General features: G+C 44.1%; 2 protein-coding genes across 3 annotated transcripts; one reads left to right on the plus strand and one right to left on the minus strand.

Moving 5' to 3' along the window:
• Positions 1-9,917: 9,917 nt before the first annotated feature.
• Positions 9,918-28,015, plus strand: MRAP (melanocortin 2 receptor accessory protein). The gene is made up of 3 exons (XM_063081488.1): positions 9,918-10,023; positions 25,267-25,366; positions 27,703-28,015. Exons 1-3 carry the CDS (start codon positions 9,918-9,920, stop codon positions 28,013-28,015), a joined length of 519 nt encoding a protein of 172 aa, XP_062937558.1.
• Positions 28,016-30,305: 2,290 nt separating this feature from the next.
• URB1 (URB1 ribosome biogenesis homolog) lies at positions 30,306-101,303 on the minus strand. Of its 2 annotated transcripts, XM_063108715.1 has the most exons (39): positions 101,037-101,303; positions 95,653-95,792; positions 94,661-94,812; positions 93,552-93,684; positions 88,851-88,947; positions 86,440-86,525; positions 84,684-84,818; positions 83,487-83,611; positions 79,597-79,792; positions 78,173-78,310; positions 75,604-75,777; positions 74,626-74,755; positions 73,794-73,910; positions 72,608-72,720; positions 70,578-70,697; positions 68,968-69,084; positions 68,353-68,491; positions 67,502-67,672; positions 66,902-67,095; positions 64,926-65,144; positions 64,388-64,567; positions 62,115-62,970; positions 60,929-61,130; positions 60,073-60,259; positions 56,146-56,204; positions 54,381-54,577; positions 53,214-53,324; positions 52,206-52,269; positions 49,256-49,427; positions 48,790-48,895; positions 41,465-41,625; positions 40,825-40,936; positions 38,871-38,977; positions 37,635-37,778; positions 36,217-36,326; positions 34,851-35,048; positions 33,375-33,616; positions 32,208-32,807; positions 30,306-31,136 (listed from the first exon to the last, which is right to left on the minus strand). In XM_063108715.1, exons 1-39 carry the CDS (start codon positions 101,176-101,178, stop codon positions 30,955-30,957), a joined length of 6,828 nt encoding a protein of 2,275 aa, XP_062964785.1. In that variant the 5' UTR covers positions 101,179-101,303; the 3' UTR covers positions 30,306-30,954. The 2 variants fall into 2 exon arrangements, with proteins under 2 accessions (XP_062964785.1, XP_062964789.1); XM_063108719.1 differs by lacking the exon at positions 70,578-70,697.
• Between the last annotated feature and the right edge of the window lie 13,771 nt (positions 101,304-115,074).

The raw sequence follows: 115,074 nt of genomic DNA on the forward strand, positions 1-115,074 counted from the left end.
ATCTTGGTGTTACACCATCACACGTTAACCAACTGAGCTAACAGTCCAGCCCCCTATTCATTTTCTTAATGATCTCTTTTGATAAAGAGAAGTTTTAAATTTCAGAAAAATATAACTTACCGATATGTCAATCCTACTTTTTAAAAAGTTTCTAAGATTATGATTAGGAGTGCATTGAATCTATAGATCATTTGGGGGTTATTTACATCTTAATAATACTGGATTTTTCAACCCAGGAGCCTCGTATCTCTCTTCATATTTTAGGTATTTCATTTCTCTCAGTAATATTTTGCAGCTTTTAGTCTTGCACATCTTTTGTTAACTTTATTCCTACATATTTTATATTTTTTAACACCAGCAGAAAACATTTATACTAGTATCAAAAAGTGAAAATTTCACTTGAAAGGAATGTGTGTTCTGCAGCTGTTGACTATAGTGTTCCACACAAGCAACTAGACCTAGGTGATTGATAGTCGTATTAGTCTGCTGTACCACAGACTGGGTGGCTTAAACAACAGAAACTTATTTTCTCAGTTCTGAAGGCTAGAAGTCCAAGATCAAGGTATCAGCAAGGTTGGTTTCATCCTGAGGCCCCTCTCCTCGGCTTGCAGATGGCTGTCTTCTGCCTGTGTCTTCATATTAGCTTTCCTTTATGCCTCTCTGTCCTAATCTCATTTTATAAGGACATCAGTCATATTGGATTAGGGCCCACCTCATGGCCTCATTTTAACTTAATTATCTCTTTAAAGACCTAACTCCAAACACAGTCACGTTCTAAGGTACTGGGCGTCATGGCTTTAACATATGAATTTGGGGGGGGCACAATTTAGCTCATAATAATAGTGTTGCTTACATCTTCTATGTCCTTTCAGATTTTTTTGTCTAGTTGTTCTATCAAAGATTCACAATGTGATGCTAAAAACTCAAATTTTGATTGTAGATTTGTCTTTTTCTTTTTAGTTCCATAAGTTTTTGTGTGTGTATTTTGAGGCTCTGTTATTAAGCACATACAGAAGTGATATTGCTATGCTTTCCTGATGAATTAAATTTTATCCCTGTTTAAAACAATGTGCATAGGTGTGGTTTTTCTTTCTATTTATTCCCTTTGGGGTTTACCAGTTTATCTTAGACCCCCAAGTTTATGAGGTTTTTTTTTTTTTTTAACTAAACTTAGGAAATTTTCAGCCATTATCTCTTCAGTTTCTTTTTTTCCTGCCCCATTTTCTCTTTCCTGCCCTTTGGGGCTCTACTTGTGCATATGCAAGGCTGAGAATTATCTCACATATCACAATGCCTCTATTTTCTAAATCTCTCTTCTCTGTGTTTTTCAGGTTGGATAATTTCTTTCTTTCTTTTTTTTTTAGTGGCTGGCCTGTACGGGGATCAACACTAATCAGCCAGCCCTAGGTTGGATAATTTTTAATAATCTTTCCTCAAGTTTCCCGACCGTACCTACTGCCATCTCTGCTATTGTGTTCAGCCCATCCCATGAATTTTTCATTACAGATGTTGTACTTCTTGGGTGTAGGTTTTTTATTTGATTTTGTTTTCTTCTTTTTTTATTTTTCCTTTCTTTGCTCAGATTCTCCATTTGTTTATTAATTTTGGGCATATTTTCTTTCTAAGTCTTCGGGCATATTTAAAGAGCCACTTTAAGATCTTCATCTGCTACTTCCAATACCTGAATCATCTCAAAGTTGGTTTTGATTCACTTCCTTTTCTCCAGGCTTGAGGTCACATTTTTCCTGTGTCATTGTATTTCTAGTGGTTTTTTCATTGCATACTGCACATTGTGGATGACATTTTGTAGAGACTCTGGATTTGATTATCATCCTTTGAAGTGTTTTTTTTTTTTTTTTTTTAAGATGACCGGTAAGGGGATCCTAACCCTTGACTTGGTGTTGTCAGCACCATGCTCTCCCAAGTGAGCCACGGGCCGGCCCTGAAGTGTTGATTTTTAATCCACTGGCTCCTGGCAGTTAACTTTGCAGCATTCAGACTCCAGACTCTCCTTCCCCTGAAATGAGAAGCAGTTGAATTTTTCACTCAGTTCTTTCAGTCTCTCAGCTGTCACTTTCCATTGGGCTCCTTCAAATATCCCCTCATGCATTTACAGTTCAGGAGTGAGACAGGATTTTTTTTTTTTTTTTCATATGACCGGTAAGGGGATCTTAACCCTTGACTTGGTGTTGTCAGCACCACGCTCACCCAGTGAGCGAACCGGCCATCCCTATATGGGATCTGAACCCGTGGCCTTGGTGTTATCAGCACTGCACTCTCCCGAGTGAGCCACAGGCCGGCCCCTGAGACAGGATTTTTTTTAATATTATATTTTGAAATAATGTAAGACACAGAAAGCCTAAAAAATAGTACAGGAGTTTCTAGCTTTATTAAAACCAAGAAATTAACATTGGCAGAATGATGTTTATTAAGTACACTACAGATTTTATTCTAATTTCACCAGATTTGCTGTCCTTTTTCTGTTCCAGGATACAATCCAGAATGTTACGTTGCTGCAGTTGTTATACCTCTTTAGTCTGCACCAATCTGACATTTCCTCAGTTTTTTCCTTGACTTTCAGGACCTTGACTCCTTTAAAGAATACTGGTCAGTTATTTTGTAGAATGTCCCTCTATTTGGCTCTTTCTCATGATTAGGTTGAGGTTATGCATTTTAACAAGGACACTACAGGAGTGATGTGCCCTTCTCTGTGCATAATATCAAGGGGTCCATGGTGTCACTATGTCCTTATTGATTATGTTAACTTTGGTCAATGGTTTAAGGTGGTGTCTGCTTGGTTTCTTCACTGTAAAGTTATGGTTTTTCTCTGTGCAACTAGTACATAACTTGGAAGAGATACTTTTTAAACTAAGCAAATAGTGTTTCTCTTCAAACTTTCACCCACTAATCTTAGCATCCATCAGTGTGTCTTGCCTGCCAACAATTACTGTCGTGTTGTTCTAGTGGAGATTTTCTATTTTACTCTGTTCCTTTTCTGCATTTATTAATTGTAATTCTTCTGTTAGGAAGAGCCATTGTTTCTCCTTCATTTCTTTATTTAGTCAACTATTTACAGTATGGATTTATGGATATTTACTTCATCCTATGGGTTATTAATCCAATACTATTGTTACCTATTTTTATAACTTTTAATTTTTATACATATATGTAGAAATAAGGAAGATATATATGTACATATACGTCTTTTATTTATTTATTTTGCTCACTTGTGTCAGATTTGGCTATTGCGATCTCTTTCATTTTGGTTCTGTACCTCAATCGAGTGATGTTTATAGACAGATTTTGGGGTACTCTTCTATTGCCCTCTACCCTCCAGAACTCCCCTCCCCACAATTTTCCAACTACTCTGCTACCAAAAGCTCTGTCTCCGACTTCTCAAACTTTGGTTTTCTGCTTGAGTTCATGCTGTTTGATGCCGTGATGACTGAGGAATGCATTCAGGAAAAACACCACGAAAATACAAATTTCAACAAGTGCCATTCCCTTCACAAAAGCGTTGACATCCCTTAAGTTTCTGCCACTTTCAGTCACTCTCCAGTGACTCCAAATAGTTGCTTAATTATGTCTTGTCCAGATTTTGCAATTGCTATCTGTGGACTGCTTAGTGGGATATATGCTACTCCACAATTACCAAAAACCATTTAACTGGGTTTTAATTGTATAATCTTGTATATAAATAACTTGGATTGATTGACGGTTGCAGCATTTTTTGCCTTAAGATTTCTGGTTGTTAGGAATACTTTTTTTTTTTAATCTCATGGAAAGCTTTTAATATGATTGGTACTATCAACGAATTCTAATATTACAGCTCCTATGTAAAGCATGGTCTTTGTCTTCAGAAACTTTAAAAAGCAGCTAGGGAAGTTAAGGCACATACGGGAATAAATTTAAAAACATGGTATATCTGTATCAGCCTGCCACAAAAGGAAAAAAAAAAAGAGTGTCTTTTGGACTAGTGGGTTAGCTCAGTTGGTTAGAGCACAGCCTTATAACATCAAGGTTACAGGTTCAGATATCCATACCAACTAGTCACCAAAAATAAACAAACAAATAAAAACATACATACATACATACATATATGGTATATCCTTACCAGCAGATCTAAAATTAAAGGGATTAAAATAAAAATAACAAATATTATTGAAAATGTGCAACAACAAGAACTCTATTTTATCAGTTACCTCTTGCTGTGTAAGAAATCACTCAATATTAGTAAACTGAAAAAACAACTATCCATTTAGCTCAGAATCTCATAATTCTGAAGATCATCAATTTCAGCTGGGCTCAGCTGGATGTTCTTTGGGTTTTGACTATGATAACTCATGAATCTGCAGTCAGTCACTGGTTAGTGACACCTCTGCTCCTAGGGGTTAGCTGGCTGTTGACAGGACATGTTTCTGTCACCCCTCAGGCCAACTCATGCTTATTCACATAGTGACCGTGTAGGGCTCCTAGAGACTGGAAGTGTGCAAGACCTCTTAAGCCTTTGACCTGGAACTTATACTACTTCTTCTTTTTCTTTGTTGGTGGCTGGACGGTACAGGGATCAAACCCTGGACTTTGCTGTCATCAGCACCACACTCTAACCAAGCCCCCTGACTGGCCAGACCACAACTTCTTAATAGTTGTATTAGTCAAAGCCAAAACAAGTCACAAGGCCAAACCACATTCAAGGCATGCAGAAATACTCTTCATTTTTTGTGTGAGGATATGCAAAGTCACTGTAACAAGCTAGCTGTTTTGCAATATACCATACATGTATTGCTTGTGAGAGTGTAAAACTTGTTAGCCGTATCCATTAAAGCTGAAAATATGAGTACATGCATGTACCCTGTGCCCCATCAATTCCTCATCCAAGAGGAATCTGTGATTATGTCCATGAAAGAATGTCCAAAGCCACTTTATTCATAATACCCCCAAACTGAAAATGACCCAAATGTGCATCAATAGAATGGATAAGTAAATTATGAAATATTCATATAATAGAATACTACACAGAAAAAAAAAAAAAAAAAAAAGAACAAACGATGGCTACATGCAACAATGTGTTGAATGAAAGAAGCAAGACACAAAAGGGTTTGTACTGGGTTTTACTGTATGAGTCCATTTATAGTAGGTTCAGAAACAGGCAAAACTAATCTATGATTGTAGAAGTCAGAAAAGTGGTTTCTTTTGTGGGGGATGGAGTTCAGAGAGGGGGGTTATTGGCCAGAAAGGAGCATGAGGGGGTCTCCTGGAGTACCAGAAATGTTCTATATCTTGATCTAGACAATGGTTGCATGGATCTGTGTGTGTGAGAGAGAGAGAGAGAGAGACAGAGTGAAATATTTTTCTGTATCATTACGATTTGTGCACCTTATTTATTGGGAATTATACCTCAACTTAAGAGTAATTTTTTCAAAGATGGTAGTGATGCCAAACGCTAGTGATTGTAGTTGAGAAGAAGGGAGGGCACCAAGGCCTGGTAGGATCAGGAGAGTTGTCTTGGCCACTCAAAACTAAAATTTGAGGGGGCAGAGGAAAAGGAGGATTGGACTGGCAGACACGGAGGCAAGCACTCCCGCTGGACTCACATATTCTCATACTCTGCATCCATCCTACCTGCCAATTTCCAAATCCTCTTGACTCCAGCCTTCCTTCTACTTTTAGAATTAGGAGATAACACCAACGTCAAGGGTTTGGATCCCCGTACCGGCCGGCTGCAAAAAATAAAAATAAAGAATTAGAAGAGAAAAAATTATAGTAAGTTGCACAGATATATCTTAAATTGCCTAAAAGTATGAAGACATGCACAACCAGCTTATGGTACAGCTAGTAACATAATTGTTTCTGTTTCAACAAATCCTTTAAAGTTAGAGATCCTATGTCTTTATCTTTTTATTAACAAGGTCTCATTCAACATGGAAATTGAACCTCTCTATGGTCACATTTCTCTGCTGTTAATATTCTAGGTCAACTCATTTGACCTTCAATTTCCAGTTGAGATGGAGTCCCCATCTCTCTTCTCTTCCAAAATCCATACATGCACTGAGAACAAATGACATTCCTTGCCATTGCCATTCCTAAGTCATATCCATGTCTAACTTATTTTGCACTGAAGACTGTATGGTGCCAAAGAGAGCTCATCAGACTGAGAGTTAGGAGACCCTCATTCTAATCTGAACTCAGCTACTAATTGGCTGGGTCAACTTGAAAAGCTATTTAATTCTCTGGAAAATACTCTGAGTGGGTATGTGTGTGCACCTGTATGTGTGCACACACATGCCTATGCTGGAGGATGGTGATGGTAACTGGAGGCTGGGGAAAACTTTTTATTAGAGATTCTCCAAGAAGGACAGACAAGTTGCTGGAGAACATGAAGAGTTGAAGGCAAGAAATATACGGAGTTCATTTGCATTCAAGGTTGGCATTTTACAAAGAGAAAGTAGAGATGCAAGATAAAGGGTGGAAAATGAGAAAAGAGGAATGTTGAAATAGGAAGAAAAACCACATTTGATGGCAGGTAACAATAATAGCTTATATTTATGAGTGCCTACTATGTACATGGTGCTGCTGTGAGTACTGTACCTGGATATTCTCATTTAAACTCCCTAATTACCCTGGAAGACATGCTATGGTTATTCCCATTTCACAGGTAAGGAAAATGAGCTGCAGACAGGTTAAGTCACTTGACCAGGACCACACTGTTAATAAGAGGTAAAAATTATGATTTTTAATAATGAATATGCTAATAATAAAAAAACACATATATGAATAAATAGATAAATAAATAAAAATGCACACACACACCCCAAAAAAGGTAGAGTCAGGATTTGTTTTTGTTTTGTTTTGTTTTAGAGTCAGGATTTGAAGTAGGCTGTTTGACTCCAAAATACATGCTCTTATCCCCTACATGCTACCACCCTTTAATGATGTACACCTGGGAGGCCTACATATAGCAGTGTACACAGAAGCATCTGGAAGTGAAATAGGATACAAACAGGACTTGACTCGGCCCCTCACTTCTAATTTCAAAGAATCCAGTACACCCAGCTAAGCTACTTTCACAAACTAAGACAAGAAAGTTTTTTAACCACAAACTTCCCCTAGGCAGTTAGCCCAACTCCTGCATGCACACAGAGCTTCAAGGTGACTGCTACAACAACCCTCCTGGGGTGGCAGTAGTGAGCAACACCACCACCTTAGATCTACTGAGCAGGTGCAGGGACCAAAGCCCTAACTGAGCATGTACTCATGATGCAACCAGGAAGAACAGAATGGACCACCTCCAGAGGCACAGAATCATGATGCTGGCCTGTACCACTTGCCCTGTAAAGGACTCTGAACAGCTCCCGTCACAAAGCCCGCTTCTCCATGGCTGTCTTCCTTATTCATAAGCCTATCTCCTTTTAGTAAAGCTTTCCTTGCTTTACTGCTGTGTGCATTGGCATTTCTGTGACTTTGAGACTCAAGAAACTGGTCTGATAACAGAAGTACACAGGTGTGTGCAGGGTGTGTGTGTGTGTGTGTGTGTGTGTGTGTGTGTGTCTTTTTGTGATGTTATGATATAATAAGAAATATATACAGTTCCTGGATTCAACCAACTGCAGATTGAAAATATTTTAAAACAAACAAATAAATAATAACAATACAACAATACAAAAACAAATTTAAAAACAATATGGAATAATAAGTACTTACAGAATGTTTACATTGTCTTAGGAATTAGAAGTAATCTAGAGATGACTTAAAGTATATGGGAGGATGTGCATAGGTTATATGCAAATACTACACCTTTTTATATAAGGTACTTGAGCATCCTGGATTTTGGTATCTGTGAGGGGGTGGGATGGGGAGCCTGGAACCAATCCCCCAGGATACCAAGGAAAGACTGCATTTGGTCTTTGTCCCTGGATCCTGGAACAGACCTCCTAAAACCCTTGGAATTTCTGAGTGATGGGTAAGAGGAGTGTCTTTTGTTATTCATAAGCCCTTTTCAACCATATCTGAATTTATGTTAATGAGGTTACTTTTGGAGGATGGGAGCTGGTTGCCAGAGGAAGCAACCACGTGTTTATAGCATTATAGGGATTGAGTTTGATCACCAATGGCCAATGATTTAATCAATCATGCCTACATAATGAAACCTCTATTAAAACCCTAAACAAGGGGGTTCAGAGAGCTTCCAGGTTATTGAGGTGGCGCACCTGGAGAAGGCATGGAAGCTTCATGCCCCTTCCTCATACCTTGCCCTATGCATCTCTTCCATCTGGCTGTTCCTGAGCTGTATCTTTTTATAGTAAATCAGTGATCTAGTAAGTAAAGTGTTTTCCCGAGTTCTTTGAGCCATTGTAGCCAATGATTAAGCCCAGGGATGGAGTGTGGGAACTCCTGATTTACAGCTAGTTGGTCAGAAGTGCAGGTCACCACCTGAGACTTGTGATTGGTGTCTGAAGGGTGGGGGGCAGCCTTGTGCGACCAAACTATTAACCTGTGGAGTCTGTGACAACTCTGGGCAGTTAGTGTCAGAATTGTGTTAAATTGTAGGACACCAGTCAGTGTCTCCACCAAACTGGAAATTTCTTGGTGTGGAAACATACATCCAGTGTCAGAAGTGTAGAAAGGGGGCTGGCCAGTTAGCTCAGTTGTTAGAGTGAAGCTTTGTAACATCAAGGCCAAGGGTTTGGATCCCCTTACAGGCCAACCACCAAAAAAAAATGTAGATGAAACAGGAGTTCTCTTTTACTTTTCAAGGGGAACTTCCCCCCGTCTCATTTTAGAAAACCAAGAGCTCATTCTTCTTCTAATCAACTGAACCCCCTCAGAGTGCTCCCTGAGGAAGGCCTCAGGTACAGCAGGCCTGATCACAACCAACCGAGGGGCTCAAGTTATCTGGGTTGACTGTCTACACTGTCAATGCCCAGCTTTACTCTGGCAGTGTAAACCTGAGTCCAGAACACTAGAAAATTGAGATATTGGAGGGAAAGACCCCATAAATCTGTGTATTTTGACTCCATAATTCCCAAAAGCTAAAATCTAGGGCTCCTCACACACTTAGTCCTGCTCACTCCAAACATTCAGGATGGCCTCTTGACAGTGTCTTAGATTCTTAGAAGAATGAGTGTTTAACTTGGAGTCAGGCCCTACAGAAACCCGGAAGAATCTCTGTCAGCCAAGAGTTGGGTGGACGCTCAGGTCCTGTTTCCCAAGAGCTCAATCCATGTAGGATCTTGGCCCATATAAATGGCCTCTTCAGTCTCAACAAATGCAGCCAACTGGACGGCTATTGGGGGCTTCGATGAAAGCTGAGAGGTCTACTCAATCAGGGCAGGGTACTCTTCTGGTTTTCATGAATAGGCTATGTGTACATGAGAGAGGTTACAAGTTCAGGGCCAACGTCACTCAGATAATGAACATAAGCCAGCGATTTGCTGGTTGCTTAATAGTACCAAGAATTGCCTAAATGTAAGTCAAGGACACTGTCAGGCTCTCATTTTGGTTTTATTAACTTTTCAAGTATTTAAGGTAAAAAGCAATTGTCTTTCTTAGCCCTATTGGGTATCTTCTCTTTCAAGAAGCCGAGGGCACGTTTTCCTGCCCAGCTCCCAGTCCTTATGCAGAGAGGCATCTGGAGCTGCATGGAAACCCGTTCTCCCGCCTTTCAGCCCTGTTTGTTTTGGAGTTGCATCAAGAAGGGGCAGGATGGGAGGCTCTGTGTACTGAGGATGTCAGGCACAGCCCCTGACCTTCCTTCCAGCCAAACGGCTCTGATAAGTAGGCTGGCCTTGAGCCTGGAGACCCACAGACACACTTGGATAATTCCTACAGAATTGATTAGGCAATCTCCTCCCAGGGCCTCAGAGCCCAGCCCCGGATGTGAGCCCACTGGCCTACCCTGGCTTCCCAGTGCTGCAGACATGGCCAACGGGACCAACACCTCTGTCCCGTACTACAGCTACGAGTACTACCTGGATTACCTGGACCTCATTCCCGTGGATGAGAAGAAGCTGAAAGCCCACAAATGTAAGTCTGAACTGGGGAAGCCATGCAGGCAGAGGCTGGGGCTTGGCCCAAATGACTGGGCACGCCTGGCTTTTTCTCCATTCTCTTAAAACTCCGGCAGATGTCATGGGAAAGCAACTATCAGGCCAGTGCACACACAGATAGAAATGAATGGGGCTTGGGAGTGAAATTGTCTGTTATCTTTCATAATAAGTTTGGAATTAACCTGCTAAGAAACTAAGACACTTTAGAAGCAGAATATTCATTTAAGATAATTTTTTTGATAAAGTTTAATTTGTTTGGGGCACCAGTAAGCTGAGTGATTTTCTTTACATTGCAGATTTTGCTTTTTCCCTTGTCTGTATTTAGATTTGGGAGAGTTATTCTCTCCACCCCTAAGATGTATGACTTAATCATTTCTATTAAAATGACAGATGTCAATCTGTGGTCTCAGGAAGGACAAACAAGCATGAGCTAACACCCTTTTGCTCACCTGTCATTCTGTTCTTTATCTCTTGAGTAACGTGACACTTTGTGGACAATCTTCTCTGATCAGTCCAGCTACTCTGTCAAGATAACAAGTTAGGCGAGGAAATGAGGAAATGAAAAATTAAATACAAACAAAGCCCTGGAATATTGGGTCTCCACACTGGAAACCCGTCCTCTGCCTATCCCATAAGACGTCTTGGGTTCCTTAGGTATTTCACTCACTATAAGCACATAATAATATGTCTGTCAAATAGTAAATGCAGTCACTAGAAGGAATGGGATGCTTTTCATATGGAAGATAGTCTGTTACACACCAGCTCAAAAGTGAAATACATTTGATGCTATTATTTGATAATAAAATAAGCCAAAGCCCAAGTAGGACCCTTAGGGACAGCCATCTAGAACACCTTGTTAGGTGGTTTAATTTGCAACTGTTTCTAGTTTCATTTACAATTTCCAGAAGTCAAATGCAGGTACACATCCATGTTTGCTGAGGACTTATCTACATTCCTAGCACCACACTAAAGCTTTGGTGTGTGTTTTCTGATACAAGGGAGATAATCATGAAATTGAAATGCAGACTTTTGCACAGACAACTCACAGTAAGGAAGACATATAGTAATTAGGGAGAAAATAGCTGGATTGCAATAAAACTTCAGGATACATATTGGTCTGGACAAAATGTAGGCTTCCATTTAGAAAAGTCTTTTTTTTTTTTTAATTAATGCAAATAAGAAATTCTGGGACAGCTTCAAACACACCCTTCTTTTTGTGTGCCAGACATCCCACTGGAGGCCAAAGCTCCAAACATATCCCTCCTGGGCTCCAAAGCTTCTCCCCACTGCTTTCAGGGGGTAGGGGGGGACTGTTTACCACCTTAGAACCTGCAATCTTAACCTTCTGCTCCCCGTACTCACAAGAAACTTTCATTTCTTGGAAAAGTGGTTGTTCTCTAAGTTTTGTGTGAATTTGAAAAGACCTTCTTTCTTGCACACGTGAACTGCAGTTGGAAGCTCACAGCCTGCTCAGCATAGAAAGGAGGTGAGATAAGAAACTCCTTCCCAAGTTCCAAAACCTAACAAAGACCATCTCAGTGAGGACAGCTGTGGGAGAGGCCAGTGGCTGGGTCCCCCATAAAAAGATTTAACAGCTATTGTTTTTTTTAATGGAAGTTATTCAAGTTAGGCACTTTAGGGGACAGACAAAATAACTCTTTCCCAAATTTGCGTACAGACAATGGAAAATGCAAAACAATTTGAAGAAAGTCACCAGTTTATTGGATACCCAAACAAATGAAGAGCTATCAAAAAATCTTTTTTTTTTTTTTTTTTTTTGGTGGCTGGCTGATAAGGGGATCTGAATCTTTGATACTGGTGTTATAACACTGCACTTTAACCAAATGAGCTAACTGGCCTGTCCTTTTTTTTTTATTATTGTGGGAAAATATACATAACATGAAATTTACCATCTTAATTATTTTTAAGTGTTCGGGGCAACCCATCACCCCATCCACCTCCAGGATGTTCTCATTTTCCCAAACTGAAACTCTACCCATTAAACAACATCTGCCCATTCCCCTTTCCCCCCTGCCCCTGGCAACCATTATTTTACTTTTTCTCTCTATGAATTTGACTATTCTAGGTACCTACTATTATGGACTGAGTATTTGTGTCCCCAGAATTCATGTGTTAAAGCCCTAATCCCTAATGTGATGTTATTTGGAGATGGGGTCTTTGGGAGGTACTTAGGGTTGGATAAGGTCATGAGGATGGGGCCATTGAGGATGGGATTATTGTCCTTGTAAGAAGAGACACGAGAGGGCTGCCTTCCTCTCTCTGTCTCTGTGCTATGCATGGACATAACCAGGAAGAGACCCTCAGCAGGAACTAAACCTGCCAACACCTTGATCTTGGACTTCCCACCTTACAGAACTGGGAGAAACAAATTTCTGTTATGTAAGCCGCCCAGTCTATGGTATTTTTGTTGCAGCAGAGGATACAGTCCTCATGTAAGTGGAATCCTATGATATTTGTCCTTTTGTGACTGGCTTGTTTCAATTGGCATAATGTCTTCAAGGTAACAAGGACCCTCTTGAGGCAGTCCATTTTGCCAGTTTACAGAGCCATGTGTCAGAAAAGTATTTTAAAAAATAAGGCACTTGCGAATGCAATCTTGAGGTTGATAGTCTCCTGACACTGGAGACAAACACACACAGCATGATGGTGTCAATCAAACTCATCATTGGTTAAAGACTGTTCGTGGTGGCAGAGAAGACGTGGGTGCCCTGAGTTACAGGAACAGTAACCACAGCAGAACATCCAGAGACTTGGTTGCAAAAGTGATGAATGTGGGCACAGAGGAACTGGCACAGGAACCCAGTGTGGGGCGTCCATGTTGCTACCTTGACAAAGCACTGTCATGCTTCCCTGAAGCACACCTGCTTGGTCTGGAGGGGACCTCCTCCTCCAGCACCTCTCCCTTCCCACTGGCTTCCTCATCTGTGTCAAAAAACACAGAGATCCACATCCCCACTGCCCTCTTGGACCATCAGCCAAAGTCTCTTCCACCTCTAGTTGCCAAAATTCTTGACTGAGTAGCTACTCCCCCCTCATCTGGGCCCCCACAGTTAGGCTCCTGCACCCACCATCATCTGAAACTGCCCCTTCAGAAAATTCAATCTGCAGCACTCACCTCCTTCTTCCCTGCTGGCCTCTGTGTCTCTCCATCTTCATTTGCATCTGTCTCAATCTTTTTCTTTGTTCCCTTGTCACATTCTCCTTAGGGTAACTCCTATGCTCTAAATGTTCATGTTCCTGCAAAATCGATGTGTTGAAACCTTACCTCCAATGTGATGCCATTGGGAGACGGGGCCTTTAGGAAGTGATTAGGTCACAAGGATGGAGCTCTCATGAATGGAATTGGTGCCCTTATAAAGGACTGAAGAGACCAGAGTTCTCCCCCTCCACCATGTGAGGACACGGCAGGAAGGTGCTGTCTATGAACAAGAAGGCAGGTCCTCACACAACACTGAATCTGCCAGTGTCTTGATCTTGGACTTCTCAGCCTCTAGAGCTACAAAAAAATAAATTGTGTACGAGCCACCCCATTTATGGTGTTTTGTTACAGCAGCCCAAATGGACTAAGACAGTAGACCAACCTTCTAGGTTTGCCCAGGATTGTCCCACTTTTAGCATGGAAAGTTAGAAAAAGGCTCTTCCTGCAGGCATAGAGCTAATCACAATGCATTTAGCTGGGGTCTCTTGAGCAGTGCACAAACCTGTGGAACTCCTCACAGCATCACTCTATAGGAGCAACTCCAGGCTCAACCACATGAACTCCGCACATTTCCCTGCCCCTGCCCTACCCAGTAGGTCTAATCTCCCTTTTCCTTTTGGTGGTCCATATGAAATTTGGCCCTGTGCATCAAGTTTTCATTCTTCCCAATGAGACCCACTTCCTCACCATACCAGAAACACAGCATACTTTTCCTACCTTCTTGCCTTTGCTCATGTTTAATTCAAGCACCAAAATTCCACAACTGTCTGTTATGGGCTAGACATTACAGTGGGAGCTAGAGGTAAAGAAGCAAAAAGACCAAATCTATGCTCTCGACTTTTTTTCAAGACTATTTTATTATTATTATTATTATGTATTTTATGATGATTTATTTGCAAGTAGATTATAGACATCATGACATTCCTCCACCAAAAGCTTTAATAGGAAACTATTAACAAAAAAATTTAACATTAGTATACCTAAAACATTTCAATAATTCTTTTTTTTTTTAAGAGTTTCATTTTGAGCTTGTTCGTTTCTTTGGCTTATATCAATTTATTTATTTATTTATTTATTTTTAAAAGATGACCAGTAAGGGGATCTTAACCCTTGACTTGGTGTTATCAGCACCACACTCTCCCGAGTGAGCCACAGGCCGGCCCCAGGCTTATATCAATTTAAAGAGAAATCTGGGCTGGCCGGTTAGCTCAGTTGGTTAGAGTGTGGTGCTGATAACACCAAGGTCAAGGGATGGATCTCGTTATTGGCCAACCCCCCAAAATAAATAAATAAATAAAATAAAGAGAAATCTTTATTCCATTAGTATACATTTCTTTTAAGTAAACAGGTCTACTAATATTGTTTTTGCTTCTATAAATTTAGAAGTGTCCTAATTTATTTTACAGTAATGATCCCAGATTTATTTATTTATTTATAAATTTTGTTGTGTATATCGTATTTGAGGTGTACAACACAATGTTATGGGATACATATAGTAAACTGTTACAATACTGAAGCAAATTAGCATATCTATCATCTCACATAGTTACTTTCTGTGTGTGTGATAAGAATAGCTCAAATCTACTTATTTAACAAGAATCTCTAGTACAATACAATTTTATTAACTTCAGTCCTCGTGTCATACATTAGATCTCTAGGCTTGTTCACCCTACATATCTGTTATTTTATATCCTTTGACCTACATCACCCCATTTCTTCACCCCACATTGGTGGTAACCACTATTTTATTTCTATCTCTGTGTACTTGAGCTCTTTTTAAAAATATATATCCTACATATAAGTGAGATCATGCCATAATTTTCTTTCTGGGTCTGGCTTATTTCACTTAGCATAATGTCCTCCAGGTTCAACAATGTGGTGGCAAATGGCAGGATCCTCTTTTATAAGGCTGAATAATATTCCATATATATGTGTGTGTGTGTATCAGTTTCTTTATCCATTCATTCATCAGTGGGCATTTGGGTTGTTTCCATACCTTGTCTCTTCTGAATAATGCTGCAATGAACATGGGAGTGCAGATATCTTTACAAGGTGGTGATTTCATCTCTTTTGGGTAATATCATTTAATATTCAGTCTATATTCAACTTTCCTCAATTTCCCCAAAATGTGTTTGTGGCCTACTTTGTCCAATTACTGCAGCTGGTTGTTACGTTCCTTAAGTCTTTTTTATTCCAGAGGAGGCCCTTTTTGTAGAGGACACTGACTGGATGAAGAGGTCAAACAGACCACTCTGTCCAGTCAGGTGGGAGATACTGATCAGTGATAAACTGTTATTCAGTTGAAGGTGCTGTGTTGGGGATCTGCAAATGCTGCTAGTAGAGCACAGAGAAGGAGACCATTGGGAAGAAGGAGGTCTGGGGAGGGTGGGTCAGGGGGTTAAGGAGAGCTTCCCAGGGAAGATGCGGCTATGCTGAGTGAAGGATCAGTAGGAGTTTGCCTGACAGACAAAGGGCCATGCAGGGTAGAGACAGGTTATACTCCCTCGTATAAAGGAGGTGCTCCCAGGAGGATAACGCAGAGAGTGTTTTTTGGAAAGAATTCTCGCAGCCCTGTCTCAGAGGATCTTCTGTAAGCTGTGGGGTGTCATTTAACATTGTAAGCAGGAAAAAGACAGGTCCAATTTGCTTGCTAAAAATATGCCTCTGGTGAAAACAGAAATTCGAGGGTGGCGGGTGACACTTGAGCAGTACCATGTGTGATGTACTCGTGGAAAGATTCCTGCCCGGAGAAGCTGACAGTCTGGGAAGCAAAGGCCCACTGCAGTACAGGGGTGAGCCGCAGTGTCCTAGACATGGAAAAAGAAGTATGCGGGGTCCGGCCCAGGGAAGCGAAGGGGCTTGCTCAGGGCATCCAGCTAGACAGTCACAGAGCTGGGACTTAAAGTCCAGGTTTCGATGCTTCCAGGGATCTCCCCAGGACACTTGTAGTGATTCGTGGGCAGATCGTCAGCAGAATATACATATATGATCCAGGGAACGGGAAACTGGATCCAGCTCCTGAATTGTGCCCGGCGCCGATGAGGCACACGAGAAATCTTTGCTGAGTGAATGAATAAATTAGCTAGTGGGAAACAGGCATCTCTTGCCCACTTCATGAACTTTCGAGATGAATGTCTGTCAGGCGTCAGTGTTTTGTCTCTCAGCTCTGAGTACACTCTCCAACACGTGCTCTGTGATGAAAGGTGGGATTCCTTTAACATGAGCACAGTGTGGAGCTCTCACAGGGGAGGCCTCTGAAGGGTACTACAGGAGGGCTGGGGGTGGGGGTCAGCAGTGTGAGTGTGAGGACATCCAGTGGGACCAGCCCCAGTCACTGGCCAGATCCCAGCCTCCATGTGGCAATATCCCCTGTGCAGCCATCTTGACACTGACACCGATGCCCCTGTGCAGGCTACACAAAGCCACCTGTGGCCCTGGGGGGCACACACTGCCTGCTGGCTGGACCCACTGCACACTCTCATCACGGTGCTCTGGAAGGTTTTCTACTGTTGGCCCATCTGCTCCAGACCAGCTCAGGTCTGGCTAAAGCAGCCCACATCTCTGCTACCTGGTGGCCAAAGCACAGCTTCTCCAAAGAGGTCTGAGCCCCTTTCAAGTTTGTCTTTCTTTGGGGTCATGGGCCAAAATTCCTATGTTGAAACCCTAAGCCCCAGCACCTCAGAATGTGACTGTATTTGGAAATGGGGCCTTTAAAGAGGTGATTAGGTTAATATGAGGTTGTTAGGGTGGGCCTTAATCCAACATGATGGGTGTCCTTATAAGAAGAGATTAAGGCACAGATGCACACTGAGGAAAGAAGACCTGGGGTAGATGTCCATCTACAAGCAAGTCAGTGTCTCCTGTGGAGAAGCCTCAGGAGATACCAACCCTGCTGACACCTTGACTCCAACTTCCAGCCTCCACAATGGTAAGAAAATAAATGTCCATTGTTTAAGCCACCCAGTCCGTGGCACTTTGTTACAGCAGTCTGAGGAGACCAATACACTTGGGCACTCTCCTTCTGCCCTAGGGAACCTCATAGAGTTTCCTTACTTCTTATGGTTACTCTCCTATAGTAGCTAACAGTTCTTCATATTAAACTTTCTATGTGGTTTCTAGCTCCTGATTAGGCCTAGACTGTTCAATGTCCTTCCAAGTCTTTCTTTTGTATCTGCAAAAATGCACAGACTAAATTTTTTTAAATGTCTACCAGTCACTTAGTTACCAAAGCAAATGTCCAATCCCATGAAATAATTTTTTTAAATGTTTTAAAACAAACAACCCTTGGATTTCATTCAAAGTTAGGACTTCCTCTTACACCACCTTGGAGAAAGGGGCACATCTCTTTTCTTTCCTCTTCCAGTTCCTTTTTCTGTTCTCAGAGACCAACCCCACTTCCCCTCCAGGCCATGTTCTCAGGCACAGTCACTTTAGGCCAGCTCCTGCCTGATCCTCAGCCTGCACTCTCCCTGGAGGCCCTTAGCTGGGCCCTGGACTGCACACAGCTTTGCCCCTGGACACTGGGACAGCAGCCCCCTCTCCTCTGCTGACACCAACTGCAGAGTTCCTTACACTCCAGATTTTCCTCAGCACGTCAGGCTCTGATCCACTGTGCCCCGCCCGCTGCAAAGAACACACACAAGAGGGCTCTAGCCAGGCCCGCTGGCCCTAGGGCAGGGAAGCACCTCCTACCCTCTAATAGGGGGCAAAGGTCATGGAGGACTCCACACACCATCTCCTGTCTCTACAGAAAACTCTTCAGAGCCAAGCATCACAAAATGAGATTTTAAGTATGTGGCGCTTGTCAGTCTGCTCAAGTTGCTATAACAAAATGCCACAGACTCAAAAAACAGAAATGTGTTTCTCACAGTTCTGGAGGCTGGAAGTCCAAGATGAAGCTGCCAGCAGATGCGGTGTCTGGTGAGGGCTCCCTTCCTGCCTGTAGATGGCTGTCTTCTCTCTGTGTCCTCACATGGCCTTTCCTCTGAGCTCTCATAGGAGAGAGAAGACAGAGGGCACTCTGTGTGCTTCTCTCCCTCTTCTTATAAGGGCACTAATCCCATCATGGGAGCCCCACCCTCATGACTGCATCTAAACCTTATTACCTCCCAAAGGCCCTACACCTCCACATATTTTCACAGTGGGGGTTAGGGCTTCAACATATGAATTTGTGGGGGCACCCAAACATTCAGACCATAACAGCACCTTTGTCTTGGATTTCAGCTGAAGCAGACAGAAAGAGTCCACTGTTAATATTGTGCATAACAAAACACTGCATACGTGTTTTGTACTCTGCTATTATTGACATAACAATATTTTGTTTTCCCATGTCATTAAATATTCTTTCCCAAAAACTTTGTAAATAGACACATGGTGTTTTAGAAATTTGTATCTTTGAGCATATAGGATGTTTCCAGGATTTTGCTGTTATAAATCCTGGCCTTGGAACAAGAAAAACATTTTCTACTGTTGTGTGTCAAGTGAAGATGTCCTGCATACTTTTGTTCTGAGTATCTGAATTAAGTTGACCAAAAAAAAAAAAAAAGAAAATCTAAAAAAAATGCAAAAGCAGAAATCTTTATCACCCACACTGTAGATAATGGACATAATTATCTGTGTCAATTTTGTTTTCTGTGCTGGTCAGCAAAAGGTAGTGTCAGGCAGTCTCAGTGTGTTGTTACATGGCTTTGGAGGTGGGGTAAGGTGAGCCCGAGCCCAGGTGATAGAGGACAGAGGTCATATCGCAGAAAGCAGGTGACCACCCCTTCTGGCTTCCTTGCTAACAAATTCGACCTTCTCTCACCTGGCCAGTTCCTTTGGGTTGAGTCTTCTCCCTAAACAAATTGGAAAGCATTCCACCCCAGTTCTGCAAACCTTCTCTGCAGTAGTGCACATGAAAGACAGGAAGAAGCCGGGAAAGGACCTGAGAACTCAGGGATATTTTGAGATAGGAATAAAGAGGCAAGGCTCGGGCAGACAGGCTGGGTAGTTGTATTAGTCAGGGTTCTCCAGAGAGACAGAATCTATAGGATATGTTATAATTACATGAGAGGGATTTATTAGGGGAATTAGCTCACGTGGCTATGAAGAACATTCCCACAATAGGCCGCCTATAAACTGGATGCTGGTAGCGTGGCTCAGTCCAAGTCCAAAGGCCTCAGAACCAGGGAAGCTGATGGTGTCCTTGGTGTAAGTTCTGGAACCCAAAAGCTGAAGAGTCTCAAGCTCTGTTGTCCACGGACAGGAGAGAAGAATGTGTCCCAGCTCCAGCGGATCGAGAGAGAGAGAGAGAGAGAGAGAGAGAGCTTCACCTCTTTCCTCTGTCTTTTGTTCTCTCTAGACCCCCAGTGGATTGGATGGTTCCCATCCACACTGAGGGTGGGTCTTTCACACCCAGGCCACTCAGACTCTCTAACTAATCTCTGCTGGAAACACCCTCATGGACATACCTGAAAAGATAGCTTTACCAGGCTTCTCAGCATTCCTTCATCTAACCAAGTTGACACCTAGAATTAACCTTCACAGTAGTGGAGTCAAAATAGAAAGAAAAACACTCAGGGTTCACGTGTTAACCTAACAAGCAGGAAGGATTTTAGCATTTTTGTGTTCATGCTTATGTGCTGGAATATATTCCATCGTGGTTGGGCAGATACTGGAAACATCTAGGGATTTATATATATTTTTATATGGAGCAGTCAGTGCTCAGTTGAAGGCTGTGGGCTGTTCTTCTGCAGGGATAGCTCTAAACTGAGTGTTACAGACACTTCACAAGGATTTCACCCTTGTGATTTTCCTACGTGGCTTCTGACTGTCTCATGGAAAGGTTAAGAATCTCTCCAAACTATTAACAAAGTGGAAAATGCAAATCTGTTTCCTGAGGCCCTGTCGGGTCTGACTAATGATACGTTTGATCTTCTATTTGTGCCCTGTTCAGAGGCTAATCTTAGAAGAAAACCAATCCCATATTCCAATCTTATAGTGTCAGTACAGATTATTCTAATAGGATGAGTCTCCAGATGCTGGTCTAATGTTCCTTTTCAGAGAGTGGTAAGATGGACTGATTTCCCTTGAGTATTGCCTGGCTTTCATGCTCTGTTCCTTCCCTTTGATTATGGGCTAGGAAGAATTTGTCACAGTCCATGCTGACGTCTGTTGATGCGCTGCCTCTGGCAGCTTCAATAATAAGGTGTTCTGTTCATCTGCTGCACCTAGAGCTGGGAGCAGAACAAAACACACCTCTAAACAATCTCTCTGAACACAATTTAGATAATTCAATGCACAGATTGAACAAAGGACCTACGTAAAACTCTTCTCTTATTTGGAGCAATCACTTTCAAGTTCCAACTTTAACCATGACTTCAAACTCTGCAGCAAATGGTCGGTCCTGTGGGCATGACATAAGTAGTGAAAGTGACTTTTAAACAAGGATACCAGAATGTTTACCTCTGAATTAATTTCCATCAAGCTAGCCCCAGGGGGAAGGTGCTACACTTGAATGATTCTGTTATTGCTCTAAAACTTCTTGGAACTCTTCCTTTGGAACTGACTTTGGGTGGCCACACCACGTTCTACGAAACATTCATGGTGATAAATTATGTATATCTTTCGAGGATGAATTTTCTTTTTGGAAATAGTTAAGATTCACCCAGAAACAAGTCAGGTGAATGAAATGGGTGATTAAACTGATCCCATCTGGGTGTCAAAAATGAAATATGATCTCATAAAGTAGCAAAACTGTAGGTGTGTGTATGGGTGTGTGATTCACAAATTAGTCCTTGAAGATAATCCCCAAAGAGGAGTTCTATAAATGTTTGATCAACCCAGATGTATTTTATGAAAATTTATATGACTCTATTTATATGACTCTAATGAAAATTATATGACTCCAGAGGATGATTATTTTGAAGGTCGGCCTTCATTTGGATTTTTAAGTACTGGTAAGTTCATTGAGAAAGTCAGGTTCTTAACTGACTTGGCAAAGAAAATTGATTACAACTAACAGAGTACCAGGTGAATAGAAGTTGACTTCTTTGCTGTGTAAAAGTCTGCAGGGCTGGGTGGCGAGTTGGCTCCATGAAGTCAGCTTCCCTCCAGCTCACTGTGATGTCCTCCCTAGGACATGTCTCTCATCCTCGTGTTCCAAGCCATGTTCTGACCATCACATCCAAGCTCAGGCAGCAAAATGGAGTAAGGGAATAAGAAAGGACACAAGGTACTAAAGTCTAGCAGTCTCTGGAGGAAAACTACCAGACCAGCTAAAAGCAATGGTTCTGTTACCATGGAAGCATGCAAGAGCAGACATAGGATTGACGACTGGCTGTCTATGCATAAGTACCTTAACTCAAATCTGACACTTTAGAGAGCTTAAAGGATGCAGTGATATCACTTGTCACAAAACTCTCTTAACAGAAATAATAATTTAAATTCTATTTATAAATCATTTCACAACCACTGAACAAGAAATGGTTCCATATGCATTATACATACATATTATTTTATTTAATCTTCCTAACACCCTATCTCATAGGTGCTATTATCCCCATTTTACAAATGAGCAAACAAATTTAGACATGTAATGATCCCAGATTGCCAGAGATCACATTGCTAGGAAACGTCCAAGTCAGAATTTGAACTCAAAGCCATCCACTTCCAGAGCATGGGCTCTTAACCCATGTTGTTATACCCCAACGAATGAAGAAGTACTTAAAGCTGACTTTCTACTAGGACTCTGGGACCACATGTTAGCGTTGGGAGGAATGCTGACACTCAGGTTTAGCAGTTTTCACTCAACAAAACTGAGGTGCCTACTATGAACAGGGAGCACTTCGAGTCAATATGTTAACTCCAAGTTAGGATGAGAAATCCCCAAGGTGAAGAGAAGCCCAGCCAGGCCACCCAGAACCTGTGTTGTCACTCCACTGTCGATGGATGTCTAATTCCCCTTATTCCACCAGTGGGGACTCGGAAAGAAAGGAAAGAGAGAAGGGGGGAAGGGGGAAGGAGGAAGGAGGGAAGGGGAAGGAGGGAAGGAGAGGAGGGATGGAGGAGAGAGAGAAAAGAAGGGGAAGGGAGAGAGAAGGGAAGGAAAGGAGAAAAGGAGAGAGGGACAAGGAGGGGAGGGAAGCTGTCCACGCTGCACCAGTTTCATTGTCAACCCAGCCTGGGGCCCCGTGTTATGAAAACAAGCCTGAGGACGTTCCAACGTTTCCAACACTGGGGAATGACTGTTCTTGCCTTTGGAACAAAATGTTCTCTCCAAGCCCTTGGGTGAACCTTCAGAAGGAAGAGGGAAACAGCAATATTTTCTTGGCTGCCTTTTTCTTTTTTTCTTTTTTTTTTTTTTTTTGTGACCGGCCGCACAGCGCTCAGCCAGTGAGCGCATTGGCCATTCTTATATAGGATCCAAACCCGCAGTGGGAGCACTGCCGTGCTCCCAGCGCCGCACTCTCCCGAGTGCGCCACCGGGCCGGCCCCTTGGCTGCCTTTTTCAACAGAACATGCCGAAAGTGAATTTAGTACAGAAAATGGCTGGTGGCTACTGATCGCCTTTTTGGTTTGAGAAAATTAAAATTTCACTTATCTGACGACACTGTGTTCCCTGTAAAGTGTTGTATTAGTCCGTTTTTTGTTGCTACAACAGAATTAACTGAGACTGGGTAACTTATAAGGAAAAGAGGTTTATTTGGCTCATGATTCTGGGACAGCTGCATCTGGCACGGGCCTCAGGCTGCTTCTACTCATGGTGGAAAGTGGCAGGCAGCCGGCAGGTACAAGCAGATCACATGGCGACAGGAAGCAAGAGAGAGAGAGAAGGTGCCAGGGTCCTTTTAAGCAACGAGCTCTCGCAGGAACTAATAGAGCAAGAACTCACTCATTAATCCCCCCTCCCCCAGGGAGAGCATTAATCCATTCATGGGGGATCTGCCCCCATGACTCAATCACTTTCCAACACTGCCACATTGGGGATCAAATTTCCACGTGAGTTTTGGAGGGGACAACACATCCAAACTCCATCAAGTGTCATCTCATTTCCTGCTCAGTATCGGGGGGATAATGACGAGGGCTGAAGCAGACAAGTACGCTCCTGGGAGAAGAGGAGCTCACCACTGCTAAATTTTTGAAGCTCTTATCTTAGGCTCCCTGACAGAACTTAGGTGCTAAAGACCTCAAATCCTGCAGTTTTGGGGGGTTTTTTTAATGAAGGGAAAAAAAAGAAAGAAAGAAAGAAAGAAAAAGTATTAGTGTCTGCAGAAATCTAAAATATCCTTACAGAATAAAATCCCAAACCAATTTTCTGAAAGCACATGTACTCCTGTGCTTTGAGGGTTATAAAATAAATTGTGACTCTCTGGGAGCATAGAATAATGCACAGTGAGTGGACAAGGAATGTTAAGAAAGTCAGAGGCTTCTTTTAAAAGTCCTTAAGCTCAGGACTGATAGTACCACCCCATTTCCCATTTTCCAGGAGCCTGAGGTCCCCTTAAATGGTCTAACACTCCAGAGAGCCACCATCAGTTTCCCAGCTCAGAGATAGAAAGTGAGAGCCAGCCTGGGGTTTTTGCTGTCCTGGCCTCTCTGGAACGTGAATGCCAAGTTGCTGATACATTACAAGGCAGAGGTGCTCGTGATTCCTTTTACTAGCACTGCACCTTTTCATTATACTATTATTGACGTTCACTGTTAGGGTCCAACTTCAACTCCTACAAGTCTTGTTTCTCCCTCTACGTGTCTGGGGTCATAGAGAGCAGAGATGACACCCTTAACACACATGCCATTACTTACCCCCGGAGCTCCACCCCGGTCTCTGTGCAGATGACTCACAAATCTCTAACACCGCATTCATTCCTTCAGTTGGTTGTTCATGCACTCATTCATTTGTTCACCCACTCATAAACACCTTTTGTTTGAACAAAACACAAAAACATCTTTTTGTTTGAACACAACACAACATAAGGCCGTGCAGGGTCTGTGGGGAAGCTCAGCAGGAGTTCAGAGGAGGAGGTGGGGAAACATTGCAGACGGCGGATCAGCAATTTCTGACATGCTAGTTTGGCCCCCTTTGAAACCTTAATAGCCCCTAGCAGAGTATGGCTCGCAGGTGCTTAATGAACATTTGTTGGATTACGATCCTTCAGTAGTAGCCTCTTCTGATCACGCATGTAAGTTTCTAGAATATTCCAGCTTGGAGCATCTTGTCCCAGGGTCATCCAGTTGGTCTGGAATAAGACACTTCCAGGGCTCTGAAGAGGCTGAGCATGTTTCCTGGTTTCCCGTTGTCCCTTCAGCCTCAGGCCATAAATACAGCCACAGTGTTGGCTGCAAAAGTGCCTGTTTCTTCCTGCCACTGCCAACCTCCTGCTGAACCCCTCCACCTGAAAGAGAGGGACCAGCTCCTTCCACCTCCCTGGCTTGAGTGGGCAGCCAGGGCAGGCCTCGGTCAGCTCCTCCAGGGCAGTAAGAGCCTTACCTCTACGGGAGCACTGTGGTCCAGTGCACATCCTCTTGCCATGTCTCTGACTCTTGGGGTCTCTGAAGCTGCTCCTGATGGGGCCAGTCACCAAAGGGCCCCGGGCAATATCCCTCCCAGGGTTGGGAGTCTGTCCTGTTACATGGAGCTGCCCACAGCCCTTTCTTCTCCCACCCCTATGAGAAAGGGAAGGCGGGAAACTCATCCTTCAGGATTGTTCTGGGCAGCCCCAGCAGCTGAGAAGACAGATCTGGGGTGCCACACAACTTCATTCACTGTTTCCCCTCAATAGGCCATCAACCAAAACAGGCCCAGTGGCTGGCTGCCCTGAGAAAAAGCCACTTTCTTGCTTCCCTGTTTTCTCCTAAGTTTATCACTAATGGGAAACCTTCCCAATGGCACCAGCTGAGAGGCTGGAAGAAGAGAGAACACCTGCCCTCGGGGCCGCAATACCTGGGGGCTGCATGGGGCCCTCTGCTGTTAGTTTTTGACAATATCAAATGGACACTGAGGTGCTGCTCTTCCTCCCGCAGATGCAATCGTCACCGCCTTTTGGGTGAGCTTGGCTGCATTCTTGGTGCTCCTGTTCCTCATCTTGCTCTACATGTCCTGGTCAGGCTCCCCGCAGATGAGGTAAGGAAGGAGGGGTGTGGGCACCCGGATGCCTCCGATGCTAAATGGTAATAGCACATCCGCACAGTGGAATAGTATCCAGCCATAAAAAGGGATGCAGTACTGGCTCACGCCGCAACACAGATGAAACTTGAAGCATGCTAAGTGAGAGAAGCCAGACATGAAAGGCAACATGTTGTATGACTCCATGTGTCTGACATATCCAGAATGGGCAAATCCACAAAGACAGAGAGCAGACTAGTGGTTGCCTAGGGCTAGGGGGAGGGCAGTGCTAATGGGTTTCTTTTGGGGATGATAAAAATGTTCTAAAATTATAGTGATGGTTATACAACTCTGTAAATATACTAAATACCACTGAAGTGTACACTTTAAATGGGTGAACTGTATGGTATGTAAAATATATCTTGGTAAAGCTGTTTAAAAAAATAAGGCCAAAATGACTCCACGTGCCAGTTAAGTCTTGCCAACCAGCTCACCAGGAAAACGGGGCCCTTACTCAGGCATCTATGGAGACTCACTGTTACTGAAGGCCACTGTGGGCCTCAGTGGTTAAATTGGAGGTAAAATCCAGGAGCTCTAAGTAGTAATTAGAATGTAGCTCGATGTGTTAATTCCCCTGTGCTAGACGACTGGCTCCCACATCCAATGTTCCCTCTTAGGTTAATTCGCCCCACAGCTCCCTAATGACTGTTCTTACAAGGAATCCTACATACCCTGCCATAGCGGAGCGGACCAGGGGTAGGCAACTGACCCAAAACGGCCCCATCCAGAGACTGGCAAATGCCCCTGGAAACATGCAGCCTGGATGAAGAGCTAGGGCCAGGCAGATTCCCATGTTTGGAATTTGGAATCGGGAAGCTGAAGGACCAGGTAGCTGGGGGCGCTGCACAGAGTGGTCCAGGAGGAGGACCAGGGCTGGACGCCATTATGGACCACTATGTCCGTTATGGACAAAAATCTTGGGGAGAGGAAATCAAGGGCAAGTGTAGGAAGCTGGTCAGCAGAGAGAGACATGCAGAGCTGTTCTAAGAGAGGAGAGATGAGGGTCTTGGAACCCCCGAAGGAACCAGAGGCAGTCCCTCTACCTGCTGAAGTCCCAAGTCATTCCTGTGAGGAGGAACCTGAGGGTTTGGTTATTTACCACGCTGTCTTGAAGGGGCCTCTATTCTTGTAGAGGCCCCTCCCCACCTGCCCTGCTACGGCATCTCATCCACCAGGTCTACACTCAGCAGGTCACTTCCGACTACCTTTGGTCACACAGTGCAGGCAGGGACCAGCTTTTGAGCAATAAAGAAATCTCTTCTTTTCCTCCAGTTTTTAGAACTCACGTTGAATTTAAGTAGGTTTTTAATCCCCAAGAGACACCTGAGGGATAAAATAATGAAATAACCTTTCTTTTCTGCTCTTCTGGGGTGACCTGCAGCAAGCCCTATGACATGGACAGTTGGCAGAGACTGCCTGTCATCCTCCCGTGGAGAGTTCCCTGGTCCAGGGACACAAAGGGCCACCTCTGTCAGGCCCAGCTCCTCTGCGCTAATATTTCACAGGGACAAAGGGATGGCATTTCTTGTCCTGACCGGCTGCAGGGCCCACTGTAGATAATGCTGTCAAGGCACTGCCACAGACATGGCATGCTCAGGGCAGCCAAGTGGATTCTTAGTAAGACTTGAGAAAGAGAGTGACTCCCTGAGGATTCGCTGCTGCCATGAGGAAGGGAGGGAGGGAGGGAGGGAGGGGAATGAACGTTGTCTTAGGCCAGTGGCATCTGAGAGGAAGGGCCTCTGCCAGTTGGCTCCCCTCCCGTGCCCCTCACTCATGTTAGCTTTGTAAGTACGTTTAACTGGTTCTCCTGCTCAGACAGCTCCTCAGTTCACCCTGATGATACCTCAAGGCAATTGTCCTGTTTCATGGATGAGACTGAAGGCAGGCAGGAAGTGGCGGCCAGGGCCCAGGCCAGGCAGCCGTGTCCACCGCCAGAGCAGCTCCTGGGCAGGAGAATCCACCTGGGGAGGGCAGATTTCTAGCTAAGATACAAGTCTTATAAAGATTTAAAATGAGCCATACTCAGATGCATGGCTGGATGGAAGGTCAACCTGCCCCTGCCCAAATGGAAATCAACACAGAATCAAGCACCTCCTCTCTTAGATTTCTCTACGATGATGACCTCTGAGCTGGGATGACCCTCTGCAGGGGCTTGCCTCACATAGCTGAGGTGCTCACATCCTTGGGCCTTCTCTGGTTCTGGGCAGGCAGAAGGGCAACAAGAAAGCACCCCAGCTAAGGGCTGCTCCCGACCGGCTCCTTTGATGCCTGCCTCCCATCTGCTCTGTCCACAGGAACAGCCCCCAGCACCACCAACCATGCCCGTGGAGTCACTGTCTCAACCTCCCACTCTGTATCTGGAGGCACCTGCTGTGCCACAGGGTTCCTGGGGGGACCTCGCAGGCTCCACCAGGCTCAGTGGAGGAACCAGGAAGCAGAGATGGCCCTGACCAGCAGCTGCAGCCGGAGAGCTCCCCTGCCTCACCCCCCATTGCCCCTAGGCCCACCTCTGGGAACTGGCCCTCGATGGGTGTCCTCACAGCGTTAGCTGACGTCAGGAACAAGCCCAGAGAGCCTCCCCCTGGAGACAGAACCTCTCAATTGTAGAACTGACACCAGGGGAGCACAGCCACAGCTGAGCAAGCTGGTGAAATCAAACCAGTCTGGACACACGTCGTCTTTTTAAAGGCTGTTTGCTTGCAGCAGAACGTGTGACTACATTGAGGATGATTCTACAAGGAGGCAAGTCTTATGCATTTGTCACAGGCTTACAAATGGCCACTTGTGCCTGGGAAAGCAGTCCCACATAGTGCCGATTCTATTTAGCACACCTACCTAACCTGCTCGCTTACTGCTTATGTTCGCTTTGGGAAGGGCAGGAAAATAAAATAAATTTAAAAATTTGTTTACCAATCTTTGCTATGGCACTTTATTACTTCCGTAATAGCTTAACGACCCTAAGTTCGCTCGGTCCATTCGGACCTCTGTTAGGACAGGGCAGACCTGCCATGTCCCCCTCCATCCTCCACTGGTGCCCACCGCTCACCAGGATGTGGTAGTGTCTGCCCTGCCAGACTGGCTGACTGTGGTCACAACTCCAACCTCCCCAGAGCCTTTCAGACAAAGTCCAAGGCAGGTCACCTGTCAGCAGCCAGACCTGGTGGGTAAGGCCTATGCCTAAGGGGAGGGGATCGGCCTCCAGATGCTGTTGCAGAATGTGAAGAGCTCTTGAAACTGGCAGGAAGATGTGACTTTATGTGACCATGGATCTGAGATCCCTGAGAGATCTAGGATTCTCATGCCCAACAGCCCTGTCCCTGATGAGACACAGCATCATTATTTTTAAAATAACTGTTTCCTATTTTTTTTTAAGCAAAGCATTCAAAATGTTTCTAATTTAGTGTTTGGTGTTCTAAGTCCGGGTGAAAACCGTGTATAACCTATTCTCTGCAGGACGAGACTCTCTTCCCCACCACAGGTGACAGGAAAATAATTCCACAAGGTGAGGGCCAGGCTTAGCCTTACCAGACTGCAGGGCAGGGGGGTTAAAAGGAAAGACGAGGGAACACTGATGAGCTCCAGGGACACAGAGGAGGGTAAGCTGCTAAACACGTGTCCTCACTTCACCAAGCTAAAGCCCAGTTCTGGAGTACTTGTCACTGCTAAATGTAACATATATCTGACTTGTCTGCGTTGTGTGTATTACCCACTGGAGTATAGGCTCCAGGGCAGCAGCTCACTGCAGAAAGAGGGAGCAAAGTTGCTGGCTGGCACTTGGGCACTCAGGGAAGGAAGGGAGTGACCACTGGGCTCCCATGGCTGCCTGGCAACTTCCCCATCCCCAGGGCTCACAATAGGGGATGGGTAGGTGTCACCACTCCAGCCAAGCAGGGGAATTGAATCCCTCCCAGTCATTGGGAACTGAGAACCCAGGAGACAGCTGAGGCCTGGAGCCTGGGATGGGGCCATGGAAACTCACCACTTGCCACCTGTTCCTGTTCCCCCAGAAGCCTGCAGTTCAGGGATATGCCCCAGGTCACTGCCCTTCCAGCCAATGCCCCTTTACGTAAGCTCATCAGAGATGCTTGTAACCAAAGGAATTTCAATAAATGTGCAAGAGAACAGTAAATAAAGTAAGATGACAGCGAACCAGGAAGAGAAGAGAAAGGAAAACATGGCCTTCACTGCAACAGTGCTTGTGTGAATCTAAATGTAGGATTTCAATTTCAGAATATTCTCAGAGAATATTGTTGCGAGGTTTTTTTTGGGGGGGTGGGCCAAAGGACAGGAGAGGTAAATGATCCTTCCTTTTTAGACAACAAGCCCTGTTTGTGGTAAAGGGATATGCAGATAAGCATTACTCTTGCCTTGCTTAAAATCTTGTCATTTAAAATAGAAAAGATTCCAAAGAACACTGGTGCTAAATAAAAGCATAAATGTTTAAGATGAAACCAAGCCATTCTCAGTGCTATGTATATCACAGGGGCAAATAAAATAGCCACCTCCCAAAGGACAGAACCAACCCCCAGGAGTCCAGGGTGTGCGGGAGGGTTTTAAACAAACAGGAGAGAATTTCACCTGTAACATACATGGAATTTCATACTGACTTGTCAGTTATAACAACAACTAATATATACACTTTAAAAGTCAAATTCTGACCTATAAAATGTGGGTCTGTGTGGAATAAAAATAGCCTGTTAATATCAGCAAGCAAAACACAGAAATCTTACAAAAAAATAGACATTTATTAATGAGGTTAAAAAATTCAAAATTCTCTCTTTGAAAACAACTTTAAAAAATACAGAGTATTATCCCAAAGCAGAGGTCAAATCAATTTTAAACTTTAAGGATTTAGTGTAACACACTTTTATTTAATAAATTAACAAGCACTGGCAGAAATTTATTCAAAAAGTCATGCAAAACTGTTATGACTTCTTACAGAAAGAAAATGTTAAATATCTTTGTGATTATCAAAAAATATCTGGAATATTTTTTGACATTTTATTTTATTTATTTATTTTTTTGTCTTTTTCGTGACCGGTAAGGGGATCGCAACCCTTGGCTTGGTGTCGCCCGCACCACGCTCAGCTAGCAAGCGCACCGGCCAGTCCTATATAGGATCCGAACCCACGGCGGGAGCGTTGCTGCGCTCCCAGCGCCGCACTCTCCCGAGTGCACCATGGGGTTGGCCCGACATTTTAGCTTCAATATCCATGAATCCCTTACGCACTCAGAAGTGTCACCTCAACTTGAGGTATTTCCTTTGAAGAGTGATGGAACCCCTGAGAAGAGGGGTCTTGCCTACCTGAACACCTACCTGATGGGCCTCATGACCCAGACACACCCCATGCTCCCTGCAGCACTGATGGCTTGGTACATGGAGTCTCTTGCATTTATTATTTACTGGTCAGTTAAATAAAGTCCTTACAACTTTTCTTATTGGGGAACTGAGTCAATGTACAGAACATGTCATTGCGCATGTCTGGACATCTTTGACTCGACCAAACCTCTAGAACCTGGTGCTCAAGGCACCAGCTGGCAGGGCATTAGGCACCTGAGGCTGAGGTGGCGACATCCTTGCAGAGCACAACAATGGCCTCTTCTTCACCACATGGCGCATCCTCCGCGGCATCACAGATCATTTGGACGTGGGTTAGAAGGGTGTCTGGCCGCTGGGCCCCCAGCCAGATGTCCTTAATGTACAGAGACACCAGGAATGCTGCAGATGCTGAGGAAGGGTGGGACGACAAGGCCATTAGGATGTACACCCCTCAGCTGGAGAACCAGCTGTCCCGCCCACAACATGCCGTGGCTTTGCTGGGCACCAGGTAAACTGCATCATACACCTGTGGCAACCTGAGGTGAGCACACTGGTAAAAAAAAGTCTATTTTGCCTTGGCTAACTTTTGCGTTAATCTTTTTTAGTTCATTTAAAAATGGATCTTTCTTCTGATGAATGTGTGTGGCTCATACCCAAAAAACTACTACAAGCCAAGACTCTTGGTTCTGACCACACATACCAAGAACCGGAATTCTGACAACCTCCTGGAATCATTTCATATCATTTCCTCAATGGCATGGATGAAGAGGAAAAGAGAAGGTTTTACAGGCAAAAAAGACTCAATTTCCCAACAGCAGCAAAAAAAAAAAAAAAAAAGGAGTAAAAAAAGCAGTCAAGAAAAAGGTCACCCCAGCTACCAGGTGAGTTCACCTGCCCAGGTTGCTGGCCCTTCCCCCTGCCAGCTTCCCTCAGCAAAAGGAACAACCTCCCAGAGGGAGGAAGCCACACCCGCTGCCCTCGAGTTCTCCTACAGCCACTAAAAGCCAGTGCTCTTCATTCACTCACCCACACATTCACACCTTTAGCACCTGCTAAATGCCAAGTACATAAACTGTGTGTGTGCCTGTGTGGACACATATATAAGTGCGTGTGTGCACATGCTCACACGCACGCACACGCATCTGGCTATGATGTGGAACATTATTCTTCACCTGAGTAGTGGTCAAAAACCCTACTGCTCAGCAGTGGGGGAAGAGCTTCTGAGGGGGACCTTTCTCCACCTCAAACATGATTGTCACTGTTTCACCTGAAAGCTGAGGCAAAGACTTCCTCTCCCTTCACATTCAGTGCCAAATGGCAAGCTCTCTGCAGCCCCCATTATTGTGGTAAGGAGCCATCTCAATTCCTAATCAAAATACTGAGTTTCTGGCAGAGGCCCCAGGCTCCAAGGAACAGAAGCTCGCCGGCCCCCCAAATCCACTCAGGTACTTCAGTCTCCAACCAAAGAGCTCGCCTTACCTTGCGCAGCTCCATCCTTCTCTTCCAGGGAGGAGCGGCAGAGGGCCTCTACAGCCAGGTGCAAGGGGCTCCTTTCTATGCCCTGGGCCACCATCAGCTGTAGCATGACTGTGTTAAACAGGCAGGCCACATCTTGTGCAGGCCCTGCTAGCCTCTCGGCATCACAGAACCAGCTGTACAACTTGAATATGGCACTTCTCACGGCACTGTCCCTAAGAAGGTCAGCCACAACCACCGAGTGTGGCAAAATGTGGCTCTTAAGCCAGCCAAGGAGCCCTGCAGCCTCTACCCTGCCGAGAGGTTGCTCGGCCACTGACCGCAGCACCCAGCTGACCACCAGAGAGGTGGTGGCGGACATGGGGCTGGGTGCCCCACTCTCCAGATTGGCCCCATCCACAGGGTCCTGAGCAGGTTCAGAGCCAGGGATCTCTGGCCCCCAGTGGGTGAATATGGAACTTAGGAGGCCCTTGCACGTCTCCAGGCTGGACGCCTTCAGCTCAGGGTCGGCTGTCTCCTCTGCCTCTCCAGGCCGCCTCTTTCGGCCCCGGGGGCCCTTGGCTCGGGCTGGCATGACAGGCTTATTCTTGTCCTTGAGCATTTCTGTTAAATGCACAGTGAGAAGAAAGGCAGTGAGACTGGTGTCCCTCCGGCCCACACATCCAGGTGGTGGTGGGGGAGGGGGCAACTTACATGTCCTGAGCACTTGGCACTGCACCAATAGGACAGGCTCCTACACTGGGAGCACAGTCAGTGCTCAATATTTTACTGTGACTGTCATTACTGTTATGATGAACTCATCAGTCCTCACAACCATGAGGCAGGTGCCATGATTATCCTTACTGACATGTGGGGAAAGACAGTTGCATAAGTGGCGGTGTCAGAGATTGAATCTAGGAGTTCTGGCTCTAGTTTGTTCTTTTGACCCCACACTTCAGGACAAGGTGGGACAAGCAGCTGGGAGCTACCCCCAACCCCTTTACAGGTAAGCACCCTGACAGGCAGGTTAAGGGACTTATCCAAAAGCAAAAAGCTACTAAGTGGCCAAGTTGGAACTCAAACCCAGGTCTCCCATTTCCCTCTCTGGGGCTTGAAGATGGACATGCCCCATCTCTAAGTGTCAGCTCTGTAAATGCTGCTCAGAGAAAAGGCTGGGGCTCTGGCACTCACTCATCAGCTCCCTGACTTGGCACTTCTCAACGGCTGCTCTCAGGTCTTCTTGGAGCCTGATGTCCCTTTCGATGAGGCTCCACTTGTGCAAGAGGACAAGGACATCCTTGGTGGAAAGCACTGTCTCGTTCACGGTGAATCGGTTCATGTCCTTGAAGGCCTGAATGACGGTGGTCCGGTACTTCAGCACAGAGTCAAGTGTCCAGAAGAAGTTGGTTAGCTGGGCGGAGGCCAAGGTGGGCCTATACAGGAGCCAACGTTACAGACTGAGCAAAAGCTGCCTCCTCGTCCTGGCAGCCCAGGATATCACACACCCAGAGGTGCAAACGGTCCATCCACGAACCAGTTTCCCTTTACAACAGACACAGGGTGTGGGCCCCCAGTGCACAGAGCAGGAAAAAGCAAGCCACTGGGCTGAGGCAGAAAGAAGACATGGAATCTGACCTCTACCTGGAGGAACAGAAATTGCTTTGGAAACCTCAGGTAAATGGGCAGCCAAGCAGAGAAAGAAAGAGGACCAGGGTGCCAGGACCTAACAGATCTCCAACCCTGGACTGCTGAGTCCTCTTACCTCATCAACTGTCAGACTCAAGTGAAAAAGGCCCAGGAAGGCCCGGGGACAGCACCACCACCCATGACCACAACCAGGAGGTCACCAGGTTATTATTATTTTAAATCATTATTTTAAATAGTAATCAGCTCTCAGACATGAAAGTGGCTTCTGACCACCCCAAAATAAGGAACATGACTATCCAGCATTGACTTAACAGGAAAACATAAAACAAGATGCCATGTTCTTTATCAAGAAATTTTTCACTTGGAGATTAAAATCTCTTTGCTATCAATCTTCCCGTTCCTGTTTCCTCAGTTCTCAAGTCAGAAATATGAGTGAACACTGTATTTTCTATAGCACACTGGAATCTGAGGAGAATTTAGCTTTCTTGTGGAAACCAAGAGCATGATTGCAAAGGACCAGATGAAAATACTGAAATAGTCAAAAATAATTCATGGAGAAGTGAGTCTTCACGTGCTAATGAAGCAAGTTGGGAATACCTTCTCTTAGGCTAAGGTGATGGAAAATATGTTCTTCCTACAAAATATTGCTTTATTTGAGTGTGTGAATCAAAATATCAAGGTAGACAGGTTGCCTGCTAAAAATGACCTCGTGTGACACATTTTAGGTTTTTAAAGGTGTGCTAAGTACGCAGGGCCTTGACAAGGAGCCGGACAAAGTTGAAGTGGAAGGAAGAAAAGAGCTAAAATAGATGTCCTGTTGCCATCTCACCCAACACCAGTGCTCTGATCCAGTTCCCACCAGGCCACAGCCCAGAGTCCACCTGTGGAGTTGTGACTGAGATGCACTGTCCACACGTGACAGAATAAATGGTAGCATCAGCTAACAAAGCCTCTAAAAGGCACGAGAGGTCAAAGCCTCTAAAAGGCACGAGAGGTCACCCTTGGTGGGGGAGGGCTCACCTCAGGTGCTTCGGGAGCTCCACGAGAACATAAAGGAACTCGTTGACCAGGTGCAGGGCCAGCAGTTTGGGAGGCTCCCGAGGGCAGGGCTGGTGACGAGGCCGGCTCTCCCTCTCCACCCCCTTGTCTCCCAGGTTGGTCACCCACAGCGTGTGCAGCAAGGAAATCACGTTAGAGAGCAGCTGAGTCTCCAGAAACCTGAAACCAAACACGGCAACTTTTAGTCTCTGCCACAGCCTTTTAATGAGACCAGTCTGCCGGAGGTGGGGTGGGTGGGAACTGGCAGGACAGAACATGACGATGGTGGTTAGGCAGCCCTGCTCTAATAATTCTGTCTGCTCACCCCTCAAATGAGCACGTCCTCTAAGTAAGAACAGGGTGCTTGCTACACAGACACAGCTTCAACACAGGACGAAGCCCCACACTCCTTTCTAACCGGCGACTGCCCTAAGGCCCTCCAAGAATTCTGAAGCCACTGCACTACAATAATAAAAGCTGGTCTGTTCATGACAACAGTTCTATTTCCAAAACATAAAAATAAAATAAAACATAAAGTTATTAGCCAGAAACAGATAATTAGCCAATTATGCCTTTCACAAATCTGGAACAGTCTTGAAGCTGATGTCCAAAGACACAATCCAGATTTGTATGTATATTACTTTCTTTTAGAGACATTTTAGAAAACATGTTTTTTGAATGCACATAAGGACCTGGATACCGCTGGGTTTATTACAGGAGTTAGATCTTTGAAAGACAGAGCCCCCCAACCAAGTGCTGTCTGTAATAAGGTCTTCACCTTTTCAGACAGCCTTAAACTCAGGAGGAAAAGATGATCAGGAATCACAATAAATCATCAACTCCAGCCCCTTGACGCTGCTCCTCCAACAACTCATCCCACAGCACCAAGACCCTGTGCTGAAAGGAGAGCCCTGTAACCCACTGGGACTTCAATGAGCCTTCCTCAAACTAGGGGCTTCTTGTTTCCACCTTAAGTTGGCACTGCAGTCATTAAAGCCCTAGATGACAGGACACTATATAAGACCATACTAAGCTGGCCAGCACACCAGGGGAGGGTCTGGCCTGCAAGTAACTGAAAGGCTGATGGAGCGTCTGCCAGATGTAAACAGTAGCTGGTGTCTGTCATCCACAGCAGACAAGAAACACTCAACGATTTAAACAGAGGAAAGCCATTTTGGTATTCCCAGGAGCTGGATTCCCAGGCACATGGTGCCACTAGGGGACACTGTCATAGGGCATGAATATTACTGGACACTTCCAGTGGATACTAAAGCTGGTGGTATGCATCACTGTCTCTGCTCCACCCTTTTCCCACCTGACACACGCCTGTCATGCAAAAGGTGCTTACTTGCTCTCAAGGATGTGTAAAATCCAGGTTAAAAGGCTATAGTCCCGTATGATTTCATAGGCAGATTTGGCAACCTGGGCAACATTCTGTAGAATCTCCAGAATCCAATTCTGAAAACCCAAAACAAAAAGTTACTCTTCAGTGGGAAAACCTAATTTATTTGATGGAAGGAAAGCTTTTTAAATGTAACGGTGCACTACAATTCCAGGGGCTGCTGCAAGTGAAGTTGGCTTTGCTACAACTGTCACAGTGTTGGCCGTATAGGAATGTGCCCTTTCCCACAAGTGACAGCCAGAGCACACAGCCTTCCACAGCAATGACTGGCCCCCAAGGATATCCAATTCCACTAATCCATCACAAGGAACCAACCCACAGGCAAAGATGCACCACAGAAATCAAACGACCCAGACCTGCAGCAGCCTGAGCTGGGAGAGAATGCAGGCCCATTTCTAGGCTGGAGAGGACCTGCGGGCAGTCCGCTTTGTCTCTCTGACTTACCACCTAGAAAGGAGGACATAAAACAGGGCTGCTTCCTGAACTGTTAATTGGGTGCTTCAGAATTCTCACATGCCGGCTGGCTGGTTAGCTCAATAGGTTAGAGCACGGTGTTGATAACACCAAGGTCAAGGGCTCAGATCCCTGTACTGGCCAGCCACCAAAAAAAAAAAAAAAAAAAAAGCAATTCTCACATGCCATGAAAAATGAAAAGCTACCATACTTAAATTTAAATTCAGATTCTTCAAATATGCTTCTTAGTCCTGACTCACTCCTATTTACTCACATTTTACATAATATCAGGAATAAAAGCCAACCGAAGCTAGAAATCAATCAAAATTCCAAAGGCTTTCCTATAACTTCTTCTAACTCCCCCTGGTATTTGGAAATCACACACGTCAGCTCTCAGTTCTTGGGGCTAGAGCTAGATGCACAGAGTCCCTGAGCAGCCTCGCCAGGCAGTCAGCATCGGCTCCTGACTCATGTCTGCCTGCTCAGTGTTCGTGCCTGCAGCATCTGCACATTGATGAAACCCCAGGGCTTAAGAGTGCTTCAGACACAGTACCTCAGTAGCATATGACAGAAATTTGTCTCTAGACTTTTTGGCCAGTTCCTAAGGCTCATGAGTATCAATAAATCCCTCCCTCAGGATGGCAAAATAAAGAGGCCTTCATATCAGCCAAGGGCAGTCACCAGAGGACAGACGACACTGGGTGTCACAACACTGCGCCACAAGTGAATCAGCCTGCACTCTCTGCAGGCAATGGGACAGGCATTACAGTGTCTCACTTTCCCAATGGAAAGCCAGGTTCAGGTTGGTTGTGTAGGCTGGGATTAGAATTCACATGGAGTTGACTTCCAACTAAACCTTGAGAAAGAGCACAGACCTTTCAACCTCAAGCAAACTTGCAGACCCCACTCACCTGCACCACTTCGTCACACAGCGGGCTGTTGAAGAAGGACAGGATGATGTGGAAGACCCTTCGCCTGGCAAGCAGCTCGTAGCAGTGCTTGTCACGAATCCCCTGTCGCAGGATTCCAAACACCCATTCCTGTTCAGTTTTTTGCTGTAACCCATGCAAATAAGAAACTATAGTTAAAAAAGTTAAAGTTGAAGCCCTCTGATCTGCCAACTCCTCAGACACCATCATTTTCAAGTGGGGGCAAAGAACACAACAACCCTGACCTCCATCTCTGATTCTGTTATTAAAAATCCTTGGTCTCATCTCTGATTCCATTTTTTCAGGATAGATAGAAGTAAAGGACTAAGTCAAGTTCAAACACTGAACTGTGTTAAATCAGGCAGGTGTTCGGGCCAACCCTGTGGCTCACTCGGGAGAGTGCGGTGCTGGGAGCGCCGTGGCACTTGGAGCGCCGAGGCCGCGAGTTCGGATCCTATATAGGGACAGCTGGTGTGCTCACTGGCTGAGAGCAGTGTGAGCGACACCAAGCCAAGGGTTACGATCCCCTTATCAGTCCCCCCCCCCCCGCAAAAAAAACCAGGCAGGTGTTCTATAAAAGAATATTTAATATTTAACCCAGTGATTCACTGAGAAAATACCACAAGAATGCCATAAAACTCAGGACTCTGAAGTAGTTTTTTTTTTTAATTGACACATAACTGTCTGTATGTATGGGACACAGTGTGATATTTTGATACAGGTATATAATGTGCAATGATCAAATCAGGGTAATTAGCACATCCATCACTTCAAACATTTATCATTTCTTTGTGCTGGGAACATTCAAAATAATCTCTTCTAGTTATTTGAAAATATACAAAAAACTGCTGTTAACTACAGTCACCCTAGAGTGCTACAGGACATTAGAATTTACTCCTATCTAGCTGCAATTTTGTATCCATGAAGCAAACTCTTCCTATCCCTCTCCCCACTTCACAGCCTCTAGTAAACCTCTATGAAGTAGAGTTTCTAAGGTTTGAGAAGCTATGTAAAAATTAACACACGGAATAGGAGACATTGCTACACACGAGCCTGTGTAAACTGCTAGTTTTCACGACCTTCTTGCTCTAGCACAGCTGTGCCATCGCGTCAGCTGTGCAGCAAACAGAATTAATGGGGAAATAGCAGAAGGACAACAATGCTGAGTCATCCAATTCAGGAGTCTTCTAGGGACCTTGGGGACTTGGGAAGCATTACCTCAAAGTCGGAGCTATAGAAGAACTGGTAGAAGCCTGGCACCTTGTCCATATTCAAGTACTCGTGTGACAGCAGGAACTTGTTGATCTTCAAGTACATGTGCTCCTCTGGAACACAGGCAGACAGTCACTACAAGAGGCACCAATAGGGCACCCAGCGGTATAGGTATCCAGCATAAATCCCTGTCCCTTTGGAGCTTTTGTACCCTTCTCCAGATTGCTGGTTCTCTAGAATTAGAATACAGTTAGACACCTCAGTTCTACACTGCACGCAGGCTTTCTCTCAGTTAGAAACCCCTGCTCTATGTCAAGTACTTCAGAGTTGTCACCCCGTACCCCAATTATCATCCTAGTGCATAAGCTCAAATCAGCTGGTGGGTAGAGTGGTCTTGGTCATGCACATGACAGCACAGGGCTAAAACCACACCCATCAGCCCCACCTGCCCCCAGCCTCCCACTGAAAGGAACTGTCATAGCAAGGGAGGCTCAGACATCTACTGGGTTCCTTGGCTCTGGAATACAACAAAGCAGAGGAGGACACACACACCCTTCCTCCTCCCACTTCCCACCCCTGGATCACCGACTCCAGTCTGTCCAGCCTATGACCACTGCTGTCCTACCACACCCCACACCAACACGAGAGCCGATGGGGGGCCAGAGCTATACCCAGGCAGCACAGAATAGATGGGAGGCTAGAACCCAAAACACTGTGGTCTTTGCTGTATTTTCACATAACAGGATTTTTTCTTGAGAGTCTGCAAACAGTTATTTTCATTCCTCCTTAAATTTCCAAGGCAAGGAAAAACCATGTAATAAAAATGATATGGAAGCAGATGAAAATCAGATCTAAATTCTAATAGCAACTTGACTACAAACCAACTATGGGGCCTCAGACAAGCTACTCAACCTTGGGATCCTCGGTTGGGGTGTGTGTATAGTGGCTCACATTTCCCTGTCTGAAATGTGACCATGTTACACTAGACCCCGTGGTCCCTGATGGTACTCACATTCTATGATTTTTCTCTCAATAACTCCAAAAAAAGGTCTTATGAGGAACTAACTTCTCCTATGGCTCCCCACTCAGTAACAAGATGGAGCCATGTTCCCATGCCTCGGGTTACACATGCGGAGTGACTCCCAGGCCAAACACTTTCTAGCTAAGGACCCAGGAGCCATGCCAACTCTGGTGTCTCTCAGCGTGGATCGATGATTAATGACAGCAGCTAATGCTGATGGCTGTTTAGTGTGCCAGGCACCCCGTAAGTGCTGTAATGGGCACGATCCCCACTGCCCTCACAGCAATCCTAGAGGTAGGTAGGTGCTGTTTTTCATTTTATGGTGAAGAAACAGGGGCATGGGGAAGTTCGAGGAGTCCACACATTTGTCCCTGCATTACAGTCCCTCGATGTGCACACACCCATGAACATTAGGATCAGCTAAGGTTTTCATTTCAGTCTTATTTGCTTTTACCACAGTTTCATACAACTATAAGCAAAGATGAATATATATCCAAAACTTTCCCCCATCATATGCACTGTTCTGCACCTCACTTTTTTATTTTCTACCCCCTGGATTTCCTCTTTATGGACCCCATAAAGAGGAAGCTCTTTATGGGGTCCATAAAGAGCTTCCTCACACCACCATTTATCTTTTACTTATTTATTGTTTTTGGTGGCTGGCCAGTACAGGGATCCTAATCCTTGACACCTTGGTGTTATCAGCACCAGGCTCTCCCAAGTAAGCTAACCGGCCAGGTCTACGCCACCACTTACTTATTGTCTGCTACTGACGGGTACTTAGGTGCTCCCAATCTTTCACTATTACAAGCACTGAATGACCTTAAATATGTCATTTCTCATAGATGTGTGATCTATACCTGTGGGATTAATCCTAGAAGTAGACTTGTTCAGCCTCAGTTTTTCAGATTCTCCTCAACATAATTATATCAGTGGTACCTGGTTTCAAAATTTGCTGGGCTGCTTTGGCAATGAAGAGAGCCAAGGTAAAAGTGAGTCTCATGTTCTGAGTTTGAATCCCATTCCGGACTACATCCAACAGGTAAAGTAGCTTAAAAATAGGGAGAAAAAAAGAAAGAAAGATGAGGATTTTCAGAACCGTGATCGGGCTTGTCTTATGCAGCTGAACTACAGCTCTGCAGGACGTGGGTTCCTCATATCCCAGGGACAACCAAAGATGACACTCACAGTAGTGGACTCCCTATTTGCCACCATCTCAGGGATGCTTTTTGTTTTGCTGCTCTACCAGCATGGGGTACAGGTTTCTGAGGTTCAGCTGTCGTGGATAACAGCTACCTTAACCACTGAGTTTAGACCAAAGAAATAAAATCATTTTGTCTACACACGAGAGCATTTGTAAGGGGAAACCTTTTCAACTTCCCCAGGGGGTTGAGGATCAAAGGCAACCTCCTGCATCACCTCCTAAAGGGACAGACTTTTGATCTTTAGCAGAGGCTTCCTGGCAACACATACCTCATGTTCCTCAGGAAATCCTTCTACTAGACCAGGTGGACAGCCAGCTCTCTGAAGCCCACCAGGTCACCCTCAGCCCTGTAGAACGTCCCCTCTTCCTACTCACCTGGGACTGCTCTCGGAACCGTGCTCCCTCCAGGTGCGAGTAGTAGGCCGCCAGGATGTAGTAAGCTGCGGCTCGCATCTGGGGGTCATAGCTGCTGAGGGCCACGACAGTTAGGCCTAGAGCATTTGAATCCAAAAATTTTCGACAATCCACCACAAATTCTACAGGAAATAAAATATGGCATTAAACACACACAGTGTAATTTCATGATTCTTATTTAACCTGGAGTATTAAATCTCCTTTTGCATCTTTCCAATATAAACTACATGTGCTGGATACAAGAAATGCAAGTCTCTCCAGCTCCCCCTAACTTCTGCTTAACTTGGACAAGAGACTATCTTCGCTTCTGTGGTGATGATTACCATGGCTTCAGTTTCTAAGATGCTTCTACATCCTAACCAGGATAATTTAATTACTTCTCACAAACACCCAATGAGCCAGAGAAGAGCACAGGTGATACCAAGACCCCCTGCTGAGATGCCAGCATGCCAGAGGCCTGGGGAACACAGCTGGGAACCAGCAGAGAAAATCTCCTCCTGGTTCCTCCCTGTTCAGCTCACTGCCTCGGGTTCCTATCTATAAGTGCCACTGAGGAAAACACAGAAAGTGTTGGAAGTAGGGAAATTTAGCAGGCGCAAACCAGTCTGACAAAGGATTACTTACATCTACTATGCAACTCTAGTTCTTTTCCAAACAAACAACAAAAATCTCACAGACGAAGGGCTCACCAAGCTTGAACAACACCTACAGTGGAAAGGGGCTGCTGGCTGATATACACCCACCATCCGTGAGGCCTTGGTAAGCTTACTATCCCTCCAGAAGAGGATTAGACCAAGAGAGAGAGGTCAGATACATGGGGGACCCACCTTACCACTTAAAGGGCTTGATTTCCACTAATAAAATTCAGGACACTTTACTCTTTAAGAAAACCCTAGGCCTTTTTACAAGATACACATTGTCAAGAAGAACCTCAGAATACAGATAGGTTACCTTGTTTAAAAATGATTATCTGGTCATGATAATTACCCACATGATGTTCTTTAAACTGAGTGACCAGTGACATGATTAAATTAGGAACCAAACACAAGCCAGCTGAAATGACTACCCCAAATGAGTGATTTTGGAATACACTATCCATAAAAGATAGACCATCAATAACATTTTTTACAAGTTAGAGGAATGATTGAGCATATTAAGTAGAGACATGGAAGATATAAAAATCCAAACCACCAAGCTTCTAGAAATGAAAACATTTTAGTCTCAGATGAAAAAATGCACTAAATGGGATTAACAGTAGATCAGACACCACAGAAAAAAAGATTAGTGAATGCAAAGATAGTAATAGAAACTATCCAAACTGAAACACACAGAGAGGAAAGTACTTAAAAAACATGGAACAGAACATCAGTGAGCTGTGGGACAATTTCAAAGAGCCTAACATATCTGTAAACAGGGGTCCTGAAAAAATTTGAAGAAATGATGGCCAAAACTTTCTCAAATTGGACAAAAAATATCAACCTACAGAGCCAAGAAGCTCAATGGACCCCAAGCACAAGAAACATAAAGAAAATCACATCAAAACACATCATAATCAAATAGCTTGAGACTGGTGATAAAAAAAAAAGTCTTAAAAGCAGCCACATAACACACAAAGAACAGATACGAATGATGGCAGATTTTTTGTTAGAAACAATGCAATCCAGAAATCAGTGGGACAACATCTTGTAAGTACTGTAAGAAAAAAACTTGTCAACCTAGAATTTTTATACCTCATGAAAATCTTTCAAAAGTTGAGACTTCTTTTCAGACATTAAAAAAGCTAAACTGGTCACCAGAAGACCTGAACTATAAGAATTCTTAAAGGAAGTATTTTTAGGCAAAACAAAAATGACATCAGGTAGAGAAACCTGGATCTACTCAAAGGAATAGAGAGAACCAGAAATTGTAACTCTACGGTAAATATGAAATATCTAAATCTCTTTAAAAAATAATGACAACTTGAAGCAAAAATAATAACACACTGTGGGGTTACAGGGTGGCAAAGTAAAATGTATGATAAGAACAGCACAAAAACCAGCAGGGGAGAAATGGATCTATACTGTTGTAAGGTTTTTATATTATACATGAAGTGTTGTCATCTCACTTGAAGACAAACTGCAATAAATTGAGGATGTACACTATAAACCCTAAAGCAACCATTGAACACACACACACAGTTATAATAAAAAGCCAACGAAGATGATAAAATGGAGTAACATCAATAATCACATTAAATACAAATGGTGTATAAACCAAATTAAAAAACAGCGATGGTCACATTAGATGAAAAGCAGAACCCAAGTACACACTGCTTACAAGAAATCACTTTTAATATCAAGACACAGATTAAAAGTGAAAGAATGAAAAAGAATAATCAGATGACTCGTGGGCTCCAATAGCTTATGGACTAAATTTTTAAATTTTTTCATTTCTAATAAGTGACTATTTTTGATTGGGGGGCAGGTGACCCAAAAAGCTATAAAAGCATCAAACTGTGAATAAAATTATATTGTTTTAAAAAAGATGAGATGTATTTAAGAGACACCTACAGACTACATAATAAATACACGTAAATGGAATACATATGGGAAAGATAACAGTCTAAACACTTAATATTACACTCACTGAAAACAGCTAGCACTCAGCTGACTGGGATAATTTTAGTAGTCACTGACTTTCTAAAACAAATGAACTTTCCACGTGTCCATGAGGAAAAGTCAATTTCATGTTTCATAGTCATCTCTGCTACTCTATGGAAGTCTTGGCTTTTTAACACTTATGGAAAAGAGCTGCCCTTGAGATGTTGAAAATATAATAGGCTATTTAAAAATAGTTATAAATACCATTCTCTTTGTTTCAAGAACCTTATTGGCAGCAATTGGCCTTCCAATAAACTTTCAGATTAAATGGCTTAACCAGGACAATATCAAGGATTAAAATAAAAAGCACCCCACTTTTAGGGGCTATAAGCGGCAGTGCAACTGTGCTGTTGGAGCATCAAGAACTCTTCCTCAAGCCTCCTCTTCCACAATATTCCCGAGGCCTGCTGTCGGGTAAGGCTTCTCCCAGAGAGCAGTCAGGGGGGACTATGCTCAGAGAACTGCAAAGGGGCCATCCTGTCCTGGCTGCTTTGTGGCATATGTTAATTATGAGCTGAAGATTTCAGCCCAGTTCTGTTGAGAACAAGAGTTAGCTGTGGAAAAAGCATTTGTCACTGACAAACTGTTCACAGCCTTGGCTGGCCCTGTTTCTTGGCCAAGGACTCAAAGAAGAGAAGCAGTAAGGTTAAGAAAACAGGTTCCCATTTCAGCAAAGGGCTGAAAATGGAGCAGTGAGACTGTAGTTTCTTTGAAGATTGGCAGCCATACATAAAAATGAATCATATGCACAATTCAGGATTGCACAAAGTTTAGCAATACCTGGACCCAGGTGCCACTACAAGAAGTAAAAACACACTACTGAGACTCTGCTACACTCAGCGTAGATGAATCTCACAAATAACATGTGGGACAAATAAGGCTCAACACAAAAGAATACACCATGTATAACACCATTTACGTTAAATTCAAATAGAGGACAGTGGCCCCTTCTTCAAGATCTGCAAGGAATGTTCTATTCCTTGATGTGGCTGTGGTTTCACCAAAACTCAAACCATGCACATATAGTTTGTATACTTTTCTACGTGTCCTGCTTCCTCTCCTGATGAACTAGTGTGTTTCCTTTTAGCAGGCAATGAAATTTGTTTAAAACATGAGGCTTCCATTTGTTGCTTGGGACGACAGGTAACAACCCAGAGCAACATAAAATGAACATACTTTTGGGATGTGTTTTTTGGGGGGGAAGGGGTATATCTATTTCCCTCTTCACCTTTATGCTTTTTGAAATGTTCCACTTCAATGTAAATTTTTAGTGTAATCAGTATTTTAAGCTATTGTAAATCCTTTTCAACACTAGGAGAGACATGCCTTGCAAATTTTTCTACCTGTATTATACCAATAAAACTTAAAATAGGCAGTTTTTGGAGCTCTGAAGGTAAGGAAAATGGTGACTGGTTTCTCCCATTTGAAAGACCATTTATTAGTCACCTTTCTTCACAAAAGGCTTCCCAGACTCTGTCCCCCACAAGAAAAAAAAAGTAAAGTGTACAGTATTCAAGATTTTGTGAAAATCACTGTCTGATTTTGCTAATATTTTACTATTATTATTAAATATTTTTCAAGCCTTTGCCTTCGGTCTCCTAAAAGCTCTATTGCGAGACAAAGGAATAGACTAAATGATTTGTTATAATTCACTAAAGTTACAAAGGCCAGCAACCTTGTATTTTTAGACCGTACAAAATTTACTTTCATGTTTGATGAAAAACAGACTTAGCTAGCACCATCAAGGCATGGCAGGAGTCAGAAGAGCTTCCTGGCCACCGACTAGTACATCTGCCTCAGTTGGCCTGCTACTTAATAGTTGCTAGGGCAATTAAGATATCCGCTTGCTATTACTGTAACCTGACATCTGTATGAAATGCCCCCTGCTCTGTTGCAAATAAAATCAAGCTTCCGCAGCAGAACACAGTGTTCATCAAAGGGTGCTGGAGCCAACACAAAGACCTATTGATGGGAAAATCTCTGTGCAAAGCCAGCCGTCTTTGATCTTTTTAAAAGGGATATAAAGAGTAGTGGTAGAGGATCAGCAAATCTGTTCCTAAGTAGGAACGCTTGTGTATAAAAAGAAATTTTCAAGTTTAAAAAGGGGAAAAACAGAATGAATAGTGGACCATGGTCTCCCCAATCCACCTAAAGCCACCCAACCATTAAGTCCCATAGAAAGGAGCCTCGAGATAACGAGGCTTTAGGGATAACGCTGGCTGCACCAATGAGCACAGAAACAAAATACACGCCTCCACCCCCCACCACCACACCTGCCAACTGCAATCTCATGGGCCTTTAAAAGCAAGCTAGACCTGGGAGAATATGGAAGGAACTGGTAACACATGTAGCCTTCCAGAACAGGAAACCATTGCCAGGTCTGGTGGGAAGGAGGTTTCACTGTATACCCTTCAGTACCACCTGAATTTTTTACTTGAATATATTACCTAATGTTAAAAATTAATTAAATTAGACTTCCAATTCTGGGAAGATGGAGTAGCTATACTTTTCCCTATTATTCCTGTTAAGTACAACTAAAAATCTTGAACATTATTTATAACACAAATATGACTCTGAAAGGTAGAAAGAAAGCAAACCAGCTAGGGACCTCAGGACATGAGGATCAACAAGGCAGTGAGTTCCCAGTTCCCTAAGTTGTCTTTTTTGCCTCATATGTCCTACTCGTAGAGCAGAAGAAGCCAGCTTACCTGGAAATGCTAGCTACTGTTAGTCTGTGCCTGTCACAGACTCAAAAAAAAGCCCGTACAAAAGCATTCTCTGTCTCACCAAAAGACTGGACAAAGGGCAGCTGAGCAAGGCAGAAAACATTCAGAGGGTGACAGCAAACACTTCGCTGCAGCCCACTTCCAACCCTGCCAGCAAAGGTGGAGTCAGGAGCCCAGACTTCCTGCCCTGAAAGGCTGTAAGGAGGACCCCCCAATCCCCTGCTAGGGTGGCATCAGAGAAGGGTGGGCAGGGAGGCGGGACTTTCATCCCCTCTGGGCAGTAACAACACACCCTTCCTCCTCCCCACTGGCATGTCAGAGGAAGCCTAGCAGAAAGCAAGGACTTTCACCACTGCCCGGTGGTGATGAGGGTCCCCCACATGGAGCCACTTCTATCCCTCCCAGCCAGGAAAGATCCATGGAGGCCTAGAGGGCAGCTGGGACTCCTACCCGGCCCAGCAGTAATAAGGAAGAAAGATGGCCTTTTCAACAAATTGGGGCTGGAACAATTGGACATCTATAGGCAAAAAAAAAATAAACTTGGACCAAAATCTCACACCTTATACAAAAACAAACTCAAAATAGATCATGAACTTAAATGTAAGATGTAAAGTGTAAAACTATAGACTGTGAGAATATCTGTGAACCACATATCCTTCAAAGGACTATTAAGTAAAGAAATCTTGACATTAAAAAACAAAAAACCCCCAATCTCATTAGAAAATAGGCAAAAAACACGAACAGACATTTCACCAAAGACAATATGCAGACGCAAATAAGCCACAGGATGTTCAACATCATTAGCCATTAGGAAAACACAAATTAAAACCACGATGAGCTATCATTACACACTATCAGAATGCCCAAAGCTGACAGACCTGACCAACCCCAGGAGCTCAATCTCCTCAGCCTTCATCCGTATGCACATGTACATGTTCTCGTTCTCTCTCTCCCTCCCATGCACCCACAAAGATTAAGCCCCCACTCCCAATCCAATAGGCTACTTGACATAAAACGCAATTTCTAAAATATACTTAAGCCAAGAAAAAGCCAACCTTAGCCAGCTGATGGTTTCTCAGGTATAAAATCTCTCTTTTCTGTTGGTATTTGACCACTATATAGTAAAAATTCAGAAAATGCTCCTCATTAGGAATTAGAGAAATGTCAAGAACAAAGGGACACTCCCAGATTTTAAAATTACAGATGTTTTTTAAAGAGTCACTATATGTTCCAAACATGAACTATGACTTTGCTGAAAATCACTGGAATGCAAAGGTGAGAAGATGACTGATGCTTGTTAGAGAGTGAACAAAACTAGTGCCATTCTGTGCCCTGCCTGCCATATTGATTTTTGTTTAACCTCATTTCTCTTCTTCAATAATTACACTTTAACCTTAGGACAAACTGTAAAAGGAACATAGGTTTCAGGGAGTGAATGATTTATTGTAACAGGTGGCATCAGTGGTCTGAGTGCTAACATGACAAGACCCCCTACTTCATGAATCACAAGACACCTGGTGAATGATGTTATCAACTTAGTCTTCTTAAAATGTTTCCCTGAAGTTATTTTTAGTAGAAGAGGCTTTTCTATATAAACATTGTTCCACCTACAGAGAGCCAGAGCTCTCACTACTGACATCTGATTCTTCACTTTGTCCAGCTTTCCTGTATGTACATCACCCTGATTATTAAATATCTCTGATTACCAAACAGACCTGCACACTTCCTTCTTCAGTTTCCGAGTACTTTCTCAAATTTGGAGGACATTATACTTCAACCCCCTTCTCACACAATCCTTTAAGAATTATTTTTAAGATGTAGGCCCTAATCTGGCAATTTTGGCAATAATTACCATGATCAATCTGACCTGTGAGGAGCCCTGCACAGCAGACCTGTCCCTGGGGAGAGGAAGCTGGATTACCTGGCCTGGTCAGTTCACTGAAGAGATGAAGGAGAAAGCAGGGATCGTACAGGCCCTTGAGATCCACCCTTGAACTCTTATCTTTAAATATCAGCTCCTGTGCATCCTGAAATAGCCGAAACCAACAAAAATTTGCAATTTAATCTTATGAATATGATACCACATAAATGTTTACCCACTATTGCCAGAATTCAAGTTAACTTGAATATGTAAGAGCATAAAACAGAAGTGCTTCTGTAAAAAGCAGTGCTTGTATATGAAGTGATATGATCTTTGGTGTGTGGGGGTGTAAATGAAAGAAATATAGCCAGTGCTGATAAATGTTGAAGTTGGGTGATGGGTATTCAGGGGCCTTTGTTTACGGGTGGAATTCAATTTAGTAAAAAGAGAAAAAAACAACAAGAAGAGCAAAGCTGAGGGTGAGGATGGAGCCCTGAAGGGGCAGGGACAGAACACGCCAGTGCACCTCAAGGGGCAGCAGCCTCCGGTTCTGGGGGAAGTGCAGGATGGTCTGCATCATTTGGTCTCGATCCAGCAGGCGGAGGACATCCCCGACGCTCGGCTGCTGCCACAGTGACTTGCCCAGGCTCCGGCACGTCTTGTGATGCTCCACGGCTGCTGGGCCCCACAGCAGCACCCTAGAACCGGAGAGGGAAGGACAGACTGGTCATGGGGTCCTGCCAGGAACGGAATTAATAGTAATGATAATAAACACAATAGACAGCACTTGTCAAGCTGCTGGTTTACACCAGGTGCTGTTCTGGGAGTGTTACATGTGTCATATCACTTAATCCGCATCATAGCTAATGGAGCAGGTTGTGGTGCTGGCGACATTGAGGGTGGGGTAAAAGTGTCAATGATGATGACAGAAGCCAGCACCTACATAGGGCTTACGACAAGCCAGACACTATCCAAAGCCCATTGTGCATATTAAGTCACTTAATCTGCACAAAACCTCATTAAGGAAGGTACTATTAGTACCCACCTTGTCCAATGGGAAAAAAGAGGAATAAAGAGTATTAACAAAGTTGCTCAGCTGGTTACATGCCCAGCTAGTAAGTTGCAGAGCTGGGATTCCACCGTGGGGAGTCTAGTTCCAGAGTCTGTGCTAGACAACAGCTGCAGAATCCTGACCTCTCCCTGCTCACATGGGGCCATGAATGAACCGGGTCTGCCTGCACAAGCCTTTTAGCTGTCCCCATTTAGAGACCACCATGTGTATGCCACACATAACCTTTATGCCACATCTCCTACTGCAGCCGCGCAGAGTCCAACCTTGCCTACTTCCTGGAAAATAACACATGCCTCCTTCTTCCCCCCCAACCCCTCACCTCCCTATCCCTATCCACTACCCCACTGCTGCCAGGATGCTCCCTAAAACCTAGCTCTAATGAGGGCCATTTCTCTGCCCCGCAAGTGTCTATTAGATCTCTGCTATCTCCTGGAAGGAATGGAAATGCTTCAGTCTGCACAAATCCTATGATCCAGATATGCCAGCCTACTCACCCTTCCCCTAAATGTCCTGACTTTCCTACCTCCCAGCCATGGAGCACACTGTTCCCTCTACCTGGTACCCCACACTCCTCTGCCGACCTCATCTCAGTCGAATCCCTCCCTATCCTCAGGGCCAACTCTGCCACGAGCAGACACAGCCTCTGTTCTCAGTGCTTCTGTGGCAGCTGGTTTACACCACAGGGCACGAGTCAGATGCCACTTTAAAAAGAGTTAGATGTCTGACACCTTCGGTAGATGGGAAAACCGTGCCTCACTCCTTGGTTTTCCTGAGAGTGCTGAGCCCAGGGCCTCATAAATAGCAGGTGCTCAATGAACATCTATTGAATTAAATACTTCTAAACAGAATTCTTATACAAAGACTCATTTCTATTCAAGTAAACAATAATTATTAAAGTTAAAGAAACAAAGAATAACTCTTTAAGGGGGTTCTGGCTGTTAACCTCGGTTCCTAGCAGACAGGCAGCCTGGGCCACACCGTCAGACCCATAACCCCTGACTGGCAAGAGCATGTCACTGAGCTCCTCAGAGCTCTCCATGCTCAGGCCTGCTCCTTCATCTAAGGATGTGGATGTAACGTTTGAGTCTGAGAAAATGTTCCCATGCTCCTCGGCTACACAGAGACTGTGAACTTCACATCCTTCATCCACCCTCTTCTCCTGGCAGCCACAACTAGATTCCTCCTACAACCAGCTCTAACCCAGTTACTTGGCGGGCAACCTCATTTGACTTTCTCTGATCTCTGAGTGAGAGGCTGTTCTAATGCAGAAATGGATAGTTAGAAAGGCTCTTCCCCTTCACTGTAACAAAACTGCCTCCAATCTGCTCCCTCATGTATGCAGGGACTGCCCTGTCCTATTCCAGAAAGGACACAGCTGCCATGGCCCTGAAACACTGAGAGAGGGAGGCCAGCACACATGAGGGGAAGGAAAGAGAATGCCCACTCAAGACCTGGATGTTCTCAAGAGAGAGAGGTTTTCTTTCCTTTTTCTTTCTTTCCTTCTTCTGGGCCAATACAGCTTCTATCTTTAAACAAAACACTCTGAAATGGAAGAGTTTCTTTCCTGTCCCCGCAGAGCTCTCCTGAACATTATGCTTGGCCCAGTCAGCTCACTTTCTGTCTGAACACACAAAACCCTCTTTCATGTACATATGGGGCAGATGTTAGGGTGCTACTCCCAAATGCTAAAGACAAAAGAAGAATCTAGGGCAGCAAAGAGAATCCAAAAATACTTTCTATTCAACAACACACCCGATCACGTTCTTGCTGGGTCCCAGCACTCGCAGAGATGGGGCAGGCTCCACATGGAAAGGTGAGGAGCCCAGGCCCCCAGGGCCAAAGCAATGCTGGCCAAGGAGACTGGTGAGCAGCCCTGGGAGCCGAGGAGAGATAGGCAGATGGAGAGAGAGAGAAGAGCAGTAGACAAGAGAGACACAGAGTGACGGACTGACACAGAAAGGAAAGAGACAAGCCTAGAGACAGACACATAGAGACAAGAGAATGAAGATGACGTCTAGTCACTTCTCCTCACTCTTCCCCACCACACCCCACATCATAAGTCATTCTCATCTAAAGTAAAGCATGAAGAGAAAGGTTTCCAGAAAAATCAACCAAACGAGACACCCCAGCCAGGAGGGAGCTTGCGGACAGGTCCATGTCCGACAGGCACCCTGCAATCAGCCCAGCATAGCAGTCCCAGCCACTATACACACTCCTTACAGCATGAGGCCAAGCTTTTCCCAGAGCAGCATACGCTGCAGCGGCGTGTGAGCTAGGACAGTTCTATCCCTCTCACCCTTTCCTGAGAATCAAAAAGAATGGGAGCTCTCTGCGGACAGCGGGTGATAGTCCTAGGGCCAGCACCCTCCATGCATGCTTGTCCACCTCCAGCCCCAACACTCACTGGAAGTTGATGAGGCTGAGCTTGTTCTGTTCATAGGCCTGGAGGAGAAGTAAAATCTTCTGGTCTAGAAGTCAAACAAGGGTCTGTTTAGAAATTACCCTGCAATGCACCACCTGATCTTCACACTCTCCCCTAGTCACACTGCCGGGTCCTCACACACTCCCCTGCTCACACCCTCCCCCTGCTCACACCATCCAGCCCTCACACCCCCCCTGCCCCGCTTATACCATCCAGCCCTCACACCCTCCCCATGTTCGTACCCCATCCAGCCCTCCAACGCCCCCCCTGCTCACACCATCCAGCCCTTACATGCTCCCCCTGCTCATACCATCCAGCCCTCACACCCTCCCCATGCTCACACCATCCCGCCCTCCCCCTGCTCACACCATCCAGCCCTCACACCCTCCTCATGCTCATACCCCATCCAGCCCTCACAGCGCCCCCTGCTCACACCATCCAGCCCTCACACCCTCCCCATGCTCACACCATCCCGCCCTCGCACCCTCCCCATGCTCACACTCCATCCAGCCCTCACATCCACCCCCTGCTCACACCATCTAGCCCTCACACCCTCCCCCTGCTCACACCATCCAGCCCTCACACCCTCCCCATGCTCACACCATCCCGCCCTCGCACCCTCCCCCTGCTCACACCATCCCACCCTCACACCCTCCCCCTGCTCACACCATCCAGTCCTCACACCCTCCCCCTGCTCATACCATCCAGCCCTCACACCCTCTCCATGCTCACACCATCCCGCCCTCACGCCCTCCCCATGCTCACACCCCATCCAGCCCTCACACCCTCCCCCTGCTCACACCATCCAGCCCTCACACCCTCCCCATACTCACACCATCCCGCCCTCGCACCCTCCCCATGCTCACACCCCATCCAGCCCTCACACCCTCCCCCCGCCCACACCATCCAACCCTCACATCCTCACCCACTCACACTGCGTGGTCCTAACTCTCTCCCCCTAGTTACGTCATCCGGTCCTCACACCCTTACCCAGGATGCTGAGAGTGGCACCATAGGCCCCAAGAAGCACTGCAAAGTGGCTGCTCTCACAGACAGAGGGGCACATCCTCACCACTGTTGACATCAGGTCCACCAGCACTTCTGGAAGAAACAACACTGAATGCACTGCACTGCAGGGGACATACACATTCAGAGTCCAAGTAGAGGAGGAACTACCTCAAGGAACATTTAAATGCTTGAAATATCTTTCTTTGAACAGTATTAGTTTTTGGACACTGGTGCCTAGTCCCTTACTTTTTATTTATTTATTTTTAAAATAAACATATTTTCACAATCACCTGTCTTCCTAGGTCTTTGACAAGGCTGAACATTAGTCTCTGTTCTGAATATTAGTCTCTGTTAAGTCTTTGACAAAGCCAAATATTAGTCTCCCAAATTTTAAGCCATCTAAGATTTTAAAATCAAAGCATTTTCCCCCCACGCCACTAGAATCTCTAATATTTCTACTCCTGCCTGAATAGAAGAGTGAGGTTTTTCTATTACCCAAACGAGTAACTGGGTTTATTACAGACCAATCCTGTGGTGGTTTCTAATGGTTTTGGGGTGTTAATTTTTTTGTTTCTAAACAGAGTGTGGCTTTGAGAGGGCAGGAACATTCAACCCACCTTGTCTGACATCTCCCACAGCGTACACCATAATCGGGACTCATGGACACTAAAGTCAATGCTCACTGAATTTGGGATGGAGACTAAACCTGGGCTTTAGAAGAATTCTCTAGCAGTTAACTGTCAATAGGCAAGTTCTAACCCTTGACAAAAGTTTCAATCTTCCCATTAAGAATTTCATGCAACTATCAATTCTCTCAGGACAGACACCAACACTTTTTTTTTTATACCTCCTAATATTCCCTAACTCCCAGATTTTGATATTAGCCCATGATAAGGCAATAAGATCTCCAACATGACTTCTGTAAGCCCAATAAGGCACGGAAAACAGTTCTGCATTTTCTGTTTGACCGTAAGTCAGAGGAAACATTTCTTGACCCTGGATTTGATAGAAACAAAACATTCTAATGTTTTGAAAATGCTTCCTAGCTCTGAGAACCTGTAGAAGATAAGCTTCAGTGCACACAGCTAGTTTGAAGAAATCAGGAAATAAAAGCTGTATCTGAAAGGGGAGGGTGGGATGAGGGGTCACCTTTGACTTGACCATCCAGGTTCTCTTCCTCCTCTTCGGACTTCAGGAGACTTGGCAGAAACAGAGAGTGCTGGGTGAGCATCATGTGGATCACAGGGAGCTGCATGAGCTTCGTGTGCACAGAGCTTTCTGGGCGATACAGCAGCTGTATGGCAGCATGGAGGGTCTTTAAAAATGTGTGGACCTGATACCGAAATCTGGGAGGCAAGAGTCACAGGTAAAAGAGCTTTGATGAAAGAGACTTTCATTTTGCAGGAAAACAATAAAAATTTTTTTCCTCAAGATTTTATTCAGAACATTTTCAAACATGCCACAAAGTTGAGGATTTCACAGTGATTACCCATGTACCCACCATTTAGACTCTACTGCTAACATGGCATTACACTCGCTCTATCACATACCTATCTGTCCACCATCACAGGGAACACTTCTGAGAACAAGGTGGGGACACAGCACCTTTATTTCCTTTATGACACGACACCTAACAAACTTCCCATTTAGCTGAAATTCCAGGAGGCAGAGGAACAGCTAAGCCTGAGCAAAGATGACACTCAGTGCCCCCAGCCCATCTTTCAAGCCAGCCTCCCTCCTTTCTTCTTTGCAACTACTTAGAACTTCCATACAATGGTCCTTCTATGTCTTAAATGCCTTTAAAGCACACTAAAGAAAGCATCACACTCTAGAAAAAGAAGTTTTTTGGTTCTATGTGAATAATGTTAAGAATCACTTAGCATATGGCGAGCATTCTAGAAACACAAATTAACCAAAGACTGAAAGAAATGTCATGATCCCATGATGGTAATCTGTAGTTGTCATTACCCCGGGACCTGCTTTCACTTCTTTCTCTTCTCTTGTGTGAAATATTTTTCTCTGTTTCCTGTTCACAAATGGTCAAGGAAATGAAAATTATAGACAAAATGCGACATCATTTCATGACTATCTGACTGCCAAAAACTAAACAGCCTGACCAGAGAGTGTCAGCAAGGACGAGAAGGAAAATAAACTCTCACACACCCTGCTGGGGGTGTGCGTTTACTCAGCAACTCTGGAGAGGAATTTGAATATCTAGAACTGAAGGTGCACCCACACTCTCCAAGCCACTGCCGCCAATGTACCAAGAGACGCATGACAGTCACTGCAGGACTGTAATGAGAAGTGGGGAGAGTTGGGGAAACAGCCTAGATGTCCATCAGTAGAGGACTGGCTACATAAACCAGTATGGTCAGAAGACCAAATACTCCACAGCAGTAAAAATGAAGAATTTGGAGCTATGTGTATCAACATGGCTAAATCAGAGACATCTGAGTGGGAAAAAATATTGAAAGAATGATACATATAAAGATGATACATCTGTGTAAAATTGTAAACACACTAATACTATTTTTTAAAAACATAATGACACTTACAATATGAAGATACAAACTACACATAGACAAGACAAAGTGATGGCCTTCAATGAGGGAGGGATGACAATGAAATGGAATAAATATAGAACACTGTCAGCATTTATTAAATCTGGAGGCTGCTATTAACTCTCTGCATATCTCTGTATTGTTAAGGCTGCTCCTCTCATCATTAGAAGCACCCTGTGTGTCAACAGGCAAATCACTTAACTTCTCCAACAATCCACATCTTCTACCTCTAAAAACAGGATGTGACCTGCTCTACCACAGGTATTACGCTAATCACTAGATATAAAAAAGGCTTTGTATGAGCGACATTCACACCTTTACTAAATGGCACCAAGAAAATAAAATCAACTTACTTGAGTCCCGCCTTCACAAATTTCTGCCAATCACCAGGATCAACTTCATTAAGTGCATGCTATGAATAAAGTAAGCAAGAAATATACATGAAACACCTCAATTAATTTAAAAAATACTACAAGTCTGCAGTTGTATAACCTTCAGGAAGGCATCTGTCTACATGGGTCTGATTCCTCCTCTGTGAAACACATGATCAAAGCACTGAAAGAGAAGCTCTAGTGTCCCCTCCTGTGCTAACATCTGCAATTCTACACAGCATCCCCTGTGTTCCGGCCTATATGCAATTCTTGATAAACATGTGATCACTCAAACTTATGGGGTTGGACAGCAGAACCAAGATTGCTCTTATAACAAAAACTAAAATGCGGATTATGGAATTAAAATTATAGCCATTCAGTAAATATGAAACAGTTATCCAAACAATCCAAGACCATGCGGTTTTGTTTTTTTAATTGTTTGGTTATTTCTGCTAGTAGCTCTGACATCTTAGTAGTATACTTATGATCACCAAATGGGCAAAAGGAAATTTCCCAAGTAGTCATGTTATTTTTGCCTTTTATTGAAAAGCAACTGAAAACCACAGTGTGACACCCTCACCCCAGGTCACTTGGTACTGGCTGGACATGAAGAAGTCCGTGGAAGTGCAGGATCGGTGCTGGTGCCAGAGAACCAGCTAATGGCAGCGTACGCTGAGGCTGCTGCCTCTGCCGGGGTGGCCATACAGTGGAGACCCCAGTGCCAGAGATTACGAGGGAATGCAAGAACAGCCGGACCCCTCAACCCAGGCACACCTCTCACACAGTACATTTTTAAATACGTGTTCTCTCTGTCCCAGCAGTTCCTCTTTCAGGAATTTGCCCAGAGATAACTGCTCAAGTGTAGAAAGATGCACCATGCAAGACACTCATCATAGTATTTTTTATAATATCAAAATATCTAGAAAGCCACCCACAGGTCCAGCAATATACAACTACTTAAATATGTTATGGTACATCTACCCAGGGGAAGACCATTGTACCACTAACAAGGTTGAAGCAGGTCTAGTCATTGGTGTAGGAGAAAAAAAATCTCTAAATATGGCAGTATGCTTAAAAAACAAATCCAAAAAACCAGGTTACACACAGCATGCATGATATGATCCCATTAATACATAAAATTACACAAAATTCTCTCTCTCTCTCTCTCACCCCCCCCCCCCCAGATATATAGCAAGATCTCTAGAAGGATATTCACCAAACTTATAATGGAACGGCCTCTAGGTAGTGGGAGATTTTTTATTTCATCTTTATATTTGTTTGCATTGCTTATATTTGCAGTGAATATGTTTGTTAGCTTTATAATCATAAAAAATCAGTCATTCCACATTTCCACAGGAGTGGGGGGAGGTGAACGTCACACAGTGGAACACTACACAGCAACAAGTAATTAACTACTCATTCCCACAACATGGATGAATCTGGAAAGCATGATTTAACTGAAAGAAGCCAGACACACAAAAGTGCACATGTTGTATGATCACACTGTACGATTCTCAGTCTATGAAGGTCTAAAACAGGCAAAATAATCTAATGACAACAGAATCAAGAGTGACTGCTTTGGAGGGAAGGGGATTTTGAGAAGAGGCACAAAGAACTTTCTGGAACGATGAAAATCTTCTTGGACAGCAGTGTGGGGTACACAGGTATATGAACTATACACTTAACAACGGTATGTTTCAAAATATGTAAATTATGCCCCAATTAGAAGAAAAGGGGGGTAAGGAAGGAGGCAAACCTCTAAAAGAGACAGGCTGTCACTTGACTATGAAGCCAGCTAGCTGGTTGCTGGGAAAAATAGGAAAATATCAGGGCCCCTCGGATGTTCAGACCTTGCTGAGCATTTGCTGTAAATATCCTTAGGCGTTCCTTGTTACTACCTAATGTAAGTTGCGTACGGGTACCCAGGTGTCCAGGGTTGTGGACTTAAGTATAAAAGACTAACAGCTCTGATCCACAGCGCTTCTCAGAACTCTCAGAGAAGCCACTAGGATAGTTGCTCCTAGATCTGAATAAAACCCATTCATTTTTCTATACCTATGGCTCCTAGAACCTTTTTTTTTTCTGTTACCTAGTGCTCAGACTTGTGTGTGGAGGGTTTGTAACCCAATCTGTGCAACAGACTCGAGGGGTCTGTAAGCCCTAGCTTTACACTGGTGGAGGGGCTGGCCATGAAGCCAGGTATATTCACTGTGGACCACTGACTGGTGAGGACTGCCACCTCCACAGCTCAGCTCTCTCTAGATCTCAGGCTCATACTTCCTCTCTCTTAGTTCTGCCATGTTTGGGCTCCTATATGATTTAAATTCACAAACCTGTGTCACACAGTGAATTAAGACAAAGTTCACAGGTTATAAAGTTTGTTAAAACAACTAAGCAAGCCCAAGGCTTGGTCTATGACCTAAGAATGTATTTATCATACACTTGTTAGTTTTTACCCAAGGTTATTTTCCTGAATATTACTTTAAGTCTTGGTGTAGTGGATTGAATGAATTATGTTCCCCCACAACTCCCTGAAGCTTGAGTTGTGTCCCCCAAGTTTTATGTATTAGGAACTTAGCCCCAACTGGGATTGTAAAGAGGTATTATGGTAATTGAAAGGTGGGGCCTTGAAGAGGTGATTGGGTTGTAGGACCATGCAGTAGTGAATGGATTAAAAACGGTGGTCAGGGGCGTGCTTCTGAGGGCTTTAAAAGTAGAGGAGAGTCTGGGCCGGCCCCGTGGCTCACTCGGGAGAGTGCAGCACTAGTAGCACCAAGTCTGCGGGTTCCGATCCTATATAGGGATGGCCGGTACGATCACTGGCTGAGCATGGTGCAGACAACACCATGCCGAGGGTTACGATCCCCTTATTGGTCAGAAAAAAAAAGAAGAAGAAGAAGAGAGTCTGCCTTTTGCTCTCTCTGCTTCCACCATCTTGCAATGTGAAACCCCTGGGTCACTGTCACCACCACCAGATGGACTTTGGACTTCTCAGCCTCAGAAACTGTAAGCAATAAATTTCATTTTCTTTATAAACTACCCAGTTCAGTGTACTTTGTTATAAGCAACAACAATGGACTAGTACACTTGGGTTCAGAATTTAAACACAGATCATAAACATTATGACTACTAATGCAATTTTATACCACGCATTGAGGAATAATTCACATACTTATGCTAACCTTCAAGATATTTGCTATTTCTTCACAAAAAATAAACATTAAAAAAAAAAACACTTCAACTGAAAGAATACTTGCCAAATACCTTTAAATTTTATGAAAACTATAAACCCACACACCAAGCAGCTCACTGAACCCTAAGCATAAGAAGCTTGAAGAAAACTACACTGAGGTACATCATAATCAAAACTGTCAATCTAGAATCTGATACCCAATCAGTCTTCCCAGCTCATTCTATGACACCAGCATTATGATCCTAAGACCAGACAAAGATATTACAGGAAAATAAAATTATAAATTAATATCCCTCATGCACCCAGATGCAAAAATCCTCAACAAAACAGCAAATCAAATCCAACAATATATAAAAAGGTTAATACATAATGATCAAGTAGGTTTACCCCAGGAATTCAAGGTTGGTTTAACATTCAAAAGCCAATTAAAATAATTAATCATATTAATAAACTAATCGAAAAACAAGACCTTATATAATATCCCAGTAGATGCAAAAAAGTATCCGACAAAATCCAACATCCATTCCTGATAAAAGACAACTCATTAATTCAGGAGCTGTCCCCCACCTGCCATTCTGCCACTGGACACGGCCCCTCTCATTTCCTACAGGGCCACATTCCTTCCATTTGGCTTGAAATATATCTATAAAGCTTGGTTTATGTAACTCAATTTTCCCTTAGAAATTGAACCAGGATTTCTAAGAAAAGACACCTACCAATAGCTCATCTAATCTGAGCAGCATTCGCTTCTCTTGATCCCGAGTACTGTCATCATCTGGCTGGCTACCACTGAAAGACATGATCAGCCACTTGATACAGGACTGCAGAAGGGTCCTTCTCCAGGCACACAGCTTTTCTGCAGACCCTGCCAGGGCTACAGAGACAGAGTCTGCCATGATCCAACTGCAGCAGGAGACAAGAGTCACAGAGTTAGAGGAGGGCTTACATACCTCTAGCTTATGCTCAATCCAACATTACAAAAGGCCATATGGGACAGATGCCTGAGTCCTGCTCCCCATACTACCCACTCATAGGAATCACAGGCTCCCCAGACTCTGACACAAATACTGAAGATGTACTAGATGTTTTACAACCAAGGAAAACAGTTAGAACACCAGAAAAAGGATATTTACGTCCAGACTTTGGATTTCTAGGGTTTCTCAACCTCAGCACTATTGACATTTTGGGTCAGGTAATTTTTCTTTTGGGGGGCTGTCCTGTGCATTACAGCATATTTAGCAGCACTCAGGTCTCTTCTACCGTCTAGATGCCAGAAGCATCATCCCTCACCTCAGTCATGACAATAAAAGATGTCAAACATTGCCAATCATCCCCTGGGGGGAAAATCATTCCCAGGTGAAAACCATTGCTCTCAGGAAATCAAACCCAGCCATCTACTTCTGGAGATGGATTTGCTCCAGAAAGAATGCTGAAGAGTTCTCGTAGGAACTGCCTTCTCACTGATTGGCACAACAGCACTGCAGCACTTTTTCACTAACTTACATTATAAACAGTAAAGAACAAAGTGATGCTGAGAGAGGAATAGCCACCAAACAATCTAAGCCTTCACACCTCTTGTGATTACTTGGAGCCTGAAGCAAGCTGGGCAGACGGTCCATGAAGACACTGAGGTCCTTGGCTCTCGCAAATGGGACCAGCTGGGCCAGGATCTCCTGATACAGTCCAGACTCTGGAGGGTCATCAGCACTGAAAAGCCTGCCCTGTAGCTGTCTCCACAGGGACTTCCTCAAGACAGGAATGACAGCAGAGGACACTAGGGCAGAGATACAAAGGAGAAGTCATTGCATGCAAGGGTGGGCTACCGCCAACTTGGACCAGCTCACAGGATCCAGATGCCATACTGTAGGTGTCCTATGACCTGGGTGATGTCACACTGATAGCTTGAAATTGGCCACGGCAGGAGTATTGACACCATGGGAATTGGCAAGCACTACAAATTAATCTCCTCCAAGGGCCAGGTGTTGAACATTTACCAGTCACTGGGTACATCTCATCAGTCAACAATCTTGATAGATACTCTTCAGCCCAGCAGCTCCTAGCTCCTAGTTCATAAGACCATGAATACCAAAGTTCTAAACTCATCCAGGACTCATTTTTCAAAAGCATAGGAACTGGGGCGGGGGGCAGTGGGGAATGTCAAGAACCATTGAGGGACTGAGGGGAAGGCTCCACCCACAGGGGGCTGTCTTACTTTTTAAAACATTTGTCAGCATTGATCTGAAGTTATGCAAAACAAAGGCAAAGCAGCTAGTGAAAACTCATTTGTGCTTTCAATAAAAAGGAATTAAGTTTGAGGTAATCAAAAAAGTGCCTCAGGTCTGAAACCCAGCAAGTGGAGAAAGAGGAGAGAGCTGGACCCAAGCTGCTTCAAAATGGACATCAACTTAATTGACATTTCCCCTGGAGGTAGGGAAAGTAGGGTGGGACAAGGGACAAATAAGCCCTGAATGACGCCTTCAGCTTATCAAGACACAGCCCCAAATGGTCCCAACTACTGCCCACCTCTCCCCCAGCTTCATGTGGGGTGACTTGGAATTGGACAGGACTCAAGGGGCTACACCTCAAGCCATAAGGTCAAGAGATAGGGGAAGGATGTTGAGGAGAATTTCTTGATCTTTTTTAATCTTCAGAGCTGGGGCAGATGCTGGCGGAGAAATGGGACATGAAGTTCCAGGGTTTAGAAATGGCCGTGCGGTTCACCTCCTCAGCCCCTCTGACTTAAAAGTCTATCCCGTACCTGCTATTGGGCGGGTGAACTGGCCCTGAGTCCTGCACTGAAGGTACACGTGGACGAGGGGGAGGAAGCTGTCCAGGTCCTCGCGCAGGCCAGGCCCCGTGCCCGCCTGCTGGCACCAGCACTCAAACCACAACAGGTGGGGACAGCTCTGCTGGATGAGCAGGCCAGCAATGCCGAGAGCCGCCTGTGTCCGCCGGGCCAGGCAGTACTCGAGCAGGCTGACCCCGACCACAGGAGCCAGCACAGGGTGTCTCTGCAGTGTGTGGAGGAACACGGTGTCCAGCTCGTCCACAGCCAGCATGGGGAGCAAAGCCCCCAGGCCTCTCACATACTCGGAGGACCAGAGCAGCTCGCCACTCTGCAGCTGATCCTGGGGGCTGCTGGTCAACAGCTGCACCAGGGTCTTCCCAAGAATGTTTAGGCGTCTCTCTTTCCCGGGGGGCTTTGTGGGTCGCTGGGTCACCAGGTGAGCCTCAGGCAGGCTCAGCAGTGCCAGCGTGATCTCGCGGAGCTGGACACTCTCCATGTATGCATGCAGCTCCTGCAGGGCCTCCAGCTGTGGCAGAATCTTGGGTGGCAGTGTGGCCGGGCCCGCCCTCCTCGTCCGCAGCTCTTTCAACACACTTTGGGTGATGGCTTCTAAGTACCTAGCTAGGAGACCCAGCTGACCAATGTTCCGGAGGATTGGGGCACTCACTGCTAGCAGCTGAAGGACCCCTGCACTAAAGTGGGCTGCCAGGAGTTTCACAAGGATGGGGCTGAGGGTGTGCGGGGGGAGAGCCTGCTGCTCCAGGGCCAGGAACCAGCCCTCCAGCGTGGGATGTCTGAGGGTGGTCACAAGCACCTCCTCCAGCGTCTGAAACACAGTGACAAGGCACAGACTTCACACAGGCACAGGGCCAGGAGAGGGTGGCAGCTGCTGCGTAAGTAAGTATTCACTGCTCTTAGTAAGACAGAGAGCAGAAAGAAGCTTTCCTAACCCGCCGCACCCTCCAGCCCAAGTTTCAATGACCCTCGTGGGGTGCCACGGCACCCCCCAAACCAGTCCCGGTCAAAGCTGTTATCCCACCATAGCATGCACAACTATGGGATGGTGCATGGCTGCCCTGAATGACCGTGAGCAGCGTGAGCACTGCACTGTGACCTGGTCAGTGCCCCACCCAGATTCATGAGCTGAGTGAATTTACTGTGTGGCAAAACTGCTCTCCACAGTCACCCAGTGGAGGGGACTGGTCATGGAGAAATCCCCAAATGTGATAAAGATCAACTGTCTGCTGGTTTCTCTCCAGCAGCCTTGCCTTCCTAAATAGATCTGGTTGTGGGATACGGTTGTCTTTTGACAACTGGGGCAGGGTGTTCACAGCTAAGACAAGACCAGGTATCAGGGGAAAGTGGATTGGGATTAAACTGCTATGAACGTCCACAATCCTGAACTGAAGGTAATCTGTCTGCACTTTCAGAAGAAGACTGGACCTCAAGTGATCCCCTGAGAAACTAAGTTAAATCAGAAAGCAGCTGAGCTCCCTGTGCTGGTAGAGAAGAATTTGGTTCACTTGTTCCATGCAGCCTTGAGGAAAATTATTCCCAGTCAATGAAGGTACACCAGCCCCAGGCACAGGAGTAAATTCTTTCCTTATTTACTATTAAAGGAAGGAAAAAGAAGCCTATCACACTTTGCAATGGAGCTTTGCCAGCTAAAAACAGAAAAGCACCATTATATGTTAGGATTACTTTACCCCACATCGACTGGCTAATGGATGGTCCTACCAAAAAAATCCCTTCGAGAAAGCCAACTTGAAGATCAAAGGAAGAAAGCCGTAGATTGTGAAATAAGGAACATGTTCGCCTCCTGAACCCAGTAAAACAGGTTCCATGGCAAACTGTAGAGAAATATGTGCCCTGGCCCCAATTAAACACCTTCTGGGGCGGTGTACTGCCTGGGTGTATCTGCTGTGACGAGCTTCACCCACTGCCCGTCCTTCCTTCAACACAGGCTGCAGCTAGCAGCACGAAGATATGCACACGGCGCTTCTCAAGAAGCTCATGTCATACAGAGTAAGGGAAGCTGCTTGCAGGCAGGGTGACTGTGCAGAGAAGGGACCGCAAAGGTGAATGCCCAAATTAAACCGTGCTTGTCTCTGCTATGGTTTTCTGCATTTCCCTATCTTCTACAACGAATGCATATTTCTTTTTATCAGAAGTGGGGAGAAAGCCACTGTCTATGACTTTCTGGGAAAATGCTGCCTGGCTGCCCATGGAAGAGGTGGTGGTACCTGGTCATTAGCCAGTTGCAGTGAGGCCACAGCCTCCATGTCCAGGAAGAGGTCAGACTCTGTCCTAGCAGCCTCACAGCGCTGCTGGTTCTGGGCATCCAGTTGTTCACAGTGGACGACCAGGCGCTTGAGGAGATCCAGGTAGAGCTGTAGAAGCGGGGGGCCTGCACTTTTGCCCAGCTGTAGGATGAGAGCCCCACAACCCTCAGACAGGGCAAGGCCAATCGTCATCAACACAGCAACCACCAAGTCCCGTTGTCGTCAGAGTAGTGACAGAGACCCAAGGAGGCACAGAAATGGCAACTTTACACATAGTACTCATAAACCACTTCCACCTGAAAGTCATTTCTCAAATAAGGGGCTAGTCTTCCTAAATCTTGGTGAAATACAAGATGAAAGCTTTCTTGACGAAAGGTTTATTCTGACTAAAATGAGGGGACTAAAAATCTGTAATGCACATCAGGGCAGAAGCTCGACAGTGAGCTACTGTGTTAATAAACTTGGGAAAGGAGGGACGCAGGGGCCTGGGGGCACTGACCTGGTCAAAGCTCTCCACGGCGCTCTTCAGGTAGAGCAGCACCTGCTTGACCGCGCGTGGGGCCTGGTGCATGGGGAGCTGCAGGAGGGCGGCCCGCAGCTGCACCTGGACATGCTGGTCCCACAGCTTCTGGCGCTCGTAGGCCATCTGTAGCAGGGCCATGAAGCAGGAGGCCGAGGGAGGTGTGGGGGGCTCTGGGCTGTCGGACACCTGCAATGGCTAAGGGGGACAGCAAAAGGTGGGCAAGAGGAAAGATAAATCACCAGGTGAAAATAGCCACAGGCTGAGAACACAGACACAGGACGTGAACAACTAAGGGATGTTTCCCAAGAATAATGCACTAAGACTGAAAAGATGGGACCATGTGGCATTCTACCATTTTACTTTAGTAGACTAAGTTCTGATACTATCAGTCATGCATATTTTCTGGAGCATGTTAATGCTGACAGAATGTGAAGGCACCAAACTGGAAGGTGTCTACACCCCTCGGAGAACAGACCCTGCAGGCAGGAGCCACATGTGACAGAGATCAGATTTTAATCACAGGAATGAATCGTTGGGAAATGGGCAATCACAGCCTGTAAGGGAAGGCCCTCTGGGATCCACCTGCCTTCTAAAGACCCTCCCCCAGGAGCCCTGGTTAAGATATCTTGTCGGAAGAAAAGGAAGACAATGGACTGAATACAGAGAAATTTCTGGAGCCCTTCTGCCTCCAACTAAAGTTCATTTCTTCTAACATAATCCCCAAGCTGCCTTCTTTATTTACCCCTCATGGCTCATATTACTGTAACTCCAAACACTCAACTTCCTAAGGCTAATAAAACCCAAGGCTACACATGACCTGAAACTCAGTGGTTCTCAAAGTGTGGTCTCCAGCTCAGCAGCAGCATCACTCAGGAATGTGTGAGAAATCCAAATTCTCAGGCCCCACCCCAGGCTACTGGATCAGACACTGTATTTGAATGAACCCTCTGGGGAATCCGATGCACCTTGATGAGTGAAAACCACTACTATGACTTACTCAATGGAGGGTGCACCCAGGAGGGCAGCACTGAACTCCTAACACCTGCACGTAAGCCACTGTCTGGCTATAACCTTGGCCAATACATGGAGGGAGGTGGCAATAGCTGTTTAGAGGCGTGGGCTCTGGAGCCAGACTACCTGGGATGAATCCCAACTCTACTAACAGTCATGGTGAAACCACTGTATGCCTGTATAAAGGATGGTAAGAATCTTGACCTACTTCTCAAAGTCATGGTAAAGATTAAATGGGTTAAACTACATGTAATACAGTTGGTATGGGGGCTTGGCATGTCCCCAACAAGCAAGCAGAAAACATGCTGTCAGTGTTGGCTACTATTACAAATGTTACAAGAGGTCCTAAGTTATCTGCTTTCTCAAGTGCAGCTAAAATTGAATACACAAAAATGTACACTGCAAAGTTAATTTCTTGCCCCACACAGCATTTACAAACTCTATATTGGAGCCAGAACCCCACTACAAGAATGTAGTGCCCACCAAAATATAGTCTCCCCCATAACCTCCTTTTTCTTTCCCCAGTTTTAGCAGAATGGAGCCTGATGGAGAACTTGAGGGGCCAAGTCTGACAGCCAAGCACTAGGGCATGCTAACGTCTGCAGAAGAGAGCTGAGACAAGCATGCACAGATCACCTAGTAGAGAAAAAAGGAAAAAGGCAACCTCCTACCCCAAGCTGAGACAGTAATTAGCCAGTGACTCTTATGAAGCCTGTGGAAAATTTAATTTCACTGCATCATCAAGTCCTTTCAGTCACACTGGTAAAGCAACAGTAATACTACTTAGCTTCCTCTCCTATGCAGGAGAAATGAAGATTAAGAAATTTCACTCTGCAGCTATACAACCATCCAGCTCCACAGCTGCAGTACAGCCAGCTGCGGCCCACAGGGAGAAACCCTCCACAGGAGCAGGGATCACAGTGACCACAGTCACAGCTCACCCAGGCCTCTCGGGCTTGCTCCGGGATCCAGAGGCTGTAGTATCTGTTAAACTGGGAGAGCTGATGGCAACAAGGTGGGCTTGGAGACTCAAACTTGTCATAAGCCTGGAGCAGAAGACACAGAGCCAGGGGGTCCCTCTGAGTGTGGAGGAGGTCAGTCAGCACCGCTGTCAGATAAGCCACAATGCTTTCCACTGCAAAGGAACCAGGTGAGTGTGGGTGGAGGTTTGCGGGGACCACCCTTCTGTGATCCACCAACACCATCTCCTCCCGCATGCATACAAGACCCCCCAAAATTCATGCCGCCTCCATGAGGGGCCACATAACCATAAAGAAGGCAGGTATTACTGATGCAGACATTATTTCAGATTGACTCCCAGGTGGTAAGTCTGATCAATTTCCTAACAGCCTACCCAGCCCCTAGACTCCTACCCCTGCACTATGAGCTCCGCTGGCTGGGTGGCTGTGACTTGGAGAGTTTGAACTCTCGCTGCCTTGGGTTCTCAGCAATTGTTTCCAGAGCCCCTGGAATCCCACCTCCCACCCCACACAGACCCCACTAGCCTGACACAGCCAGACACCCTGACTCCCCACAAGTACCTGCTTCATTTTCTGTCCCAAGGAGCAACTTATTCCTGGCTTCCAGGGCTGCAGGGACCACAGCACTGAAGGGGAATGTGAGCAGGATCATGTCCTCATTTAACAAGAACCCAATTTCCTCATCCAAGCCTTTGCTGTCCTCTACCAGGACATCCACCATGTCGAGGACATCTACGACAGAAAGGGGAAAGCCCAGCTGAAGCCACCAACAGATGCTACTGCAAATAACCCCGCAGGGAGGGAGAAGCAGAGAGCATATGCAGAAAGAGAAAAGACAGAAGCTAAATTTCTCTCATGGGGGAAATCTTTAAGATCTTTGTCTGACAAAATGCAGGATATTCGGCTGAGGTGATAATTGGTTGAAGTCTGCTCAAGTGACTGGAGAAGCCCAGGAACAAACAGAGGCAAACCAGTGTGAGGGCCAAAGCACAGACCAGAGCCAGTGTTTGGGTTCAAATCCTGATGCTGCTACGTAATAGCTGTGTGAGCTTCAGCAAGGCACTTAACCTCTCTTTGCCTCAGTGGCCTTATCCACATATAAAATGAGGATAATAGCACCACCCCTCCCTTAGGGTTGTTTATGAGGTTTATACAAGTAAAGATTTGTAAAAAGCTTAGAACAGCGCCTGGCACACAGTAAATACCGCACAAACAAAATCCATCCAGCAAGTTCTCTACATGAACAAATGAGGCAAATTTCATTTCCAGAACAGGCTGATCTTTGACACAAAAAAATGGGACGTGTACACTTTGGCTAAGGCATTACAGCAATTCTTATTCTTCTGTCTCTAACATTCCACCGTGGCTCGATCTGCAGAACCCCAAGCAGCATAGAAGAGAGTGGTACCCACCGTCGATGTGGGAGACGGGGATGCTGACATCATCAGCGTCTAGCTTCATCACAGTGGCCTGCAGTGTGCTGGCTTCTTGGACAAAGTCAGATGCTTTGTCTGTGTATGAATAGGGATTCGCCACCAATGTCAATAAAACCTGGGCATTAAAAAGCCAAGTGGAAAACATTTAGATGGTCACAAGTGAAATGAAAAAAGAAAAAAAAAAAAAGTCAAAAACTGTTAATGGTCAAGGGAAGCAAGTGTTAAAATGTTAACGGTCCTTAATAAGAACAATCACTTTACTGCAAAGTGGTTTTTTTTTTAACTTTTTGTTGCAGAATTTGTAAAAAAATCTCCTTTTAGTATAACCATTGCTTTTAATATCACTTTTAGTATACTTCTATTCCTTTGAGTAAAAACAAATTCCCAAAAGGAAATTAAATAGCATGCAGTAGTATGTTGCTATTTTACAGATTCTAAAATGAGGTAGGTGCTGAAGTCTCAGCAGGATAGGAGGTTGGCCAGGACAAGAAGCCTTCTGGCCATGGCGCATCAAAACTGCCTCAATACGTGAGGGTAAGTGAGTGTAATTATCTCTGAGCATGCTCCTCTACATGGGAAACGTGTGCTTACGCGTTCTAGAAACTGAATCACTATTTCTCTGCTCTCCTCTGCGGTGTTATGTAAGTGCTCCAGCCAGAGCTCGAGCTCCTTCCAGGTGTGCTCGAACACCCCCGTGTCCTGTAGAATCTGTCAGGAAGGAGACAGCAGTGCAAAAGTCAGAGGAGAAGCCACTTTCCATGGGAGCTGAAGCAGCTTCATGATGCCCTAGCACCACATGGAGACCCAAGGAGCACGAAGGCGGTGAAGGCTTTATCCAGAGTTTTATTCTAAAAGCTGATGGAAATGGAATCTTTCAAAATAACATCCCCAGTGTTGAGCGACACAAGGAAAAGAGATCATTCTGTGCTCTATCAAAGACAGCACACTCCCTTGTCTGGCCAATGCTTATTCCTTTTTCTCATTTCCTAAGTAACACAAAGAGAAAAAATGTGGCTGGTACTTAGGAGGGTGGTTTTCTACCTCAATTTCTACAAAGACCCAGGTAAATGTGCACGATTTGGCCCCTCACAGCTACTTAACCTCCAAGTCCACATGAAATTCTTCAAGATCATGATCCAGTTATTTCAATGTGGCACCTCAAGACTCAGAGCTGGGCAAGAAGCACCCACCATTTCCATCAGGAAAGGATCTGGTCTGAGGTAGGACTTGAATCTGAAGGGGTGATTAAATGACACCTTCAAATGGTCCGACAGACTCAGGGCCAAAGCAGCCTTATGGCACAGAGCCCTGCAACACTGTGCACCAAAGGAAAACCTGATATGCTAATTCCACTTGTTTGCAGTTAGTGATCATGAAATCTGCCTGGGGTAATGTTTACACCTGCACTACCTGTAAGGAAATGACAACCTGTGAAGGTCAAGACTTAGACGACCACGGTCTTCAAACAGCCCAAGTGAGAAGGTTAAAATGCAGAAAGATTATTGGCACTTCAAATCTTTGCACACAAGCAACAGTGAATGTGATGTCTGTTGCACAGAAGAAATGAGAACTAGATAGATTTCCTACTGCTACAGCAAGACCTGAGGGAACCCTGGAAAAATGAGTATCAAGTATAAGAAAGAAGTAAACAAATGCCTCATCTCTTCCAATGACTTTGATGATACTTGTGCTGAGGGTGATGGACAAGTCAAAAAGGCTGAAAGCCCTGGAGAAGGATGAGAGTCTGGGACCAGGGGAAGAGGCATCACCTGTCAAAGAGTTCTCCAAGAGAGTGGAAATCTAAAAATTTTTGAGCCTATAATGTGCTAGGCACGACCTACTATTTTATCACATTTAATCTTCTCCACAGCCCTATGATTTTTAGTATCCCCATTCACTGCTATGGGGAAACTAAGTTCAGAAAGGGTAAATAATTTCTCCAGTGCTACCCAGGAAGTAGTAGAACCAGGATTCCAATCTAGGAACCAGATTTCAAAGCCCATGTTTTTTCCAATTCTTCAGAGCACATGCCTCTCAGGAATGCAGCTAAGTTTAAAACACAATAAAAAGAGCCATATAACCTTTTATTTTAAATTGTGCAACAGACCTATAACATCGTGAATTTAACAACTCTCTACTAAGCACCCACTATAAGACCTATGCAAAAGGCTTTTCAGAATTAGAAACTGGTAGAAAATCACCTTTATGATCAGAAGTTTGGTTGATGACCTGAGTTGTAAATGGCTACTGGTCACGAACATTTTCATCAGTAAGTAAAATACTGATCGTTCACCTCCAATGATTTGTGCATCTGGGCCTTCCTAGAGTTTGAACAATATTATATATATTTAATACATATACTTATATATATAGCTTTAATTATATAATATAATGTATTATAAAAATGACAGGAGCCATTACTTGCTGAGCCAACAGGTGACTACATGCCCAGTACGCTACCAGGTCCTTCCCCTCGTCTCATTTAACTATGACTCGGCAAGATTACTGTGATTTTACATATAAGGAACCTCAGATGTTAGGAAGTCATACCAAACCCCAAAACAGCAGCTGGACTAATAATGAAGAGTAAGTGCAGTAAGCACAGGTAGCCCTCTTCCTGTGCTGGTACATTCTAGGGTCGTTACATGCACTGACTCATTTAATCCTCCCAACAACCCTGTGAGGTGGGTACAAATGTTGAAACTGAGGCACTGAGAAGGTAACTGGCTGTTTACAGGGAACCAAGGCCCCGGAGCCCTGACACAGATGCTGTGCTACCTGGTGGGAGGCTGGGAAGGAAGGACCCAGGGCTGTCTGACTCTGTCAAAGATGCATTTGTGCATTTCATCAGGATGCTGGTGCTAATATAATCAATTACTTATACATAATTTATAAAGAGGGTTTGGGCTTTGAATACATGTCTCAGAAAGTACCTGGAGCTTCAGATCCCCAACCTAAACTCCATGGAGTCTGTGTTTCACTGCAGTTGAACACCATGAAGTGCTAGAGTTAACTTAGCCCAGCAGATCAATCCAACAGATGTATCTTACGAGCATAAGGTGGAGCATGGGATATAAGTTAATATCTTAATACCAATTCTTTCAAATCAAGAGGCCTCTGTTCACTTTCCAGCTAAATCATCAAGATCCCATTGGCCTAGTTCAGCTGGAATAAAACCGAATCAACAATGTCTCTAGCTTGTCACCTCGCAGTGAGGTATAAAGGTTGAGAACAGGGCTCTAGCAGCACTGCCCGGGTCCCATCCTGGATCCACCACTCAGGGCTCGGACCTTGCAGAACTTTGCTGACTACCTGTGTTCCAGCTGCCTTGTCTGTAAGCAGTGTGAGCTGAGTGGCAACGTAAAGCACTCATGTGCAGCCCAGCACGCAGTAAGTTCTCAGAATTATCCTACAATGCAGGGAACCTTAGAGGGCTTAGGGGAAAAACACATATATCCCAATGCCACATCATTCTTAAACCTTTCTGGCAATGTCACGTGTAAAAATGCCAAAACACATTTCCATACTATTAGTTCCATATAAGATCAAAGTCATCAAAAAAAAAAAAAAAAAAGAAAAATCAGCTCACAGTATGAGAAACACACTTAGACAATCCTTAATTCTGCTTGATCATTTTCCCCCTCTGTGCATAGAAGTGATATATAGCATCCTGGGTTTAAATACAAAGGTAAATATCTGTTGCATCTTGATCTTCCCTTTATGATTCAACATTATGTTCTCCAAAAAATCCTAGAAGACATTATTAATGACACGGAAAAAAATGCTAGCAGTGTTTACTGATTTTCCCACCAGCCTCAACCCTCTCCTGGCTTGGTATCTATTCCTGCCTCTGTCTTAAGCTCTTCCAGGATGAGAACAAAGAAGGAATGTATTTTATTTTGTTTATTTCTAGAAAGGTTTTAAAATGAGAAAAATGCAAAATAGTCAAGATAAAAAAATAAAAACTCCCTACACCCAGCAATAATATATTTTTAAAGAGAGCATGTTAAGCACCCTATTTTACAAAAGCAAACACATTCCCAGGCCTCCTGGTTCACAAATCAGGGCCTGGCCTCTGCTCTAGGTCTTCCTAAGATGAGAACCGTTAACCTCTTCCACTGTGCCCCACCTCTATCAGGGTTCTGATCCAGTTAGAAATTCACCAAGCCAAGAAGCCAACAAGCCCAGCAGGTTAGCTAATGACAGAAGACTGGAGATCTCTGCTTCCTACCTGTGCCTTCAACCACAAAAATTTGTTGGCAGGCAGTTCCAGGGCCACCTTCAGCATGTGGTGCTGCAGAATGGGAGGTACCTCCTCTCGAAGGCCCTGCTCAGAGATGACACCTATGATGGAAAAGAGGAAAACAGACAAAAAGTCAGCAGAGCAGGTGTTCAGCGACTGCTGCCCTGGCCAGAAAGACCAGAAAAGAAACTCCATGTTTAGGAAAATAAGGAAGGATACAAGGGTTCTGTTCCCCGTGCTCACCCTCACACAGGCTGTCCCCACCCACTCCAAGTTCTATTCAAATCCTTCAACTCACCAAAAGAAGCCCCCCCCCCGCCACTCAGCCCTCGCTGACCTCTCCCTCCAGTGGGACTCAAGCGCCACACCATGCTGCCTTCCATGCATGTTCTCTCAGGAACACTATCCTCAGGGGGTGTACAAGGATTCTGTGGACAGGGACAACTCAAGCCTGAGACTGGTCCTTACCCTTTAGCCTCATCTCTGGGTTTCTCCTTTGCTTGGGAAGGACACAGCTACCAAATACTAAATGGCCACATTCTAGTAAATTTCACATTCTCACAGCAAAGAGAAACTTTCACCTTCAAACAATTAAAAAGTTAATTACAGTTTTTGAAAAGGATTATTTCAATAGCTTATATGAATTCCAGGAATGATATTTTACAAGTCTTATTCTATAGGCCCAATTATAAAGTCGATTTTATTAGGCAAACTTTACCATCAAGGAAACATGACCAGACAGCATAATGTTACAAGATGTGGTTTGAACCTGACTCACTGGGGTAAAATATGAGGTACCTATGTCAAAAATACCTCTGCATGAGTGGACATCCCTTCTATGGGCTCTTGTTTCTGCTACACCCTCTGCCCCTCAATCCCTCAAAAAGCATCTCTACAGTTAACTTCACATGATCTGATTTGTGGCACGTCCAGGACAGGTCCCTCAGGCTGGGGCTTCTCCCTTCTTCACTCTCACTGCTGGTGAGTGTCATTCACCTGATATTTACTTATGGAAGGCTGACTATTTTTAAAACATTGGTTCAAGTAAAACTAATCAGGCTGGTAGATCAGGCACGTCAGCAAACCGCCCATCAGCCCTCCTGATCCTCCAGCACTTCCTCCACCCCCGCTGGCAGACACAATGGAAGCTGGCCTGCAGCCCCTGAAGCCCCACCTTTTAGGAGCTTGCTGAAGTCAAAGTTGTACTGTGTGACCACGTGGGGGACCACCTTCTGGTAGAGGCATATGACCTGGAGCAGAACGGCTTTCAAAAGAATGGTTTCTGCATCATCTGCACCAAAATAAGATAGCAACACATTTGTTCTTTGTCCTCAATCAGACATAGGTGAGCAGTCAAGCCATGCGTGACACCGCATCATAGTCAACTGCATGTTGAACACTGAGGCTGTAGACTGATCCCCCAGTAACTAGAATGAAGGAGTAAATGTGGTAAAAAGGTTAAGACTGCCCAAAGGGTCTGGGTTTAAACCCCGTTGCACTGTTGTGACCTTGGATAAGTTAAGGTTCCTCTGTGCTTTCATGTCCTCATCTGAGCAACGGGCACACAGAGTAGGGCCTGCCCTCGTAGGGCTGCTATAAGGATGAAAGACGATATAGATATAAGATACAAAGCCCAAAATATGATATAGCAAAGCCTAGCCAACAATAAGGTCTGAGTCTCATTCCATAACGGGGGGGAGGCCATGCAGTGCCCCTCTACCTGCAGAGCAAAAGAGATCCCCCACCCCGCTCACTGAAAGACCAGAGTACAGGCCACCCAACAACCGAGTCTTTAGAGAGACTCACAGGCTTGCATAAAGCCAGGGAACACCACTAACATTCCAGTTCTTCTCCCTAAGCAATAAAGGACACGGGACACACTTGCAGCCAGAGGGGCCTTGAAAAAAATAAAACTACTGCTTTTGGATCCTCTAGATAGGAACTGTCCCAGGCTGCGTGGGTCAGCTCCGTCCCAGACAAACAGCTGAGGCCCCCAAAGCCCTCACCGCACTGGTGAGTCTTGCAGGCAGCTGGAGTCCTGTCACCCCTTTTCTTCCCTTTCTCGCCATCCTGTTTTGTCTCTTGCTTTTTAAGTGACTGCCAGACCCACACAATAGTGTTCAGGTCTGGCAAAATCTAAAAGGGAAAACAAAGGAACAAAGAATCAGTCATATTAAACAATGAAGAGAAACAAACGGACTGACCATACTAGGAAGAAGAAAAAACCAGAGAGGGAGGTGCAATTACACATGTGCATGCACAACTGTGCATGTGTGCGTGTATGTGAGCATGAGTGTGTAAGAAACAGACAGGAAAGTGGGGTGAGAACAGGCCCACATCCTTTGCAAGCTCTGTTTTATAGTAAAACTTTCAGAACTGTAAGGATTTGGTAGGAAAACAAGTGCTGATAATTAAAACAGACTGCTCAGGACTCAATCACTGAGCAAAGACACTGGGAACACAGAAACACTTCCTTATGACCGGCTCTGGCCCCCAGGACCTGGGCTCTCTCAGAGCAGCTGGCCAGTTTGCAGAAGACTGGCCTTCCAAACCAGAATCAGCCATGGGAAGAGCTAGAGGGGCTTCCCGAGCCACCCACCCCTTCTCACTGGGGCTGCAGTGCAGTCCGTGTGTGTGTGCAGTGGTAGGGAAGGGGCACAGCAGCGGTTCCTGATAGGACAACAGGTCCCCGCCAGCATCAGAACTCCACTATTGCTTCTGTGGGAGAGCAAGTGTCTTATCTAAATTCTTATTCTGCACAAGGACTTCTGGATCATGATCTCAGTATGACCCCCCTGCCTGTAATACGTGTCAGGTGGTCCTCCACACCTGTGCTACCACACTGCCCACCAGCTTTTCCAATCCTGCAGCTTCAAGGACACCTCATGTGGCTCCAACCTCTGAGCTCCCAACATCGCTTTTTCCACTAGGAATTCTTAGCAGTGAGGTCTGTAAGGATAGCCTGCACCTGGATCTAGGCCTACCTTGCTCAGGGCTTCTCTGAAGAGCTGCACAAATTCTTCCATCAGCACGGCCGTGTACACGCCTGATTCTTGCCACATCTCTTTATTCAGGCAGTGGTCAATAGTTTTTAATGCTCTCTTCAAAATGACGGAAGTAAGGGATAAAGCTGTGTGTTTCACTGATTTGCTGTCCAACTGGGAAGAAAAAGAGTTAAATCCATGAATGTCTCTAGGATGCACTGGTGGACACAAATTTCCCACCCCTGTGCTTGGCTGGTGCTTGCCCCTTCTCAGGTTATTCCTAGGGAAAGCCACATGAGATGGCTGGTCTCTGTGCTGTGAGAAGAGTGACCTGGGAGCTTGCCCTCCTGACAGCCTTCAGATCTGACCTCCGCCATTGCCAGGAAAGCAGCTCATAGGTAGAGTCCAATAGTGGTTTTGTTTTTATCATCTGCTTTTCCATAAACTTTTTCTGACAACCACCCAACTAATATGGATCATCAGCATTAATGACAAAAAGGTCTCACCAGAACCCACCCACCACTCTTAAAAGTATTCAACGTCAGGTGGAGACAGCCAAGAAAATGCATCATGTACTTTAGTATGAAAAACCAGCTCCAGGTTCAGTGAGTAAGCAACTACATTATAGGCCTCTGACACCAAGTTCTCTGCCTCTATTCAGAATGACAGCCAGGAGGGTTTTCAAAATCCTTACTCACTACAGAGACTGAGTAAGGTTCAAAACCATGTGCTACCAACAAAAAGAGGGAAGAGCCAAGGCGCCTGCTAGTCACATGTGGTCCTGGTGAGCAGCAGTGACAGCATCTCCTGGCACCTGGCAGAAATGCAGAATCTGAGACCCCAGCCCAGCTTAAGCAGAACCCACTTCTTTACCAGGACCCCAGGCATACATTAGGTCTTGGCAGCCTCAGCCAGGACACTGTAGACTTACAGTGAGGTAGAAACTAATAAGGCTTCTGATTTACTTTTAGTTTAATAATCATAACTCCGCGCTGCCCCAGCATTCCACTTAGCTGAGGTTTCACTTCATGTACACACTATACACTAAAGTAGGACAACATGAAATATCCTAAGCCAACAATGGCTCCAACCCCATAATCAACTCAAAGGCAGGGCCCTAAACAAGTTTTCACATGACATCCAAAGGGCTTAGGGCAAAAAACTCAACCCACAACCTGAGACCTTGCTTCCAAATACCTTATTTCCCATTTCTAAAATAAGCTAATTTTTTTCTTTGATTCTAAAATGTACGCTATAATTTTTTTTAGACAATACTGTAAGGAATAAAAGAAAAGAAACAACTCCTAACTTGGCCCCTAAATATGCTGGCGTCACTGGGTCTTGGCTCTGGGCCCCTGTGGGGAGAGGCTCGGCTGTGGCTGGGTGGCCCTGGCCCTACCCAGGAAGGCAGCAGCCAACTGGAGGACAGAGAGTGTGTCGTCTCTCACTCCTTATAGTCACTCTGTCCAGGGCATAGACCCCCTTCTAGGGGCACAATCCTTCCACCCTGAAACAACATGGTGTGAGAGGAGGAGGATGGCCTTTTATCTCCCAGGGAGTGCAAATGCAGCCCAGGAAGAAGGCACACCTGACACCTTCCTTTCATTAGGTTTTCCTACAAGTCCCTTGACCTTTCTGCCTAGTCCCACTCTGGCCACCTCCTCTCTACTCCTCACCTCACCACCTACTCTCAACGTAAACCCTGGATGGTTAACCAGGGTTAACCCACTGCACAATCCCAAGAGTCCACACCACTTTATAGTGACTGCCACCCAACACCACTGGGGCCAACTCATGCCTATGTGACACACCAAGGCCAACCTTGGTCCTACAGAACAACAACCCAGCCTGGAGACTACCCTCTGAATATCTGGCCTCCCTCAGGTAGGTCTCAGGCAACCTGGGCTTAGGAGGGGCTGGTAGAGCCCACGACCCAGGTGTGCCAACTACTCATAGCCATTCACCTAAGCCCATGATGCTGTGGTGAGATACATAAATCCCAGAGAATGTGGCTTCTGATGGCTCCTGGGGACCTTTATCATAAATAAATAATGATGTGAAATTTAAGTATCAGTTTTTTCCATGAACATGTCCTCAAAAAATGCCTGAAAACTGCTGGTCCTCAAAGTAACCATTTCCCTGAAATCTCAACACTATTCATGTAAACCACAAAAGAAAGGATTTGCTAGGCAAATCTCAGTCCCACCCTGTCCGGAAATTCTAAACTAGTGAGATTCTAATAAATGTACTTCCTGTCCTCTGACTCTAACATTCTCCCACCCTGAGGTAGGACTAGAAAGGTTTGCAGGAATCCCGAGATCCCAGCTGTGTGATGGAGCAGGGATGAGGACGTGAAGAAAGGTGCTTCTGTTCTAAGACCCTAACCCCAGGTGGGTGTCTGTCACTCGTGGGGCTATTTCAAACTAAAGCCTCTGTCTTGGAAGCCTCAGAGGCTAACTGACAAAACAGGATCAGATACTTCCAGGCCAGTATTCTCAGAACAATCACCCAGCACAGCCAATAGGTTTACAGGAGAAAGTTCTAGAAGTGGGCAACCACGTGACCTTACATTCAATGCTTGGGTGAACATGATCTTATTGCACACCACGGGCACAGTGGTCACCATCACCATCGCCAGGAGCCGAGGCAAGGGTATAAACTCTCTGGTCTGAAATGCCCGGGAAATCTCTGGCTGGGCCTCATAGATCTGGAAAAAGGAGAAACACGTTTTAGTTGGTATCAGAAGTAAGTTGCAAACTTGAGGCTAATTGTAGGCATTAACCTACAGTGAAACCATTCCAATCAAATAATTACAGGTCTGAGACTTGCCACAAGAGACAAGGTAAGATTATCCCCCATACCCGCTTGTTAAAGACAAGTGAGGTCACGAGACTAGCTGTTATGGCCGTTACCAGAGAAGTGACCTTCACAGTGGAGCTTGGCCTGCAGTCTGGGGAGTCTCTTAAAACGTCTGATGGCAAATAAATCACTGCTAGAATGATAGCATTACTAACCAGTTACTGCGGCACTTAACAGGTACCTAACAAATTACGCCACCTTTTTAAAGCTTTATAACAACCCTTTGGGGTAGGGACACTTAACATTAAAAATAAAATACATTTATGGATGACAAAATTAAACCTCAGTGAGATTAAGTAACTTCCCTAGTGTCACACAGCTAGTAAGAAGCCAAGCAAGGACTCACACCCGGCCGCAAAGACCATCCCCTGGACCAGAAGCAGCTCCAAATGGGGGAGCTGGCCATGGGGCTGCCTTCACAAAATGAGGGGCAGAGTGCATCTTTCTCACCCCACAACACAAGTGGGGACTACACAGACAGTCACTCAAGTAGAATTTAGAGAATGGGTAAATAAAAGCTTGTTTACACATAACACCAGGCCCAGGTCGAGGCACAAGAAAATAATCCCAGGTATTTCACTGTCAGGCAGGCCATAAATCAGAGAGAGAGAGAGAGAGAGAGAAAGCTTCACCAAGCCAGGTATTACTGCCAAGGAATTTACGGTAAGGACCTCCACTGGTAGATGAGGGAGATGCTGACGTCTATGATCAGATGAAAATTAATGCACATCCATTTAAACAAACACCAACATTTCACAGCTTATTCTTAGTTGCTCTCAGTACTTAAAATAGCAATCTTTAAAAACTATCCTATGATTTAGACATTTCACTAATTCTAGACCAACTGTGCTGAAATTCAGTAAGATTTTGCTCTAAGCAAAATCTTGATAAACGAGATAAAGTGGCTCAATATATTCAAAGAAATAAACTCAAAATTCAGCTCAGTGAAAAGCAAAATCCTATACTTAAGAGGACAAGGACACCAAATTTACACTCTCTAAAATATCCCTTCGTATCTCTGAAAGAAGGTCTTCATATTGCATAGTTTATCAGATCAGAATGCCCACCAGTCCCGTGATTCCTCACGCTCCCCCTATCCAGCTAACAGATTTTTTATACATCATGTATTTTTACCTTGTTTAGTAGTTTGATATTGTTTAACCAAGTGGACTTCACTCTTGGGAGAAAGGAAAATGTGACTTCCTTGAAATACTTGTTCAGTAAGTCTGGGCACACTTTCAAGATGCTCACCACCAGCTCAGCCACCAGCTCATCATCCACTGCAGTCTTCAAACCCAGCAAGAAATGCAGGAGCGTCAGGTTTCCTCCTCTGTCAGAGAAAGAGAGAAGGTGGAGAAGTCAGCAGAGAATGTTCAAAACACACCAAGGGCTCAAGGTGATAACGGAGCTCCATGAAATCACCTTCAGTAAACACAGTTGTAACTCGGCAATGGGTGAATCTCCCCCTGGCATCAAGTGGGATGTTTTCATGGCCTGTGGGTTCCAGCTCCCCACAAGACAAGATAGCTTTCATTTCAATCCTCTACTTCTGGGTTCCTGAAAAAGTCTCTGCTTTGTCCTGCTCCTATCTCCTCTTTCCTTTGTCCCTACCTTGAGTTCAACTGGACTTCTAAAGAAGAGGAAGAAAACCATTCTCTATCCACCCCAGCCACCTGCCAGTATGCCTCTAAGTCAAGGCTACTGTAGAGAAAGGGCAAAATCATCAGGGAGGGATCCACTCCCAAAATTTCATTTTGAGATTTTTACTGACCTCTTCCCTCCAACCACACATGAAAAAAGGATTATGTAAACATGTACGTGTGTGAGAGTAAGAAAAATAAGGCATTTTTCTTTTGAAAGGGCAATGTTTTTTATATGAAGTGCTCATGGCTTGTCACATGGTCCATAGTGCCCTAAAGTTATTTCTCAGACTCGACAAGAGAGCACAAGGTCTTGGCAAAGGTCTTCTGTCTTCTCTGTTTCTAGCTTATTTCACATTCCTACACCTTCACTTAGCAGGTGAAAGAAGCTAGTGTAGGGAAAAAGCCCACTGTAGCAAAATATTCAAAACTTGTGCCAAAGTGGGCAAACAGTCTACAAAACTGTGACAAGATGATAAAAGTAAGGAGGAGGAAAACCTGCGGACATTAAACCTTGCATAAAGGGAGCAACAATCCCAGGATGTACACAGCCAAACCATAGGACTCTAGGTGTTTCCTGCCTTGAAGTCTTTTTTTTTTTTTGTCCTTTTGTGACCGGTAAGGGGATCGCAACCCTTGGCTTGGTGTCGCCCGCACCGCGCTCAGCCAGTGAGCGCACTGGCCATTCCTATATAGGATCCGAACCCGCGGCAGGAGCGCCGCTGCGCTCCCAAGAGCTGCACTCTCCCGAGTCCGCCATGGGGCCGGCCCCTGCCTTGAAGTCTTTTAAGAAAAGATGCCTTTCCATATCTGCTTGACCGTAGGAGGTCATAACATCCAGAAAAACCTCAGAATTTGCCTCCTTTACATGCCATGCTGACAGTTTCTAGGGTGCGCAGTGTCTTATATCTATAAACTGAGTGAAACTACAATGCTATATGACAGCTTTACATGGTTTTTTTTTTTTTAACTGAATTAGAAAGAGTATAATTTCGATCAGAAAACTGTCCTTTTAAAAAAGGATGTAAAATTCTTAATATGGAAATTTCTGGTGCTAGTAACACCAAGATCAATCAAGAGTTCAAATCCCTGTACTGGCTAGCTGCCAGAAAGAAAAAAGAAAAGAAAGAAAAGAAAATTTCATGAACAAAATGAATATATTCTGCCAAATGAACATAACATTAAATCTACAAAGAGTGATAAAAATACCACACACACACATTTTAATCAACAATGTAATAAAATGAGTAGCATTGATATTTACATAGAGCACAATGCATGCCAGTCTAGGCAGTTACCACAATATTCCACCTCTCTGAGGCAGGCACTAATTTTATTTGTAGATGAGGTGAGGGAAGCAGACAGGATGTGTGATCTGCTCGTCTCAGAGCTAAGCTAGGATTGGAGCCCAGCAATCTGACTCAAGATGCTCTTTTAACCTCAGCATCAGGGGCTGGTAAACTATAGTCCACCCCATTTTGTAAATAAAATTTTACCAGAACAGTTACATCTGCGTGCTCATGTCTGGCTGCTTTGGTGCTACAACTGCACACTTGGATAATCACAAGAGAGGCTGTATGGCCCTCCAAGCCTAAAATACTATCTGCCCCTTTAGAGAAACAGTTTGCCAACCCTTGCTTTATGCTGTAACACCCTGCTGTGTGCCAGGCACTGTCCTATGAACTGGGGATCCAAAAGAGATCAGCCTGTTCTCACCACTTCTTACCAATCAGATTATGAACAAGTAAATAAATAAATATGCAAGGTGCTTATAAGTCACAATCAGAAGCCTAAGCCAGACAAAAGGACAATGAGAGTGGGGGTGCCATTTTGGAAGGGGTGCCAGGGAAGGCCTCTCTGAAGTGGTGACATTTGCACAGGGAACTGAATGAAATGAGGCAGTAAGCCACACAGCTATCAGGGAACCATGTGTTTCAATTTTCTCAAAGCTTTCTGTTCCTGTCCACAAACAAAACTCCCTTCCTCTCCACTAAGCACAAATATTTGTCTTTTGTCCCATGGCTTCTAAAATTCATATAAAACGTGGCTTATTTTAAATAGACCCACTCCCACAAGTTGACTCAATATGCTCATTAAAAGATCATCTATTTCATGGATCTGGTAATGGAGGGGAAAAAATGATTTAAAAAGGGGAGAAAAATGCATGTGTTTTAAGCATGGTTTTATATTAGACTATAAAAGTCTGCTGTTCCATTTTAGCAGAAAAATAAGCTCATTCTTGCTAATGAGGGAAAAAAGAAAAAAAATGATCTGGCATGTTAAATCATAATAATCTCAGAATCAAAACAAGTGCAAAGTCACAAGCAGGCAGAAAAATTCCTACTGTGTTATCCCATTCTGAAGCAATCAGTGATTTCCTGACTAGTTAAAACTAGAAGTAAATCAAACTATCAAAATCCATATAATAAAATGCTATGCAGTCAAGGGAGTAAAAAAAATAAGTCATTCACAGTGACCAGAAAATATATTTTTTTTGCCAACTGGAAAAAAAGCAGGTTAATAAACAATAGCCCCTTTTGGTTATTTTTAAAAAAACAACATAGGGCCAGCCCGTGGCTCACTCAGGAGAGTGAGGTGCTGATAACACCAAGGCCACACGTTCGGATCCTGTATAGGGATGGCTGGTGGGCTCACTGGCTGAGCGTGGTACGGACAACACCAACTCAAGGGTTGAGATCCCCTTACCGGTCATCTTTTTTAAAAAACAAAACAAAACAAAACAAAACATGTATATGTATTATAGTTCTATTACTACAAAGAGAAAGTCTAAAAGAATATAATCAAAACCATTAGACTTGGATTCATGTTTCCCTACTGATGAAATGTTATCACAATTGCAGAATATAAAAACTCAATCTGGAAATCCTAACTTGTTAGCAGCCTGCCGTTGAGGAGACAGAGGAGTTAGTTTTGAGTTACTGGTTTTGGAATCAGATTTCCTGGGTTCAAATGCAAGCTCTGCCCTAACCAGGGGAAGTGACTTGACCTCTCTGTGACCATTTTGGGGTAACAATGTGCCTACCTCTGGCCTGGTGTAAGGTCCATATTAGGGCCAACCTCTCAGAAAGGTGATGTAAGGTACTTATTCTCAGATCCAGATGATCTCACTGTCTTACATGCAGCATCTCCCTGGATGAAATATCCGTGTGTCTAAATAAATTACCACCCTGCCACCCCTGTCCAAGGGCATGCAATGAATGGAAGTTCTCTCCAATTGCTCATCCCTAAAACGAGTTAGAGTCCACAATTCTAGCTCTAACTTACTACAATTCCATCATTTAACCAATTTCCACTAGACAACCACATATGTGAAGACTTCCGAGCAACACATACCTTGGGGTTCACAAGAGTGTTGTACTTTACCTGCCGAAGGTGCCGAAAGACGCATCGTAAAAATTAATCCCATGCTTGAGTGAACAGCAAAGATCCATCAGGAAGTTATGAACGAGCTCCCTCACCATGGCTTTCCCTGCTTCTTCAGCAGGGATCTGTGAGGGATTAAAAAAATTTTTTAAATTCAATGAGTCCCAATCTCATAAACCTCAGTAATAGCTACAGAGTGAAAAACGGGACAATATCACCTGCCTAATGACAACTTAGAAAACATTTTAAATTAAACAGTTGTATCATTCCAAAAAACAAACAGAAAACCAAAAAACAGCAGTACACTCATCAAGAGAAAAGAATACTCTTCAGAGGTGCAAGTTTAAACCTGTACTTTTAAAAGCTTAAAAATGACTTAATTTCTCTCACTCTTTTGAATAAAATTCCATATTTGGGAGTGTTTTTATGAAGCCCCCGAGGCTTCCCAGTAATAGAGTGCACAAAAACATGTTCAAAACAAGAGAACACAGTCAGGTCATCAAGATAAAAGCAAATGAAACAGCAGGCTCTTGACAGGTAAATTATTACAAAGTTAACAGGAACTCAGAGCCTTCACTGCTCTGGCCAAATCCATGTTCTGAAACACCCTGAGAAAAACAAAAATGAGGAAAATTAAAATGTACACTGGCCTTGGGTCAATGTGAGAGCAACAGTTTTAATTTAGCACTTGAATTAACTATTACAAAAAAAATCATACACATCAGTGGGTGACAATCCTAGACACTTAGGATCCTGAAAAAAAAAAAAGAAACAAGCCTTGAAACTCCAAAAACTGGATATGAAAGAATGGAAGGAAGGAAAAGAAGAGGCAAAGTGAGAGGAGGAAGAGAGAGGCCGGATGAACTGCATAAATCTATCAGGTAAGCACTGCAGGGAGAATTAAAATGTCACTCAGCCAAAGGGAAAAATAGTTTTCTCATTAAAAAAAAAAAAAAAAAAAATACGGTTTATATCATACCTCAGAAATTTTTTAAAAATCTTACTGTAAAAAAACCCAAAATTTAAAGTCATATTGCACCTAAAAGAGAACATAACCATATAACCACAAGCCAAAAGCAACAGTTGAGTGAGATGACTTGTTTTAAAGTCCAGTGTAGTGCTGGGATTCTTCCATCTCCCAACCGTGAGGACCATACACCAAGGATAAGGTCAACTAAAATCCAAAAGTGACTACACCTGGACGTTTCCTGGGTTTTCCGGGTTCACATCAGCAATCCCATTCCAGCTGTAGAGAGATGCTATGTGGTTCAATAACTGCCCGGTAAAGAAACGCACCTTCTGGGTTTTTGTGATATTTTTATTGTGAACTACCTGAAAATGATAATAAAACAAATAACGTTCAAGGAATTCAGTTATTTTTTAAATACTGTTTATTGTTTTCTCATCATTATAAAACCAATGCATGCTAACGGCAGAAAACTTGGTCAAAAAAAAAGAAAAAGTTACAGAGAAAACCAAAATTCACCAATATTTCTAGAATACCCAGTTATCATTTTGGCATATTTCCTTTCAGCCCCCACCCATACTTCACCGCCAACACACACAATATACATGAATATGTACTGGTTATTTATTTATTTATTTTTGCCTAAGATTGTGATTACATATGGTTTTGTGTCTGCTTTTACTCATATGGTGTGAGCTTTTTCCTTATTATTAAAAATTCCTTTAGAACATCGTTCTGGAGGGCTAAATACCATTCCGTTTTATGAACAGGATAACTTATTTAACCATTCCCCTGGTGTTTACAATTAGGTTGTTTCCAAATGCTGGCTGTTCTCCATAAAGCCATGATCAATACTCTCGTATAGTCTTCACTGCATCTCTGACGATGGACTTGGCACAGGTTCTTACAAATGGAACTGTGTGGCACAAGTTCTCAGCTCCACCCAAACCTAGCCCAGAATCTCTGGGGGTGTGGTCCAGATATATGCACTTTAAATACATTCCCCAGTTGGTTCAGAAGCAATCCCTCAGTTCAGAACCACATGGTCCATGCGCATATTCAAAACCTTGACACATATTGCCAGAACTGCTGTCTTCCACAGAGGCTGTAACTAATACTTCCTCCAGGAAAGTACCTTATTCCAGGTATCTTTACTAGTTTTGAGTATCACTGGTTTAAAGAGTCAATCTTATTTTGGTAGGTGAAAAAACCTGTATGTCATTATTTGCATTACCTTAAATCAGGGTTTCTCAACCACAGCTCTATTGACATTTTGGCCAGATAATTGCTGTGGGGGCTGTGCTGTGTATTGCAGGATGTTTAGCAGCATCTAAACATACCTGGTCTCTATCCATGAGATGCCAGTTGCATCTCCCCAGTTATAACAACCAAAAAATGTCTCCAAACATTGCCAAATGTCCTATGGAGGGCAAAAAGGCCTCCAGTTGACATCCAGTTTTCAAATACTGTGAAAGGAAAGCATTTTCATATGGACTTTTGATAACTTTTCATGTTGGGAGGGTCATAGTTTCTCTACTTCATCATTTAAGGTGCTTCCATATTAAAGACAGTGATCCTTTTAGCAAGTTTTTACATGTCTATAAGGTGCTTGTAAAAGGCAGAATATAGAACATGGCACAAAATAACATTTTGCTAGATGTGTAAATGAAGTATTTATAATTTACAGCTCACAATTATTACACTGCTTATTGTGAAATGCTGATTAACAGTCTTCCTGCTACCGTAATAAAACAGCAGCCTTGCCTGAGCATCAGCGGCTGCTTCATCTGTTCTTTAACCTTCTGGCCAGGATTTGCTCATCACCAAGAAAGAGTTTCTGCTTAAGACACAGTTTTCCATTCAATCTAAATTAACTATAACCTATATAAGATATTATAGCCCTAGAATCCTATAAAATGCTGGGAAATATTTCTTCATTCACATAGAAAGAACCAGTGACAGAAATGCTGATCACCAAACACGTACCTTTGTTTTCAAGGTAGATAACAAAATATTGATGGTAGAAATCCTATCTTCCTTTATGCCTGAGCTAAAGATGCAAGGGATAAATTCTGAAAGTAAAAGTTTCAAAGCATTAAACTCAAAAGCATTTTGACCTTGATCATGCCCCCATTCATCCTCCCACCCTATTTCCCTCCCCATCTCCTCACCCCCTCCCCAACTGCTCTGCCATATCTTAGAATGTAAAAACATAACAAAATTAATAAATAAATTTAAAAAAATTTTTTTAAGTATTTTGAAAATGAGAACAGATGAGAGAACACTGCTGTTTAAATTGTACAGCAAACAATACAATTTCCTTTTTTCTTTTTTAATTTTGTCTCTTAATTATTCAAGTTCACAGTAGGAAACCAAGACTATCTAAAGGTGAAAAGACAGAACTTTTTAAGAAGCTCAGTAGTTACTTAGTTGTTTCACCTTCCTTTTCTCACATTAAGTAAAATTAAGACTGACTGTTTGAGGGCCGGCCTATGGCTCACTTGGGAGAGCGTGGTGCTGACAACACCAAGTCAAGGGTTAAGATCCCCTTACTGGTCATCTTAAAAAAAAAAAAAAAAGACTGTTTGAAAGAGAATGCAGGGTATGACAACAGACTTCTAAGATTTCTCACTTGCTTAGACTTGCTCAAAAATACGTTTAAAATAATGGACATCATTTTATTGGCTGGTGACAAAATTTTGTGTAATTTTGTTTACTTTTTGCTTTCTCCTACTTTTTGATTCTCAGGGAAACGGCCACCAGAGCTTGATGCTATATCTTTACATCAAAGCACTGCTGACACTGGGCAGAAGCACCAAAGCACTCACAATTTTACTTGCTCCATACCTGCTTACTGGGCACACAAGTTCTACAAAAGCAAATCCATCATTTTTAAAAAAAGAAAAATCAGAAAATACAAAACCAAGAAGAATAAAATTTAAAATCAACCATAACACCACTACCCAGAGTTAAGACTGTTAAACTCCGAGTTATCTGTTAACCTTCTGATATATCCATACTGTTCTATTTAACTTTTAGTAAAATGGGATCATACCTGACACTTTTATAACTGAGTTTATGCCTAATGATATGTTGCTAAAAAACTTTTGTGTCATAAAATATATTTCTATGTCATTTTTAATAGGTGCATTCCATCTTAGGACTATCTTCAGTTTGCTCAATCCCTTACTAGTAGAAAGTTACAAGTTCAATTTTCAGCTAATAGGAAAAAATATGCCATAAAAAACCCTCCATTCACATCCTTAATTACTTCCTTAGGATAAATGACTAAACATGGAGTTGCTGGATCAAGCATTTTTAAAGTTTTGATGCATACATCCAAATTGCCCAGCAGAAGTATTATACTGAAGTCAATCCCTGCCTCCTTCAGTGATGAGAATGAGTACCCATTGTCCCTTAATAAAAGGCTAGGAAGCTGAGATGAGTGAAGAGAATTTTAAAGAAACTACTAGCCCTGGCAACAGCAGGGCATCCTGAAACTAGTACCTGCCAGTAAGCAGGGGTGAAAAATCTGTGGGCTAAATCATGCAAAGAGAATGCACCTCCTCTCCCATGTGGTTCTAGCACAGCAGTGATGAGGTCCTCTGCACAGACCAGGCTGATGACATATAGGGGGGCCACCACGCACACCATTCTATTAATAGCACCGGCAGTCACATTCTGGAGGAAGCTCAGGTCTCCCACCCTGCAGGAGGTGGGAGCAGGGCTGGAGACCTGATCACACGAGGCTATAGCACCAGAGTTCCAGCCAGGACATGGAACTGCTCCTCACCTCCAGACAGGGCATGATCCTGGGGAATCTCACTGAGCAACAGCCATATACTAAGCTAAGTGCTGTCATTTACCATCTCAATGAATCTCTTGATAAAATGTAAGTGACCTCAATAGATAAAACTATGCCAAGCCTCGTTCTAGGGAGACAGCTACCAGAAGATGGTCAAGTTAGAATTCTCTGAAGCTCCATTACTGATATTCTGGTAATATGGGGCAGAGTACCAAAGTAATTAGACTTCATTTTTAAAAACACAATTACTAAGGAAAGCCAGCTAGCTAAGGTGATGAATCTGTGTACATTCTGGAGCCATAAAGCCTCCTTTGTTTGCCAAGCTGCCTCTCAGGTTTGCATTTATCCTCTGTTAGGGAATTGCTCAGCATTCCAGGTGGCTTAACAGGAGTACCTCTATTCATTCTGACCACTGATATCAAAATGGCACTGACCAAGGCTTATCACTCCCCCTACATACACACCCTTCATTCCAGTGCATACAGCAGCTGCACAGGCTGCAGGGTTTCTTCAACCTGGAAGAAACGATTTGCCATAGGTTTTTCAAAATAATAGCAAATGGGTGTCCTAAGGGACAAAAGAAAGCACCTACCTTTCACCTCCAACACCTGCACTATAGTGCTGTCATCGCCAGCAATTAAAAAGGAAAGGACAAATTGAATGTAGGCCAGCCGAACGTCATGCACTCCCTGGAGGACAAAGAGACCCACATGTCACATGCACATTACACAGAGCCAAAGGAACAGGAACACAGCTCCCGTCTCAACATCACCAGCCTTCCAGTCTTGTCCTGTCATCAGGGGATGGAAGTCTGAAACCAATACTCACTCTTTATGGAAAGCAAAAGTTTTCTCTGCTCTTTTCCCCCTCAATATTCTCTACTTTTCTTTCTTTTTCAAGCCCTATTCTCAATACAAAAGTACGGGGAACAAATAGTTGTGTCCCCTTCCCCGACTATACTACATAAATTTCTTTATTGTATGGACCACTCTGGTGTGGAGCAAGAGACTATCAAGCCACCTAGACCCACCTCCTCTCTCTTGCTGATGGAAATTATCTATGTTTTCAAAAATCCAGAGCTAATGGAAAGACTGCTGCTGCTTTTGATGAGACATCAATGTGGTAATGTCTATTTCTTATTAGATATTATAAATAAGTTATAAACTCACACCAGGAATCAAAGCACAGATGCTATCATGTTACGAGCTCTGCTAGCTCATCTTCCCAGTACTGTAGTCCACACTGTCCCACCGGTATTAGCCATGGCCCAAGGCAGCAGCTGTTCTCAGTGAGGGCCCAAAGGCCATGACCAGCAGCCAACACGTCTGAGGAAATCACTAGAGCCATCTGATCAATTTTCCCTCCCAGTATCATTAAAACAAAACCTCGTCTCACCATCCCTTGTTTTACATCTAAGAAACCCAAGGCATGTGGTCATGCAGGACTCTCAGCTATTCCAGAACTACTAGCAAGTGTGCTTACTACTTAAACCAAAAACTTTTCTCTACTTCCCAGTTATCCCAAAGGTACTTTAATTCACTGCCAAAAAATAAGTTAATATGACAGAGAATTATTGCCCTGAATGCCTGAAAAGATTAAACAGTAGTCTCGGCCTTCCGGATAGTTCAGTTCTACTAAGTAGTAGTAGCAACAGAGGTGGCAGCAGAAGCAGCAATCATGATGATGATAAAATGATGTTTACTGAGCACTTACTATGTGCCAGGCGCTACGCCAAATGCTGCACATCTGTTATCTCATTTACTCCCCAGAGCAACCTGAGGCACAGATGCTTACCATACCCATTTTACCATGTGGAAACTGAGGCCTTGAAAATTAACTCAGTCACACAGCTGCTAAGTAAGTAGGTACCAGAATCAGGATAATAAGAATGATTGTACAAACATACTGCTGTAAGTTCAACTACAGAGAAGTTCTTCCTTCTCAGGGCTCCCATGGCATTCTCATTTCACTTTTTCTCAAGGTGCAAGGACTGAACTTGGCATCATTTAGGTCTCTGTGCAAGTACTTAACTACTTCCATCCTGTTTTGTTGGATATATGCTTCTTTTGGAGAAAAGAAAGGATAGCCAACCGTGCTCTCTAACATCTGGGCGAAGGCCTTGTTCATTCATCGTATTTACTGAGTTTACCTCCACTCATGTCACACAGCATTTCAGCAAGACTGTATGAGACCAATGCTGGTTTATTCCAAATATAAGGAGAACTTCAAACTATCCTCTCTGTCCTGGGGACCTGTCTGTGAGCCTCTTCAAAGCACAGAGTTTGGGACAACGATAACTAGTGTTGAGAATCAGCTGCATTTGCTTAGTGTTGGCAATGCTCCAGTGCCATCACTCACCAATTCAGTGTTTATAAAACACCCACTACAGCAAGACGCCATAATCTCAGGCTGACAGATGATGCAAAGATGACTAACATACTGTCCCTGTCCTCAGGAAGCTTAAAGTAACAACTGCTCCCAAGCCATTTACATGCCCCATCGTTCAAATTAGCATGTCACCTAGTTCAAACACAGTTAATTTGTCATCTTGGTCTACACATGCCTTGTGTTTCAAATGAATGCTGGTAAAATGCTAAATCTTGCCTGGCAAAATTATATTAGATTTTGTCCTTTCCCTGCTAATGGAAAGATCCCACAATTTTTCTTTTTTCTTTTTTAGTATTGAATAGTATTGGGAGTGAGGGGCCTGGTATGCTGATCCCAGTTATCTGCCATTCTGGATCTTTCCATCTTGCTTGTACACAGTGGAGGTGCACTATATCTTCTTGTGGATCCCTCCAGCAATAAATTTCTAAATGAAAAGGAATTTAGTTATCACCTCCTGGCTCCCATTTATATATCTCAGACAAGCCCAAATTTCAGCTTCCTGACATTGTGGAGGAACTAAGTGAGATTCCCAAGAACCAGCATCTACCCATTCCAGGCTTGCCACCACATGGCTCCTACTCAGCCACCTGGACCTCCGCCCACCCTGCCCCGTCTCCAGCACACACCATCGAAAGCATCCTACGCCCACTGAAAAGAGAGCCACATGCCTACTCCTTATTCCTTCCCTGGGACCTCACAGGGTTATTATCCCAGGAAGAAAACATCCTGAACTCTTCAGGGCTTGTTCTGCAAAATGCTGTCTAAAATAGACCAAAACATATTTGGTAAAACTGCTCTTTGGCACAGGATTTTAACAATGCTTTCTTTGGCTGGATAAATATATCCATAGTCCTCTTTCTTCATGAGGCTTAAGAATTCCCTCCAAAATGTTAAAATACATTCATTTAAAAAAATCACTACCAGCATCTTCAAAAACTAATGGCACGGAAAAAAGGCAAGAGGTGGGGTGGGCAGAAGAACTCAAGATTCAAAAAAATGCAGAGATTTAAGAAACATATCAATCAAATATAATGTGTAGACCTTGTTTGGATCCTGATCTGAATCACAAAATGTAAGAACATTTTTGAGACAATCAGGAAAAACCAAGAACTGGGTATTAGATGATATTGAGAAATTATTTACAGTGTTAGGTGCAATAATGGTACTGTGGTTTTGTTCTTTAAAAGGTCTTTTTCTGTTCAGAGTACACACTGAAATATTTATGGTGAAATATGATTCATGTCTGGGATTTATTTTCTATAACAGACTGCAGGATTTGCTATGATAGACTGCCCCAAAACAAACTGAAAAGGTGGGAGGCATGACAGTGGCTGAGGCTGAATGACAGGTACATGGAGTTCCTTGTGCTGCTGTATTTTTGAATACCCCTGATATTTCCTATATTATAAAAAAAAAATAATTTAAGGTCTGGACACCATTTTCTACAACATACAAAGTATTTATAGTATTTGATACAGAAGGTTACAAAAGGAAAAACACTTGTAACTTGATAATAACTCCCATATTATAGATCCCGGAGAGGCAAAATAACCTGCCCTGAGATGAAACAACCTGCGTGCAGCCCTGCAGCCAGGGTTCAGGAAGGGAAGACCTGATTGGGCTTTCTGACATTGTCTGGTCTTAGTGGGTGGCCTGGGCACTTAAACTCAGATGGCTGAGATCAAGAAAGGCAGGGGTGGGAAGGAAGGAGGGTATCTGATAATTTCTGCCAGGCTCACTGCCAGCTAAGACCAAAGTACTGTGATATTTGCCCTAGTGTGCAAATAGCACACGCATTCTTTTTATTAGAAATGCACTTAAATGTCAGGAGCCATTACTCATTGAATGGAATTTGTTGACCTGTTAATAAAGCATAGTATCTAAGAGACACTAAAACCTGGAATTTTTTTCATCAGAGAATACCTTATTTGTAATTCCAGTAAAACACTCAACACCAGGCCAATCTCACAAAGCAGTAAAAGTTACTTGGTGTTATTATTGTTAACCCTTCAGTCTGTTATCTGGCAATGCAGAAATCCCAGGAATATCAAGAGAACAAGGCAACGTATAGTTATAGAAGTGAATTATTCTAATGTGGTTCTCCACCACGGCAGACAAGGGCTGGTACTTTCTGCTCAGGAAAAGGGTGAGAACTCCGGCTGTGACTGTTCACAGCACTGGAGCACCAGCAGGAGAAATGATCTGGCAAGCAGATGTGGCATTTCGACAACCTTAGCTGCACATGCATTGGGAGGAGGGCCTCTCTCAAGCTCATGAGTCCTAAAACTGTACTTTCTCTCCAAGAACCTTTCCAAACCTAAGTGCAACTTCTAGATCCACCAGGGTTTTTTGTTTTTTGTTTCTTGCAGCTCTACTAAAAACCAACCATTCACATTCCCATTCTCTTTGGCACAATCCAGCCTCTACTTCTTTCATTACAACAGTTCTAATTGGGAGGCGCACATCATTTATTAAAGAGCCATAAAAGTCTTCTTTGAGGATGTCGCTGACTTAAAAGTTCTAAGGGTTTTCTCCAAAGTGGAAAGAACTGGAATATAGGACAGGGACAAGCTTCGCAGCTGTGAAGCACATGGAGGCTATTTCATTACTCAGTAGAGAAGACGCTCACAAGCTAAGTCACAGCCAGGAACGTGCTGCTCTGCTGAGTACCCGCCCTCCTTCCCCCGCACCAAAGTATCCTTGGATGTCCCCACTGTGTAGGCTCTGCAGGTGGATGGACCCATCACCAGCCAGAGGTGAAGTCTGCCCTCCTCACAGACAGAAGCCAGTTGCTAATGAGGCATATACTCCCAAGTCCCAAGGGCAGAGGGAGGAAAAACAGCCACTACAGCCCTCCAAAGGGAAGAGACACACAGAAGAGGGACAAGACACTTGGAATTCTCACCTTTGAATCCCTTTTGGTCACCAGGGTGTACAAGGTCTTTTTATTCAAATCAAAATGGCTGCAGACATCCCTGGCAGCTTCAGGACCCTGGGTAACCATGGCGGCCATCAGGTTCAGGCAGGCTCGAGCCACCCTGCACAGAAACACAAGGAATCAGACATATCAGAACAGCGGAAGCACAAAGCCACCTCACCACAAAGGCAATTGCATACTTAGTTGTATGATTTGCTATCCCCAAACCAGGAAAAGGAAGGAAGGAGATACGGAGACATGATCTTTATTTAAAAAAAAAAAAAAAAATCTAAAAACCGAGACCAAGGAACAAGAATCCAAAACACAAGCTACAAAGAGGATGACAATGTCTCTTGAGTAAACCTTCATGTGACTGAGTGACACATCTCAGTCCCTGTGTGTACAGGACACAGAGGAAGACTTCTTCATGGACAACTCCAAAGTGAACTCCTAGCTGCCTTTCCATTCTATGGTTTCCCAGAATCCATGGTTTACTGAGCACCAGCTACCTACAGGCATCATTCTAGGTGCTGGGAAGGTGGCATTTTATAAGAAGGGCAAGGCCCCTGCCACACGCACTTTGCATGCTAATGGAGGGAGACAGTCAACAGGAAGATATGGAATATTATGCAAACTCACAATTGCACAAATTGATATTTTTCTCTATGGAGAAAAATAAAGCAGGTGAAAGGGCCAGGAAAGGACAGCAGGAATGCTACTGGATGTAGGAGAGTCAACAAAGGCCCTGCTGAGGTGACACTTTTGCAAAGTCCTGAAGGCTGAGAGACAGCTCAAGACTCTCTGGGAGAAGAGCTATCAAGGCAGAAGGAACAGGCAAAGGAAAAGCAAGTCTGAGTGTTCCAGAGCATCAAGGAAAGCAGCGGGGCTGGAGCAAGAGGGATAAGCGGGAGGAGAGAAGTCAGCGACAGCCAGGGACTGGTCCACAGAGGGAGGAGGGGCAGAGACCCAGCTGCAACAGCCTTGGAAGCAGCTAAGCCCTTTTATGAGCAAAGGTAACAGTCAGATGCACTCACGCAGAGCCAAATGCAGACCAAACCCAAAGGCTAGTCCTTTGCCACACAAAAGCAGTAACTTACCTGTAACCCGAGGCATACAGGGACTCACAAATGAGCTTCATGTGGTTGTTCAGTAGCTTTTTCACAATGTTGGTTCCCACAACATGGAAATGTGAAAGATCACCGGCTGTCCTCAACAATATGGCCTCGAAAACTTGAAATATTAATAGCATCTGCAAAGACGGATTTGAAACACTTATGAATCATCTCATTTCTTTCCCTCCTGCACACATATGCTCCTCTTGTCCTAGCTGTAGTTACTTGCAGGCTTAATACCTTCATTGTGCAGAAGTAGGCCTGCCCAGATCCTGAGCCCGAGGTGATAAAGGCAAAGGTGACAGCTCAGCAGGCTGACTTGCCAGGACCCAGGCCCTGGACTTAGTCTTGCTCCCAGTCTAGGGAAGCAGAGAACAGTTTGCTTGACCTGGCCAGTTAGCTCACTTGGGAGAGCATGGTGCTGTTAACACCAAGGTCAAGGATTCAGATTTCTTTACTGGCCAGCTGCCAAAAAAAAAAAAAAAAAAAGATGAAATGAAAGAAGAAAGTTCTACTTATGATCACTGCTCTGGGGATATTCAGGTCTACAGCTTTAGAGCAAAACCTCTGAGATTTTAATAGGTTCATAAATACCATAATATCAAATTTTTAACCTGTTTGGAACCAGCAGACAATAATCAATTCAGTAAGTGTTCTGAGTCTGTGATACAGTTTTTACCTGCTTCCCTTGTTAAAACAAACCATGTTGGAAACAAGTACATTATATTAAGAATCTATGATCCTTCCTTCTAATATTCACCAAATGCTAATAAGAAGTTAGCGTTTTCCTCTAAAATACTTTGAAAGGCCATGAAGACAAAAATGAACTTATTCCTATAGCACAGGGACAAAGCATCATTTTCTGCTGAAAGTTGGTAATGCCTTGGAAATTCCTATCATATTTCTCTTCGTCAAGCTTAACACAACAGTAGCATTAACTTTCTTCTCTTCATCAAGCCAGGTAAGGAACAACATACTTCACTTTCAGGCCGCTTCTCTCCACTCAGGAGCTGGAAAATTTCTGCACACTCAACAGAAATCTTTATATACCCTTCCACAACATCATACACATCTTCTCTTGGTAGATTCTTGGCAGCAGAGACAAATGCTTCCAAGGCTGAAACAAGAGTTATGTTCATATTATGTTTACAAGAACCATCTCCTTGGAAACAATCACAGCCACTACCGTGACCTACTTTCCCTTTTCTGTGACCCTCCCCAACCTACCTAAACAGCCACAGAAGCTACTATGAATGCTGTGGACTCAACTATTTCCCCCCAAAATTCATCTGTTGAAGCCCTAACCCCTAATGAGACTGAATTTGGAGATAGGGCCTTTTAGGAGGTAATTAAGGTTAAATGATATCATAAAGGTGGGGCCCTGATCCAATAGAACTGGTGTCCTTCTAAGAAGAGGAAGAGACACCAGAGAGCTCTCTCTGTGCGTGTGGACAGAGGAAAAGCCATGTGAGGACACATGAGAAGACAGCTGTCTGCAAGCCAGGAAGAGAGCTCTCAGCAGGATCCGCCTATGCTGGCACCTTGGTCTTGGACTTTTGGACTTCAGAACTGTGGGAAAATAAATTTCTGCTGTTTAAACCACCCAGTCTATGGTATTTTTTATGGCGGCCCAAGCAGATTAATCTGTATAACATTGCAAAAACACCAAGAAATGATGAAGGCAGTACAGGAATGAAACAAACAGAGAACCAATATAACTCACAGGTTTGAATCCTGGCTCTAGCAATTACTTACCTCTTAGCTTTTGTTCCCTCATCTATAAAATGTGGATAATAAAAATGTCACATAACATGGTAATGAAACATTACCAAAAGCATTACCTATATTATATCAACTAATTCTCACTGCAAACCTCTGCCCTAGGACTAGTTTTTTTTCCTATTTTATGGATGAGAAAACTGAGGCCCTAGGGTACACAGCAAGTAAGTGGCAGAGCCAGGACTCAAATCCAGGCAGTCTGGCTCCACGGCCCACGTTCTCCCTTCAAAAGCTGGGCTATCCTGCACACTCAACAGAACTGACACCTGCTGTTTTAAATGTGATGGGGGATGCAGTGTCGTGCATTCCTGGCCTGCTGTCAGCACCAGGAACTTTAGCTAACATTGGTGCTCTTCACAAGCCCAAAGAGGTGCATCCTACAGGCTTATTTCCCTATAAAGCCACCCCAGAAGTTCTCACCTCAAAAATCTACCCTCCCAACAGTGTGAGAATTCTATTACACTTCTTCTAATTAATGAAATCCCCACTGATAGCTGAATACCCACTACAGCCCCCCACCCCACCAACTGGGAGCCACCTGTGTGCCTGCTAACCTCAGAACTCTTCCTTTAAAATTTGGGTTCTACAAAACTGTCTCTCTGGTTCTACTCTTTGGTCCACACTACTCAAAACTCGAGAGGCAGGACATGGCAGGGAGTTGGAAGCCACATGAAAGCAAAGGCTAAAATGCACACATCTTATTGGAGCCTTAATCTTTTCTGGGTGGGGGGGGGCCTTAATCTTATCTTAAAAAAGGGAGGAAAGGACTAAACATTTAAATCAAAACAGTCATTACCAATGAAGTAAAATGCAAAATACCAATGGTCTTTTAAGAAATACACAAGTTTTCATATAAATATGGCGCGGGGAGGATCTGTTTTAGGGAGTGCTCCAACTTCTCCAGGAAATCTTTCCTTCTCTGCCCTGGGGCTACACGTAATGGGCTAATCCTTCTTTCCCATACCAGCTACCATCACCAGAGTCTGCACCTCTGAAGGTCAGATTCTTCCTTCAACTTCTCTCCAGAGATTACAGTTTCAAGATCCTTCAGTGTTCAGATCAGACTCTAGGTCCCCTTGAAGCATGAGGCCCAGAATAGGAATTGGTACTGTAGTCAGGTCTACCAGCTGAGCAGAGCAGATCAACACATCTTTCTTCCTGGACAGCAAGTCTATATGTCTCTGATTCCAGTCCTGATGCACACACGGTGCTATTAAGTAACATCTACCTAGGGCTGTACACGTGTGGTCAGATTTGGGGACCCATGAGCAAGACCTTATACTAAGAACACACCAGGTAAGAGTGTAAACTTTGGAGCCATGCATCCCAGCTTGGCCATTTACTAGCTGTATGGTACTGAGTAAATCACTGAACTCTAAGCTTTGGGTTCTTTATCTGTAAAATGAGAACAGGACCAGGACCTACCTAACAGGGTTTGTGTAAGGTGTAAAAGGGCTAATTTACATGGAAATCGTCTAGCATCACACTTAGCCTCCAAAAAAAAAAAAAGCCTCCAACTGTCCTCAGCAGTGTATTTCTGGTCACATTCAACCCTCTGTCAGCCTCACAAGGTCTTTTTGGATCCCATTTTATGCCACGGTACAACATTTTCCCTGGCAACCATGCTGACTACTGAAACATTTACTGCACACAGTGCCCTTGCTGCACAGGCACTGCTCTGGGTGCTGAGGCCAGACTCCATGCTTCTGCAGCATGGTCTAGTGAGATAATGAGCAAGGGTGGTGAGTGTTCTCACAGAGATGGCTGTGGTTTGCATGAGCTCAACCCTCACAGGCACCCAGGAGACACACATAATACCCTACCGTCTCCCTCAGAAAAACAGAACACAGGTGACAGCAAGGGCTGTTCATGCAGGGAGAGCAGCGCTATTCTTTTTTAAGGAACCATTTGCCAAACTCTAATATGTACTTACACTTGTCATCTCTCTGCACCTTTATCTTTCCATCCACCATTTACTGAGCACCTACCGCATGCACCAGGCATTATAGGTATCTGGAATATGCTGGTGAACAAATTGGAAATGGCCTCTACCCCCAGGGTGCTTACAATCTAGCAGCAGAGACCAAGGTCCACATCATGAATATTTATTGAACACCTACCACAATCACTTAAATAGACAAACTGTAGTAAGTGCTATGGAGCAAAAGTCAAGGGTCTAATGAGGGGTTATAACTGGGGAACAAGATTTAGATTGGAAGGTTGGAAAGGTTTTCTACAAAGAAGTAGCTATGAACCTAATGATTATAAGAGTAAGTATGAGATGGGGGTAGCCGGGAAAGTGCTCCAGGGCAAGGATGTGCAAAGGTCCTAAGGCTGGAGGGTACAGAGTGTGGCTGAAGGCGGGTGGGTGGTAAGTGAGTGAGTGGGGAGGGCTGCCTGACATGAAGTCAGAGAAGGAGGTGGGGCTAGATGAGGTAATAGTAATGAGTTTGGACTTTATCCTAAAGGCAGTGGGATACCACTGAAAGGCGTCATGAGAGGAGTGACATGATCAGATTTGAAGTTTTAAAAGACCATCTGACTGCTGCATTAGAACAGGCTATAGGAAAGCAAAATTAAGAAAGAGACCAACACTGGTCAGCTCTGGCCACTATCCTAGCAGGGACTGATGGTGTCTGGACTAGAATGACGATGAAACAGAGGACAGCAGACCAGCTCCTGAGATACCCAGGAGAAGCACCAAAGCTAAGGGTCAAAGTAAGGCAGAGGGAGGTTTCTGGCAGGAACACAGAAGTGAACGGAACTATCACTTACTGCAATGGGGAACACGAAAGCAACATGGGGACTCCAGGGAGATCAAGAGTTTAACCTTTAGAGTACTCACATTTAAAAGAAGCCCCTTCTCTATAGCCAGTGAAGTCATGGGCAAACTTTGAAAGGAACTGGCCTGCAGAACTCTTCTTGATCCAGGATCCTCCCTGATGCTGATACTGATCCATTCCTGAGTGCCCTCTGGGTCTTTACCATTCTAACCCTGCAGTTCTCTTTCCTCCACTACATGAAGGGAGTATAATCAGAAACCTTCCCTGTGCCTGGGTTAAAATCCCTCAACATCCATCAATTCCACTTCCCTGATCTTCCAGCAACCTATCACAGGAAGTTACGAGAGCATATCAAAAGGGAGAGAGAAAGAATTCAAGACAGAGACCAGATTCAAACACAAATCCAACACAGCCTCACATGCTTTCACCCACTAGCTTCAGCTTTGCCATGTTTTCAACTACTTCACTTTCACCCATCAGCCCAGATTTTCTTTCAACACCTGTTCAAATGATGCAGCACCTGAATGTCATGGTGCTCTCTGTGCAAAACCGTGAAACATGGACACAGGATCTTTTCAATAATTAAACATGCTCTTTCTTCTACCAGGAAGGTTCCTATCCCTGTCCCATTCTACAACCCTTTTGAAAGGCCACTACCTCAGGAGAGGTTTCTTTGATCTCCCAGATTAGATGCAAGGCCAGGCAGACACCCTCAGGCACCACACACCTCTCCTGTGAAGGACTTGTGCTTGGAACCGGATGTATGTGATTTTATTGATTGATATCTGCCTTCCCCACATGATGCTTTATAAGCCCCATGATGGCAGGGCCCTGTCTGATTTTTATTCACCATTTTACCTCAACCCTAGCAAATAATAGACCTTAGTAACTACTTAAAGAATAAATTAAATGAGTGAAATGTATAATTCTGTGCTAAAGTAGGTAGCACCTTCCTAGCACTGACGAGCAGCTACAGTTACCAAAAGTTTAAAAACAAAATCTGTAGGAGAAAAGTTGGAAATTGAGGATGTTCTGATCATTAATTTTATAATTTCTTTAACCTGGGAGAAACACTGTCATTTTTAATTTTAGTACAGTGCTAATGTTTCCACTTAACAACATGTTCAATTGTGTTCTTTCTTCATAACCTAGATACTTCCCAAAGGATTACAAGTAGTTGTGAAGGGTGGTCACAATTTACAAAAAATGAAATTAAATTAAAGAATCTGCTTCATCTCAGTCACTGGTTCAAGCTTGGTCAACCAACAAGTAGTTGCAGTGGCTTCTGGTAGCTTGTTACATGTTATCAGGTCAGTGTCAGTGTTGGAGGGTCAAAGCTATTGAAAATGGTGCTGACGGAACAAGGAGTAGCAAACTGTCTCACTGAACTGCCCTGATCTGACTCACGGTAGGGACTCTACAAACATTTGCCGTGTGAAGGAGTCGGCCATTTCATTTACTTTCCTGACAATTGCAATAAGCCGGTTTTAGAGCAATGTGTAGTCGCATGGGACTGTCAAAACCCAGCAAGTTGTGGCCCTTGCTGTCGCTGACAGCTCAGGGCAAACAACTGCAGCGCGCAGTCCTGGAGCTGCCCCGGCCGGCCCGGGATCCTGGACGCCCAATCACCGGGGCCTCAGTTTCCTGAAAAGCAGAGGCTTGGCTCTGACCCTCGGTCAACCAAAAGCTGTAAAAAGGAGGGCCCGTGTCTAGCCCACGTAGGCCCCGCCCGGACCGAGGCCCAGAGACCTGCTCGGAAGCACGAGCTCCCGGCCCCGGGCCTGCCGCCCCGCACTCACCTGGCCCCGAGCCCTGCGGGTCCCTCAGCTGAGCCTTGAACCGCACGCCCGTGAGCTCCTCAGTGCGGGACCGTTTGGCTGCGCCCGTGGGGGAAGCCGAGTTGCCCTGGCCGCTCGGGGCCTTCCTCTTGGAGACCCCCATGGCCGAGAGAGCGGGGGCGCAAGGGGAACCACACACCCGCCGGGACCTGGCAAGAACAAGCCAGCAGATAGGACACACGCACCTAGGGTCCACCTGCCAGAGGCCCACACGCGGGCAGGAAAGGGGAAAGCTGACGGAAAAGGCGGGGCCTCGGTGTGGGAGATTGGCGGAAGAGGCGGGCCCCCGGGTGGTGGTGGAGGGAGGCCGGAACCGGAAGAGGCGGGGCCTTAGAAACGGGTAGGCGAAAAGCGGGGGTCAGGGCTTCTTCGGTGTGGCTTTGGGCCGGGTTGGCTTCTTCGCGGCTTGGGAAGAGTGGACACTTCACGATATCCCCGTCCAGCTGCGGTGGGCTGCGGTCCACACCGGCCGCACCTCCTGACCCCGGTGGCCCTCTTGGGGCCCCTGTTAAGAACTCCCAGACCTTTCACTCCCGGCCTGGCTGAACAGTGACGAGACGGGCTTGGCGCGTCGTTGCTGCACAATGAGTTCACTTCTCAAACTGAGGACGCCCCAACGGTGTCGCTTGAAGAACTTTCCTCAAACACAGTGGGATTCGATACTTTTCCAATTTGAGGCCCAGTGCGTTGGCCGGGAGGGTGGATATCCCCTGGCTGGATGCCAGGCGGGCTTGTTCCTGTGGTGCCCCTCACCCTGACCCCCGACATGTCACAGCCTGAACCAGACCGGCTTGCCTGGTGGGGTGCCCCAGACCGACCTCCAGGCCAGGTTTCCCCAGACTTGCTCTTTGTGCCATGCAGGGTGGAAGGAGAGGACCAAGTGAAATAACAAATGTGAAAACCCTTTACGGACAGCGTAGGACCTCCACGTCTAAGTTCCTGTCATTCAAATAGAGACAGCACAGCCAGCCCTACCCAATCCTCAGGGCTGTTGTGAACAGCAAATGATGTAATGTATGAAAAACTGCTTTGACGGGAAAAAAGTACAGCATGTTTTCTAAGATGTTATTAATTGACTCCTGAGCCACATCAAATACTCTGAAATAAAATGGAGGTAAAAATGAATTAGTAAAAATGGGCTGGCACATTTTTTAATACAACTTCATCAATACTTGGGTATGTCTTCAAAATATCATGAATCAGCACATTAGATGAGAAATTTGGTGATTCCTGGAATTCTCCATCAGGTTGTCCTCTAGTCTGAGGAAATACTGCATTTTGTTCTGTAAGCAGATGTGTTTTGAGCATCTGAGGACGTGGGCTTCTGTGGTCTGTTGGGGTTCAGATTTTCTTGGTAGAAAAAACACATTGTATTGACCCTGAGCAAGACAGTTGTGCCTGGGGAAATGCGTATGTTGTAGGCAGGTCAGGCAGAGGAACTTGCCGCAACAGATTTGAGCTGATGCAGCAATATTAAGAGAAGGGGATGTGCTCAAAATTCAGGCTATAAACGGCAACACTCATATTAGTAAAGGCAGACTTAATTTCAACTAATTGTCCACATTGGTCCTCTTCTCTGTTTAATTGCCACCCATGGACTTGTTTTCTGCCATGGTAGGCCCAACCAAAGAGGCAGCAGGGAGATTTTGAAAACAGTCAAAAGCCCTGAGTTCAGTTTCTGTCTTGGCCAAATTACCATCTCTCTGGACAGGATTGCTTTACAAAGAATTAGAGAAGGGGAGGAACTTGACAAGATTACCCAGAGAATAATTGGTGGAAGCACGACTCATTCAGTGTAATCTAGCCCCAAATTAAAAACAAAGAAATGGAAGTTGGTAGTGGCCATCACTGCCTTAGCCAGAGACATACATGATGGCAAGTGTGGCTCAGAAGTACAGATGGATGCTTCAGACTAACTCAACCCAATGCCATGAATCATTGGTGCCAGGTCACTAAACCCCTTTCAGATATCAGGCTCATCAACCAGCCTCTGTGTAGTGACTTGGCTTTCCGTAAAAACGTCTGCAATATTTGCCTGCAAGAGTATTCTGGTCTGTTGAAAACTGAGCATCATTGTTGTTAGGACATGCTGAGCTGGGATTCACCTCAGGGCTTTTGTACTTGTTCTCTTCCTTTAAAACTCTTTGCCCAGATTTCGACTGGCTCAGACTCTCACTTCACTTGGGCTTTTCCTATCCATCTCTCACTCCCTATCTTCTTACCTTTCTCTATTTTCCTTTATTGCCTTTATCACTTAGTGGTGATAGGAGATATTCATTTGTTTGTCAAATTCATTTACTAAAATGTGCACTGACTAATGGCACAAAATAAAGTCCAGTTCTCCATTTTCACTGCCTAGAACACACATAATGGGGCTCAATAAATATTTGTTGAATAAATGTCTGTATATGTGTGTACATGTGAATATGAATGTATATCCTAAAAGGAAAGTTGACCCAGAATGCTGTCAAAAAAACTCAGGGTGCAAGTTTCTGACTCTACAAGCTTGTGAACTGGTTCCTGGACTGTGGTGAATCAACCAAGAGAAGTGTCCAACCTTAGAAGCCAACCAGTTCATCTCCAGGGACCACATTTCTTGTTCACACCTGCTAAGTGTATGTGTGTTTCTTGCCTATTTCAATCTTATGAAGTTAAGTACAAGTTCTGGAGAGAGGCCGAAGAAGCTCAGTCAGAATCCACACGAAGTTTTATTAAAGCATGTTTATCATGGGCTCTCAGAATGTGAGGTGTATATACAAGATGAAGTCATCTGAAGGTTTACCATACATTATTTCATCTGGATAAAAGCTTGTTAATGAAATCACATTCTAGACAGAAGAGGTGTGAAATTCTTTTCTCTCTTTTGATACAGGTTTGAATCTCTTTAGTGATGAACGTTTTAGTGTGTTTTTTACTTAGATCAAAACATTCAATTATCTGCTTGTTTAGAAAGGAGAAGAATAAAGCATTATTTCAGACAGTCACTGTGAACCTCAGTGAAGGACACAGTATCTTAGAAAAGAGAAGTAAGCCTCTGGCTTCTAAATTCAACAAAACAGCAATACCCACCAATATTTGCTATGTTCAATGCATTATACAACTGACATGAAAAAGTATCCCACAGTATACCTTCCCCCAAGGGACTTAAAGCATTATTGAGAATATGATGCACCTGATAAGTTCAATAGATATAAAGAATTTAACCAAGAATCCAAAATGATATGAGATGTTACAAGTCCATGGGGTAACTAAATTGATTATTTGAGCAACAGACACCTCACGTAGTATAATCCACATCACTGTGTGCTTCTTGCTAAAATGATAGTAAAGCAGATTTTAAAAACCAGAAACATCAGACTTGACTGTTTTTCTACTCTGGGGCAAACTTGAAGAAGAGTAGAAAATGTTCTCCTCTTGTCCAATGTGGAATGAAATAGCCATAAGTGTGAGGTTGCTGTGGATTGAATGTCCCTCCCAAACTCATTGAAGGTTAAATTGTGTCCCCCAAATTTCTAGGTGTTGGAAACTTGACCGCCCACTGTGACAGTGTTGAAAGAGTGGAAAATCCTATTGTGATGACTGAAAAGTGGGGCCTTGAAGAAGTGATTAGATTGTAGGACCCTGCCATAATGAACGGATTAATAATGGTGGTCAGGGGCATGGTTCTGAAGGCTTTAAAAGGAGAGCACATGAGGAGCTCTTTCTCTCTGCTTCACCATTTTCTGCCATGTGAAACCCCTGCATTGTTATAAAGCCACCACCAAGAAGACCCTCACCAGATGTGTTCCCTGGACTTTGGACTTTCTAGCCTCTGAAACTATAAGCAATAAATTTCGTTTTCTTACACATTACCCAGTTCCAGGTATTTTGCTATAAGGAACAGAAATGGACTAATCCAGAAGCCAATCTTGACAAGAATCATGACATATATGCAGTTTGTCTTCTTAAATCCCCCCAAGTTCACTCTCCACTCACCTCCCTACACACGCATACATAGCACTTTCTTGTTGCCCCCATCTTCCCAAAGCCCCTGCTGCAACTTTCCCAGAATTTATCTCCCTGAGAAATGCTTCCTCCAGAATAATTTCTTTTCCACCTCCCTTCATATGCTAAGTTCCCTTTCTTCCTCTCCCTCCTCTTCCCCATAAACTGTTCCCTTACAAAAGTGTTTTCTGCCAGCCATCAGAAAATAATAAAATTTGATGAGTTCACTGTGAGGTGATGGAGATTAATAGCAATCTGCAGCCTACCCATGAATAGTTTTACACTTTGAAAAGAGAACACTTGAAGATCACAAACCTCAAAATAAATTTTTAGTAGTTGGGTTCTGGTCACTGTGGCATTGAATTGGGGGGGGGGTGAGGAGGAAGGTCATCGGTCAACAGAGAAGAGGAGATTCTGAACTTTGTGCATGTGAACTACAGCCATAATTTCATATATTACATTTACTAATTTGGGGACATGCCTCAATTTCTAAAAATATACTTTCAAGTCCATTCTAGGAAGTAGCCACTGATCCTGCCGTATCCTCACTGAATATGTACTATGTTGATGACCAGGGTCTCACACCGGATGACTCAAACATACTACATTGTTGAGTTGATGGCCCTATTCTCTAAATAACAAAATGTATCAAAATCTATACCCAATTTAGAGATTCAAGTATCTAATGAGAAATTTCAAAGCTATTGTGTAGACTGGTCTCATACCTTCATAATTAGGCAAAAATATAAGGAAATTAAAAAATACGAATAACAGTGTATTCAGATTAATAGATTATAAGGTAACTTTATACCCACAAACAGAAAATACACATTCTTTCTAAGTAAATACGGAACCATCATAAAAATTGACCACATTTTAGTCCACAAAGGAGGCTCCAATTAGTTCCAAAAAATTAATATCATACAGACCATATTCTTTGATCACAAAGCAACAAAATTAGACCTCGGCAATAAGAAGACAGTTTTTTTTTTTTAATCCCCATAAGTCTGGAGGGGATGTATTTTCTACTAAATAATCCTTGGAAAGTGTGAAGGTTAATTCTAGGTGTCAACTCGATTAGATTAAGGAGTACAGAGAAACCTCATAAAGTTATCTTTCTAGGTACATCCATGAGGGTGTCTCCAGTAGTGATGAGCACATGGGCCTGAGTGGACTGGGTGGGAAAGATGTACCCTCAATATGGGCAGGAACTATCCAATCTGCTGGGGGCCCTGAGAGAACCAAAAAAATGGAGAAAAAAGGTGAGTCTTGTTTTTTATCCACTGGAGCTGAGATACACTCTTCTCTCCTCTTCATGGATATCAGAGCTAAAACCTCTTTAGCTTTGGGGTTCCAGGACTTATACCAATGGCACCATTGGCTTCCCTGGTTTTAAGGCCTTTGGACTTGGACTGAGCCATACTGCCAGCATCCAGTTTTCAGATGGCTTATTGTGGGACTTCTCTTCACAATCACAGGAGCAGAGCTAATTGCCCTAATAAATCCCCTCTCATATGTGCATAGCATATCCTATTGATTCTGTCTCTCTGCAGAACTCTGACTAATACAGAAAGCATGAGGAAAATTACGAAAGACTCAGAATGCAGCAAAATGAACACAGTGTGTAACAAAGTCTGTGGAACGGTGCTTAGAGGAAAATGTATTGCTTTAACTACGTTTATCAGAAAGTAAGAAAGATCGAAAACAAATGAGCTAATAATAAATGCTCAAATCAAGAATTTGGAGAAAGTACAATAGAAACAGCCAAAGAAATAAGAAGGAAAAGGAAACAAAGATAAGGACAGAAATTAATTACAAAGAAAATGAAAAGAACTCTAAAGAATATTCACAAACCAAAAGCAGTTTTTTTCTGTTTTTTAGATTAAATAAACAAACCTTCATTGACATTCCAACAAAAAATAAGAAACTCCAAAAAATAAAAGTTCATAAATGGCTAAATCAGCTTGACAAGACTAAAGGGGATCTTGCCTGATCGTGTATGAAAACATATCTCAAAATTATAATAATCAAATTAGAATAGTAGTGGTAAAAGAATAGACAAATAGCCCAGTAGAACAGAATACAGACCCCAAAATAGACAGGTCGCCATGAGTGCTCTGAAGATGAGTAAGCAGGAGAGGGTGACGAGGGCGGACACATGAAGGAGTTAGGGAGAAGAGCCATGGCAGCTTCTGGGGAAAGAGCATTCCAAGCAGAAGCTGTCGGGCTTTAAAAACTAACACCACCTTAAGTGACATTACAAGTGGCGCCATTATGGGCCCACAAGGGCGTATTAATGTGGCAGCCTAAGACGGCACCGGGAGGAAGTAGGGTGGGGGTGTCTGCAGGAACCTTGACTTAGCCCTTATTGGCCAAATACTGCGCTTCCACCCTCGAGGTTGCAATAGCTAGGCACTGAGACAGGATGCATGCTCTCTTGACCTTTAGGCTGATAAGATTATGTAAAAAAACCTCCCTTCCCCCTTTGCCTTTAAAAGCAAGTGCTTGTGTGATAATAAATGGAACTGTTCGACAGAACCCCCACCGCATCTGAGTGTCCTTTAACCGGGCTGTTTTGGGGCCGGTGGTGTGCTCACCTCTCTTCACGGCTCTCTTCCCCCCTCTCCTTCCAAAGGGGACAGGAGGGAAAGAGGAATCCCAGGCCATTCACTCGCCCACCGAAAGCAACGAGGCTAGGGCTGTTCCGGTCGGCTGGCGGCGGACCGACAAGAAGCTACAGCAAATGCAAAGCACTGAGGTGGGAATGATCAGGATGGTCAAGCAACAGCACAAGGGCCAGTGTCTGGAAAGGAAGGAGGGCAAGCGTGGTAAAAATGAGGTCAGTTGGCGAGTCGGCCGGGGAACAGTTCATGCAGCACCTTGCTGGACAAGGTGAGGTCTTTGTAGCATTTGAATTGTGTGGAGTTGCAGTTCCCGAACTGGGCCAAAATGCCCAGACTGCTGCAAGAAACTCACAGGTTGCCTTGGGATATTTTTGTACGTTGAAGGTAATATAGCAGTTCTTGACATCTGTTAATTACCAGGCAAACTATTAGCTCAAGGTAGTTCATAGTTTCAACATTAGCTTGTGCTACGTTCCTTTTGATGATGTAAAAGCTTTGCAAAGCTGGGTTTCCAGTGTTTACTGTGATAAAAAGCAAATACCACGAAAAAATCAACACAGAACCAGAAATGAGGGTGTCAGTATTCAATCTGATTTCGAGGTTGAAGAAATAGTGACATGCCCAACAGGTGCACACACCCCATTAGCAAATAATTGTGGTTATTTAAGAATAAAATTAAAATATTTTTTCTTTCAGTTTATGTGTATTTTTTTCAAACTGCTACTTAATTGTTCAAACATAAATACTTGTTATGTTATTTGGATCTAGCTATTTAATAAATGTGACAGTTCATGTTTTGTTTTTGTTTTGTACTGGGGCACTGTGAAAAATTACTGAGACACTAAGAGTGTTGTGAACTGATTAAGTTTGGGAGCCTCCGCTCTACACCCTTAATCAGAGCTCACTTTTATTGATTCTGAATTCCCTTCAATAGACTTCGATTTATTTTCTTTCTGGTAGCTTTTAGCTTTCCCTCGAGAATGGTGATTTACAATTTTTAATTTTTTTCTACACCTATGTTCATAGCAGCATTATTCACAGTAGCCAAAAGGTGGAAGCAATCCAAGTGTCCATCAGTGAATGAATGAATAAACCAAATGTGACATATATGTACAATGGACTATTTTTTTAGCCTTAAGCAGAAATAAAATCTTGACACGTTTTACTTACGACACAGATGAGCCTTGAGGACATTATGCTAAATAAAATGAGCCAGTCACAAAAAGACAAACATTGTATGATTCCACTTATATGAATTACCTAGAGTATTCAAACTCATAAAGTCAGAAAGTAAAATGGTGGTGGCCAGGGCCTGGAGGGAGGGGAAATGGGGAGTTAGTGTTTCATGGGTACAGTTTCAGTTTGAAAGATGAGAAAGATTCTGGAGATGGTGGTGGTGGTTGCACAACAATGTCAGTGTACTTAATACCACTGAAATGTCCACCTAAAATGGTTGACATGGTAAGTTTTATGTTATGTATATCTTCCCACAATAAAAATTTATTTTTAAAATTCTTGTGCCACTGTCACCATTTCTGTCATAAGTGGATCCCCACCTACAGAGGGCGCCATTGACAGTTCCTAGTGGCAATCCTGGGTTGGGTGTGCAGGAACTGCCTGAAGATCCAGGCTCCTCCCGTTTGGATCCTCCAGCCTGTGCAACAGTCCTTGACCTCTCAGCCTCTTCCTCACTCTTCTGAGACTTTTGCTGAGGGTTTTTTGCTGCTACTAACAAAGAGGAAACCAACTGAGCATGTCCATGACTACCCTTCTCTTTTCTTCCTTCCAGGAGAGACAAAGCCACTCGAGGGGCTAGCATGGTCTATACATACGATGGAATATTATCTACCCTTAGAAAGGAAGGAAATTTGACACATGCTACAACAGGGATGAACCTTGAGGACATTATGCTAAATGAAATAAGCCAGACACAAAAGTACAGATACTGCATGATTCCACTTATATGAGGGACCTGGAGTAGTCAAATTCATAAACACAGAAGGTAGAAAAGTGGTTGCCAGGGGCTACAGGGAGAGGAGAGTGAGGAATTGTTTTCTAATGGGCACAGAGTCTCAGTTTTGATCGTGGTGATGGTTGCACAAGAATGTAAAGGCACTTAATATACCATGGAATTGTACATTCAAAATGGTTAAACTGATACAAAGTTATAAAGTCAGAGCTAGATGGGAAGAATAAGTTCTGGTGCCCTAAGGGAATAATAGCTAATAATATTGTTTTATATATTTCAAGATAGGCAGAAAAGAAGATCTTGAATGATATAATCAAAAAGAAATGATAAATGTTTAGGTGGTAGATATGCTAACTATTCCAATTAGATCATTATACAACATATGCATGTACTGAAACAACAAATTGTACCCCATAAATATGTACAATGAAAAAACTAAATAAGTTTTTTAAAAGTTCACGGAAAAATGAAGTTAAAAGATAATACATATCTTTCCAATAAAAAGCAAAAATGGTTAAGATAGTAAATTTTATGTTATGTGTATTTTACTACAATAAATAGTAATTTGACCCCATACTGGCCAGCCACCCGGAAAAAAAAAAGTAATTTTAAAAACAGTAATTTTTTTAAAAAGTAATTTAAAAACTGTAAATATATACATTTAACCTAAATGTATATATTTAAAGGACTTGAAGAGTGGAAGTCAGATTTGGCTGGCATTTCAGAAGAAAACCAGGTCCCAAAACTCAGGTGTGTCACAGAGGGCTGGGGGACAGGGATGCTGCTGGGTAGGGGGAGAGGGCAAGGAGGAGAGCCAGACCTGACGAGGCCCACAGAGGGGGCCCAAGGTGGCGAGGGAAGGGGATATTCAGAAATCAGGGTTGGGGAGAGTGTCCCAACCAGATCATAGGAAGACAAAAATAATTCTGGTGGAAAAGCCCATTCCAGTGTCCCATCAGAGGATCGGAGCCCTGTCACTCAGAAGACCAAATTGAAAGCTGTTCCCATCATTACCTAAGTAAAGTGTATTTGATCACAAGACATTCCTAAGGGCTCAAATTAAAACCATATGCTCCAAAAGATAATAATGCTCACAGTCCATAAAATGATTTCATTTATCGTCATGGCTACCCGTGCATGAAGCTTCTACTCTGACTAGCTAGCAAGAGCTCGTCAAAGACGAGCTCTAAACTTTGCCACAGTCCACAACACAAGTCCCAGTCTTGGCAGAGCTGGGATTAGGCACCTTGAGCTCTGACCACAGAGCCCACACCATTAACCACTGCCCTACGCTATGTCAGCGAGCTTGATTTTCCAGAGCTGCTTCTTTCCAGCACACTGGGGAGCTTCCTTCATCAGCACCTTTTCCTTTCTGATGGCAGAGAATGGGGTAGGGGAATACCTGGTCCCCAAATGGAAAGACAGAGAAGGGAGGAGGGTGGAGAGGAGGAGTAAGGATTTCTCAAGACAAATTGCCCCTTGCTCTCAGGTAGGGCCCAGGCTGACCTGTTCTCTGCAAGTTTTGCTGAGGACAGCAGGTCACTGGTAGCAGCCTCAGGACTTCCATCGAAACCCAGCACCTTCCAGCCTTGGAGGGAGGGAAGGGGTTTACTCTCTTCCACAGTAGAGTCTGTGCCCTTCTGTAGAAACCAACTTTACCATTTTGAATTCCCAGTGTGGGAATTCCCACGCTGAAAAATTCCCATGAATCAGAATGCAATCGTTCACAATGGCCCAAGAACCTCCAGAGTTTGCTCATCCTGCATTTGTCTTTTACAGAGAAAATGTGATTAATGTAGAAAAAAATTGATAGCTAACAGAAAAATACATCTTTAAGAAAACATAAAGGAGTGTCAAGGAACAGATTTAGCCCAATTTTCTGAAATCCTACATCTATGTTAAATAGGTTATGGGCCTTTAGAGCTAAAATGGACTTCAGAATTTAACTGTTTCATTTTGCAGATATGAAAAAGTGAGAGGCAGGGAGGTCAAAAACCTCTGTGGGTGGCTATCTCTCTGTAGAACTGGGACTTGACCTGAGGTCTCCTGAGTGGCTGTTGGACTACATGCCTTTGACCTTGGATGGCCTATTGGTACAGACATGAGTTCGTTGCTGCACGCATATTCCTAAGTCTTCTTTCTGTTGGCTCTTGGGCCAAACATTCCCCAAACAAGCTTTCTAGTACATCCCAGCTTTTGCAGTCCTTGCCGAGCAGGCTCTTTGCTATTGATGTGGCTCTGTGGTGCCAGCTCTGTAAACAAACCACCATTTGTTGCTTTCTAAAAATAAGCCTTTTTAGCTCTGGACAACATTCAGCCTCACTCTCCTGAGCTGAAAGGTTGGTTTCTTCGAGGCTAACAAATGGCGGCTTATGTCTTCCCAGAATGGTTATAGCCCATCTCTGTGGGATTCCAAATGCCTTACCTTGATGGTCCAGGTGAAAGGACCAGCTCAGGGCTGAAGTTTGAACACAAAGCACACAAAACATCTCCCAAAATAGGCTTGGATATATGGGTAGGGAAGTAGCCAGGATCTTATGGAAGAGGAAAAACAGAGATGTAACACTGAGCTGGAAAAAAGGGACAGAGATTGCTTTAAGGAAAAAAAAGAGGAGGCGGGAAGTAAGACATCTAACTTACCACGTCCTGTGAGGGTGCCTCTCACACACAGAGTGAATGTTGTGGACACAGAGGCACTTCTCAAACATGTGCAAGAAGGATTAAGATGGTGTGCCATCACACAGAAAGGAATATTTTACCTCCACTTCTGCATCCATCCCCTAATTGCTTTTACAGTTTAAGAAGGCTTCAAATCCTGGCTTAGAGAGTTTGTGTCCTCAGTTTCCCCATATGAGAAGTAGAGATACTGGTAGTACCAGGGCCAGCTTCATGAGACCTGGGCATTCGCTCAGGGCCCTGTGCTCATAAGAAGCCTCTGTCTGGTTTAATGCTCTGCTGTTGCTATCTTGGAATTCTTAATAATTTTTAAACAAAGGGTCCCTCATTTTCATTTTGTACTGGGCCAGTAAATTATGTCATTTACTGGTTAGCACCTATCTCAAAGAACTGCTGTATTTACATTTTGGGAACACTTTATTATTTGGCTCACCCTTCATCAGTCTGAATTCACCTCAGTTCCAGCTCCTGTAACTGTGCTGAATAACCAAGTGGCTATGATTGCTTTTTTATTTTTCAAATTCCATCACAGAAGAAAGAGTTTAGAGGAAAACTGCTTTGGTGGAGAAGATCATTTCTCTTCATGTCCCAGATTGATTTTACAAGGTCTCCGCCCACCACCCCTTGAAGCACGTACTCCCTTCCCCACTCTCCTGTCCTGTGAGTTTTTAGAGCACCCCAGAGTTCAGGTATTTGATTCTGTAATATTTATAGAGAGGGAAATAAGGCAGGGGGTATTGGTTTCCATTTGCTTGGGTCCACAAAGGTACTTAAAAGTATGGGGTCCAGAGAGGAAGATAAATGGAGTTATTTAGCTTTCTTGCAAGATTAAAAAATACTTAAAGAGATCAGATTAGGACTAAAATCAGCAAGGGGACTTAATTGGGACTTAATTGCAAGGGGCAAAGCTGAGGGGCAAAGCAGGAGGAAGCCAGGGAGTCATCCTTCAGGCTCCTCTCTTAGGTGCCACAACCACCTGGTCACACCATGCCATCTGCCTCCCTCTAAGCATCTTTCCAGTTTGGCCACCTCTCCCCTCCTCTCTGGGCCTGCAGCACCCCAGCCCAAAGCACTCCTGGCTGCACTCCCCTCCCCTATCCCTAGACACACTTTTTTGTTGTTGTTTGATTTTTTTAACAGCTTTATTGAGATACAATTCACATACCATACAACTCACCCATTTGAAGTATACAATTCAGTGGCTTTTGATATATTATTTAATTCTTTAAAGTCATGATATATATATATATATATATGACATAAAGTTTGCCATTCTAACCATTTTTAACCATATAATTCAGTGGCAGTAATTACATTCAAAATGGTGTGCAACCACCACCACTATTTTCAGAACTTTTCCATCATCCCAAACAGAAACTGGGTACCCACTAAGCAATAACTCTCCATCCCTCTCTTCCCAGCTCCTGGTAACCTCTTTTCTACTTTCTATCTCTATGAACTTGCCTATTCTTATTTCATGTGAGTGGAATCATACAGTATTTGCTCTTTTGTGTCTGGTTTATTTCACTTAGCATGATGTTCTCAAGGTTCATCCATATTGTAGCATTTGTCAGAACTTCCTTTTTATGGCTGAACAATATTCCGTATTGTGTTTATCCATTCATTGATTGACACTTGGGTTGCTTCCACCTTTTGGCTGCTATGAGTACTGCTGTAATGAACGTTGGCGTGTAAGTATCTGTTTGAGTCCCCACTTTCATTTTTGGGGGGGTATATATTCCCTGGGCCCACTTTTGACCCTCCAGTCCATTTGCACTCAGCAGCCAGAGTAATCTTTTACCAGTACACGTGCCATCTGCTTATGACCCTTTGCTGGTTTAAGATAAAGATGGAGATGCTCACTACGTCTCTAGGGCCTTGGCCTCTGGCATGTGAAATCTCCGTGTCATCTTGCCCTGCCCTTTGCTCTGCTCTAGCCACCCTAGACTTCTCTCCATCCTTCCATGGAGCTGTACTCCTTTTGGATTTCAACATGCTGGTCCCTTTTTCTAAAATGCTCACCCTCCCTCAACACCCAGCTTCTGCTAGCTCTTGCTTGGCCAACTCTTCCCATCTTTCTCTTCCATTTTGCCTTAAAAATTTCTCTTACATCTCCCTTCTTCCCTCAGGCTCAGTTTCCCGTTATCCTCCTTTGCTCCCATGGCCCCCTGTCTTTCATGGCTCTTGGTTCACTTAGCATTACCTATTCTATGTCTGTCTTCCCTGCTGCAGTGATTACTAGTATTGACCCAGCGCTTACTATGTTTCAGGGGCTGCCCTATGCAACCCCCCATCACCCTCTCACCCCATCAACTTATTAAATCCTCACAACAACCTGAGGACTCTACCATAATTATTCCTTATCTGCTCCACAGATAGGGAAGCCTGGGGATGCTGTCACAGTCAGTAACAGTGTCCACACTGGCATCTGGAAGCCAATGCAGACCCTCAGGCAGTGCTGCCAACCCCTAGCCCTCAGAGAGCATGGTTCCCTCCCTGTGCCAGCATCCCCAGCCCCAGCACAGAACCTGACACATTGGTACCCAACTCATATCTAAACTGGATGAATGCATGGTAGAATGAAAAGCACAGGAGGGGCCTGAGTTTTGAGCAAACATTACTTACTGAGTGGCTTATAAGTGCTGGTCATCTACCTACCCTCCCAGCTGCAGGTTCCCAACCTAGAAAGCGCACACTAATACTTATGGCCCAGGGTTACTGAGCAGGTTGTTTTTATTTTAATGTA

Source organism: Cynocephalus volans, chromosome 1, assembly GCF_027409185.1.
Source record: "Cynocephalus volans isolate mCynVol1 chromosome 1, mCynVol1.pri, whole genome shotgun sequence".
In the NCBI taxonomy this organism is placed as follows: domain Eukaryota; kingdom Metazoa; phylum Chordata; class Mammalia; order Dermoptera; family Cynocephalidae; genus Cynocephalus; species Cynocephalus volans.

What these genes read in the sequence shown, in the direction of transcription:
- MRAP (XM_063081488.1), top strand. Translation starts at nt 9,918, where the DNA reads ATGGCCAACGGGACCAACACCTCTGTCCCGTACTACAGCTACGAGTAC. An exon ending in GAAGCTGAAAGCCCACAAAT is followed by an intron (nt 10,024 to 25,266) that starts GTAAGTCTGAAC and finishes TTCCTCCCGCAG; the next exon opens with ATGCAATCGTCACCGCCTTT. An exon ending in TCAGGCTCCCCGCAGATGAG is followed by an intron (nt 25,367 to 27,702) that starts GTAAGGAAGGAG and finishes CTCTGTCCACAG; the next exon opens with GAACAGCCCCCAGCACCACC.
- URB1 (XM_063108715.1), bottom strand. Translation starts at nt 101,178, where the DNA reads ATGGGGGTCTCCAAGAGGAAGGCCCCGAGCGGCCAGGGCAACTCGGCT. An exon ending in TCAGAGAAGCCCTGAGCAAG is followed by an intron (nt 74,756 to 75,603) that starts GTAGGCCTAGAT and finishes TTTCCCTTTTAG; the next exon opens with ATTTTGCCAGACCTGAACAC. An exon ending in GCTCCAAGTAATCACAAGAG is followed by an intron (nt 60,260 to 60,928) that starts GTGTGAAGGCTT and finishes CTCCTGCTGCAG; the next exon opens with TTGGATCATGGCAGACTCTG.